This window comes from Sphaerodactylus townsendi, linkage group LG12 (genome assembly GCF_021028975.2).
Source record: "Sphaerodactylus townsendi isolate TG3544 linkage group LG12, MPM_Stown_v2.3, whole genome shotgun sequence".
Classification (NCBI taxonomy): domain Eukaryota; kingdom Metazoa; phylum Chordata; class Lepidosauria; order Squamata; family Sphaerodactylidae; genus Sphaerodactylus; species Sphaerodactylus townsendi.
The window spans coordinates 30,300,961-30,417,678 of NC_059436.1; the positions used below are offsets into that span (position 1 = coordinate 30,300,961).

Sequence of the window (116,718 nt, forward strand, 5' to 3'; positions counted from 1 at the left end):
CCATGTCTTGCCTGGCTGTCTTGCCCTCTTGTCTTTCTGTTTCTTACTTTCTTTCCTGTTCGTAGAATTGTTCCCTTGAAGTTCAGAAGCCATGGTGACCAAGTGATTAGAAGCTTCTCATTAAATACCAAACATGGGTAGCATTTAGACTTGTTCAAATAGTTTGTGTGTTGTAATTTTCAACAGCTGTTCCGAGTCTTGGCAAGCACAGAGCAGCAGGTGTAAAGCCGATTGTCTATTTATACCTTATCACTTCTCTATGCATTCCATAAAGTGTGTTATGTTTAAAGGCTTTGCCATAAACTCTACCAAATATTTCATGTGAATACAAGATCCTCACTCTGAGACATCATTGTCCTCATTCAAGGACGTTGGGCAGGGAGCACCACTAAACTGATCCAGCCATTTAATTTTTCTTCCTCAACATTTATAATTTGTAAAGAAATCACAATAAAAAGGATATACTTTTAAAACTGTTTCTGATTTTTGATGGGCCTCCATTATTTGCTCTACAGAGTCTTTTGCATAGAAGAAGACAGCAATGTCTCTACACAGTCTCCGTGATTTTTCAATATTGGAAGCCATCTCTTCATCTTCCATCATCATAAATTTGACCAAAGCCAAGAATCTTTTTGAGATTCTCTTGTGAAGGGTCTTGTTCTTCTGCTATTTTTCTTAGTCTTAGTGCTTTTTCTCTGATCTGATATTTCGGAGTATAGCTTGATCATGTGCTTTCAGTTCCATTTGAACTAACTAATAACTCTCTCTCTCACACACACACACACAAACACACACACAGTCTTTAACTTCTTCCTATGCCACTTTCAAATCTTACTCCAACTGAGCAATTTTTTTGAAATTATTTTTTATCTCTTTAAACTCCTTCAATAATTCAGTCATCATTGCTGGATTTTTTTTCACCACTATTTTTTATAGAGTCTATTTCTGACTGTTGACTTTGTATACTTGTAGCCATGGTTTTAACATTGTTTGATAACTCCAAAATCTCCAGGGACACCGATCCTTTTTATTGTCACAGCCATTGTCTTAAACAACGTCTTGAACAACCACTAGATATCACTGTGCAATAGGTACCCGCAGTAGACTACCACTGGAACCATTCTTGTAATCTTTGCCATTCTTTCCGGTTCAGTAAAATTTCCTTTCTTTATAGTGTTTTTTTTCTGGTCTTAATCTGGCATTCTGCCAGCTCCGAAGAACAATCGGCTCAGTCTTATTTTATAGCCACAAAGCAACTATTACTCTCAAATGCAGTCACTTCTGAGAATTTCCCTTAAAATGGTTTCATTTTTACTTTTGTAAACTTTACTGTACCTTTTAGAGCGATCTTCTGATTTTTGCTGGGCTCATCTGCAACAGGTTTGGGGCTTCTCTTATTGTCCTCTATTTTTGTCTTCATTTCTTCAATGAGAGGTTCCTGACTTGGATGTGGTCTTCTTTATGGAAGGTGAAGACTCCAGCAGGGAAACCATGCACCATGGACTGCAACTTCTCTACCCCAGAGAATCACTACAGTAAGCATTCCTGTCGTGATCCCAACCAATCAGGTTGTCTTAGGAGTCCATGTGGCTCTCCTCTTAATCTGGGGAGGCATGCAGCTCCCTTAGAACCACTGACTGGAGCTTCAGATCCCACAGCAAGTCTGAGAATGACTATCTTATGGCTAGACCAGAAGTCAGGATTGCACTGTTGATACACTGCCAAATGACACAGATTTGGGAATCTACAAAATTGTGTGAACCCACAGATGGGTTTCCCCATAAACTTCATCAGGACCCACACGCAGCTGAATTTAGACAAACCCCACACATGCCAGTATAGAATTAGAGCATCTCAGTAACCACCCTATTGTCTCTCAGTACTAGTTGTGGGATCAAGTTCTTCAGATAGCCAGTATCCAAAATCTGTAATACGATCCAACTCAATGAAAGCTAATCTGGGAATGAAAACCAATTTAAAACTACAAATATATTACTTGTTTTATAAATTCTTACAGGTAAGGAGCCAGGCTATATCACCTGCCCTTCAATTTAAATGGTTAAAAAAACTCATCACATTCTGCAATGTGAAAACCAATTCAAAGACTATTTGGCATGACAAGTCTTGACATTTCAGAAGAACTGAAAAATAGATGTACAAATATAAATACTTCCCCTTTAGAAGAGAAGCCTTTTCATTCCTTACAATGTCCTCTGGGAACTAAGAATTACCCTGGCCTGAAGAACTACAGCTGATGCCGTTCCCTTGCAGTTTCTCACTCGTAGCAATGAAGGGTTTTTTTAATTATTTGAAGAAACAGTGCAGTGATGCCTCCCAAGTTTGCAAACAGTATTTCTATTAAAAGTCAGTATTTACATGTTTTCATCTATTTTTCAGTTCTCTTTCATCCGTCTAATGTGTTACTGTCATTTCCAGCTAGCAGTGGCAATATAATGGCAAACAGACTTGACACTGACAGAAGCAGCACAGCAAACCATAGAAACCCCTGGGAGGCAAAGAAACAAAGGAAAAATGGGGGGGGGGGGAGAGAATCCCAGGAACCTGCAAACACTGACTCTAATCTTTCACTTTATCTCAAATATTTCTTCAGAACCATTTTTTCAGTATCCCAGAAAAATCCCCATAGATCTTTGGAGTTCCAAATATATCTGAAAAATACCAGGATTGTATTTTAGGGGTATATTTTTGGCTTGATTTCACCCAAATGCACATCTCTAGTCCTACATTTCTCTGATTGTTCTACTGTATATATACCTGTACTCTTTAGATACTGTATTGTCGGAGGCTTTCACGGCAGGAATCGATGGGGTGCTGTGTGGTTTCCGGGCTGTATGGCCGTGTTCTAGCAGCATTCTCTCCTGACGTTTCTCCTGCATCTGTGGCTGGCATCTTCAGAGGATCTGATACTGGTTATCTCTAGATACTGGTTCTCTAGTATCTCTAGATCAGTGAAGGCGAACCTTTGGCACTCCAGATGTTATGGACTACAATTCCCATCAGCCCCTGCCAGCATGGCCAATTGGCCATGCCTGTAGGGGACTGATGGAATGCAGTCCATAACTTATCTAGAGTAAAATTCCCTAAACTCTAGATACTGTTTAGAGGGGTGTAGAGGAGGAAGATGTCACAGGCTGGGGCTTTCTTCACTGCCCCTCTAGTTCGGGAGTTGCAGAGAGATGTGGGATCTAGTGTAACTGGAACTCCTCGCTCTTTTTGTATCAAAAGTAGTATGAGATTACATCACTGAATAATGATATCTTTGCTGTTCAGTAGTTGGAGGCAGAGCTGTTTGTATTCAGCAGATCTAAATGATTTGTTGGTTTTGCAGTGACCACTTTAGTTTCCTGTGGCAGCAGCTGCACTCTCTCACTGGTTTTCTAGCACAGCATCCCCTCCTAGCGAGTTGCACTGCAAATCCTGGTGCAAGTTCCTCTGAGCATGTTGAGATAAGGTCTATCTAGACATTACAAAGTCCTAATATTTATTGGAGGACAACAAGAGGACTTTGCATCATATAAGCAACAGGTGTTTTGATCCTCTCAATTGCACTCAAGCTCTTTCGCATTTGTGACCACAGCGTACAGGAAGACAGGGCTGTAGCCTCTTGCCTGCTGCTTTGGTGACCTGAAACCACCTCATGGAGCCCCAGATGGACCTTTCATAGGTTTTGCTCTTCCATATCCTAGCATCTCTCTTCCCTTTGTCCTAGAAGAAGCTGCTTCTCTTAGACATTACATCACTGAACAATGATGTCTCTGTTAGCAAGACTCAGACATTGGTCCTCTGATAAGTCACCTCCTTAGTGCATCAGGGACGTTGTGATTGGAATAATACACCAAAAATGGTGATTTGCAGACTTTATCCAGGAATTCTTTTTCCAGAATTCATATCCTGATTGCCAGAAGCCCTGGAATATGTGGCTATAGATGCTGATTGCTGGCTTTCTGGTTATTGTGGTTAAAAAGGGGAGGGGGGAGAGTGTGGTGGTGTCTTGGTGGTTGTTGGACTAAGAATCTTATACATGGAGATGTTGTTTGAGCTTTACTGTGCATGGCATGGTGCTTACCATGTATGGACAATGCAAAGGAACTATCAGTGTGAAGCATTTGTGTTCCCTGGTTGACTATAATCCCAGGCACACTTACATGAACAAGCCCCATTGCTTCCTCAGTGCTGCAGCAATATAAAAACAATATTTTCCTCCTTTTAGTTCTCTCCTCCTTTCCTGTTCTCCCCCATTTATTCCCAAGGCTTGGCGACAGAATATATCCAACTTGGCGACAGAATATACTTAATAGTAGTATAGTAACAAACCTTTATAAATATTATGAACAGAAAAGGGGTAAGTAACATTTCTTCATGATCTGACAGTATAGTGAAAGGATGTTCCCCACCACCCCACCCCCACCCCCCGCCACCATTTAATGGAACATTAATGTGTTTTCATGGTTATACATGTGGAACAGCAGTTAGATATCTCATCTGAGGCACTGAGTTGTTGTCATTATTATTGTGTGGGTGGAAAATCTCACAGCCCTTTGTAAAGGCTACTTCGATCTACAACAAATGACACAATATTTTAAATATCATTTAAAAGTAGATTTATAAAAAAATGTTATATCCAGTATTTCTCCCCATTAGGCGCCCAAAGCTGCATTGTTCTGACTTCCATTTTACCCTCACAACAACCCTATGAGGTAGGTCTGTCTGAGAGTGTGGCACCAAGCATCTTTCCATGGTGGACTGGGGACCTGAGTATTAGAGACATGTGACAGGTTGCTTAAAAGTTCCTTATTAAATGTTGTCTGTCATGAAGATAACCTGGCTCTGTGTGTTCTCGTTCCCTTCATTTTTTGACACTGCAACTTCTATAATCATTCTGGGGTTGGTGGCCAGTTTTCAAAGAAGTAGCATTTCTTTCTGTTGAGTCGTGCTTGCCATGAAGAGTGACTCTTAGCTTCTATTGCAAATAGCCTGGAGAGAGTGTTGTCTCAAGATTATCTGAACCAGGATATTTCTGAGCTTTTCAATTTTGTCCATGGAACGATTCTGCATTAAATCGGAACCTGGTGGCGGATTTAAGTCTCCTAGCTTTATCCTTTGATGAGTCATGTCTGCCATGAATGGGCAGATGGCTAGGCAGGCCAATTCTTTTACTACAGATTCATGATACTGCAAGTCACATGGTTTACATTGTCATGGTATTTGGTTTGGATCAGGGTCATATGGGGGGTGGCGACAGGAATCATTATCTGGGGGTCTACAGTGGCCTTTGGCAGTCATGGTGGTCTGTATCACATCCCCAACTGACCTCCTTCCCTTCTTCAAACTTTGCCCTCCCCAAATACCTCCCAGGAATTTCTCAAGCCAAAGATGGTAAGCCTAATGGGTAGGAATATGTTGAGAGTGGCTGAGAGGATTCCAGCTCTTCCTTCCTCATTATGTTGAAAGTCAAGATTCAAAGGTCGCCAGCTGAAGTTTAACCTTTAGTAACGGTTTGATCCGCAGGTAAGGCTTTTCTCAGCAGGGAAACAAACACGGCTTCTCACAGCTACAGTGCAAACTGGCAACCCAAGGCTTGGCGGCAGCTGTGCAAGGACTCCAGGTGACAAGCCCTCGAAGGGTTAACCTTATCTGTCGCGATTCCGCGGCTCCTGCCCCTTTAATTGCTTTCACTTTCGCCGGAGCGGAAGTTGGAAGAAAGAGCCCTGGCAAACCAAGGTAGCAAGTGCGGGCGACTCAATGCCCGGGAGCCTTGTCGCTGAGCCCCTCCGACTCCAGGCGGGCTGGAGCATCACCGACCACAGCGATGAGCAAAGAAGCGGAGTGGAAAGACTCCCTGCTCTACTACTACTGCATCAAATTTGCGCTCTCTGCGTATTCCACCCTCTTCTCGGTAGGTGACTCAGGCGCTTCCCCCCCACCCCCGATGCCGCCCCCCCCCCCAGGGCCCCCAGGAACCCACGGAAACGGCCCCCTCCTCCCTTTGTCCGCTTCCCAAAGAATCGCGTGATGATGGGGCTGTGTGCGTGCGGGTGAGCCAGCCAGGCAGAGCAAAGCGGGCTCTGCCTCCCGTGTACCCGCACAGAAAGATGATTGTTATTGTCTCCATTTTGGTCTCCGCAACTCTCTTCCCCCTGCTTTTTCCCCCTCCTGAGCCGAATGAAATGAGTCCTGGGCCCGGCCTCTTCAGCCTCTAATTTTTTAAAAAAACCTAAAACAGACGTTTGGTCATGTTTTGAACTGTGCAACCTTAACGCCGCCTCTGGTTTTCTATTGTCTCTGGCTTCTTCTGTTTGTGTTTTGCACAAGGCAGTGGCGTGCGCGTGCACACGCCCCCTTTTGTTCGGAAGGAGCATCCTTGTCGCAAGCGATGCTGAGGGGGACTGCTCGACCATCCCTCCCGTTCTTTTTTCTGGGAGGCTGGTCCTGATGTAGCAGAGGTGGACCTCCTCATACAAGGCAGTTGAGAAGCTAGGAAAGGGGCAGGGAAGTCTTCAGCATAAGGATGGATGGTCCATTGGGAGGCTGAGAACTGGGCTCTCCCCAAGCGGCCCCAAGGGCTCAACCTATGCCAGATTTCACCAGGGCTCAGTTTCTGGCATGGGTTGAAGCCTGCAATATAGAAAGTAGCTGTTTCTGAGATGGTGCATTGTGTGTTTTCTCATCCCTTTGGAATGGCACTGAGAGGTAGCAAGAAAGTGGATGAGCAGCTGCCTCCCCTCCTCCCCACAAGCATTAGTAGTTAGAAATTTCAGCTATTTCCACCGGTTTCTGTAGGCAACTGTACAGAGGTGGCCTTTATGACCTTCTCTCCATCATCTTCCATTTCCCACTTCAAGATAATTCTAGCTGAAACAGTTGATATTTCTGATAATTCCAAAGGGATGTGTTAGTCGGCTGAACCTGAGAGAAAATGATTTCCTCTTTGGGGCATCGGAAGACGTAAGCAGTGACTCACAAATGTGCGATCTGGAATAAACGTGACCTCTGTTTCATTCTGATGTTGGCGAAACGATAGCAAAGCACTCTAAACTCTCAGCTTTTATAAATATATATATTGTATTATTACTGCAATTGCATTAAGTGTCTAGGTGACTCCTTTCAGCAGTTTACTTTGTGTGCTTTGAGGCTTGCCCACCCAGCCCCTTGATGTGGAAGACTAATGGACAGCTCTACTTATCATCACAAAACAGTGCCACAGTGGGCCTATCTCAGCTAATGGCAGGGGAAGCTTTAGGTGTGTGTATGACCCCTTCTGTCCTATGTATTCTTGTTGGTTTGGGTAGCATTGTCTTGGAGTCAGCTGTACTAAAAAGCAGCAATGTGTCAGTTACATAAAAGAGGTGACAGAGGTGAGAGAGGCCTTATATTCAGGAAGTTGGATGGGGTGATATTATAGAGCCTGCAGCAGAGGAGGTTTCCTATTGCCTACCTCTTTGTCACAACCCTGGACTTCCTTGGTGGGCTTCCATTCACATATTAACCAGGGCTGGCCATGCTTACCTTCATGAGGAGATTGGGCTAGCTAGCCTGGCTTATCTAGGTCAGGGCATGCGTGAATTTACAGGATGTATAAAAGGGGTGACAATGGTAAGGGAGGCCTTATTTTCAGGAAGTTGAAGGAAGAGATGGGGTGATATTATACAGCCTGCAGCAGGAGAACAGGATGGATCACTAAATTTCTGTTGAGCAGTACAGGAAGTTTGGCTTTTGTACATTTTTTTTCATTAGGCCATCTTTCACTGTGTGGGTTCCCAGCACTGGCTGAGGCTGCTGTGGCTTGCCAATGGGTAGGCTGGCTGAGCTGATAGGTATTATCTTAGATGTGTTATTGATTACCTTGAGAATGATTGTCCCAGGCCACGTTAATATTCATGCTGACAAGTCATGGCATGTATGACAACCATGAGACTATCCCAAGTTGTAATAGGCCCGGTACATTATAGAGGGCATATGCTGAGCCACCTTCTTCTGTATGGGACAATTATCTGATGGTCTGTTAGGGATTCTGAAGATCTGGGTCTTGATCACAGTGTGATCAATGTCTGCTTGAAGACATAATTGAACTTTTTGCGTTCTCCTCACAGAGGTTGTGGACCTCATAGAGAAGTCTATCCTTGGAGATTGATACTTAAAGAATCTTTGCTTCCTGGATAATGTACAAGTGACTTAACCATTTAGGGATACACAGAATCCCCTGTTTTCAGGGCAAAATATAAAAGTGTCTTTTTCAGACTCTTCTAAGAATCATGGGGCCTACACCACAAACTTTCGGACTCTGGTTTATCAAGGCTTACCCCAACAAATTTCATTCTCCTGTTATCTTGTGTGCATACATACTCACATATCCACCCAGAGTCTTTGAGACTGGGCACACACAAAAATGTAAGTAAACACTTTACTTAAGTAGACAGTGGGCTTTGTGTTAGGGTTGGTGTGGCAGGTTATGGAATGCAAGTAATCTTTCCTTGATGGTTTCATTGTCAACTTGGCCTCTTTACTACTTGTTTGCACTGGTTGTGTGGCAGAGTAATGTAGCCACAAGTGGATTGCTCTTAATTATAGGAATTGTTTTACTGCTCAGTGAATCAAAGTTTGCTGAGAAAAGAGGTGTAGCTCACAGACTGGATATGTTTCCCAAAAAGGGTGTGGCAAAAATATAAACAGTGATAGTGTTTCTGAGCTGGGTGTGTGTTACCTTTTTATACTGGATTATGGAAACTTCTTTCATGCTTAATGGGCAACAGCTGGCCCTCCTTGGAGTCTCACCACTTCACCTTCCTCTTTGCTTCTTTGTGACAATGGTCAGCACTCTAATCCAGGTTGCCATTTTTTCTTATCCTGTGTATGCATGGATCAAACAGGTGCCTAATGCTGTGACTTGCATTGAAGGTATACCTCAAAGAAAGGAGGTATAATGTATTGTCGAAGACTTTCATGGCTGGAATCAACTGGTTGTGGTTTTCCAGGCTCTGAGGTAGTAGTTTTTACTCACCCAGATCTATGGTATCTTCAGAGGCATGTCACGGTACCAGCCATAGATACGAATGAAACGTTAGGAGCAAAAACTACCAGACCAAAGTCTCACAGCTTGGAAAACCCACAGCAGCCAAAACAAGCTAGTCTGGGGCATGCTGCTATCATGGGGATGGGGGAACCATTCAATCAAAGCCAATTCCTTGCCCTGAAGAGGCTTCCTAGTACTCTGCTAATGATTTGTTTCAATTTGACATCAGGGAATTGCTGACTTAGACTGTAAACATTTCTATCGATCTTTCTGATAATCAGTGCCATCAGCTTGCCTGTCAAAGGGTAGCCTCCATAAACTATAGGAGCTATATTTCCTGCAACAGCAGGGCACTCTTTAGAAGCACACTGTTCCATAGGGAAGGGGACGTGACTCAATGGCAGAGCATTATCCCTGGTTCAGTCCTCAGCATCTCCCCTTAAAAGGAACAGACAGGAGGTTGTGTGAAATACCTGTGCCAGAGAGCTTCTGCCAGTCACAGTAGACAATACTGAGCGCAGTAGATCAGTGTTAAAGCAGCCTGGTGTAATTAGTCACATAACAGCTTTAGATGGTCCACTGGACAAAAAGGCTTTATACTTCCTCAAAAGAAAACCAAAGTTCTTGAGTAAATGGCCACAAGTTTTTTGTCTTGATGCCTATGGTCATTCTGATCTTGCTTTTGGGCCTCATCAGTGATGTAGCTACAAGGGGGCAAGAAGTTGCATATTGCACTGGGTGTGTGCCTGGGAGGCAGAAAAATCGCCCTTGCCCTGTTCTGCCCACCTTTTTTCGATGTGCATATGTGTGGGGGATGGGGGTGGGGCAGGGGAGGTGCCTGTGCGCCATTTTGTCCCGGGTGCTGTTTTCTACCCCTGCATTCCTGGGGCTCATCCAACATTAGATTATGTTCCTTGAGGAATGTATTGCATGTAGGAAAAATTCTGTTCAGATCAGGTTTAATCTTGTTGAGCCTTTGGAGTAGAAGGTGATTCAAGTGGGCTACACAGATGATAAATGTGGCCATCTTCTTTCTGTGTGGTTGGCTACCCGGATTAGGATTTCTTTAGCAAGGTGGGGGATTGTAGCAAGATGGCTACCAGCTGCTTTAAGGTTTAAGCTGTGCTTTGGTTACTTTTCTTGCCTCAGGCACTTAAAACCTGGGAGTAGCCAGAGGGCAAGAGCCAAAGGGCAAGAGCCAAAATCCTTGGCTCATTGCTGGTGACCATGACAGACTGGTCTCAATAGATCTCAGGCAAAGCCTGGATATTTAGTGTATATCTTGTTTGGTTGATATTTGTGCTAACTGCTCTGAGTCCCATTGGTGAGAAAATGAGATAAGAAGTGTCCTCAATAAATAACTAGTTTGTATGGGTTGCTTTCATTTGGCACTATAATACTTATATGTTGCCAGACGGCACTACCGTAGTTGCCTCAATACTCGTTTTCATATACACAAAGATGGCAGGCAAATAGCAGTCTAGCAATACCTAGTGACAGAAACACTGCATTAACTGCCACAGGAGTAAGCACATCTTTTATTGCAGATTATTGAAGAACTAAATGGAATATAGTAAATGGAGGAAAACCTCAAGTGGACTTGATCATACAAACCACTAATGCTGCAGGTAGTTTCCTCAAGAGTTTTGTGTTGGGTGGTACAGCACTGCTTATTGGGTGCTGTTGCTTGTGGAGCATTTCTTGGGTGATCTTGGAGGTTTGCCAATTTCCCTAACGATGGTATGTCAAGTGTTCAGTTGATGAGTCCATAGAAAGGATCTATGGGGAAATACAGCAATGGTTTTGCTTTCCGTCATTTGGTTTGCATTGATTTGAAAAGTTAATAAAACAATTAACGTTCATTATTACCATAACTCAGCATGGCCAACCCCTCAGCTAGACTGAAAATATTGTGACGATTCATTTACGTAAACTAGATTAAGCAAATAGGATGAAATGACCAAAGCTTCTGCACAGCCAAAGGACACTGATAGTTGATCAGGTCTTTTGCTGCAAAGTAATACCTTTGATGTTTATGGTCGAAGGCAGGATTGAAGGGCCAGTTTCATAGATGTGTTCATTGCTTGATGTGAATGTGTGGTTGAGCCATCCCAGGTCAAGTCTCACACAAAAATGCACATCTGTCCAAATGTCTTGTCTCTCTAAAATGTCCTCTGACTTCCACTTGTCCTGTTAATCCTTTCTGACATAATATACATCTCAGTGTAAACTGGTTTTCATCAGTGAACTGCCTTTTTCTTCTGACTTCATTTGCTAGCTCCAAGGACCATATTGTCTGATGCGTGAAAAAAATAGTCTGGGAAGGAATGTCTGAGTTGAGTGTTTTGCACTCAAGGTGATCATAGTGAGTGCCATCATAAATTAGAAGGACCTGTTTAGCATTGCCAGCATCTTCCCCAAAGTGATAAATTCTGATTGTCAGAGTATCCACTACACAAATTTCACCATCATGAAACTTAGATAAAATAGAAACCTCAGTGACTTCTCCCCATGTAATATCTCTTCTAATTCAATCACAGTATTCTTGATTAGTTCTTTCCTAGTTTTTTCCTAGTATTTCCTCACAGTGGAATTTGGAATCACTTGCTATAAAATGGGCTATAAGATTTCTCACCTGTGGGGCACATGCTGAGTCATAAACACCACCTTCTACCACATAATATATGCTAGTGAAGAGGCATGAGTTATCTGCAGGTACAGCTCTCTGGGCAAGCACAGGATTAGAGTACCCCTTTTATAAAGATGGAATTAGCTTTTCCTGAACTTGCTTGCATCTGGGCCCCAACCCCCTTCAGCTATTAAGAATATCATGTTAAAACACATTATGCCGTTATCCATCACACGATTTACCCAAAAAAATCCTAAATCAAAGTGGAAGCCGGGCAAGGCCTGTTACTGTTAATGTTACCCCCCTCCCCCCCACACACACCACTAGCGGGTCCACCCCTTTGTTGGGGCAAGTGCCCCAAAGAGGCCCAATTTGCCAGAACAGCCCTGTGCTACTCCCAATGGCAGATTCTGCCCCTCCCCTTTGGATGGGGCTGTGAGTCATCATAACAGTGCTGATGCCAGTGGGCCATGGAGCCCTTCGCTGCAGGAGGTCACCCCTTCTGTTTGACTTGGCTTTGGATCCAAATAGCTCTGATAGATAAGAAATTCAACAGATCCAGCTATTGTCTCCTGCGAGAGACACCGAGGGGGAAAGTTCAGCTATTGAATTTCAGCCTGCTGTATTACTGTTAAACAGTAATACAATAAAAACAGTGGCACACTCTTTTTCGTCTCCTCTTCCGTGCTTGTTTATTATACACTTAAATGTTACTTTCTGCTTCTTGAGTGATTGTCACATTCATTTCGGTAGTCAGAGGGATTATAAAAGGTGGGTGGTTAACTTTGGGGAGGAGGTTGTCTGCTCTCACAATTTTTTTAAAAAAAGAATCCCTGTCCATCTTACCATCCCTCCTGGGCACTTAGGATTGTCTAACATTTTTGAGACAGCCCTGTTGTTGCAGGATTGAGATGATGACCTTCCAAACCTTCCGCAGAGATAGTTAACTGCATAGAAAATGGCCATATTGTAATTAGGGAAATTGCTATCTTGAGGCAGGCCTGCAGAAGTAGCCCATTTGGCTGTTAAAGCGGCTGTGTAGTCTGCTTGCAATGTATAAAAGAGATCTTCAGGGAGTTGCTGTGCAATTATGGAGGGTTTACTGACAATTTCTGCTATGCCTGGTGTTGAATAATGGGGTGTATATAAAAAGACCAATGTCTTCCAAATTGTATCTCTGACAGTTGAACGCTAATTGAATTCACATTGTGAAGTTCCACCAATGGGAATCTAAGGGAAGGGAAAAGTCGTACAGTTCCTAGCCTGAAAGTTGGTACGTAGTTAACAACTGTGGTCATTGGTTTCTACCTGGCTTAATTGTGTCTGCCAAAGTTGGCTGATCAAAAGAAATACAAACAATGGAGAGAATGCAGAAGTGTGTGTGTGTGTGTGTGTGTGTGTGTGGGAGGGGGGGTATTTTTATGGGTTGTGAAATTTTTGACATGGAAGAACATTTCCAGTGGAATCCTTGCAAGCAGTTAAAAATGTATGGTCCTCAGAACTCGGTGCCACATGATTTATTTCTGTGTGTAGATCACCTGTTAGCGTCCATTTTCACGAGGGAGAGAGGGGTTCAAGAACAACAAGAGTTTCAGAGTTGTTCTTATCCCAGTTGTGGTGTATCCTTCACTTCTTTGAGAAGAAGTGGTGGCTAGTTTTCCTCCTGGTTATAGTATCTCAAACCTGGATTATCAAGCAGCACAATTGGGTGATAAACCAGGTGGTATATCAGGAGGTGCAGTGTGGGAGAGGTACAGGGTGTCATTCATGAATTATTATATTTATTTTAAAAACTTTCTGAAAATAAACATTTTTTGGGGATATAAGTTCTTGCCTGCTTGTTGGGCATTCCTTTACAGGAGGCAATATTTAAAAATGTGGTTTTCCTTCTTTCAGGCCAGTCTGAAATGGTGTGGTCTATCCTACTACCTCTAGATCTCTTTCTGCCTTGGGTATAGTCAAGGCTGAATAACTGGACACAGAATGTGGCTAAATCAAGAATGACACTGTGAATGGCTCTTGTTTTGGAAGGCAGAGTAGATTATAGGACACCCTTCCCCTCAAATCAGTCTAATTGGTAGAACACGAGAAGCTTAATCTTCGAGTCATGAGTTCTTGTGGAGCAAGCTGAACAAGAAATGACTATAATAAAAGATGTCTGACGCAGTTCTTCTTTGGTCGAAATGAATCCCAGAGAGGGGGAGGAAAGAGATGGCCTTCAATAAGGCAGGGCCGGTGGCTGCTGTTCGTCTGACCTTTAAGTAATGGAATTAAATTGGTGTCTGTTGAGCAAAGAAGTTTTTCATGCTTTGCTGTCAATAATTGCTAGCTGCGATACTTTGCTGACTTGTCGGCCTTGGACTGAAGGTGGCAGATACTTTCTGTGTGTCTGAGAAATGTGCATCTTTATGAGCACTTCACAGAAGGGATCCTACTTCCTGGTGTCACTAGCTTAGCATAATTACATCATTGTCACTTCTGTATGTAGGGGTGCGTCAGCAGACCCAATAGAGCCTCAGAAAGTGCACAGGAATGCCTGCGCCATCTGTGCCCTCCTGGGCTCCCACGTCCGGACATCATGAGATCCCCCTGACTCACAGGTCACCAGATGCCTGAGTCATGGGTCACAAGACCCCCAGATGTGGAATTGACCCAGACAGAGACATTTCTTCCTGCACGTACACTGCCCCCGTAGGCCATGAATTGCGCAACTTTCTCCCGCTCTCCCGCCTTCCCCAAACCCTAATAAAAGGTTCCAGGGACCACGGTACGGCAGATTAGCCAGATCCACGGATCGCACTAGCCCGCCGCTGGCTTCTCTCCACTGGATGATATTGCTGCGTCTCGTCTCTTCATTGCGTCGCCGTACCGACTTCATCTGTACCCATGGTATCTGTGAAATTCTTCATGAGAATAAGTTTCCTCTTCATAGCCAAAAAGAAGGGGTCTGTTTCTCAACTCAGTTCAAGGGATGGAGTAGTTTTGGTTGTTTGACTGGGAAAGCTTTGAATGGCCAGTAGAGATGTTTACACTGTTCAACATCTCTCTCTCTCTCTCTCTCTCTCTCTCTCTCTCTCTCCCTCTCTCTCTCTCCTTCAATTAATGTATTAAAAAAGAGGTAACGTATATACTACAATCCCTAAAATAGGGGCTGTCATATTATATTTATCCTCATGGTTGTCCACACTTCGTTCCAGTGACTTCACCAATCATTAATTAATATAATCAAGGGAAAAATTGTCAGTTATTTACTAGCCTGTTACATGAATTAGAATATAACCTAAGTTGTCATTTTTAGATCAAGAACTGACAAATCTTCAAGTCAAAGGCATATTATTTCAAACAGTATTAAACCTAATTGCAAAAAGCTCTCAATAAAGTCCAGCTGTCTTCTTTCACCCTTAAGACTGAATTGTTCTGCAGGGAGAACAGTTCTCTCTCAAGAAATTTCAGCCTCAAATCTCCCTCCATTATACTGTCTTATAAGCTGTATCCTTCTTCTTCCCTCTCCCTCAATTTTTCTTGAATCAGAATACTTCAACCTAATATTGCTGGCAGAGCTCTCCAATTAAACCATGACCCATTCAGAAAGATGGAACAGTTTTCCAATCATACGGAACAGTTTTCCAATTTAGCGGTCAGATCATAATTACTTCTGGATGTGAGTAGAATCCTAGTGGTTACAGGTGCCTCCCTGCCTAGTTTCTACTGTGTGGACAGCACAGTGAAGGCTTTAGAAGTAACACAGCAGCTGTACCCATCTGGAGATACCAAAAAGGCTTTCAAGTCATACTGAAACTATTGCAAACATTCAGGAATGGGCAGAAACTGGGCTCTTCTTCTGGTGCTTTGCTGTCTCAGTGTTTTTAGGAGTCAGGAAGAGCTGGTGAAGCGTGAGCAGAGTGTTAACAGATATGTCTGTCTCGTTCTTATCGCCTTGGGCAGAAGGAAGGATTAGGACAGTAAGGGTTTTAGCAGTGACTTGGCACCAGCAGGTATGCATATGGCTGTAGTGCCATCCAACCAGAAGAGTTCCCACCAAACAGGATTGCCCCGACTGGCTTTCCTGTTGGCAGCTTTTCCATTTTCTGCAGTCGTTGCATTTTCTCACTGGCTTGGGAAAGCTTCCTGGTGCTGTATAAGCGCAGAACTTGTTTGCATAACTGTAATGACAACATGGCTTTAAATATTGTTTATTTAAAGGGTTGCCAGGTTCCTTCTGGCCACTGGTGGGGGGAGGTAGGGTAGGGTTGCCAGATGCAGGCTGGAACATTCCTGGAGACTTGAGGATGGAACCTGGGGAGTACAGGGACCTCAGGGGGTACAGTGCCATACAGTCTAACCTCCAAAGCATCCATGTCCTCCAGGGAAACTGATCTCTGTAAGCTGCAGATGAACTTTGGCTTGGGGGGTCCCCAGGTCTCACCTGAAAGCTGGCATATCCTGAGGACTGCACCAAAGCAGCTAGAACGAATGCAGAGACATTCAGGGAGTGTTTTGTTTGTTTTAAAATGTATACAACCTTAATTCAACAAGGAGCTGTCCTGTTATCTCAGAGTGATAATATGCTAGGTGGGCAGTAGATATGCCAGGTGGGCAGTAGAAAAACTTTTGATAGCCCACGATAAAACGTATGGCAGATGTGGGAGGATGCTGGCACAAAGACTGCAGGCACAAAGACTGCCCCATTGGGCAGGCAGTGCTAGCCAGCCCCCAGGTCTTGCAACTGACAGAAAGAAACACATTGCTCATACAAGATGTCAGGCAGAGCCCAAGAGAGACAATGAGTAAGAGATCCAGACTTCTCCTACCCCTTCCCTTTCCAGAGACTGTGGGGAACATTTGTTTAGTTTTTTATCTGATGTGCTTCATGGGTTGAAGGCTGAGAAGGCTTCTTCCTGTCTTTCACAGGCAAACACACACAGTAGTCCAGATCAGATGCAAGAGATCAGAATTGAAGGATCAGTTCTGTGCTGAAGAATAGTTGGTTTAGAAGGATCTGAAATCTCTCAGAGGTCTGTAGTGCAAAAACTATAAGTAGATATACTTCCCCTGCCCCCCACACAAATCCCTGCTCCCAGATACTGTGAGCCCCATGAGGAGGAGACAGAGGGCCCTTCCCCACTTACCCTAAGCCCCGCGCTACTCGAGGAGAGTAGCGCGGGGTCCCTCGGCGCTCCCCACTGAGAGGGGCGGCGACAGCGCAGCCGCCCCGACGCTGCTGCTGTCGAGCCTTCCTTAGCTGCTTGTGACATCCCTGGCTCTTTCAAAGGGCCTTTTGATAGACCTTGAGAGAGCTGGGTCGTGGAGCTCCGAGCGCCAAGGCCAGGGATGCTGCGCAAGGGCGGGACACCAAGTGGCAGCAGCCCTCGGGAAAAGGTAAGTGGGGAAGGGCCCAGAAACTTGGTCATCATAAGGAAAGTAGGGCTAGAGTGGTGTATTTTCAACAAGGCTGGTGAGTCCTGCCAGGAAATGAGACCCTGCAGGTCTAGTAACAAAGTAAGAGAAGCTTCTTATAATTAATTTGCTGGGGAATTAGCTTTGGGGCAAACATGCTCTACATCTTACTAGCCAACGCCTCTTTCTTTTTCTTGTGAAGTTCTTGATACCTCTTATTCTTTTATCTGCTTTATCTTTTGTGCTTTCTCCTCTCCACTCTACTAATTCTTCATCTCTTCTTGCTAACAACATGCTGGTGAACTTGTATGCTTAATGTGTATTTTCTTCCAGCCAAACTCCATTGCAGAGTCAGCTGAGCTTGGAGAAAAATTCTGAAAGTTAAGATTTGTCTCCACTTTCCTGTTTCCTCCCCACCACCTCTGCTCAAGGTTCCAGAGAAAATCTTCCTTGGATAGCAATTCAGTTTCCAAATTAGAATTTTTTTTCTTATAGAACAGGGATACCTTTAACTTATCTGCCTGAAATTGGAAAGGTAAAAAGTGCAGTCTTTCCAGTTCTAGGGGAAGTTACAACTAGATGTGGGATTTTCCTTTGTAATCTACAGGATATGACTATGATTACCTGATATAACTAGTTTGAATTCTGAAATTTAACAATCCAGTTCAGGTTCTTTAAATGGCACACAATCCCACTTAAAATCTTAGTTTTTCTCACTACCATACATTCTGCCCCCATTCTTTTCTTCAGTGACTCCTGAATGCCTCTCTTATCGTGTGCCAATTTTTGCTATACATCCATACCTTTTATTCAGATCATTTTCTCATGGGCCTGTCTTGCATGAATGTGTGTCACCTGATTTGACTAATGACTGACTGCTAAATTTATTTGAATGAATGCCACTGAAAAGCATCGTGTTTGAGGTGATAAGGCATTTTATCTGTGGTATGGAACTCACTCGATTTTGCATTTAGCAAGCAGTGAGCATTCAAATTTGCTGTTTGCCAATATTTTACTTTCCAGGTAAGTTCATCTCTTGTCAGCTGTTGTGCTCTGCTAGCCAAGCTCTTCCAAGCTGAAGTAAAACATGGTGGGCTATTTATTTATAGCCTGTCTTTCCCTCCCTATCCATCACAGGCTTACTGAATCTCTGCCCTCAATACTGCATGACTTCTTCATTCTACAGAACATTTCGGAAATGGGGGCTACTGTTTTGGCGGCCAATAACATTCAACTCCCTGAAGCAAAGGTCACCACCCCTGGATGGTGTCATCAAGATGCTTTCTTAAAGATACCCTAAATGTTTTGTGGCTTTACCTTGAAAAATGTGCACCCCACAGCCCTCCCCCCCCAAATTCCCCATTGACTACAATGGAGTTAAGGCACTTCACATAACAGAATCTGGGGAAATTTCTTTGGGTGGCTGTCAGGGGCACATTTTTAAATCTACTGGCACCAAAATTTTGGAGTCTCATCCAGAGACTGTTCTTATGATACCTCCCAAGTTTGGTGAAGGTTGGTTTAGGGGGGGTCAAGGTTATAGACCAAGGGTCCCCAAACTTTTTAAACAGGGGGCCAGTTCACTGTCCCTCAGACTGTTGGAGGACCGGACTAAAAAAAACTATGAACAAATTCCTATGCACAAATGATTGTAAAATGTTTGATTTCACCTTTCAGCCTTTCTGTCATGATCTATTTTTAGAACAGTGACCAAAGTATGTCAAGTACAGGGTAGGCTCCAAATATTGTTGGGGAGGCTGTGGAATACCTTCCCCTGTAAAAAAAAAAGCAGAACTTTCCCAATGAAACATTCCATCTGACCCAGGATCAGGTTGTGATTCACCAGCCTGGCTGATGCCAATGGGAGTGAGGCGGAACAGAAAGCCTGAGAGCAACACATGGAGTAGCCGAGAGGGAAGGGCGGAGCAGGCATTGCCACATGTAAGGTTTCCAACTCTGGGTCAGAAAATTCATGGAGATTTGAGGGTGCCATCACGTAACTGCAATCAACAGCCGTTGGGGCCGGTTCCTCCTCTCCCTCGAGCCCCCACTGCACATGAATGGAGCCATTGCCACCATGCCTGGCGGGCCGGATAAATGCCTTCAGGGGGCCACATTTGGCCCCCGGGCCGTAGTTTGGGGACCCCTGTTATAGACCCTCCAAGGGGTAGCCCCCATTTCTTGTTAGCTCCCATTGAAAACAATGTGGGCACCCACTTTGGGGGTCTATAACTTTGCCCTCCAAACCAAACTTTACCAAAGTTGGAGGGCATCATCAGAATAGTCCCCGATTCATACTCTGAAATTTTGCTGCTGCTAGCTTTAAAAATGAACCCCTGCAGGCCAAAATGCAAAAACACCAAAAATACCAACAAAAAGCCTGAATACGTTGCATTCAGATTCGTTCAGATTCGGGCAGGACATATTCGGCTGATTTTTGCCCGAATATGCCCAGATTCGGGCCAAATCTGGTATTTGTTGCACCTGAATCTCCAAGCCTAATTACAGCATCTCTGCTCAGGATGTCATTTCTTGGACCAGCAGCCGATTCAGGCAGTTTAAAACTGACTCTCCAGATAAAATGCTGGCCAGATTGCTGTGCTAGTGGCACAAAAAGTGGGCATTCCTTGAAACCTATCCCCGATGATATTTCTACAAGCATTAACAGTTGTTTGTCCAAAGTTATTGGTGTGTTTGTCTTTCTGCCCTCTTGATCTGGCAGAGAGCTAATCAGTAGACACCCTCCCTCTCACTTTTCCTCACAGTTCAGAGATGATGGATGTAAAGTGTGTGGGTTTTTGACAGCATAAGACACTTCAGAGCAAATTGCCGAATCCAATCCGATGTATGCAAGTGGGGAAGACCAATTGTCATCCATCAAATTAATTGCTATCAAGAACAGGGCAAGAGCAATTGGTATAAATATGGGAACTGGAGAAGGCTTCCCCAATGAAACTTTCTTTCCTTGAGAACAGCAAGGATAAAGCTACTCAAAGACTTAACATGCTACTATTTAGAGGCTAGGTTTGAGCCAGCGTGGTATAGTGGTTAAGAGCAGGTGCACTCTAATCTGGAGAACTGGGTTTGATTCCCCACTCTGCCACTTGAGCTGTGGAGGCTTATCTGGTGAACCAGATTAGCTTGTGCACTCCAACACCATGCCATCTGGGTGACCTTGGGCTAGTCACAGTTCTTCAGAGTTCTCTCAGTTCTACCCACATCACAGGTTGTTTGTTGTGGGTGGGGGTGGGAAAGGAGATGTAAGCCCCTTTGAGTCTCCTTACAGGAGAGAAAGGGGGGATATAAATCCAAACTCTTCTTCTCTTCTTCTAGGTTTGATTTCTACCAGTCTGTGTTTCAAGCTTGTCCTCTGAGACATAGAGCCTCCATGTACAGAAGCAGTTTGTCTTAAAATACAAGTACAGGAAGTGAGAAGGCTGTTGCCCTGATCCTGAGTCTACATTGGCCTCTGCCTATCTGCTGTAGGAGAAAAAAATGCTACACAAAATAGATCCCCAACAGAGCAATACCAGATTGCTTGGGTTAGGGTAAAGGGTGACAGAGATGGCTTGGGGGATTATGCAAATGCAAATATCTTCCTTCAAAATGAATTCCACTTCATTAACAGGGTGGGGAAAGTGGATTAAGCCAATTTTACCCATGCAAAACCAGCATCTCAAGTTTTAATAGGCATCTTGAAATATGTCATTCTGATGGGAAGAGTTTTTGTTTTTAAATGCTCTTTTATGGTAGGATGATGCCTGTAAATGACAGTTAGTCCCCAAAGGAATAATTTGAGGTGTATGATCTTAAAAGACTTGGGAAACAGTTACTCCTTACATATATAAAATGCATCTTCCTGTATGATTTTAGTAGCATATTTTAATGTAAATGAGGGGATTGTTTGAGAGCACCTTATACTGTAGGCCCTCAATGGCTCTCTCCCAGACAAGTCCAGGCAATGATGGCCATGCTTGTGCTGCCTAGAACCTTCTGAGAGCCTCCTCGAATTGCTCATACTCCAGCATCTTTCCAAACTCTTTTGGGTTTTACTAAAACTTTTTACTAAAACGTGGGTTTTGCTGTTAGACCTCCAGATTTTTCCAGCATTGCCTCATGCAACTCAAGCATGGGGAATGACTGGGAAGCAAGTGGGGATAGTTTTCAGGAGATAGTTTTCAGGAAAGCTATGAGCTTTGGTTGTTCTTTCACAGTGTGAGGGCTGTGCAGTAGAATGCAGTGGCGTAGCTTCCATGGGACTGGGTGGGGACAGCCACCCCGGGTGGATGCCGTTGGGGTCACATGGGGTGGAAAATCGCCCCCACACCTCTCCTCCTTCCCCTTCATTCCGCCCCACCAGGCCTGGCAGAGGCCACTGCAGGGTGCCCCTGCCCAGCTAAGGTAAGTGGGGCGCAGGCAAAAGGCAGCATGGGGGCGGGGCACAGGAGGTGGGGCAGGGGCCCATGGGGGGGGCAGAAAGCTCCATTTTCCCTGGGAGAATGCATAAAGCTGCTGTACTGTCAGGCATTTCAAGAGCATATACTCTGCTATTGAGCCATACCACCTCTGATAACTCTGTGTTACAGTCCCACCCTTGGGATTTGGTAACTGGGTGATAAAGCCTGCTACTGAACCCCCCATTCTCTCTTTTTAAAAAATTGCTTAATTCCTTATATCAGAGTAACTCCAGGCTGCACAGATCTCCAAGGTCTTTCTTTTCTCTCCAAGGCAACATCTATCCCAGTGGGGATCGCGACCCCTTTGGGGGTCGAACAACCCTTTCACAGGGATCGCCTAAGATCCTCTGCATCAGTGTTCTCCATCTGTAAAATGGATAAAAGTTAGGGTTGGGGGTCACCACAACATGAGGAACTGTATTAAAGGGTTGCGGCATTAGGAAGGTTGAGAACCACTGATCTTCTCTAGGAGGAAAACACACCTCAGTTTAAAGTTGCACTTCCTGGGTTTGCTGGCCCTTTGGGTTAGAAAATGCTGAAAGCCTGCAATACCTTACAACGTGCACCCTTCTCTGGCTAGAAATTTGCATAAGGAGTGGAAGTTGCTTTGATACCATAATCCAATAAAACTTGGATGTGTTCTTTGACCTTCTTTCAGTAAAAGCAATTCCTCTGGACTGGTCTTGGGAAGGATGTTCATCTTAGTATGGATGAAAGGGAGGCTGCTGTAAGCTGCTTCGGTCCCCACTGGCAGAAAAGCAGAGCACAAATGTCTAAATGGTAAAATTACAGTAGAATCTTTATTGGCACTTAGATTTGCTGCAAACTTGAATTGCCTCTTCCCCAGGTCCTATTTCCAGTTTCAATTAACTCTGAGAAAACCAGGCATCTTTTTTTTCTTTATTAAAACATGTTTCAGCAAAATATCCATCTTGCCTACATGTATAGCAAAATGTTTTCCCATTTCTCCTGTCTTAAAAAATGCAAACTAGGGGGGGGGGGGGCCTCTCCCAGACTCCTTTGGATCTCAGATGTTGTTTAGGTGACACAAAATGGTATCTGGAAGTTACTAAAAAGCCCATCTTGATTTGTAGTGGGGAAGGTTGCTCTATCAATCTCTGCACTTTTTGTCATAGCCCTTCCAAATTACAACTAAGATGCAAATATAATACAGTCCATTTCAAGATTAACTGCAGCCAGGAATTGCCTTCTTGAATCCCAGATCAGGACGTATTGTTGAAACAGTGAAGAATAGCTGCGCATTTCAATGAAAGGACAAAGATTGCCCAGCACGTAATATAAAGCAGCAAAATAAACATCCACTGGCAGAATAACACCTCTCCTCTTTGTCTACTTTCCTAGCATAAAAGCCTCTGAAAGGCCAGGTCGGTAACAGGAGACTTTCCACCAGCAACACTTGCTGTCCATCAGGTAGCAAAAGAAACCAGTCGTCCGCCAACAGAAGAAAAATAAATTAAAAACACACACATCTGATGTAACATTATTGCATCACTTCCAGGGGAAACCTGGAAGTGATGTCATTTCACACTAGGAATTGCTGATTTTACTGATGGTCCAGGAATTGCTGATTGTCTTTGGCAATTCCTATAGCAGCATGACATCATATCCTGCTGTCCCCAGAAGTGACATGACATCATTATGCCATGCCTATGCTCTCTCTCTCCCAGACTCCTACTTGTTGCTGTCTGGCAACTATTGGTGTCTGTGTGTGTGTGCAAGGACGGAGGATTGCTTTCTCCTCTTCCCATCCTGCTAATGTAACCCCCATGCCCAGAATGGGTTGACCCAGTAAGGGGTGGAGACTTGGAGCAGCAGAGAGGCTGAAAGAGCTCTTTTGCAGAAGAACAAGGCTACCGGACTCGGACCTTGATTTCTATAAGCCCTTAACACCTTGTTAAGGGTTTTCTTTTGTGGTTGTAATGGGTGAGAGTTCTCCTGGAGACCTTCATCATGTTGCAACCTGTTCATCAAGCCCTTGGAGTCTTCAGGAGCCAGCCAACTTGCAAAGAAGATTTGGACTTGGCAATATCAGTAGACTGTAAATAGAAGGACTTGAAATGCAACCTGAACAGGACCTTGAATTGTAACGTTAAATGTTGATAAGTGTTTTTTTTTTTTTTTAAAAATGTTAATTGTTGTTGCAACTCATTCCAGGTTCTGCCCCACAGAACCCACAGAAGGAGGTTACAAATGGCGCCCAACCAGCTGCAGTGATGGGGAGCTTGGAAGTGAGATTGCAAATATAAATTGCTTGCAATGGAAGTGTGCAGCAAGTTGGGGCTTTGATCCCCATACACAATTGTTTTGTTATGTGATGTAAGTTCCAGGAGAGATGTTGCTGTGTGTTAATTTGAAACCACTGTTTGGAAGTTGTGCATGAAGGAAGGATTCCAGTTGCAATCCCCCATCCCTTCTGGCAGAACTGCTTGGGCTTAATTGCAACAATTGTGCTGTAAAGACTTTTGCAAAACAGCCAGTGCAGCTAAGCTTAAGGGAAAGACTAATGTTCTGCATTCAGATGCACCAAATGTGATTCCTCAGAGTACAGGAATCTCTGGGGAAATCATTGTTTAATGATTTCAAAAGTTGCATTGCGAGGAATTACTGTCGGGACGACAGAATTTTAGTGTGGGGGAGAATGTAACCCCTCATGCCCAGAATGGAGTTGACCCAGTAAGGGGTGGAGACTTGGAGCAGCAGAGAGGCTGAAAGAGCTCCTTTTGCAGAAGAAACAAGGCTACCAGACTTCGGACTCCTTGATTTCTATAAGCCCTCTTTAACACCTTGTTAAGGGTTTTCTTTTGTGGTTGTAATGGGTGAGAGTTCTCCTGGAGACCTTCATCATGTTGCAACCTGTTCATCAAGCCCTTGGAGTCTTCAGGAGCCAGCCAACTTGCAAAGAAGATTTGGACTTGGCAATATCAGTAGACTGTAAATAGAAGGACTTGAAATGCAACCTGAACAGGACCTTGAATTGTAACGTTAAATGTTGATGTTTTAAAAGTGTTAATTGTTGTTGCAACTCATTCCAGGTTCTGCCCCACAGAACCCACAGAAGGAGGTTACACTAACCCTCTAGATTTGTAAGGTTTTTGATCTCTTAATGGATGAAAAGCGAAGCCAGTGAGTGGCTTATTGACAGTTGGGTAATCCTATCAATAGCTGGAGGTGGTGGAACACAGGGCCAATGCAGCACTGCCTGTTGCGTCCAAGACAGCTTTCTGGCAGTGTGGGGAGCAAGAAAAAGGTTCAGGACCACCACCACCCCACCACTGCTGGAAAGCCCCATAGGGCTTAAAGGACTTATGCCGCCAAAAGGGTGGCATAAGTCTGAGGGCCGGGGTGCAGCCCTCTTGACCCTAAAACCTGGAAGGGAGCCAACTAACCTTGGCTCCACCCCCAGGAACACCCTGGCTTAACCCCCCCCCCCCACACACACACACACTGGCATCCAACGGAGTTACCAGCATAGTCCTGCCGCAGTCCAAACTTCTGGGTTTTGCTGTATGGGGCTGAGGGATGGTTGACTGCCAGCACAACTGCCATCTTCGCTAGGATAAGTGCCCCAGGGAGGGCAAATGCACCAGCTTGATGGCTGCCAATTGTAACTTGTGGCTCTGAGTAAAAAGAATGGAATGAATAAAATGAGGGTTCAGAAATACCTGCTGCATTTAATAGAAGCTATAGCTAGAGTTGTCAGGCTCCTGCTTTGTGCTTGGAGTATTGGCAAAAGAAAGTTTTTAAAAGGACTGTCAGACTGATGGTGAGATATCAGTTCCAGGTTTCCACCAAAATTGGCAGTCAGTGCATGTCTATAGAGTTTCTGGCAATTCCAAGAGAGCTGTAGTATTATCCTGCAAAAACCCAGAAATGATGCCATGCCATGACCCATGGCTTTCTTCCTCCAAATCTCCCACTGGTTGCTAGGCACAGCTTGGCAACCTTAGGCCCATTCAAAAGAGTGCCAAACTATCTACCATCAAAGACCCTCCAGACAAAATACCTCTTGCTACAAATGGCATTCACCATTATATTGTTAAATAGTGAGAACAAGATGCAGCAGCATGAAGAGTAGAAAGCACGGAAGGAGGCAGCCGCATGAAATAATAACAACTTTGCAAACAACAGAAAGAGACTTTGACTAATAAGACAGAGAGGGCATGTCGGCTCCCGAACTAGTCCCCAGGCAATTACAGGAAACTTGTTCTGAATTGTTACTAGACCCGTCCATGCTGTGACAACCAGGGGTAGTTTGATTGAAATGTCTCTTAGCTTTAAAGAAACAAGTTACAGTTGAGGAAATGAAGATAAGAAAGAAGAAATATTATTTTCATTTTGGTGGAAGGAGGCCTGGAACTTGACGATGTTTTGAGTTATTAATTGGCTTGCCTTTGATAGGTTTGATTGTCAAGCTGCAGGTGTGGTTAGTGGAAAGTTTAAAAATTGTAGGGCTCAAGGTCCTTTGTATGTCAACCCCCAACAATAGCCTGACCCTGAGTGCTGCATTTTAGATGAGCTGAAGTTTCCAGATCATTTTTAAAGGCAGCCACTCATAATGTGCATTACAGTAATATAACTTGGGCATAATCGAAGCATGAATCGCCATGGCCAGATCACACTTTTGAGAAATGGCAAAAGCTGGCATATCAGCTCTAGCTCATAAAAGGCATTATGTGCCACAGAGGAGAGCCAGACCTCCCATTGTAGCCAATTGTTATCATTGGACTTAGCCAGCTATTGACCTTTCAGGCTTGCATTCTCTTTTTTTACTCTGTAGCCACTGTCAGCAGCATGGTTTTGTGGCCAATACCCTTTTATTTTCAATCCCTGTCTAGCTCTTTCAAGGGGTTCCCCCTCAGTTGCAGCATCTTTTCTGTCCACAACTGATCCTTTTCAGCTGTTTCCATTCCTCACCTTTTGTCCACTCCTTAGTGGTGTTCAGTCTCCTTGGCAACCACAACATTTCAGCAGTCTGCTTCTCTGGAATCATTCTGTTAAAAGTTCCGCAGTATGTTACTTTGCCTTTTAAGGGGAATGCACCATCTCCTTCCTGCTCAGTTAGTGCAGAAGTTTTGAAGTTTTGGAGGATGCTCCTTTATCTTTGGAGGATGCTGAAATGGTAAACTTTTCAAGTACATCTAGTTGAAAAGTGCCAGCGTGGTGAAGTGGTTAAGAACAGGTGCACTCTAATCTGGAGAACCGGGTTTGATTCCCGGCTCTGACACTAGAACTGTGGAGGTTTATCTGGTGAACCGGATTAGCTTGTGTACTCCAACACATGCCAGCTGGGTGACTTTGGGCTAGTCACAATTCTTCAAAGCTCTCTCAGCCCTACCCATTTCACAGAGGCCGTTTCCGCACGGCCCCCCAGGTGCCCCCACACCGGCAAGAATTCTGCCGCTGCGGGCGGAGGGCCGCTCGCGACAGCGAAAGCGTGCGGGTGGCTCTCAGGAGAGGTCACCGGGCGGACGACAGGCGGCTCCGTGATGGAGTCAGCTCTGCTCCTTTTCCTCTTTCCACTTCACCTTGTCCCCGTCATCGGCCTGCTGGCCCTCCGAACCCCGCCCACGCTGCCCTCCGACCTCCAGGGGTCAGAGGACAGCGAGGGAGGGGCTTCGGAGGCCAGCAGGCCGACGACGGGGACAAGGTGAGTGGGAAAGGGAAGGGAAACAGCGTGTTCCCGGCGGTGCTATTCGCACTGTGGGGCCCCTGTCTCCACAGCACCGCGCCGCCGGGAAGACGCTGTTCCCTCAAAAACAACCCTTTAAAGGGTTGTTTTTTAGGGCGGCCTGACGCCGCCCTGAGGGAGGGGAAGGGCAGCCAGGTTGGTGCTGCTTCGTTTCAGCAGCGCCGCCTGTGCGAACAGCGGCCTGGGGGCGGCGTTTTTACCGCCCTCAGGCTGCCGTTTTTGGCCCATGAGGAAACGGCCAGAGTGTTTGTTGTGGGTGGGTGGAGGAAGAGATTGTAAGCCCCTTTGAGTCTCCTGCAGGAGAGAAAGGGGGGTGTAAATCCAAGCCTCTTCCACTACTACTACTACCACTACTACTACTACTACTACTACTACTACTACTACTACTACTGAAGTGCTATATACTACCAAAGAGTTGGGTTTGGATTAGGCAGATGGGAGGATTTGGGAGTTTCCTATTGCAATAAGATTCTTTTTTTGAATCCAGAAAGGGATAGAAAGTTATTTTCACATAAACTTCAGGCTGCAAGGGGAGCAGCTGCATGAATACCAAAAAATTAATTAAAGTCATTCAACAGGCTTGCAGAAGGGGCTAAAATAAGGTTCTTTTATGCAAGCTGGGTGCATTTTTAGACAGAGGTGATTTGAGCATGGGAGGATAGAGCAGAGGTTCTTTTTTCTGAGTGGAATATGACAGGAACAGCTGTGCGATGCCATTCGAATTGAAGAAAATGGTTGACTTTAAAACTGTGGTGTCCTTTTGGCGATGAAAGTGGAAGCTTGAAATATCCAAAAGCAGCCAGGAGATGCTTGTCATAGCAAAAAAAAAAAAAAACCTGGGCCATCCTCCGCCTCGCTTTAGAGGGCGCAGTCAGGGACGTTGATATGCCAGGCATGAGGGTAGCAACAGTCGTCTTCCAATAACTAATTAACTCTCCTTTGTTCCTTCCAGTTTTAAAGTTTCACTTCATTAACCTTCTGTTTCATCCTTCTGGAAACCTTGTTTCTAACTTCGGTGGAACAATAAAAATCTGTGGTTTTTTCCCCCTTCATTTAGCTTTGTTGCTCCAATATGCCATGCAAATCAGGGAACGAAAGCTTGGACCCCGGGAAGAGTGTCTGATGTTGATCAAAGCATAAACTTGTCAGGGTTTATAAGCAACGACCCCCTCCCCCGCCACACATGGGCACACACCGCCTGTCTCTAGCATCTAATGTGAATGGGGCTTTCTGCTAAGCTCTGCAGTCTACTCAGCTTTTGTGGAAGAAAATCCTGGTGAATTCTGCCTTGACATGAAACACTCTCTACATTCCATCTAGGGTTGGGAAATTTCTGGGGATTTGTGGGTGCAGCTTGGGAAGAGTAGATTTTGAAGAGGGGAGGAACCTCAGCGTGGTATAATGCCATAGAGTCTATTCGCCAAGGTAGCTGTTTTCTCCTGGGAAATTGATTTCTGTAGCCTGGAGATCACCTGTGCTTCTGGAAGATCTTCCCATTTGGAGACTGGCAGTCCTACTTTCCTTCCCTATTGTCATGCTCAACGACACTCCAACAGTTGCACCTTGTCTGCCCCTTGTCTTTTAGCAAATTTCTTCTTTTATTTATTTTTTTACACAAAAGTGCAGGAATAGGTTTAGTTTTCAATTGTGTCTCCAACCCCATTGTTATTGCTATTTCTTGATATATGATTGAAGTCTCTGGATAATCAAGCTTGTGTTGTTAGTAGGGTTTCCAACTAGGCTTGGTAAATACCCTAAAAATTTGGTAAAATTTGGATTTATTCGGGCATAAAATTATCTGTATGCCCGAATAAGACAAATAACATATCCAGATATACCCAAATATTCGGGTATATCAAAAAAATTCAGTTCTGTTTGAATTGTTTTTGTATTTTTGGTGTTTTTTCATGTTGTGGCCTGAAGAGGGCACATTTTTAACTGTTCTGATGATGCCCCCCCCCCAAGTTTGGTGAAATTTGGTTCATGGGGGGGGGCAAAGTTATGGACCCCCAAAGTGGGTGCCCCATCCCCCATTGTTTCCAATGGGAGCTAACAGGAGATGGGGCTACCTTTTGAGGGTCCATAACTTCGGCCTCCCTGAACCAAACTTCACCAAACATGGGGGACATCATAAGGACAGTCTCCATATGAGGCACTGAAATTTTGGTGCCAGTAGATTTAAAAATGTGCCCCTCACAGTCACCCAAAGAAATTTCCCCAGATTATGTGCTCTGAAGTGCCTTGACTCCATTGTAGTCAATGGGGAATTTCTTGGGAGAGCGCTGTGGGATGCACATTTTCTTGATGACGCCATCAGGTTTGGTGACCTTTGCTTCAGGGTGTTCAATTTTATGGGCCCCCAAAACAGCAGGGCCCATCTCCCACTCCCCCTGAAGCAAAGTTCAGCAAACCTGGGTGGTGTCATCAAGAGAGTCTCCTGAAGATGCTTTGAAAGTTTTGTTCCTCTACCTTGAAAAATGTGCACCCACAGCCCCTCCCCCAGAAATACCCCATTGACTGCAATGGAGCCACTTCAGAGCCCAGAATCTCCCAGCTATCTTCAGCAAGTTCTATGGTGGGAAAAATTATTCATAGACTTCAATGGGGCTTGCTGTTATACCCAGCTGGCTCTGTGCTGGAGATTTGAGGGCAGCCTCTGGGGGGATTGTTCTGGGTAGGGGTGCCTAATTACAGCAGAGCTGCTGGTGTGAGTCTCTTGGAAGGAACCAGCCAACTTTGCTAAAGTTTGCTTGGGAGGGGCAAATGGGCATCAGGTGGGCATCAGGTTCACCTTCAACTGGGTGGGCATCAGGTTCACCTTCAACTGGGTGCCCACAACATTTGCCCCTTCCAAGCAAAGTTTAGCAAAGTTGGCTGGTTCCTTTCAGGAGACTCACACCAGCAGTCCTGCAGGAAATAAGTGCCCCTACCCAGATCAAGACCCCTACCCCTTATTTTTATTTTGTTAATATCAGAAATACACTGCTGTCTCTTGCTTTCAGATGCTAATAGCATAATATAACTACAGGTGTTGGATTATACAAGATATGGACCATTAGACACTATGTCAGAGCTTCATAAGCTAAGTTCTGCAGCAACCCTTATGCAAACTTACTGGGTATTACACCAATTGTCATCCTGATTTAAAAGGTGACACAATAGTATACGGACGGTTAAGTCCATAGACTTAATATGAACATGGTGAACACAAGAAAAAATGTAAATCTCGCAAAGACCAGGAAGCCAAGCTGGAATTAATTATCTGGTTAAAACGCAACGCGTGAACTTTATGTTTTTAACAGTTAAGCTTATCTTAACTTTTTTAAATTTTTCTTGGATTTTAGTTACTAATATTAATTTGTATTAAACTCTCTTTTTCTTCTTTCTCTTATTCCATCCTAATCTTCCCTATCTCTCTTCTTTATTTAGGCTTTTGCGAGATATTATGATTTTATGTAAATTCTGTCACTCTTATCCCTTTCTTCCCCCTTCCTTAACTTCCTTTTCCCAAACAACAGAGCCTTAAGACCTTGGACCAATATAGAAAATATTGGGTACATGGCATTCTATGTTGTTTGCTAGAAGTCTGTATAACACTCCTTTTAAATCTCCAATAAAAAAAACAAAAAAAAACCCATTTGCCCCTTCCCAGCAAAGTTTAGCAAAGTTGGCTGGTTCCTTTCAGGAGACTCATACCAGCAGTCCTGCAGGAAATAAGTGCCCCTACCCAGAGCAAGACCCCCACCACAGTGCTTGTGAGCAGATGTCCTGCCCCTGTAATAGAGACTTAATGGCCGATTATGGAGGAGGCCCCTCAGTGCACTGGCAACCGAACGCTGGCGTGGCAAACTTTTTGTACCGACCTACAAGGAAGTTGCCCTGGCCTAGTGATTTTGTTCTCAGCTTTCCCCGCGGAAAGCCAGAGCACATGGCGGGGCAAAGAGGAGGTAAGCTCCCCCATCCATTATCGGCCAATGTGTGAAAATTGGAAGCTGAAACTTTTCATGGCATTGGCAGTAAATAAATAAATAAATCTGTTAAGTAGCACCCTATTAAGCCTGTGTTAAAGGGATAGGCCACTGTTGGCAACTCTAGGTGTAAGTAAAGGCATAGGTTTGATACGACATTTTTTCCCAACTTAATATGAGGAATTTTCAGTCACCAGGATTTTTTCCTCCTAGGACTCCAGGGCTGTTCATCCTGCCCATATTCACCACGGAACAAACAATGCTCTCAGAAGCTATAAGCAGGAAATCTTGGCAGAGTGTGTGCATGCCTAGAGATAATCACCTCCACACACATCATATGCTCTTTAATGACCTCCTCCCCCTTCTCTATGTACGTTCTCAATTCCTTGTGGTTCAGTCAAAGTAAGAAGCAGGGGAAAGCTGGACATTTACCTTGCAGGGACATTTTCCAGTGGGTCACTGTCCTAGAGAGCCGCTGGTTGTCATTGGGAGGCAGAACCAAGCTAAAGCACCTCTGCCAGCACAGGCCCACTTGATAGACCCTTCAGTGACATCGTTGATCAGTGCCAGCCTGCTCCTTGCCTTCTTAATGTATTGGCACCAGTTTGTGGGAGTCAACTGAATGGTTCCTTACACAGGGTCTACTGAACTTGGCTTGCTCCAGGACCACTTCCCCTTCCCAGTCTGTCTTGATAAAAAGAGCAAGACCTGTGCATGTTTATGATATTTAAATATGTCAATGATGGGTTCATTTTTTTCATTTAAAAAACTAGCATCTAATAAATCCTTACTTTCTGTTCAGAAGAACCGTTTTGCAAAAGATGTTGACACCTCTCTCCCCCACCCCATTCCTTTGCAGATCATAGGCCTGGTGATCCTCTGTGTTGGCATTTATGCTGAGGTGGAAAGACAGAAGCATCGGACCTTGGAAGGCCTCTTCCTTGCTCCTGCTGTGATTCTTCTCCTGTTGGGCATAACTATGTTTGCAGTGTCCTTTATTGGAATGGTGGGATCTCTCCGAGACAACAGGACACTACTGAAAACTGTAAGACTGTTTATCTAATTCTCCCCTTTTTTTCAGCCCCTTTTCACTCTGTATGTGCTATGAGTTTATATTATTTTCCACCAGATTAACTATTCCCAAGAATCCTTGGGAGTTGTATTGTGAGATGCTGGGAAATTAAAAGCCTAGCCCCCTCTCCTTTTCTTCTGTAGTATGAAGGAGACAATGACTGTTTCAGCTGCTGAAGCCTGCAGTGTAGATGCAATTTAGAAACAAAGGCTGTATTCAGATGTCATGAACAAACCATAATTTGTTCACAGCATAACAGGTCTGAAATCATTGGGCTTGCACACTTCCTACTTAACACAATTATTAATACACTAGGGATGATCAGGCAGCAAATTGATTTTTTAAAGCCAGGGATGTATTTATGATTCAGCTCCATCTGAAATTCACAGGAAAAGGCAGCAAAGGGACTGGAGCACCTTCCCAATGTGGAAAGGCTTGGGGCTGTTTAGTTTAGAGAAAATACATGACAGAAAGGGGACATGACAATTTAGTAAATAATAACTTAGAGAACCATGCATGATCTGGAAAAAGAGAGAGAACATTTCCCTTTCCCCAAATAATAGAATTCTGATGGACAATAGATTCAGGACAGACAAAAGAAAGGATTCATGCACTGCACAATTAACTTTCCTGCTATCCCCGCCCCGCCATCCCCAGCTTTATGCCATCTGACCATCATGTGGTGATCCTTGACTGCTTATTCAGCTGTCTTCAACCTGGGCCAGAACTTTCTCCGTGGCGGCCCAGGCTTGGTGGAATTCTCTGTCCAAAGAGACCAGAGCCCTGAAAACTTTTGCTCAGTGTAGAAGGGCTTGCAAGACGGAGGGCACTTTCGCACATGCAGAATAATGCAATTTCAATTCACGTTCAATGCACTTTTACAATTTATTGTCGAAGGCTTTTACAATTGTTTTACACTTTTACAATTGTTTGCAAGTGGATTTTGCTGTTTCGCACAGTAAAATCCAGCTGCAAAGTGAATTGAAAGTGGATTGAAAGTGGATTATTATGCATGTGCAAAAGTGTCCAGAGATGTTTCACCAGGCTTATGACTGAGAACAGCAATGGTTACAATGAAGTGCTGATCAAATATGACACACACACCCTCATCCCTCTTCTGCTGGTCTCTTCACCAAATTCATCACTCTGTTGCCACTCAGATTTTTCAAATGATCAGTTGTTGATTTTTCAGCTATAATAAGCTTCTTTTTTAAAAAAAACTGTTTTCAAATACAATCTAAACTTTAATTTCTTAAAATTGAACTTGTGGATGACTAATGAAAAGCTGCTTATCTTTGTAAAGGAAAAAAAACACTGAGAAACGATTTGGTTAGTCATCATATAGTGCAATATTATTTATGACTTGATGTGGAAGGTGAGGAAGCAGGAAGGTACCCCAGGTGTTCTCCACTGGTCCATCTGGATGACCTTTACTTCTGTTTTATGCTCAGGAATGACCCAAATGGTTCAATAGTCTACTGAATTATAAATGTGTATTACTCTGCCTACTAATAAAGAACACAAACATGTACCTCTGTTTCATGGGAAGCAGAGTTCTGCCCAGTAACTGTTACTAGTAGTGGCGTCTGACCGAGTTCTTTGTAGCAAGTGGGGGAATGTCTCCAAGGGACAGAATAAAATTAAAAAAACAATATTTGTGTGGGGCACAGGAAGAAGCACTGGGATAGGATCCAGACCAGCATTTCAACATGTGCTGAATGGAATTTTCCTGTCTACCTTCTCCAGCACCTGTCCAAAATACCCTCCAAAATTCTAATAAAGAGAAAAGAGAAAAAAGTCACACAAAATGAAAACAAAGACAGTTGTGGCCTATAGAATGTAACAGTTCTGCACTGGCATAAGTTATCTAAAGGCAAAAGTGTAGCCTTCAAAGAAAACATAGAGGCACAGGCCACACTCACATTTTCCTCAGATGTTCTGAAGTCTGAAGGTCCCTTATAATTGTGAGAGAAGTCTAGATTCCACCAGGAGATTAGCAGCTTTACTAGGAATCTCAAACCCACCCCCATCCCCATCCCCATCCCCATCCTTGGTGGAAGATTCTCTACAAATAGCATTGCCAGCTCTAGGTTGGGAAATACCTGAAGATTTTGGGGGTGCAGCCTGGGAAGAATTAGGTTTGGAGCTGTGGAGGCTTATCTGGGGAATTCAGATTAGCCTGTACACTCCCACACATGCCAGCTGGCTGACCTTGGGCTAGTCACAGCTTCTCGGAGCTCTCTCAGCCCCACCCACCTCACAGGGTGTTTGTTGTGAGTGGGGAAGGGCAAGGAGATTGTAAGCCCCTTTGAGTCTCCTGCAGGAGAGAAAAGGGGGGATATAAATCCAACCTCCTCCTCCTCCTCCTCTTCTTCCTCTTCTTCTTCCTCTTCCTCTTCCTCTTCCTCTTCCTCTTCCTCTTCCTCTTCTTCTTCCTCTTCTTCTTCCTCTTCTTCCTCTTCTTCTTCCTCTTCTTCTTCTTCTTCTTCTTCTTCTTTAGAGTCCACCCTCCAAAGCAGCCATTTTCTCCAAGGGGACTGGTCTTGGTCCCCTGGAGATCAGCTACAATAGCAGAAGATCTTCAGGTGCCACCTGGAGGTTGGCAACCCTATCTCCCACTGGGCAGGGAATAGTTTCTCATCTAGCAAATTAATTCAGGAACTGCTGTTAAATAAACATAACTCCCCGGGATGAGGGGGGGAACTCATTTGATACGCAGTTCTTTGCTGGCCCTTCAGGAATGCTGATGCACTGTTTTCACAGTCCCTACAGAAGTCCGAATGCACATTTGGAAGGTCACTCAGGTTCCATGGTTCCTGGGCACCAAAGTTGGAGGATCATAAAACATTACTAGTACTGACAGACAAGGAATTTCAGACCATTCAGCTACAGTTGATGTTTGCACAGACAAAACTTCCTGTGTCATGCTGGGCTGGGGATGACAGCTTCATGACAGCTTGGTTTACACAGTGACAGTTGCTCAGTGATGTTCCATTCTCTTTCAGTAAGTGTTGCAGCTGTCTGATGCGTGAACTGCCACACTTCACAGAGAGGCCTTCTCCTTCAGTATGTGTGGTACATAGATGGCATAATATAGCCAAGTTACTATTTTTATTCTTGATCTTGATGTCTGGTGTCTCTATTCTAGGGGGTTCCTACTGAAAGTTGTCAAAAATGTTACCTTAATGATGATTTCCCCTTCGCTGCTTTCAAAGACCTGCTAGTTCTTTCTGTTTTGCTAGGGATGAGATATGGATTCCTAATCTGCATCCTACATCTGAGGTGCACAGTTGCCATTCCACCTGATCAAGGCTGAAAGGAAGGAGTTGTGGACCCACTGATAGCTTCCAGTTGCTGCCATTTTTTCATGCTGCCTCCCAGACAGAACTTTGGCTCCTTCTTCCCTTAGAAACTGGGGAGGGTGGGGTTCATGGATGGACCTCGGTGGGAGTTAATTCCACAGAGGCCTCCCACCAAAGGAACCATTTTCTCCTGGGGAATTGGCCTCTCTCTGGATATCACTTGTAATTCCAGGCTCCACCAGGAGGTTGATGAGTCCCAGGGGGAGGAGCTAAGCTCTGCCTTCAGAATGGCTCCACTTCCTCCTGCCTTCCCCCCGAGCAGACATAACTCCTTTTAGGCTTGAATCAGCAACCTGAGCTCAACTGGAAGGGGCAGGACAGTCAGATCGGGGTGAAGCTTGAGGCGGTTGACACTTCTGGTGGGGGTGGGGTGGGGGTGGCTAACTGGTTTGCTGCTGGAAAAACCTGTAGAAGAATTAGCTGTAGGTGTTTGGAGCTGGAAAAGACTCAATGTGGGTGTCAAGATAACATTCAGAAATGAGTTTGTGTTCAAAACAATGCCTCTGCCTACATGCATGTCTGTGCGTGAGAGAGAAAATATGCTTATCTTTCAGGCTTTGTTGATTCCCATCTGTACACATACTATCTTGCTGCTCAGTTTCTTGACAATACAGTGCATATCTAGTGCATGTATTTTGAGACGCTTGTCAGGCACATGAATCTGACGGTGGCCTTGGCCCCAGGAAAACTTCTGCCACAAGAAGTTTGTTTTACCACAAGACTTTTTTTTCATTTTCTCAAGAATAGCATTTGGTTCCCCCCCCCCCCCCCCCCCAGTCACATCCAATTTATGGGTCCACCTGGTGGGGTTTTCAAGGTAAGATATGTTCAGAGGTGATTTGCTTTTGCCAGTCTTCATCACAATCCTAGTATTTCTGGAGGTCTCCCATCCAAATATTTGTCAGATTCAACCCTACTTAGCTTCTGAGATCTGACAAAATCCGGCTAACCTGGACTATCCAGATCAGAGCGTTATCATCTATAAAATGGGACAAATGTGTGCTACTGTTTCTTCCTTTAATCTTAAACCGTAACCAAGGGAGGAGAATTGTGAAGAATATATTCCCCATGAATGGGTAAAACTGCCTTAAATTCCTACTGGCAGCAGCTCTTCAGAATCTACGTCATTTATACCCCACCTTTCTCTCCTGTAAGAACTAAAGATGGCTTACAAACTCTTTTCCCTTCCCAGCTGGAATGTAGGAGTGGGGGATAAGAATCCACTGCTCGTGTGGAGGAGCGGGAAATCAAACACAGCTCTCCAGATTAGAGTCCTACTCTTACTCAACCACTACGCCACACTGGCTCCATTGGGATTGAACCTGGGCTCATCTACATCCAAAGCAGATGCTCTTCTATTGAGCCACTGATCCTCCCCAGCTGCCAAACATCTGAGCTATCTTTTTGTTTTCTGCTTGTCTGCAGATACAGGGCTGGGCATGGCCAGAGATGTAAACCAAAGTAATGTAGGCCTTGGGTTGATAACCTCCAAGTAGAGCATAGAGCTTTTTTTGGAATTACAAGTGATCTCCAGGCCACAGAGATCACTTCCTCTGGAGGAAATGGGAAGGTGGACTCTGTTGCTTCACATTGGAGCTCTATGGCATTGAGGGTTGCGAGTTAGCCATTTGGTGTGCCTTCCTGTGTTCTGCTTGCAACAGTTTTGCTGTCAGACTTATGTAGGTCCTGCCTTTGGCTCTCCCTCCCTGTTCGTAAGAGTCTCTCTCTTTCAGTTGGTGCAGCTTTTCAGAGTATGACGCAGGTTTTTTGTCTAGTAATAGCTCTCCAGCTTCATTGGAACTGTTCACCTTTCCCATAATACCCAGCTAGCTAAAATTTTGGAATTTTGTCCAGAAATGTTGAGGGTTGACCCAATGATGTTTATATGTTCAATCTTTTCTCATTTTCCAACAATCCCTGACCTCTAAACATGCTTCATAGGTGAATTGCCCCAGCCAAGACCTTCAAGTGACTAACAGTGCAGTCCTAAGCAGTAGTATCCTTATAGTCAATGGGTTAGAATGATATGATGCTTAAGGGTTACTTTGAAAGTGTTCACCGTTAAATCTGTATTGAGCAAACGGTAACATTTGAAACCTGATGGAGCCCTAAGTAGGAAAATCAGCTAGTTTAGGGCTGTCATCATGTTCTGTTTGCTTCTAAGAAAAGTCGTATATTGTTGATTTGAGCTGATTATTCAAGACCTGCTCAATTGCCTTGCAAAAGAGGCATCTCTCCTGCTTCAGTGCATGCACAAACATCACTTGATGGGAATTTTAATATGTTTCCAGTGTTCTAACTGCTTTTTTCCCCACAGTATTTGGTTTTTGATGAACTTCCATGCAGTTTATTTCTAACTCCAGAAGTAGGGTTGTACCTTGAGCTCTGTTCTTTTTTTTTTTTTTTTGCTAAACCGTTTTCTGGCTTAGCAAATCAGGAACAGTGCAGACAGAAAGGTAGTCTGGTTATGGCAGTGGTGGCGAACCTATGGCACAGGTGCCAGAGGTGGCACCCAGAGCCCTCTCTGTGGGCATGTGCAAACAGAGTGCCCCCCCCCCCACATCTAGGCTGGCCTGGGCCGCTGGGCTTGATTATTAGCATTAAACCTAAGACCTAGTTTTGGGAAAGCAGTGTAGGTAACCCTGTTAAGCACTGTTAAACCCCACTGATTTTCATTCAAAGAACTAAAGTGGGATCCTTTACCTGGGAGTAAGCTCAGTTACTGGCAATGGGACTTGCTTCTGAGTAAACCCTCCTAGGGTCATGATTCACCCTTTGGAAGAGTTGCACGGTTGCTTCAAAGCAAAGCCACCGACTACCACCAAGCTTACTCCTGAGTAACGCAGGCCTCGGAGCCAACTGTTTTTTCCTAAACTAAAACCTCAGTATTCAGGTTAAGTTGCTGTGTTGGCACTTTGCAATAAATAAGTGGGTTTTGGGTTGCAGTTTGGGCACTCGGTCTCGAAAAGGTTCGCCATCACTGGGTTATGGCATTCCCTCTGTTGACTCTCTTCTTCTAGTTCCTTGGGGCAGATTCAAGAGCCTAAGAGGGAAGAGGAGAAGTTTGGCAGCTCAGTGTATGTGTAGTGTATGTGGTGTGTATGCGGAAGCAGATGGCAACCCCAGAGCAGACTGGGTTTTGCCTGGAAGGTGCCTCTTTCTCTGCCTGTTTATGAAGCCACTGGCTTTAAGCCTGCTAATGTTGGACTCAAGCTAATTCATGCCGTAGTGTCCTTATTACTATGTGTGGGTGTGAGAGTTGGACAAAGAAGAAAGCGAACAAGAATAAAGCAGATTCCTTTGAAATGTGGTGTTACGAGACAGTGTTGCTGATACTATAGACCGCAAAAACACACACACCCAAAACTCTGGGTTCTAAATAAAAACAAGTCTGAACTATCCCTAGAAGTTAACATGGCTAAATTGAGGCTGTCATACTTTGATCACATATTGAGAAGATGTGAGTCACTGAGAAATAATGCTTGACAAGAGGAAGAGGCATGAAATGAGGAAGACAACATGAGATTGATTGACTCTAAGAAGGAAACCACAGCCCTCAGTTTGCAAGACCTGAGCAAGGCTCTTAACAATAGAATGTTTTGGAAGACATTCCAAGAATTCATAGGGTTGCCATGATTTGGAAGTGACTTGACAACACTTAGCACACACAATGTTGGACTCTGTCAGCATTTGTTTCTCACATGGCGGCCTCTTTCTATATACATTTGTGGGTTCCATGTAGAGTGAAACAAGATGTTCAGAAAACACAAATGCAGGAGCTGAGGTAAACACAGATCAAGAAGCAAAAATAGTCCTAGAGTAGCCCAAGTTGAGTGGTTGTTGTGGTGCTACAAACCAGCACTTCAGGGGCTGCTGAGTTCTGCAGCACAAATGTTGGGTATTAGCTTACCCATTGTTTCCACCTGCAAACTGGCAGCAGTGTGAGTGGTGGCAATTGCTGAGCTGATATTAAGTGGCCCCTGGGGCTCTGGCAGAGTTGCTGGGGCTTGGCTGTGTGTTCTCTAGGCCACCAGCAGTCCTTCGGAGCAGCCATGCACCGGGAAATTTCCCTTTAAGTTAAATGGCCAGCCCACATCCTCAGCTCACGCCATAACTTCAGTCATGGGACGGAATGTGGGCTATGGGTTGTAAAGGAGATAGTGGGATGGGTACATTTAACCCATTGACCAACACCAGGCATTTATCACCCAGTCTAGATTCCCAGACATACTTCAATTGTCAAATGAGGGAAAGTATCGGGACTGGAGGGGATGCATAAGAAAACTGGTAGACAAGGAACTGACTGAGCCCTCTGCCCTCCATTTCTCTCTTCTAAATCACCCCACCTGCCATTTGTAAGTAACAAAGCAGTAGTCAGACTGTCTAGCCCATCACTTGCTGTCCAAAGTTGTATTTTTGTATGTGCGAAAATAGTCTGATTAGCACGTTTTCAGTAGCCAAAATTGCTTCTTGCATTTGCTTCCTTCTCTTGCATTCCTGATCCTGAATTGAAGTGGACCTGCAATTTGTGCAGAGCTAACTCCAAAGCAGAACGAGAAGAAACTTCTCAAAGAAAACCGGCTTTATTGTTAGAGCATGAAGCCAAGCTGCCTTTTGAGGATCCTGCTGAGAAAAACAAGGATGCACATTAAGATGAATATGTTGTACACGCTACACAATTCGTATGAGTTATTTTCAGAATAATTCTCTGCTGAATGAAGGTGTTCAAGATTTAAAGAAGAAGAACAGCATATAGCCCCCTTCTTTTTCTTTAAATCTTGCACACCTTCATTCGGCAGAGAATTATTCTGAAAATAACTCATACGAATTGTATGGTGTGTACAACATATTGAGTGTATTGTATAAAGGGAGAATAGGAGTCACTAATTCATCTTAATGTTTGTTTTGTACACTTGGGAAAGAGATATCTGCTCGCGCCAAGCTATTTTATGAGCCAGTCTTTTGTAGTCCAATTTGGATATACATAATTTTTACTGTACATTGGTGCAACTCTTTTCTTTTCCTGCAGAGCTGCTTTGTGCCAAATTGGGCAGTTCTTCAAAAGTATAGATTTTTCCTGGTAACAGCTGGAATTGCCTAAGGAGTATCCGGTTAGTTGTTTTAGAACTAGACAGCCGTGCATATCTGGCTGTATTGTGCAATAGGTAACACCATACTGGAATATGGTTATTGGTTTTTAAAAACATTTAAGCTCCACGCTCAGCCAAAACTGGTTCCTGAGGTGACTAGCGACATCATTTAAAAACAAATGAAATTGCAATACAGGAGAAACCATTTTTCTTAAATACTGAACATCTGAGTAATAAAGTATAAGTTAGGCTGTGTTGCTTGAATTCTGGACTATAGGTGACTTGGATGGGATTGGTAAAGTGCTTTGCAGAACTGTGATTGGCTGCTGAGTTAGTTGGCATACAGCTTCAGCACCATGTTGGAGGATAGGAAATGAAACTGTGTACTTTCAAAGTTTTTATGGTGGTTCTAGATTCACTAGGTTTGCTGCCATAAGGTTTTGTCCATGCTGCGAGCTCAGAGTGGCTGTGAAGTCCTGTTCTACTGATATGCCCTGGGCTCACTTCGCTTCAACACTGCCTTTGTGTTTACACTGGAGTGGTGCCACTTTAGCTAGGCAACAGCATATTACCTCCCTATGCCACCACCAAAGGGCCCAATCATAGACCTAAGCCATCCAGGGGTTTAGCTGGGGCTGCAAATCCAGTTGTGTGTATGGTTTCATAGGGCTGCAGAAACAGCTGGTTTTAAGTAAGAGGTCATATACAGTGCTGAGCAAGAAGGCCTTGAAAGATCTGTGGTTCGAGGCATATTTATCCAGACACTTGGTGGATTCAATTGGTCTTAATTCTGAATGGGCAGCCATAGGATCAGTCTGTCATTTACTTCTTTGTGTCAGTATGATTCAAATCAGGAGGTAAATCAAATCTATTCCAGGATGTAGGTGGATCTAAAGGGCTGTAGAATTCCACCAAGCAAGAAAAACTTTCCCTGAACATGGGCCTGAACTACCAAATCCTTTCCCCAAATTTGCTAATTTTTTAAAAATAGGGAAACGTTTCAGGTTACCAGCTGCCAGGTGGGGAATAGAGATTTCCTGGACTGAAAACTGATCTGTAGACTACAGTTCCCCTGGAGAAAATAGCTGCTCTGGAGTTGGCAATCCTAGGAATATTTGAAGTGCCCTTTTGTGTAGCTGTGTAAGAACTAGTTTGTTACTAACCTGGCTTCCTTTGGGCTAGATCAGGGGTCTGCAACCTGCGGTTCTCCACATGTTCATGGACTACAATTCCCATCAGCCCCTTGCCAATTGTTCATGCTGGCAGGGGCTGATGGGAATTGTAGTCCATGAACATCTGGAGAGCCGCAGGTTGCAGACCCCTGGGCTAGATCAAAGGAAAGGGGCAGAACCATGTGTTATGCTGGCAGGTGCAGGGTCCCAAACTTGGCTTACCAAGGTGAGGGGGAGGGTAGCTCACTGGAGGCCCTTTCTCCTTCTCCCTGGGTTTAGGTTAAGGTTGGAACACTCTTTGGGAAGTGTTGGGAAGACAAACAGCTACAAAGTGTTGGGAAGACAAACAGCTACAAAGATTGGCTACCAATCTTGATCCTTTTTGATCTGAGATTGCAAATGCCTTAACAGACCAGGTGATCGGGAGCAACAGCCACAGAAGGCCATTGCGTTCACATCCTACATGTGAGCTCCCAAAGGCACCTGGTGGGCCACTGCGAGTAGCAGAGAGCTGGACTAGATGGACTTTGGTCTGATCCAGCTGGCTTGTTCTTATGTTCTTAAAGGCTGAGGAAGGTAATACTTGAGCCTTTACCTTTACCTTATGAAGGTTTCTTCAAGTGTTTTCATACTGGGGTTGCCAGCTCCCAGTGGGAGAATACCTGGAGTTTTGGGGGTTGGAGCCGGAGGCTGGATTTGGGAAAAGGAAGGACTTCAGTTGGGTATAATGCCATAGAGTCCACCTTCCAAAGTAGCCATTTTCTTTAGGTTAACTGATCTTTGTTCCTGGGGATCAGTTGTAATCTGAGGAGATCTCCAGGTATGTCCTGGAGGTTGAGAACCCTACTTCATACATTAGCTTCTCCTAGAGTCTCATGCAGAAACGAGCATGGTCCTCTCCTCCAAGCCATGTAAATGGTTGCATTCCCTACTGTGAGACTAGGAAGGCACAGGTGGTGTCCCCTGGATATTTACCGGGTCATTAAACTCAGGAATTTTGGAACAACTTCAACATGCTCATAATTTGTTTGATTTTTAGCTTGAAGCTCTGGCTTGCTTCCTGCTTTGTCTGTTAATATGCTTTGCAGGTGACAAAGAGTCTGGCCTCAAAAACAGGGCCTCTTTGCTCCCATTGCATTTTATGCTGGCAGTTCCAGGCTTGCGGCATCTGATGTCAGCAGATGGAAAACTGCATCCATTTCATGTCAGGGATGTGATGAATGTGCAGTCAAATCATTAAGCCTGGGAATAAAAGACATGGGGCTTAAAATGACTCTTCCTCATTGTTGTAATGTGTAAGTGCAATGGTATGTTGAGAACTCTGGGGGAAAATTGTACTGTAATTATAGGTGTGATTCTGCTTATGACTTCAGTGGGGCATGCTTACCTTCTCGAATAGCTGCATTGCCGAGGGTTGGTTGATTCCCTGGTTTGTGGGATATGAGATTAAAAATGAAATGCCAATTTGCAGTTCAGTTTCCAGGTTTATTTGGGGCAAGTTTGCAAGAAAGCAAATTCTGTTGACGAGGGAGCTCTGGGAAGTTCTTACCATATTGGGTCCAGTGTGCTGTTAGCGACGGGTTCTAATCAGTTAACGGGACAATTGCCATAACTGGAAAACAGCTGCCTATATGGTGTTCTGGAGAACACCAGAAATGTACAAAGAGTTTGTGGACGAGAGGATTAGAAATGTCAGGCCCAATCAGATTGCAGATTGCAGATTGCAGGCCCAGGGGCAAGGAAGGGAGCTGGGTGAGGGAGGGAGGACACCAACACAACATATTGGGGGAAAATAGGCACCTGCTCCCAGCCCTGTGCATTGGCACAGCATGGGGATAGATCCCACATTGGGCAACCTTCCTGCACCCATTATAACCAAATCCCCCCAGCCCATCTGCTGGTGGAGAAACTGCGGAAGGACGAGTCCCAGAATCCCACGTGGGCAAATGCTGCTGCATGGTTCCCTTGCTACCCGGGCATGCTGCTGAGTGGCTCCATCCCCAAGTCCCCATAATGGAATCCCCAAACTAGAGGGGGAAAGCAGGCTCATAGGCGATCCTCCCTCCACAAACAGATCCTTCCCAGTGCCCAAACCACCATCTGAGCCACAGGTGTCAAACTTGCAGCCGTCCAGATGTTATGGGCTACAGTTCTCATCTCATGATGGGAACTGTAGTCCATAACATCTGGAGGGTCGCAAGTTTGACACTAGCTGTGACTGAAAGCAAAACTTAACAAGTTAACTGAAAAATCCTACCTATAACAAGCAAGGACAAAAGGGGTGGGTGAGAGGAGGTCAGTGGCAAAGGACCTATCCCAGGACCTATCCCAGTATCCCATTCTATCCCAGAATGTTTGGCTTCAAGAGTTGTAAAGTCTCCTGAAGCTTAAGGAGGCAGGGTAAAGCTTTTTAAAAGAAACCCTACATTTTTTTAAATGTTGTTCCATGATGAAAGAAATATAATACAGAGAGACTGACATCTTGTGATTCTGCCTTTCGAAGGGGCATACCCACCAGTCATACAAATGGCCGTATTTACATAATTCGTTCTTCCATTTCAAGTTTAACAACCAGGAAAAAAAGCAGAGAAAGAGCTTAAAAGTTACCGAAATGTCTTTTCTCCAGACTTGGCACATGTCCTAGCATTTATAAAAACTGGAATAGTGCTTTGGGCAGTCAGGCATCAGGCGGGGTGTCCCCTGGAAGGAGAAGAATGCAGCATTTCCCATATTTTAATAGTTGACTCTTTACACTTGAGAAGATTTGCATTTATTCAAAGTGTGACTAGGTTGACTTTCTCATTGCAGGAGGAGGGCTCTCCAATGATGTCATGATGTTGCTAGCATGTCATGACCCAGAATTGATGCCTCCAATTATGGGCAATGTTTTAGCACTGGCTGGGAAAGAAAGGTGGCCAGGACTCATGCACTCTGATATAGCTGAGAACAAGGACGAAAGCCAGGCAGTGGTGGGAAGGGACATGGTCCATATTCAAAACCAAGCTAAGGGGCAGCCTTGAGCAGCCAGGCAAATGAGCAGGTTGGGGAAAAGATGGCAGAGGCGAGAGGCAGGGAAAGATTCCCTTTCCTTTTATAGCGTTCCACATGAAAAGGCATTGGATACAGACCGGGTGGGAGTGGGCCCAGGGAACCCATAAAAGGGAAGGTATCTCACCAGATGAGAGACAAAAGAAGAAGGCCAGAGTGAGGCAGGAAAGGAAAAGAACCAGGAAGAGGCCTTCTCCTCATTCTCCATTCACCTGGGGGAAAAACAGGGCAGGGAGCCTATCCTGGAGACAAGAGGGTCTCACAATCACTTTGCAGAGCAAGACAATGGCAAACCACTTCTGTTAGTCTCTTGCCTTGAAAGCTCTAGCGGGTCTCCATAGGTCAGCTTCAATTTGATTGCTTTAGGTACCCACACAAAAGGAATCTCAGATCCTTCAAAGATGGTATCAAACTTCTCAATTAATTCTAACTTTCGCTGGAGCATCCCCTTGAAGTACTTGAGAATGGTGAAACTTATATCTTCAACAGAATGTCCCAGGAATTGTTCCTTCAGAACTTTGCTTTATAGTGTTAATGATCCAGGCACGACTAGTGAAGAGACAGGACAGAATGACCTACTGCTGAAAGCCGAGATCAGTGACTCATGCAGAGAAACAGCAGGGGACTTGTGCTGTTTCTTCAATGCTGTTTTGGAATGTTTGGTGTTCAAAGGGGGGTGGGGGTGATCCCCATCCAGAAGCTGCAACCCACGTTCTATGTGAACTCAGCCATTTGCAGTGACTCTTCTGCCTCTCCCCTCCTTGCACCTTCCTGTAGAGCAGGGGTAGGGAACCTGCGGCTCTCCAGATGTTCAGGAACTACAATTCCCATCAGCCTCTGTCAGCATGGCCAATTGGCCATGCTGACAGAGGCTGATGGGAATTGTAGTTCCTGAACATCTGGAGAGCCGCAGGTTCCCTACCCCTGCTGTAGAGGAAGCACAGTGAAGCTTCATTCCCTCTTCCAGCTGTGTTTTTACTCTGCCTACTCTGATCTCTAGGTCTCTCACTGCCTTCTTTGCTCTTCTCCACCCTGCTTCATCTCTGAGGGAAAGCCACCTGTGACATGCAAATACCAGTAAAAGGATAGGGTTGGGGTTTCTTTTGAGCCATGGGAGGCTGCAGTTTTGAGCAGAGAAGTAGCAAGGGAAAGGGCTGATCAACCATCTCTCAGCTGGCTGCTTTTCCGCTTCTCCCCAGCCACATGTTCACAGGGATTTTGAATGCAAAATCAATTGTCGAGGAAAAGACTGAACACGCTCACAAACGTAAATGCGTCCACCCATTTTCATGTTAAAAAGCTGAACTTTCAGAAAATGTGTGCAGTTTATCCCTGAAAATTGCTTTCAAACTGGTAGAAAGTGAGCCCATTCTGAGCAAGACTGCTGCATCATAGCAACAATTTCTAAGGCTTGTGAAGCTCCCCTTGCCTTTGTGGAACATATGAACGTTATTCTGTTTTATATTGAATCAGACCCTCGTTTCCTCAAGGTCAATATGACTTCCTTCAAGGGCCCTCAACCTTGCTGAGGCCAGTGTGCATCACCAAAATGGCTGCCATGGAATCACAAAATGGCAGCTATGGGGGCTGCCATTGAAAATATTGGGAAGTTCCAAGCCAAGCATCTTCCTTCGATATACACAGCTGCTTCTGAATAGGTACTGTCTGCAGATTCAAAGGTGATGTCTACCAGGGTCTTCTGAAGCACCCCCTGCTCTAGCGAGGTGGAGGAATAACAGGATTGACCCTGCTTGGGGAAGAAGCATGTGGACATCAGGAAACCATATCTATGGGCACTATGGTACCTATGCGTGGTAAGTTGGGGATGTCTGTTCTACTGTGACTGGCAGCTGCTCTCCAGAGTCTCAGGAAGAGGTCTTTCATGTCAACTACTATCTGGTCTTTTTACCTAGAGGTTCTGGGAATGGAACCTAGGATCTTCTGAATGCCAAGCTCTTCCACTGTCCCATTCTTTACCTAGACTGGTCTGGGTTGAATCTACCTGATGTGGTTGCCCTCACCAAAACAGAAGCACAAAGAAGATTCCAGCCATAACTGTGTTTGGAGGGGAGGCTTAGTCAGAAAGGGGTGAACAACTGGAACATCTATGATAGAGTAGTGGGTGATTTCCCACCAAGTCTTCCACTTAGCCAAAGTATAAGCTTCTGCAAAACTGTGCTGGTAGAATAAATAGTTTCTAATGAGCAATACATCACATCCATCCTTTGAGGGATGTAAAAGCACAAACAGCATCCCTGGTTGCCAGTTCAAACCAGCTGCCCCTTCCAACTTTTGGGAGTACACTTGTTCCCCTTGCAGAACTGGATCTGAACACTATTGATTTGGCACGGATGCTAATTGGGTATCCAGAAAAGTGTGATCCTGCTTGTTAACTCCATAGTTGTTCTCAGTCCTTTTTAAGTGGGAGTCCTGTGATGCTGCCTTTTGTACAGAGGGTTGACTTTGACGGCCTTTTGTTCTTTTCCACACACATCTTTTTCTTGAAAACTTGTTCAGTGACCGCTTTATTTTGTTGAACAATAAAATAAGGATTTTTTTTCCTCTGTGCCAAATGACTTTTAAAAAGTTTTGTGATGTGGAGAGGTAGCAAATGAAGTTGCCTGTTTGATTGCAGTTGTCTTGTTTAGACGAAAGCCCCTTTCAGGGCGCATGGGGAGAGGACAAGATCGTTCCTGACTTCCATGGGCTGATCAGAAGATCTCAAAGCCTGTGTGAGTACCAGTGTGCACAGATGGTCAGAAACTCTTCATGTTGCATCTGATGCTCCTTATACTGTGGTGGGGAGTAGGGTTGCCAACTCCACCTTTCTCAGTTCCTGAAGATTTGAGATGGTGCCTGGAGGAGGTGAAGTTTGGAAGGGGTCAGAACTCATGACGGATGTGATGCCATAGAGCCCACCCTTTTCTCCAGCGTAACTTCTCAGTAGTCAAGTGATCAGTTATAATTCCAGAGAACTTAGGCCCCATTTGAAGGTTGCTAACCCTAAAAGGGAGGGACCATGACTCAGAGGTAGAACCGAGGCATTGCATACACAAAGCCCTGGCATCTCGACTTCAAGGGTTTTACATACCAGGAATTGGGCAAGTCCCTTCTGTTCCTGGAGAGCCACTGTCGATCAACAGAGGAAATGCTTATCTAGATGGGTCAAATGTCTGACTTGGCATAAGGCATCTTCCTGTGTTTGAATAAGATCATTGGTCTATCAAGCCCAGGACTAGTGATGCTACAGAAGTTTGAATGTCATAAACTAGAGGACACTTACTGGTATTTTTTGCAAGCCAATCTTTCTTCACCGTGAAATGGTTACATGATGTTCTTAAAGTTATTTATATATTGACTTTAGTGTTTTATAAAATGTTCATAGCCACCCCAAGTCTGCAAGGGGAAAGGCAGCATATAAAATTAATGGAAAAAAATAAAGATGTATTTTGAGTCCGTGTGCCGTTGGCTGAGAGGTTACCATTAGTCACGCTTGGTGTGAGACTGGCCATTGCTCTGGAGCATATGTAAAAGTTTGCTGATTTAACCTCTTAGCCTTTACAGATTGCTCCTAGTTGCTGAAATTGACTTGAGCTCTTTGTAAACAGAAATGTAATTTTACAGAGCAGAGTAATGCCCTTAAGTCCTACAATCAAATACTCATCAAGGCCAAGTAAGTAAGACCCATGTATCATAATAATGTGAGCTGTGCAAAAGAAACTGCACAAGAGTGTGTAGAGGAAGGGTAGAATGCCATTTATTCCAGTTTGGAAACCACAACAATAATCCTTCCTGATTAATGGATCAATCAATCAATTGAAAATGTGGCAAATAATCCAATTGAGGTACAAATCTGGCAAGCAGTCAGAGACCTGGCTGGTAAATGGAATTTTTAAGTGCTTTTGTAATCTTAAAAACCCCAACCTTTGGGGGAGGGGCGGTATATAAATTTAATTATAAATAAAAATAAAAAACAAAAAAACTTGCAATGGCCCGCCTTCAGAAGGAAGGAAGGAAGAAGAAGAGTTGGATTTATATCCCCCCTTTCTCTCCTGTAGGAGACTCAAAGGGGCTTACAAACTCCTTTCCCTTCCCTCCTCACAACAAACAGCCTGGGAGGGAGGGAGGAAAATGTAAAACTGATTTTTCCCTTATATTTTTGGAGATGCAACATGTGATTGGTGGCGAAATTATGACTTGAGCCACAGGGAGTTTCCTGGTCAAGTCCCAGAATGGTCTCTTCCAACCACCACCAGCACTTTAAGGCCACCTGAGGCATTAAGCACAGGACTTTTTGCATGCAGGGTCCATGTTCTAGTGTTGAACAATGAGATCCCGGTATGATATACACTCAGAGCTGCTGACAGAATCGATAGCCCAAAGGGCAAGTATGATTCATCTTGCTGCTCTTCCTCATACATGTACTCCATCCACATTTGACACTGGTTATCAATAGCATGGCCACACAAGAAGAGGTGAATTATCTGCTAGAAGGGAATGATGTTACAGCTGATGGACTCCTAATATAATATGCTTGGCTAATGTGAAATGTACTGTCTTTTGGCAAAACCTCATAAATGAGTTTATTATAGTTCTGTTCCCCCTTTTGTCGTCATTATGGGTTACCAGGAAGGGAAATCTTGTGAGTGACACAACGAACTTTATCATGACCTGTATAATAATGTATTCTGTGGCTAACCAGCGAAGCTCTTAAGATTGCTACACTGAGCATTTCAATTTTCGAATGCCATGCATCTGATTTACTTAAACCAATATTATACAAGCATATGCATGAGATGAACAATGGCATGCCAATTTTTGAATGAATCCTACTGAAATATTAATGCTGATTCATTACAAGAACCCAGAGAACTGAACAGCAAAGCCAGAAATGCTTGTTTAAGCACATTGTTATTGTCTATTCTTTTGTCCCGATGCCAAACAGATCTGAAATGAAAAAGCTCACTTTGGCAGACTGTAGCTCAGTGAAAATCATCTTGCCTCAAAGCATGAAAAGCACGTGGTTCCTATGAAAGGGTTGTTTTACAACTGAAAGGCTACATCTTCCCCAAACATGAATCTTCCCATGTCTCTCCACTTTTCTGTCTGTCAACAAAGCAGATCAAGAGGAAAATGTGGACAGATGAACAAACCGGACAGACTCATGGAAGTGTGGGACTCACAAAAGATGACCCCATTTGCTTCTGACTTTTTGGATGGGCTATATTCCTGTTTTGAAACGGAACTATTTGTCTTCCTTGTGTTCCTAGGACATTTCCACACAAAAGTTGTGCCCCCGCCCCCCATTTCGGCATCCAAACTGGCAATGTTGAATCACTGCAGTTCAATAACATTATAACCATCTACTGCCATGATCTGCTAGCTCCCAGTCTTTAGGTCTTTTCATTGCTGAAATATAAGCGAGTGTGCATTTCCCCTTATCAATATGTCTTTGGCAGTGTATTGTCATCATTTTATTGAGCTACACCAGGGGTCTGCAACCTGCAGCTCTCCAGATGTTCATGGACTACAATTCCCATCAGCCCCTGCCAACATAGCCAATTGGCCATGCTGGCAGGGGCTGATGTGATTTGTAGTCCATGAACATCTGGAGAGCCGCAGGTTGTAGACCCCTGAGCTGTACTTATTTAGCCATTGCCATTTTTTTAAGTTCTCTGATAGGGCAGGGATGGTGGTGGCAATTGGAGAGAGCAGAAACATGCGAGGCACAGGGGCAATTGCTTTGTTGCCACTGGAAATGTCTCCATCGCCAATCCAGGTATCTCTGAATTCAGAGCAGCAATGAAAACTTTGTGGAGAATCATTGCCATATGGAAGCAGCTCTGTTCTTCACGCAGGGATGCTTATACACAAGAAGAGAATCTCTCTGATCATTCAGCAAAACCATTGTCTGAGGCTGCAAATGTCAAGCTGCAGCAAAGAGAAAATAATTTGTAGTGCAAGCAAATGGCAGAGTTTGAGCTCTCCTAATGTTAGGTGAGGCTGAGCTGATCCAAACAATATGGCAATTTCTCCAGTCTCCTTTTCTGGACTGGGATGGGGGCAAGATTTGCTGCCTCATAAATGAATCATAATGCTTTATCTAAATAAAATATTGTGCTTGGATAGAGCACCAGGCAGACAAGCCAATTAGCAGGTGGATGATAAAACAGGAAGTGCTCTGCAGAGACACCAAAGACCGCTCATCTGCTCAGTGCTCTCGCTTTATCTGTGCATTGGAGATATTGCTGTCAGATTATTTGTTCAAAGGATATTTGAAGGCCCTTTGCTGGGGGAGAATAAATAGCATTTCAAAGAAGGAGCTTGGTGAAATCATCTTTCAAAAATGGAACTTCTATATATAAGTGGTTCCCTGAGACAGAAAAAAGCCTCTGTGATCATTTGCGTGAAAATAATTTCCTGATTGGTTTGTCGCTGTTTTGGCAAAAGTTTTACGTTTAAAAAGTCACAATTGCTGTCAAGATTCTCCCTCCTCTTCAGTTTCTTCCTTGCCAGTCACAAGTTCTCCATCATACAATGAAAAAACACCTGAGCCGTTTAGAATAGGGTTGAAAACCTCCCCACTATTACAACTTATTTCCAGGTGACACAGATGGGTTCAGCTGAAGAAAATGGCTGCTTTGGAAGGTGGACATTGTGGCATCTCCTGGGATCAACTGCAGAGGTGTATGGCCTATAGGGACATGGGGTCACCCATGTCCCCAACTGCATGCCTTTTGGTCACATGGGGAGGGGGGCGCTGGGCCACAGCTGCATGCCACCGAGCCCTGCCCCCCCCCCTGACCTCCATGCAGGCTGGCTTTTGAGCAAAAGCACGGGGGGTGGGGGGTGGGGGGGCGGCCAGAGAAGAAATTGTCTCTGGGTTCTATCCCCCCCCCATACACCTCTGATCAACAGTCCCTCTAACCATTCTCCCCCAGCAAAGGGCCTTCACCTCTGCATGGAAGTGAGCTGCCTGTGGGAGCTCCCCCTGTTGGCAGCTGCCCAAGCTGCATGGCATCAATATGGATTACAACTGATCTTCTGGTAACAAATTAATCGACTGTGTGGATTCAACCAGAGATGACCTGGAGAAAATGGCTGCTCTGGAAGGTGGAATTTATGGCATTATATAACACTGAAACCCCTCCCTCTTCACGTTCTGCCCCCAAAATCTCCAAGTATTTCTTAATCTGGAACTAGTGGTTATCCTATTCTGGACCCTTGTGGGTACCTACAATTTTTTGTCTGCTTTCTCCCTTGTTTTGTTTATTTAATTTCTGTTTATTCGTCAGACTGGTGGATCTCTTCAAAGGGAGAAGAGTTCAAGTTGCTATTTAGCCTGTGGGCTCTGAGAAAGGGGGCATCCATTGTGTGTTGTATCCCCTTCCTCTCAAGCCGTGAAAAGATGGACCTTTAAGGACTCAGTCCCCAAAAGTGGCGTAGTTGCTGCTTGCCTGAGGTGCAGAATTGCATGTTCATGGAGGACTACCCTCTCATTCTTGCTCACCTGGGATATTACAGTGGAGCCTGAAGGGAAAGTTATGTTTATGTGAGGGGAGGTATGGCAGTAGATATGAACTGTTTTTGACTGGAACAGTATTTTGTGTGGAGAAATTTCTATTATACATGCTGGCAAACTAAATAAAAGCCATTTTGTTAGAGTGATCTCTCTTGCCCCATGGCCTTTTACATTTCTCCTTGGGAGAAGGTAAATCTGCACAGTCCTGCTTGACGTGTCATCTCGAATTGGCAGCATGGAGGAAGAGAAGGAGAGTCCTTAGAAAGCCCTAGCCATAGCTGGGGAGAACATGGAGCAACCAGATTTTTCTGCTGCTCTATGCTTCTTCTGTAGGACTGCAGGGATACTGCTTCTGAATAAACTGGGTTTTTTTCATTGACATCACAACAAAGTACAGTTAGTAACACAGTTAATGGGCCAGGTATAAATAGTAGTTTAGCATCCCAGTTTGTACCCAGCAAGTTTATTGGGTAGGCTACATTTAGATGTCATACAAGGTAGAGTTTAATCAACCAGTTGTTTATGGGCTGTGTGTCATCATGACATCTGCATGTAGCCACGTTTTCCCATCTGCCTTTAACCTGAGCTGAGGAAGGTCTGGGCTGAGGAAGGTCTCTTGGGTGGGGAATACAATCATTTGGTTACATCTAAAAAATGTGTTCCCCACTGAAATCGATGGGAACGATTAGCAAATTAATTGGCGCAGAAGCTTTTGTTTGGTCTGCAACATACCAACACAGCAATTTGCCACTATCATACTGATCTGCTTTTCTTTCAATATTCAACTAAAATATTTAAAGTAGTGTATGACTCACTAATGTTTACTGATTACTTGAAAAGAAACCGAACCTCAATTTGTAAGTACTGAATTACTGTTAAAATGTAGTCTTAGATATTTGTTTGCCATATTTTAATAAAATTAATTGGAACTAGTTTGAAGTCGTCAAGCAACAGCAGCTGACTTTTTGTAATTGCTTCCTCCTCTCTCCTCCAGGAAGAGAATTATTTACTAACAGTTCATGCTTCAGATGAAATGGGTTTTTAGTCCACAAAACCTTCTGCCATTATGTTTAGAGTGGGCACAGGACATTTCAATGCCTTAATGTAATAGGCATGCATGCCAATTATCCCTTTGGAATTAGTGAATTATGGATTGTTACCTGGGACTCCCTTTGACCAAGTTTTCCTTTAACAATGATCCCTTCCACACATGCAGAATAATGTAATTCCAAACCACTTTCATAATTATTTGCAAGAGGATTTTGCTATTCCACACAGTAAAATCCAGCTGCAAAGTGCATTGAAAGTGGATTGAAAGTGCATTATTCTCCATGTGCGGAAGGGGACAATGAAAGACTTTTCTTCATCAGAGGAAGACGTTTTCTATCAGAAAAAAGTCATTTTTCGTTGGAGGAATGCTTTCTCTATTGAAGGAAGTTTAACAGCAGAGAATCATAGGATCCAATTTAGTGCAAGGAAGTCACAGGATCAAACTTCCCATGTTTTTTTTTATCTGTCCTTAATCTACTGCTGATTGGTTTCACTGGGTGTCCCCCTGGTTACAAGAATAGAGTTTTCTCTCTTTGTCTGCATCTCATCACCATGTATAATTTTATCAACCTCTAGCATACTCCCTCCCATACTTCATTTTCTCCTTGATCATTCTGATTATTCTTTTATTGGCAACTCACACAATAATCTTTCTAATATCTTTGGAGCATTTATTTATGCAGATGTTTCTAACAACCAAAATACAAGGGATAAATGGCAAAGAGAGATCTGCTGACATATTTTTTCAACTTTGATATAGACCCTGAGATCTTTGTGAAACAACTGGATTTATCTTCCCATGCTGTTTTCTACTGTTAAAATGGCATTTAGTTGTGTGTGTGTTTGTGTGTATGTATAAACACACAGACATATAAATTTAAGTTGTTTCCATTGTTGCTTTTCTTCTGGTGGCAGGGGGACGGGAACTCAAATAGCAAATGTATACAAAGAAAAAAGTGTCCTCCAGTTAGCACTTCCTGTTCTGCCTAGATCTTTCTTAAAACTGAAATTGACAAGCATTCTGCCCACCAGCTGTTTTCAAACGTTGCTTCCATGAAAGCACTTTTAAGGTGGTCCTCCTAAGTCAACCTCTGAATACACCTCAATATTTTTTATTTAGACACCATTCAGTGCCAACCCAGCTTTCCACCCTCATTGTATCGTTTCTGCTAAACTTTAATGAGATAATGAAACCAAGCACAAGCTGTTAAACATTCCCCTTGGGTCATTTGAAAGGCAGGATTAATATTAGATCTGGAATGAAGTGTAATTTATTGTTGGTGTGGGCTGAGGAAGTTCTTAAGGTTGGCCGATGGGTGGGTGTTTAATTGAATAAGAAATAAGGGATTTATTCCCACTGTGAGTTTAAGTGGTAGTTTAATTAACTCTCGTGTCCGTTTTGAACTTTAGCAAAATGTCTTCTCTTTCCTTATAAAATGTGATGAAATTGTCAGACATTTGTGGCTACATTTATCCACTGAAAAGCTCCACTAAATGTGGCCTTTTGGATCAAAAGAAGATATTATCTAACAATCTTGTTAGAAGTGGCTGTGATGATGTTCTGTGACTCTAGCTGGGACAAACAGTGTGCAGGTGCTTTGCCTACCATGCTTTGCAAATTGCAAGGCAGCCTGAGGAATAAAAAGAAGTCTTGTGGTGTCTGAAAGGAGATTTACTGTGTCAGAGGCATTTGTAGGCTAGTTCCTAGTTCATCAGACCTCAGTTGGAATCTCTGTCTCTCTGTCTCTGTCTCTCTCTGTCTCTCTCTCTGTGTGTGTGTGTGTGTAATTGTATCCAGTAGTGGAGGGCTATCTCTAGTCACCGCCAGCCCTAACAGTAATATAAGGTTCAACAAACCCAGTGGAATCCCAACAAGTATCCCCTGGAAACTAGTGAGGGTGGGATGGAACTTACCCATGGCAACCAGAGGCCTAGCCCTCACATTGTCAGCAACACTTCAACATCACTTCCAGCATTCACCAGAAGTGATGTCATCATATCATTGCTGACATGGGGACATTCTGGTATTTGGGCAAAAACTCTTTGGTAGAAGCTCTTTTTACCATAGATTTTTTGCCCAAATCCCAGAGCATCCCCCATCAACAATGATGTGATGACATCATTTCCGGTGAGTGCTAGAAGTGGCATTAATGCACCACTAATGACATGGAGGCTAGGCCTCAGTTTACTGTTGGTAAAATCTCTGCCAGACAACTGAACAGCCCTTAGGGAGGGGGCCCAAGTGGGAGATTCCCCAGCCCCAACCTTGGTCCCCAGATTTGCAGAAAAATCTGACTTTTTTCAGGGGAGGAGACTAAATGGGGAGTGAAAAGTCTTACTTGTAATATCTGTTCAAGCAATAGACATTTGTGATGGTGAAACTGGTGCAGAGAATACCCCAAGCCAGTTCACAAATTCTTTAATTCCTGGACAAACCCAGGGTGAGTAAGCAAGCAAAGTTGTATAAGCCTGAAGGGTTAAAGAAGATTTAAATAAAGACTATATGGAGACTATGGCTAGTAACAATGAAGAACTAGTAGGATTAAGAGACACAGGGTCAGAAATTACTTGAAAAACCCCATCTAGTGTAGAAGGGTCAATATTCGACAGTCAGACTCAGTAGAATAAAATGCACCAGTTAGCCAGACTGCTGAAGAGTATCACTGTATTTCCACACTCTATTCCTTGTCAAAAGTGATTTGGCACCAGAGGCAGTTTTAAAAAGGAACTGGAAAAAATTATTAAAACTAAGTTATTTGATGTTATCACAAAGAGAAAACAGGTAAGTTTCAAAATCAGGCTGTTATTTACAGAGTGATGCTGCTGTTTCAGTTTGGACACTGTTATTGAATACTTTAAGCTCAATTGATTAGAATACCCTATACATTGCTGTTGCTATATTATATCTCAAATGGATGGGACCCAAAGAGCTGTGAAGCTAGTTTTATGAAGTATCCCAATGCAGTATGCAAGATTCCATGGGGGAATGGGGAAATCTGTTAATCAAAGAGAAAAAAAAGTCCAAATTCTCAACTGTACATACATAAAGGCTTTGTCTATTGGTGATGTACCCCAACTCAAGCATTTGTTAATATCCTTCTTTTTTTTGCTGCTGTTTCTGCTATTTACCTTATAGTGAGAGAGCAAAGAGATCAGGCTTTATCTGTATATCTGTGTGTAGCTAGTTTGCATTTTAGAGAGAACTTGGGTATGAGCAAAGCTAGAGAATGCATAATTAACTGCAGACTTATTTATTCATGATTTATCCGTCCATGTGATGAAACACAATCCCAATTTCTCCTTTCCCTCCCCTCCCCCTTTTCTGCATAGTTCTTTTGGGTCCTCTTGGCAATCTTCATCACAGAATTGCTGCTGCTGCTTGTTGAAGTTATCTTTGAGAAACAGGTAAGTCATCCTTTGCTTCTTGAGAGCAATTTCTATGTGTATTTTAGCCCATTTCCAAGAGACTAGAAACCAGCCAGGTTGAGGGCTGTGGATCTAGAAGACTGGTTGGGCAGACAATTACCCAAGGAATATTGAGTGTCATGCTGGCTTAAGAGCTGGGCCAGAATAATCAGCCCATTGATTGAATACTGAAATCGCTTCTCACCACCTCTTCTGTCTTTCAGTCTGAAATCTTTCTCTGTCCCATGAAATTTATGGAACTCAGAGGAATCATTAATAAATGCCTTAGAGTCTCATATTGACATCTGCATAGTAACGCAGAACTATTGTTGTATGGTCAGAAATGCATACAGATTCGCAGTGCATACAGTATGAATTACAACACTGCTGGAGAATTCTACCTTTAATCTGAAAGAGAAAAGTGTAAGCTTCCATCTCTTTTGGCCGCAGAGATGCATTTCAGAACACATCAATTTTTTTGCATACAGAATTTCTTGGCTGTTTATCTTGGGAGCTTACATTACGGCTCCCCACCGGTTTTCTTGGTGCAAAGGTGAATAGCAGTTGCTCCTGGTAGGCAGTATTGAACTCTCTTTTACAGAAATCCCTTTTTCCTGAACAGGAAAAAGCCAAAATAATGTCACTAGTCAATAGTCTTTGCACCTTTGAGGAAGATTAGGGTTGCAGGTCAGCAGAGGCATATCTAGGATAGGCACGAGGGGGCAGTAGCCACAGGTGCCACATCAGTGGGTCATGTGGGGACACATTTTGCTGCCTGTCTCCCTCCCCCCCCCCCTTGACTGCCAGTTTGGGGTGTACCCCTTGGTGTGTCCTGACCCTAATCCTTCTTCCCCAGCTGCAGTGTTCCCTACCTTTTCCCCAGCCTCCTCCCTTACTCCATTTCTGCCGGCATTGTGAAGTACACAGATTACTTAGTGCTAAATTAAGAATGTTGACTAATCAACCCTTGTACAAAGTAAATATTATTTTAAAAGACACGCAGTAGCTAAAATTTGTTTTTAAAATGCCACTCCCCTCCCCTCGAAAATTAAAACAGATTTCCAAAGTTAAATTGGGAGCAGCTCCCACAGCGGGGCCAGGGAAGCCTCCAGTCCCCAAGGGGAAATTTGTCCTCAGCCTCCAGTGGGTTTCAGTGCTTGCCCCAGGTGCCATTTTCTCTAGATACACTCCTGCAGGTCAGCCTCTGTCCCTTCTAGCCATCTAAAACCAGGAGTGGCAACTAGGAGAGTGCCGTGGTGCTCTTTCCAGCAATGGAGAAGAACAAGGCACAATAATTGCCGCTGTGCTGACTACATCTCTTTAAGGTCCCCAAAAGGTAGCCCAGGGGAATATTGAATATTGTTGAATAAATGTGTGTCTGTATGAAAATCTAATGCTGGAGGAAGTGACCAAGAAATCAGATTAGCAACATAAATGTGGGTGGGATAGCTGGGTTAATTTATTTGATTGTTAGGAAGGAGATTTATCTTCTATGACCCTCCTAAGGCATCAATGTTCCCTAGGGAAGTGTCCAAGAAATCCAAAGAATAGTCCATAGTAACCATTATTTCAGCCTTATCACCAGCTATTGCCTTAACATCTCTCCATCACTCCTGGAGGGTTGGGCATTATAGTTTCAGACAATGACAGTGCATTCATCTTAGGGAATTTCAATACTTCTTCTGTTGCAATCTCATTCAGACAGTCAGCATTATATTTTGCAGAGGGGAGACAACTGCTTATTCCAGCTGATGTTCCAGAAAGTGATTTTGCCACTGATTCAGTGGGCTTATTTCATCAACCACTTCAGGACCATCAAGGAAATGGGTTTCTTTTAATTGTGTAGCTGGTTTCAACATTGTGAGTCAATGGAGTCAAACTGTTTTCAGTGTCAGTCAGTTTGGTGGAGTTATCTGCTGCATTTAGGCATGTCCCTGGCTCCCCAGTCAGTATGCACCTGAGTAAGTTAAGTGCTTATTTTTCTTTACACCTTCCTGGATTTTTTAAAGTATTTTAGACTGATCACAGAAGGGTCTACAGCTGGACTGTTCTCACAGCATAGCAATACTGTTGCTCTCTCTAGGCATGCTGTCAGGAGTTTCTCCTCAAAAATGAGTAATAATATAAAGTGGAAGTGGACATGACATTTAAAATGGAACTCTTTTTAATTCTCTCAGTGAATTGAAATCTTATAACAATAGAAATGTCAGTTTTTCCCTTTTAATTTGGGGGATTTGGCATTTTAATCTCAGGTAATTTAACCAGGTGCCAGCTCTGTAATAGAATTAAATAATGCCAAACAAACCAACAATTTTGTTTAAATAATTGCATCCTTAACTGAAAATGCCAGGCCAATTCTGATTAAATATGGATACCTTTTGTCCTGATGGCTAACAGTAGTTCTGGAGAAGGAATAAGGGTGCGTGAACCAGTAGGAGCCCATAAAATACTTAGACAATGGAAAGACACAGGGCTGCCAAGTCTGGGTTGGAAAATTCCTGGCCATTTGGGGATGGAGTTTGAGAAGAGAAGGTATCATCACATCAGGATATAATTCCATAGAGTCCGCCCTACAGAATGGCCATTTTTTCAAGAGGAATTGATCTTTGCAGATGAGTTATAGTTCTATAAGACCTCCAGGCCTCACCTGAAGGTTGGCAACTCTGGGGCATGTGAGACGCCATTTTTGCACATATTGGTGAAATAGATCCCTTGCTGTCACATCCCTCTTCTGTGAGTCAAGGCAAAAAACTTCTTGAGGCCAAGTGGTCGCAAAAGCTGAAAAATGAAACTGGATTCACTTTCTTGTTTGAACTTCCCAATACAGTCAGCGGACAACTCAGGGCTATGAACTTTAATTTAGAAAAACTGGATCCATTTTGCAGGAGGATTCCTTTTTTTAGTGTACCCCCATTTTTTCAAAGTTAATTTTGTGCTTTTTTTAAAAAAAAAACCCTTTTTTGGATTTTTTTTCTTTGAAATGAGTGAAAGGCTTTTGAACATGAAAATCTGAGAAGCTTTTTTCAATGGAAATTTTTTGGATCAGTAAAAAAACCTCCAATGGAATACTTTGCTCACTCAAACTAAATAATATGAATATCTGGGGCTTTTTTCAGGGGGGGGGGGTTATTGCTAAAAATGGGAAAATTTTGAGGAAGCACTGAAAAATACTCTTAGCATATGGTCTACCAGTTTGTAATTATCTTGTGGTGGTATCAGATACATTTGCTCCCAGAGGCCTTTGCCCACCAGCACTCCAGTAATCAATCTTCGATACCTTAGATGCAGCCACATTTCATGGACTAAAATTTTTTTTCTCTCTTTCTCACAATACTAGAACCAGGGGGCATTAATTGAAAATGCTGGGGGGAAGAATTAGGACTAATAAAAGGAAACACTTCTTCACAGGAGGTGGTGATGGCCACTAACCTGGATAGCTTTAAAAGGGGATTGGACAGATTTATGGAGGAGAAGTCGATTTATGGCTACCAATCTTGATCCTCTTTGATCTGAGATTGCAAATGCCTTAACAGACCAGGTGATCGGGAGCAACAGCCGCAGAAGGCCATTGCTTTCACATCCTGCATGTGAGCTCCCAAAGGCACCTGGTGGGCTACTGCGAGTAGCAGAGAGCTGGACTAGATGGACTCTGGTCTGATCCAGCTGGCTTGTTCTTATGTTCTTATGTTCTTAAGACAAAATTACAGCAGGGAAATGCACGAAATAGAAAGGAAGATGTAATTACTTTATGCAAATAATGAAAATTTTTGTTAAATCAAAAAAAAATTCTCTAGCAATCTGTTCCTGTATGTGCTATAGATGGATGTTTTAACGGACTTCAGCATCAGAAGTTTCTCAAGGAAGTTACTGATCCCCTCCCCCCATTTCTTCTACTTTGTTCTTAACATGTCTTCACTTTCTGTGTCTTCTCTGTTTTTCAAGAATTCCTCTGCTTTTATTCATTGTTAATTCTTTGAATTCGGCCTCTATAATTTTCATGTCAGAATTAATTAGGCAAAAGAAATGTGTGAGAAAAAGGTAAGGAAAAAAGAGAATCAAACCTAACCGGTTACCTTCATTAATATTTCTCAACATTAGTGCCTGGTGGGCTTCATCAGGAGACAAGCCACAGATGTCTTGAGGGGGAGGGCCTCCATCCAGCAGAAGTTCTGCTTTGAGGGGAGTAGAAACCTACTGAAGCATCTGCTCAACCCATTTTATATTCAATTACAACTTAATCTGAAGCATCCAACGTGTCAAAGTAACCCTGAGGATATATGCTCTAGGAACTGTAGAGGGGGTTGATTGCAGCCATCTTTCCTCCCCTCGCCCTCTTTTTTGTCAACGGAAGACACAGGCATAATTAAATGATCAAAAGCACCTGCTTAAAAATTGAAAAGCAGTACAAAGCGGCCTTTTCCCCTTGCAATTTTGCATCTCTATTTGCATATCTGTTTTTTTAATGGGGGGGGGATATATCAAATTATTCCATTGCTTCCACACTTTAAAAGATGCCGTTATCACCAAACAAGGTAGAGAAGAGACATAGCTCATTGCCTGAGCACCAGCTTTGGATGGTCTCAGATTCCATCTATGCAGGGACAGTCTTGCCAATGGGGCATCTTGGGCAATTGCTATGGGCCACTTGAGGGTCCCCAGTGACCAGTTGGGATGATTGACAATGCTGGTGGAATATAGAGTAAAGTCAAAATGCAAACTGCAGTACATTGTTGAAAGGACATGCATTGTGAAAACTGGATGCTTTTTTGTTCTTCAGAGTGGGTGGAATGAGAGTAAAGGACTTTTGCCCAGGGACCCAGAATCCTTAAGACTGCATCCATAATACCTCCATTCAAAGGGCCTTGTCCAGCAGCAGGGCTGGGAAGGAGACCCCTGTCTGAGAAGTTGAAGGAGAGCCAGTACCAGTTAAGAGTAGACAAATGTGAGCTAGGAAGCCCAAATTCTGACTTGGTGCATGGCTGTCCGCCAGCCTGGAGAACCCACAACAACCAGTTGAATCCGGTCGTGAAAGCCTTCAACAATACAGTTCAGAGAGTGTCTGCCTCTGAAGAAAGCATATTAGGAAGCAGAGTCTTCGAATCCCACAACTATGTTTCTGTATTTGTGTAAACATTATCTCCCAATATCTCTTTTTAAAGATCCAGAGAAGCAAAGCTCTAAATGGAATTGTCTGTCGTTGTTTCAAACTGTAACCTTTTGAAAGGCACTATTAAGTGGGAGTTTTTAGCATCTGATTCCTGACAGCACAAAATTTGGGATTGTTATGAAGACAAAGGTGTTGTTGACCTGGTGTCTGTAATGGAAGAGTGATTTGTACATGTGAAATTCCGTTCCTTTCCAGATGAATGCAGTCTTCCATGCCAGCGTTCAGGACGGAATAAGGCACTATTATGATGACCTGGACTTCAAAAATATTTTGGACTTTGTGCAGCAGAAGGTGCGTTGTTGCTTTCTAAATGGCACCTGGGAGAGGTGGAGCTCCTGAATGTTGTGGCTGACTCCAGAACAGCTGCATTCTAATTGTCCCATCTCGTTCTGTAATCCATTTCAGCCCACGAAGTAGCTTCTGTGCATCAGCATGATTTAAACGTCTTAAATAGATTCAAGGGTTTTGAGAGAATCACAAAATCCTTCCCAGTGTTTTGCTCCTTCTCTTTTTTGAAATAAAGAGTTCAAGTGCTTTTTTGGAAAGCCTCCAGATCCCCCCCCCCCACCCATGCTTTTTGCAGCTGAAAATTACTACTGTGTTCAAAACTTGCCTCTGAGGCTAAGTATTGTGTTTAGCTGTGTTTGTGTGTATATTATTAAGTACCACTTGAGCAGATTATAATGTTTGATTTTTCTGATAATTTGAAACCTTTTGGGAAGCTGTGGCATCTTAGATGTGGACTTCTTTTGCGGGGGGGCGGGGGCGAGATCAGGTCATATTAATATAAATAGGATAATATGGCTGAATGCCAAAGAGGACAGCCTTCTGTATCTTTAATAGTGATATTGGTGGTGGCACAGTTGGATAATTTTAGACTCTGGACTCAATAGCATTATTCCCCCGCCCCCTGCCAGATGCTAATTGTTGTAACTTCACTTCAAATTTAAATTGCAGAATGAACATTCAGCAATAATTTCTATCACATACAGGAACGGTGAAGATCTGAATTGGTTCTTGGGCTCATGCAGGGAGACACTCTACTTCAACTGTGTTAGTCCCAGGTTCTTAACAGGTGGTGGTCATTGGGAATATTTCCAGCCAATTCTTTTCAACGATTGGTGGCCATTTTTGTGTCCAAATGCAATTCAAAATTCTGGTCTTCACCTTTAAACCTTTGGGGCTTGGGGCCAGCTTACCTGAAGGGCTCTTTCATTCCTTATGAGCCCCATACCAACTAAAGTCAAGCCAACAAGCTCTGTTGGTGGTAATTCCCATATCCTACACAGACACATACACATAAATACAATAGGTTCTGAAAACAAATCTCAGAGTGATGTAGCAGTCACCTTTAAATTCAAGAGTATGTTAGAAATTTAAGGTTTTTAAACACAGTTCTGGATGTGGTAAGAAACTTTTCAGATTAACCTTTGGCTCATAGTTCTTAAGATGTTCGTGCTCTGATAGTTTTTGATTGCATTGTAAACCTTCTTGAGTGTCAGAAAGGTAGTCTTGGCATTTGGGGAAAAAAACAAAATAAAAACCAAGTGATGTTGAAGCAGAACCTTTAGCCTGATCCAGCTAGGGTCTTCTCAGGTCCTGCAATTCTCTGCCTAATTGGTGATCTGAAAAGTTATCGAGACATTTGCTTTTCTTTCTGATACTGTGAGATGAACTCTCCCAATGGCGGGTGCTTATATGGATGTGTGAGTTACTCAGGGCTAGAAAATAGCATGTTAGGCATTGGGTTTTGATAAGCTTTTAAAATGAATGCCTCCTGTGGGTGAATAACCTTCCTCCAGCTGAATGAAATAGAATAATTGAGAGGCAGGAAGCCTTGTGGATTAATTACAAAGCACCAGGCCGGTCTTGCTACTGGACGGGAGGGCGTAAAAAGAGCTCTGATGAAACTGGTGAGTGGGGGTATTTTCTAATTCAATCCGAAAGGAGAAACAATTGGGAGAATTAGAGAGGCATTAGAAACTTTTAATTGATCTTCAGAAACGGCACCAGCTTGTGTTTAGTAGATATGGAACACCCTAGCTCCTTGGTGAGCTTAATGCTAAAACCTTTACAATCCACATTCAGATCACCATAATCTACTTGAATAGAACCTTTCATCTGTGGTGCTTGTCATCACTGTACAAAGAAACCATATTTTTCACCCCACCCCCACCGTGTAAGGCAACTCAAGGTCATTCTTCTATTATCAGTGAGGAAACATCTAGCTGGATCCTGGTAACCTTCAGTGCTGAGAAACTGATTTCTTTTACAGGGCTGTATAAAAAAAGATATGAAAAGATAACATTTCACTGGGATTCTTCACTGGGTATTCATTTTAACCCATTTGACATGGTAAAAAGAATGCCAGATTGTACAAGCACACAAATTATTTCTGTATTATATGACTTCAACCTGAGTTGGGTCACCTATTGAATGCTTTCTTCAAGGACAAAGCTTCCCGTCAAATTGCGTGGTCAAACTGACTGCTTTCCCATGGCATTACTGATTCTTTAGCATAGCTGACACCAAGGTAGGCCAGTATCCTTTTTTTAAAATTCTTGAATCGTTCCAGCTTTTATAGGCAGCCCTACATCAGAGTCTGTAAGAGATGCTGCTCTTGTTATGGCCCCAAGGGCCATTTTACTCATTACAGAATGTTTGTGTTTTTTTGCATGACACCACAAGGACTTTGAGTTGGATGTTCAGTGGGATTTTTGAGTCTCCCACACTCATCTGAGCCCCTTTATCTTCATAGCCGGGTGGCACCAATGCAAATGGTCTTTCTTACCTTCTGTATTGTTTTCTCTTCCTTAAAGCATCCACTGCAAAATTTACGTGCAGTCTTATAAGTAATATATTTCTCAAAAAGGGGAAAATGTCATGTGTGAATCTGGAAGATGCCGAAGTCCAATGGACTGTCACCCGCTCCTGTGCATCCATTGGCTGGGGATTCAATGTCGCACATTTCATCTCATAGGCAATTATGTATAAGAATTATACAATTTGGGCCTTACTTCAGTCATTCCAACTACCATCTTACAATACAACTGGTTCTTCTTCTGGATTTCACCAGGAGACAAATGGCTTCTCCTCCAAATATTAACCCTTCCATAACAGTATCATCTTTTGTAACTCTTCACCATGCTTCATACACTGGTGGGGACAAAGTGGCAACCTGGTAGATTACAACAAGTAGGGTTCCCAAGACTACTTTGGCAAATGATGGGTGATTTGGGGGATGGTGCCTGGAAAGAGTGAAGTTTGGGAGGATGTGACGTCACTTTTGGGTGACACATCTAGTTTCTATGGTCTTTATCTACAAAGACTCAGGGAAATTCCTAGTGCATTTGTAGGGGGCATTTTTTCTCTTACTTTTTAATTCCTCAAGGGTGAGAAATCAGGCCTGGTGGTAGGTACATGGAAGACCCACCACAAGACAGTATTTGCTGTCCCCTGTGAGCTGTTGATCTTTTTGAAGTGAGCACCTTCCTGGACACATGTAGCATAGGAGAGTTGTCCTAGGGAAAGCAATATTAGATCATATGTTCTGTGTTCATTTTTTGTTACAATTGGGGCTGATTTCCTTTGTGTTCTCTCATGTCCAAGTTAGCTGTAATTTCCATTAAATGTTGCAAGAGTAACAGAAGCTCTGCAAGACACTTACGCATCTGCATTCTGGACAGGAGGACAAGCCTCTGTAATTGGCACTGCAATCTTTTGATTGCCTGAAGAAATGATGGATTCTTCAAGCAGATTGAATTACACCCCTGAAAAATTGCAGAATTGGAGTAGCATGAACAATTTTGCATGTTATTAGCCTGCGCAGATTCACCCCTGCCCTGATACAGGAATGGAGACGGCTTGTTCTGAATTTTACATTCCTTGAGAAATATTTCCTTTCTGCCTCCTGGAAAGGATCTACTAATGAGACTCAAGGGTGTAAATTCTTATATATTACAAAGTTCTTGAAAACGGCACCAGGTGAATGGTGTTACAAGGATGTCAAATGAAGAGCAGTGCTGTTCTTAATTATGCAACTGGACTAAAACTGAAAGGACATTCAATTGTTGACATGAATAGATGCAAAGGGAAAGTCCAAAACTGTTTGACGTATGAATTAGGAACACAGAATGTGAAAAGTATGAGATCAAGGTATGCTCAAAACATTGAAATTGTGGGAATCAGTGAACTAGAGTGGATTGGAGCATTTTTTAAATCAGAAAATTACAAGATGTTTCTCTCAAGGTTTGACAAACACAGAAGAAACAGAGTTGCTCTAATAGTATGACAAAATGCAGTATAAGCAGTCATTGACCATAATGCAACATCTGACTGGATAATATTAATTAGACTTCATGGTAGTCAATATAACCATGGTTCAAATTTATGCCCGAACTACAGATGCTGATGAGGGAGACATTGAAAGCTTTTATGCAAGTGTCCAGGAAAAAAAATGATTGCACACCTAAACACAATGTTCTGATAATCATAGGTGACCAGAACGCAAAAGTGGAAAACAAAGAAGAATAAAATATTGTTGGAAGATTTGAGCTAGGACACAAAAATAGTTCATATATCTCCATCACTGCAGGGTCCCAAAATCAAGGTGATTAAAATAACCAAGAAAAGACTGATTTAAATAAAGCTTTCCATTTTACAATTCATGCAATTCCTGTATATTAATGGGATGTTATAGCAACTAAAACATATCTGCTTGCCACTAAATAAAGCCTTCATAACTAGAAGTGCAGTGTAAAAGGATGCATGAGGTTTTAGATGAATTAGACCTGCTTAGAGAGAAAAGGAAGCAACAGGGGAAACAAGGAAGCAACTGGCTTTCTGTGCACCTGCAAAATTTACTTACTTGAAGACAAGGACGGCAAGCTGTTGTAGTGTATGGTTGCAGAAATGTCAACCACTTTCCAGAAGCAAAGCTGATTTATTTACTAAACTATTTGCATCCCGAACAATGAAGGTGCTTTATACTGATGCAGGGCATTGATCTGTCAAGGTCAGTATTGTCTATTCTGATTGGCAGTAGCTCTGCAGGGTCCTCCACATCACCTGTACTAGGGTTATGAACCTCCAAGTTGGAGCTGGATAGGGTTGTCAACTCAGGCTTGGGAAATTCCTAGAGATTTAGGGGTGGAGCCAGAGGAGGGACTTCCATTTCTCATAACCTCTGATATAACATTGAGTCTGGCATTTTCTCCAGGTAACTGATCTCTGTCATTTGGAGATCAGTTGTGATTCTGGGATAATTCCAGCCCCCACCTAGAGGATGGAATTCCTAGTCCTACAGTTCTCCCAGAATTACAACTGATATCCAGAAGGATCAGTTCCCCTGGAAGAAATGCCAGCTTTGGAGAGCAGGCTGCAGAGGCGTAGCTAGGGAAAAGGGAGTCCGGTGCAAAATCTGAGTTTTGCTGCCCACTCCCATGTCTGTTTGTGTTTTTTTTAGTTTTAGGCCTGCAGGGGGCACAGTCTTTAGGCTAACAGCATCAACATTTCAGGGTATCTTTAGGAGACTATCCTGATGATAGCAGCCAGGTTTGGTGAAGTTTGGTTCTGGGGGTCCAAAGTTATGGACTCTCAAATGTGTAGCCCCCATCTCCTATTAGCTTCCATTGGAAACAGTGGGGGATGGGGGCACCTCCTTTGGGAGTCCATAACTTTGGATCCCCTAAACCAAACTTGGGTGGTATCATCCAAAGAGTCTCCCAAAAACTGAAATTTTGGTGCTGCTAGCCTAAAAACTGCACCCCCTGCAGGCCACAAACTGAAAAACACTACAAAAATACAAAAACAAACCTGAAATTTTTGCTGCCCCCGAGGCATGCACCCAGTGCAACGCGCATCCCCTGACCCCCATGTAGCTATGCCCCTGAGACTCTGTGACATCACATTGCTACTGAGCTTCCTTCCAATGTCAGTCCTTCCCAGTCATTTCCCCCACCGGATCTCCAAGAATTTCCCAAACCATATTTGGCAATCTTGTTCCCTGACCCTTTTAACTGGAGATGCCAGAACTGAACCTGGAATCTATTGCATGCAGAGTTCTACCACTGAATCATAGCCCTTGGTTTTTTTCCTAGCATGAAATGGCTAAGAACATTAAAACTTATACATTTGTTACAATCATAAAATCATAGCTTATCAGCAAAAAAAGGCATAAACTGTATTATACTTACAAATCTGCAAGAACAAATTACTAAATTTGCCCAATTTAGCTTACGCAGTATCTGCCATTAATCTTAAAGCTCTGGAGGACATTACTTTCTTATTTCAGGGAATTTCAAAGGCAGAACAGGCCACCAGCCAGTTAAGTTCAATCAGTTGTTCCTTAGAAAAGCCTATTGGAACAGAGTCAGCTTTGCACAACTTTCTAAATATCTACACTTTTTCTCTGGCAGACCATTCCATAACATGGGAGTGCTGTCAGAGGAGGCAGTACGAATAAAACTGCACTGACCTAAGCTGAAATGTAGGCTGCTTTTGAGACAGATGGTCCTTCAAATATGCAAGTCTCAAGTAGAGTTGCCAACTCTGGGTTAAGAAATTTGTGGAAATTTAGGTGTGGAGCTTGGGGAAGGTGAAGTTTGTGGCAAAAAAACCCCCTCCTTAGGGTATAATGTCATAAAGTCCATCACCCCAAAGCAGTCATTCTCTCCAAGAGAGAACTGATTCTCCAAGTTCTTGCTAGGACTTCCTGATTTTGTGACCCAAATGACTCTCCTCTCTTGTTTCAGTTTTCCTGCTGTGGAGGTGATGAATTCACAGATTGGGATGTTAATCCATATCATGCATGCAACAGCAGCGGCCCTCTGGCTTGCGGGGTGCCCTACACTTGCTGCAGGAAGGTAAGATGAAAGGACTGTGCATAATTGCTGCTAAAAGGAAGAGATGGTTGCTCTTATGACCCATGGCCTCGCTGATGCTGGGATTCGGGGTACAGGCTTGCAATGGTTGACCTTGTTTCTCCAGGACCAGGGACAGCAGGTGACACTTGGAGAGGGGACATCTTGGCAGCATGTGCCACAGGGGACCATCCTCTCTCCAATGTTGTTTAGCCTCTACATGCTGCTTCTGGCTCAGCTTCTCTGGAGCTTTGGGCTGGGTTGTCAACAATATGCTGATGACACGCAGCTTCTTCTGATGATGGAGGGCCGGCCACCACCACTCCAGATACATTGGCGTAGTGTCTGGGGGGCATATCTGGATGGTTGAATAAATAATCTGCAGTAGTGTAGAAAAACTCTGTTTATGACCTAAATTCACTCCTGATGGAAGTCAGTTTCAGGTAGCCGGCTCAAACTTGACTCAGCTGTTCATCCTTCCGAGGTCAGTAAAATGAGTACACAGATTGCTAGGGGCAAAGTCTAGATGATTGGGGAAGGCGATGGCAAACCACCTCATAAACAAAGTCTGCCTACTAAACTTCATGGTCTGACATTACCCCATGGGTCAGTAATGACCAGGTACTTGCACAAAGGAGTATTTTTATGTTTATCTAGAACAGGGGTAGGGAACCTGCAGCTCTCCAGATGTTCAGGAACTACAATTCCCATCAGCCCCTTTCAGCATGGCCAATTGGCCATGCTGAAAGGGGCTGATGGGAATTGTAGTTCCTGAACATCTGGAGAGCCGCAGGTTCCCTACCCCTGATCTAGAAAGTAGATCCTTGGGATTTCACAGAAGTACAGCATCTTGCAAAGTACAAACAACGAAAGGCAGAAGATGTATGAGTGCTCTTTAGTCAATTCATTAGCAGATCCATATTCTTACCCATGATTGCACCCTCGTCTAGCAAGGTTCATCTGGCTCTTTCTTTTCACCCAGACATTTAACTTTAACAGAAGCAGTGTATGGGGCTCTGTTGTGGTGGTTGTTGAAAATGTTATTTTAGCCTTTTTCATTTGTTTCTTTCTTTTTGTATTACTGTAAGCATTCTCAGAAGCTTGGAAAGGTTGAGAGTGTGGGTATAAATCACACAGAGAAGAGAAACTGCACATTTTCTCTGAACATTCATATATGATCCCGTCAAGGTGTAAAACACAACAAACCACAGAGGGTGCTGCCTTGAAGTGCCAGACTAGCAGAAAACAATTTCCCAAATGTCAAGAAAGTTCTCCAACTCTATGTAGTGTGACTAACTTGAAAGGAGCCCTTGGGAGAACCTGCATTTTAGTTTTCAAATTCTGATTTCACCTGGAGGCGCACAGAAAAATGCTCTAGCACTTTAATGAAGGCTTTTGCTTCTTGATGACTCATGAAGACTTGAAATGTTTCCTCTTTATTTTGATGTCTCTCCTGACTGCAAGTTCTGATGTTTGTATTGGGCGTTCACAACATATTTTCTCTGTTCTCATGAACAGTCGAGATGGGCAGACTGTGTAGACTGTGCTGGTAGCTTGATGTTGGCAGAACAAGGATAAAAGGGAGCATCTTTGTCCTGAAGAATTGTATTATTTTGCAGGTACTGTCCAATGCAATTTAGAATGTAGAGTGTAAGGTGGTACCATTGAGTGTAAGGTGGTACCAATAATTTCCATATTATTCAGAGAAAATCAGAAAAGTATACTTCAGCAGTGGCGTAGTGGTTAACAGCAGGTGTACTCTAATCTGAAGGAACCGGGTTTGATTTCCCACTCTGCCACTTGAGCTGTGGAGGCTTAACTGGGGAATTCAAATTAGCCTGTGCACTCCAACACATGCCAGCTGGGTGATCTTGGGCTAGTCACAGTTCTTCGGAGCTCTCTCAACCCCACCGACCTCACAGGGTGTTTGTTGTTGTGGGGGGGGAAGGGGAGGACGGAAAGGAGATTGTCAGCCCCTTTGTCAACCCCACTGACCTCACAGGGTGTTTGTTGTTGTGGGGGGGGGGGACGGAAAGGAGATTGTCAGCCCCTTACAGGAGAGAAAGGTGGGATATCAATGCAACTCTTCTTCTTCTTCTTCTTCTTCTTCTTTGGGGCATGGATGTCCAACAACAGGTGATTATTGTGAAGAATAGCATTTCTAATTAGTTTTGGGATCATTTTGCAATCCCTTCCTTGGATGTTTATACTCAGGATGTAGACTACTTTCCAGAGTTAAAGGGAATCGCTCCCTATGGCATCAAGTGGCCAATACCGTACTCAATCTACTAGTCTCTTGTTTTTACTTCAGAGAAAATACAAATCTCATATAAACCCCCAGTACATAAGCCATCACTAGGCATGTTTTATCAGGGCAAGATAAAAGGGGTGATGTATGCCAAAGTCTCAATGAAACCCAACTGAAGCAATCCAGAAATGGCTGCGTCTTGAAGAGCTGCTGCTGTGGTGTTTTCAGGGCTGACTAAAACTCCACAGGTTTGTTCTAAAAATGAAGTCCCAAGGTGGGGATTAGCAGAACTTTTCAAAAAGGTACAGTTGTCACCTCCCGGTAGGGGCCAGCCAAATTGTGCCATTGCTTTTGAAGTGTCGTGGTTCTTATCCTCAAAGGCTCCAACTGCTGTGGGGTGCCAAGCTGCCGCTTGAAAGGCACGCAGCAGGAGACTTTTACAAACCCAATGCTCAATATTCTCTCTAAGCTGCTCAGCAAATACATATGATCAATATCACACAATAGTTGTGTGCAGCTCAATCTGACCTCTGCAGCCAGGGAGCAAAATGCTTTGTAAAACCCTCTTACCCTATTATTATGTGTGTGTGTGTGGGGATTCTCCTCCCAAGCAGACCACTGCTGGTCATTGCTGTTGTCCCTGAATTGCAACCGCCTATGAATCTGCTCATTTTTCAGTTAGGTTCTTCTTTTGATCCCATTTCCATTTTTGGTGAAACAGTTCGTGGTCCATAGAGATGGCACAAAAATATGCAGATCTTCCCAGGTGTTGTGGGCTGGTGAGCTCAGCAAGCTCCAAGAAGTCAGTGTGCTGAGCCTTGGATCTACTGAGTAGACGGGCTCACAAGCTTGGGATTTCCCTCTTTTTAAAAAAAAGTAAGAAAAGTAAATAGAAACTGCTTAAAATAAGTTAAAGCCTCTCACCATTTCCCCTTTCTTCCCGCCCTTACCTTGCCTAATTTGCAGCAAAATTAATTTATTAGCGACTGGAAATATTTCCCGCACCTCAAGCCCCTCATTTCTTTGGGACCAGCAGCCAAAACAGCTGTTCTGTCCAAATGCAGCAAGCAGTATTCTTCTGGTCCATACCACTGCCCCTGTGCCCTTTCCTTCTATGGAGAATGCTGCCTTCTCTTTCTTCATTCTATCACACCTGAGCTTTGCCTGACCTTTTTATAGATGCAGAAGATGTTGGGCTTCCCAGCACTTCTCTCCCAGGTTGCCCACCGCCCATCCCTTTAGTTCTAGGGATCTGAACTAAACACTGTGATGTTTACGAAAGAAATGGAATAATCAAAATATAAATAACATATTCTGGCAGTTTCATGAACTAGACCAGGAGTGGGAGCAGGGCTTTGCCCATCTCCTGGATAGCTTTAAAAAGGGCTTGGACAGATTTATGGAGGAGAAGTCAATCTATGGCTACCAATCTTGATCCTCCTTGATCTCAGATTGCTAATGCCTTAGCAGACCAGGTGCTCAGGAGCAGCAGCAGCAGCAGAAGGCCATTGCTTTCACATCCTGCATGTGAGCTCCCAAAGGCACCTGGTGGGCCACTGCGAGTAGCAGAATGCTGGACTAGATGGACTCTGGTCTGATCCAGCAGGCTAGTTCTTATGTTCTTATGTTCTTATGTTCTTATCTCAATGGAGCGCGCTAGAAACAGTCGCAATAAGTTTACAGCTGAGATGCTAATTTGTACAGACATTCTCCAAACATGACTGGCTGTTGTCACTGGCGATTCTTCTCAGCCAGCCAGTTTGTCAGAGTAGGAGATAGTTTTGGCTTTTAGAGTGGATTTCACAGTTTGCATTGCTATTGCTGCAAAGTTGGAGAATTTTGGAAGAAACATCCGCCACATATTTCAGTTTGGAGGGATAAGGAATTAAAGAAGCTTCAGCTTAGGAAGGAGTACATACTTGGGTGAGGCATGGTCCGGGAGCCCTGGAAGGAAGCGACTAGATTGCTGTGATATGTTTCCCATAGGGCGTCCCTTGAAGATGACCTGAAAACTGCAGCTGGTCCAGAATTCAGCAGGGCATCTCTTAGTTCAGTGAGGAGAGGGTATTTTATGCACATGCACAATTTTTAAAAGAGTTGCCCCAGCTTCCTGGATTTTTTTATAGGAACAATTAAGACTATATTGTTATTTCTTTCTCAGATGTGTGCTGTAGGTTTTGTTGTCTTAGGATGGTAATGATATATGATATGTATTTCTGCTTTTAGCAGTCACCTTTGAAGTGGGTTTTAAATAAATACATAAATTTGTAATCCACAGCTGGAATATAGCTGCTGCTTTTTTCATCTTTTTTTTGCACAGAGGAGCAAGAAAAACAGAGTACCAATTCCTGGCCTTCCTCCAAATCAGCATTAAGACAAAATGCATGCTTCTTGCAGTCTGAATGGGGCGTCCTGCTGATCTCTCTTGAAGACCTCATTCATTGCTTACTCAGAGGAGGCTGTGTTGAGTCTATCTGAGACTTGAAAGAAACCACATCTGAAAGGCAATGTGCCACTTAGCAGTTTGTGCTCAATTGTGTAGACTAATGTTAGTGAAATTTTTAAAATTATAGTGTGGAAATACTTGGTTGGTATTACGTTATGTATTAATTAAGCTTTTTCCTTGCTTTTGATTAATATCACACAAAGAAGAGACATAATGATATAGGAATCCCAGCACAATACTAATTTCTGTTAATTTACTTCTATGTAACTATTTCAAAGCTAGCAAGTGAAGGTGGGCAGTGAAGTGAAACTGGTCCTGGAACAAACCAAGCTGATTGGCCCTGGCAGCACCAACAATATTATGTGCAGAGTATAGAGATCTACACACGAAACCCCAGCATATCACTACCGGCTGGAAAGGATCCTAGGAAACGAGCCTGAGAGAGACCATTCTTGTGCCTAAGATTCTGGTGAGTCACTGCCAGGCTGGAATCAAAAGTACAGAGCTAGGTGGTCACTTCACAGGGTTGCCTGTGCAGCTGCACAATACGTGAGCATGCTCTTTCACGAGTTTGTGACACTCTCCCACACATGTTTACATCTACAAGCACAAGTATGAACACACTATTTTTCTCTGCTTCTGCCTCAGTTTGCCTCTAGGAAACGTGGTAGGAAAGAAAGGAAGGTGATCTATTTGAAACCTTGGAAAAATATCACACAAATCATTCTTTTGTGTTCCATATTATGGATGAAATATTGGCAACAGTGGCCCATTACCCATGGAACACTTACCTCGGGGCTGTTCTCTGACCACAGGGCTTGCAGAGGGCTCTTCTCTGCACAAAACAGACCTTACATTTCGACACACTTGTTAATTTGTTTGGCATTGGAAGACTTTCGCAACTTCTTTTTATACATATCCCTGTTGGACCAAAATGTGACACACTCTCTCAGCTTATATCTGAAAGATTTTGCAAATAAGACAGATGATTTAGTAAAACACTTCTTTTGTCAACTGAGTGTGTCTTTTGAATAATAGAATCATAGAGTTGGAAATGTCCATACAGGCCATCTAAGAAGGTTTAACATGTCTTTCAGCCACAGTGCATCTTGAACTGTAGGTGATGTGTTTTTTTAGGTGGCTTCTGATTCAGAGATCTCAAGTTGTGTTTGGAAGAGAGCAGAACATCAAGAGCAGAACATCAAGAAAGCTACCAACTAAGATAGTGTTATGGTTTGTGTTCAACAATTATTTGGGAAATTCAGGTTCAAATCCCCATTCATCATGGAGATACTGAGGCACTGGCAGCCCAATCCCTGGGGGGGGATCCCCCTCTGGAGCTGGCAGACCCCTGTGTTGTCAGAAATACCCTTTCTGCCAGCGGAAAGGAGAAATGTGCTGGTAGAGGAGCAAGTTACCCAGGATGCCAGGTGCCGCATGGCTCCACAGTGCCTGACCCAGAAGCTGGCCATGGGAAAGCCCTCTGGAGGCGGTGGGGCGGTGCTGTCCCCAGCTGCCAATTAGATTTGGCTGTTACCCTCTCCCAGCCTAACCTACCTCACAGATTTCTGGGGGTGGGGGGGGGTGGGATAAAATTGAGGTGGAGTAAATGATGCTGTGAGCTACTTTGGTCTCCATTGGGAAAAAAACAGGGTAGAAATGAATACACTATAAAAATCCTGGGAGAGTTTCCTGGGTGGGTGAATTCAGGAATATTTTTGTATATGAAAGAGCACATTGTCTTGACTAGTTTGGTGCTTTGGGTGCAATTTGCTTGAAGTTAATCCATGAATCCTTTGGATCAATGCCTCTTCAGTTCCCCAAATCTTTCTATACTTGTTGATTCTTCTAGTGGCAATTTCCAGTGTTAACAGTGATAGGGCACTGATAGGGAATAATTTCTCCCTTTCCCTTAATTGTTCATAATTTTATAAATTTCCTAGTATGTTGCTATCTCTGCTCCCTATGGCACCCAGTCACCACCTTTGGTGTTATTCTTAGGCTGCTAGTATGTCATTGATAGCAGTCACCAAGAAGCAGTGTGTGTGGCTTGACCCACCGTAAAATATAGCATTTAATTTAGGTCTCGCAGTCTGCACTTCCCTCCAGGCTACCTGAATTGGCAGGCTCCTGCCTAAAATGTAATCTGCACAAGAGTTTGCGATTGCTTCACATGGGTATTCATTACACCCAAGAGCATTTCAATCTGTTTTTTACAGTGGCCAGGAATAAAAGAGAGACTTTTCTTCAAAATGCCTCACCATCAGGAAAGCTGACATTTTGTTCCATCCGACTCTGCTATATGAGAATTAAAGATGTTTCAGTTGAAAGACATTCATCTACCTAATTTTTTTTGGGGGGGGGGCAGGGGTAGGAGGTTAACTCCCTGTCAGTAAATTGGGGGGAGGGGGAGGGGTTGTTGGCCTGTGTTCTATAAGTACAGCTCAAGAATCAAATAAAATGCAGCATTGTAGAAAGGGGCCCCAAGATGAGAAGCAGATTTGCCTCAAGGAAGAGGAAAGAAAACTCGAAGAGTAGTAGTAGTAGTAGTAGTAGTTTGGATTTATATCCCCCCTTTCTCTCTTGTCAGGAGACTCAAAGGGGCTAACAATCTCCTCCCTCCCCCCGCCCCCAACAACAAATACCCTGTGAGGTAGGTGGGGATGAGAGAGCTCCGAAGAACTGTGAATAACCCAAGGTCACCCAGCTGGCATGTGTTGGAGTGCACAAGCTAATCTGACAGGAGGAATCAAACCCGGTTTCTCCAGATTAGAGTACACTCTTTAGTTTGGAGAGGAGACGGCTGAGGGGGGATATGATTGAAGTCTACAAAATTATGCATGGAGTAGAAAATGTTGACAGAGAGAAATTTTTCTCTCTTTCTCACAATACTAGAACCAGGGGGCATACATTGAAAATGCTGGGGGGAAGAATTAGAACTAATAAAAGGAAACACTTCTTCACGCAACGTGTGATTGGTGTTTGGAATATGCTGCCACAGGAGGTGGTGATGGCCACTAACCTGGATAGCTTTAAAAGGGGCTTGGACAGATTTATGGAGGAGAAGTCGATTTATGGCTACCAATCTTGATCCTCCTTGATCTGAGATTGCAAATGCCTTAACAGACCAGGTGATCGGGAGCAACAGCCGCAGAAGGCCATTGCGTTCACATCCTACATGTGAGCTCCCAAAGGCACCTGGTGGGCCACTGCGAGTAGCAGAGAGCTGGACTAGATGGACTTTGGTCTGATCCAGCTGGCTTGTTCTTATGTTCTTATGTTCTTATCTGCTCTTATGGTTTGAAGATTAGAGTACACCACGCTGGCTCTCTTATGAATTTTCTTTGTAAAAATACCACTCTTCAGCATTTAGAATCAGCTATCTCAATGTTATTATTTTTGTCTTTAGTTGTCAAAGACAGATAAGTACAGGCCCAGGTATTTGAACAACCTATCTATATGGTCACTAGCTATCTAGGATCAATCCATCAGGGACGATTAGCCTCTGTATTTAATGGGAGAGAACCTTTTTCCAGTTTATTCTGGAAACCATTCCTGAAAACAATGGGATTGACTTCAGTTACACATGACAGCTGGTCTCGAGAGAAAAGAGACCATTTCCCATGGAGAAAATGGCTGTTCTTGACTCGGTGACATTATACCTTGCTGAGGTTCCTTCCCTGCCCAAATTCCGCCTTTCATGGGCTTCATCCCAAATCTCGAGGGATTTCCCAATCCAGAGCTGGTCACCCTGTCTCTATTTCTGCATCCAAGCCTTGCCCTGAACTTCTGAATCCTTCTTCATTCAGCTCCAGGGAGAAAGGCAGACTATAAATGGCGGCAATGAACACTGGTGATAGCCAAGTCAATAGGCGTGGACATGGGATCCGCCTTGCAAAGTCCCACGTCCTTGTTTGTGAGCCACAATGCACCCGTAAGCTGTTGGTTGCCTGGCTGGGTAATGATTAGGTGAGGCTCCTGCAACATCTCTACTGGATCTGGATAGGTCAGTAACTACTGCAGTTGCCAGCTTCCAGGTGGGGCCTGAAAATATACTGGAATTACAAGTGATTACCAAATTACAGAATTAGTTCCCCTTGAGAAAATGGCTGCTTCTGGGTGGTAGACTCTGTGGCATTATACCCTTTGAGGCCCCTCCACTCCTCAAAGCTTGTCCTCCGCCCCCAAATCTCCAGTAATTTCACAACCTGGAGATGGCAACCCTACTACAACTTGTGCAGAATTTGGCAGCCAACTAGTTAACTGGGATTTGGCGTGGCCAGTTGTTTGCCTTCCTGGTCCATTGCCGGATGAGGCCAGAGGAGAGAGAAAGAGAGATGGTAAAGATCCCTAGGCTTGACGCCCATATGGATGGCTTTCTGGAGGCCAGTAAAAACAGTTCTTTTCCAGAAGGCCTTTAAAGAGATCTAATTGCCTCCTCACTCTCCAAACAGGCTGTTTATATACCAGGTTTTAAATTCTGATGCATTCTGCTTTGGTTTGAATGCAGCTTGGTTCTGTAATCTTGGTTGCTAGGGGGTTGTGATTGTTTCCTGATGGTTGTGATTGTTTCCTGATGGTTGATTTAATTTTGTACTGTTAACTTTATTGTTTAAAATAAGTTGACTGTGGTAAGAGACCTTGAATGCTGTAAAACAGAAAGGAATAAATATATAATAATATATAAATAAATGGAAGTGGCTGTGTTCTCTAGTCTGCAGCTTGGGAGCAAGAATTGTATTTTTTTTTAAGCTTTACAACTGGATTGCCTCACAAGTGATTGAATTCCATAATAAAGTTGGAGTCTTCTCGCAGTAAAAACTTCAGAGAAATGCAGCACATGCTTTCCCAGTGCAAGAGTATATGTAAAGTGTCATTATTTTTCGTTCTTCAAACCACAAACATCTGAATCCTGAAGAGAAGGGACAGTGCACGGTGTGTTACTTGCAGAAATCAAGTCTGGTCCACAAAGGGTCTAAAAAGGCCTTTGCATGGATGGAAGCCTCTGCATGGGTGGTTCCTTCCAGTACTCTGAGAGCTCTGGTCCAGTTCTTTTGCCACATGCAGTCTGTAGCCTAGCTTCAGTGGCTCAGTTCTGTTTCACCCTTCATTAGATTTCTGGAATGCCATGGTCTTTCCACAGGTTCTCTTCTTTTGCAACTGAACATTCCAAATTCTGTTAATTTCTACATATGTATTCCTGACTGTCCTTCCTTGAATCTCTAGATTGTGTTCAGATTTCTAGAACACTGGCAACACTAGAACTGGACAGAAATTTATCAGCCAAAAGAGAGAGGTTGATCGAAAAACAGATTGGAGGCTGGGTAGTGTAGTGGTTAGAGTAAGGTGACCAGATGGTCACCTGTGTGAACCAGGATGGCCAGCCGCACGCACGCAGCCGCAGGAGCGCCCCAGAACGCCATGCACGGGAGGCTGCCGCACTGCCTTGCACCCCAGAAGGCAGTGCGGCAGCCTTAAAAAAACCAGGGACACTTGAAAAAACCTGCGTGACACGGGACAAATTGTTTGAAGGCGGGACTGTCCCGCCAAAAGCGGGACATCTGGTCAGCCTAGGTTAGAGTGTCAGACTAGCCTGCTTGCAACCAGTGGGAAGCTTAGTGGGGTTATAGAGGGGTCCTAGGGGAACAGAGGAGAAGAATGGTATCATGCAACTCTATAGTGTCATTATTGGCCGAAAACCGGAAGTGATGTTACCATTATGTGCTTATGGCACTTCCAGTGTTTGGTCAGAAATGACATTGCAGTGTAGCATAGTGTCTTCCCTCCCCTGTTTAATCCCATTGCTGAATTTACTGACAGCAAGCAGTGGGTCATGGCTGGAGTTAGTTGGGCAGTCCTAGTCTGATTAGGTTCTGGGACAGCCAGGTTTGAATCCTCTCTCTCTCCCTTCACTCCAATGCACATAGCACTAGAGCACCAATTGCAAACTTTCAAAATATCTGCAACTTATGTAGGCCTCCTTCTGTCCAGTACAATATAAATGGCATAGTGAGAATCAGGCAGATTCTGGAAGAGCTACAAAGGGACAGTAGAACTTCAGCTCACCTTCAAGAGACTTTAGGTCTCTGGTGGCTTCAACATTCTCCTGCAGCAAAGGCCTCGGTTGGTGGCTGTGTCAGTGTAAACGGTGCACTTAGTTCTTATTCAATCTCAACTCACAAGTGAGAAAGCCGACAATGGTTCAATGGGTGTGCTTTATTAAATTCTTTTATTACTGTTTTGCCAGCTGTTTGTTTTTTGCAGCGTAGTGAAAAGTCTACAGAACAAGCTGAAGAGTCGTATCTGCTTTCATATTTCTTGTAGCTTTTTTGCAGGGTTTTAAATCACATCTATTCATGTGTCGTTATTAAGTTTGGAACATTTTTTCTTCTCTCATCAGGTCCCAGGAGAGGTCATTAATACCCTGTGTGGATACAGGGCTCTAAATAAAGAGGTAAGAAACTTGTTACATACGGTGTATCAGTGGCTGAACTAAATGCCAGGGAGGAAGAAAACTGGGATTCCCATTTGCCACCAAACATGTGCAGACATCCTAGACATCAATTTTTTTTTAACAGAAATTCCAGTTAATAAGGGTTTTTTTCCTTCCTAATCGATAGTTTCAAGTGGAGCTCCTTGATTGGTGTGCTCTGGATTCTTGTGGTACTGAAAGCCACCAATTGCAAATTAAACCCTTGATCACCCTGGCTAACTGAATTGTGTAGGAATAAATTAGCTGTTCTGCTCATTAGAATTATATATTCTTCTGTAAGGCCCCTTCCACACAGCACAGGTAGAGCAGGTTGCAGTTGAGATAAAGTAACTTGCTCTTCTGTTTTCGCATTTGCATGCCTTCATGCAGGCAGTGACTGGAGCCCGTGGAAACAATGGTCTTAAAATCCATTATTGAAAGACACAGCTACGAGAAAGAAAGATCCTGCCAAGTACAGGCTGTCTCAGATCCAAGTGATTGAGTGGGTGACAGAAGAGCAGTACCAGGGATTCCTGGCTGGTTCTTCTGCCCTTGAGCCGTCTCATTAAGGCTTGAGGCCTTATTTTCCAACTGAGATAGTTTTGGCTTTGCGGATGGTCCACCTACAAATGCTTCTCTTTTGATGTTACTGAACTTGTCACTGGCATCTGATAACTTGATGCCATGACATATTGGTGGAGCATTTGGAAAATGGAGTGGGGGAATATTGGGGTTAATTTCTAAGGGTGTCAGTGTTAGATATATGCAAAAACTTCCCAATTTAGAGACTGAATCATCAGTACAGATGTTGAAATATGTCAGGCCTCTGCCCTCTCACCAAGCCCCCAAATGAGATCATTTGTCGTTCTGGAGTTGGGTGTCATTAACATGCTGATGACACCCCATTATACCTATCATTCAAAGTCTCTGGAAGCATTTCTTTGAATCAGAACTTCGATGCTGTGACCAAGAGGATGCAAATACACAAGCTGAATCTAAATCCAGATAAAATGGAGGTGATTCTGCTTAGGAAAGCTGGTGTTTTGGATGGGATTGTCTTCCCAGTGTCAGGCACTGAGATACATAACCACAGGTTCTGGGCTGAAGTCCCCATAGCATCTGACAGACAGATTATGACTAAACTTGAGCAATACCAAACAAATTCTGGAAAATTTGGATTCGGCTTGATTTGACTGTAAAATTATCAATAGAGCCAAATCAGCCGAATCCCTGATTTGGTATACCTGAATAAAATTCAGTTTACATTTTTTGGTAATTTTTAGTGTTTTTTCGATTTTTGGCCTGTAGGTGGCAAATTTTGTAGGCTAGCAGCACCAACATATCCGGGTATCTTCAGGAAGCTCTCCTGATGATAGCACCCAGGTTTGGTGAAATTTGGTTCAGGGACAGTTTGTTAGAACAGTTACAGAAAAAAAAAGTTAGATTAATTGCTTTTTTAATAAAGGTCAAGAGTTGAGAGAGGCATTTTACTATATCAGACATATTCAAATACTGATTGTGACTTGTTTGCACTTATGTTGCTTATCTCATATTTAGTTATAAACAGATGTTATTGTAATAGATTTAGAAAAATATTTTTCTACAAATATGCATTGTGATAAGCAAATCAGATTTCTCTGGTTGGAAGTCTCAGGAGAAGAATACATGAGATCTCTAGGTGATATTTTTGGGTAACTTGAGCTTTTTTTATAATCCCTAAAAGCAGTGTCACAGAAGGCTAAAATCTAATTTGTTTTGTAAAACTGTTACTTGTTGTATAGTACAATTAAACAATGCTAAGAACTTTGATAATTCTTGTAGTAATTGTAGGATTAACATTTTCATGCCCATATTATTTCTGTCTTGCTCAATAAAAATAATATTTTATTTTTCAATAAATGATAAAAGTTTATACAGTCTGATTTGCTGGTTAATAATTCAGAGAACCAAGCCCTATCCGCTACATTTTTGTATTATCAGAGTTAAAGATTGTCTATCTCCTTTAATCAGATAAATCCTGGATAACTCTGCTGCTAATCAGTTTTGAACAGGCTAAGCCTTGAACATTGTTAAGTGCAGATCCTCTAATAGGATGTGGGAGGAAATCTCATGTTATTTCTTGAATGGGCCCTGCTAAGGAGACTGTGTGGATGAGAAAGTTGAGAGATATTAATGCTATGTTTGCATTTGCAGAGTGCTTCTTTCCCATTATTATTTATTTTTCTATTTATTGATGGGGGGATCAGATTGTTTGCTGTGCAAACTTGATTTCAGCATTGTTGTAAGCTGCTCTGAGCTCTTGGAAATACACGGCAGAATTTAAAACAAAGGAATAAATATAAACACTGTGCTGCCCTGGGGCCCAGGCCTCCAGACTTTCCTGACCACCCCAACAGTCCCACCCCAAGCCACTTACCTGCAGGACTTGGCAAGCTGCAGCAGCCCAAGATGGTGGGAGAGCCTGGCAGCAGCTGCACCCTTTTCAACAAAAAGAATTAAGTAGAATTGTAATTTCATCCGCCATTGTCCGGGTGTGGGGGTGACCTCCCCCCCAACTCCACCCCCTCCCCGGACTCGCGCCCCGACCCGCGGCCTGCGGGCAGGGCCCCGGCAGCGCGAAGCGCCGGAGAGAAGGCTGGGTGGGCGGGCGGCGACGGGCTCGGCCGGCGCTCCGCTTGTTCCCCAGGGGCCGCGCTGGGCGGCGGATCTGGCGGCGGCGGGCGGCGCCCTGTTCCCGTGGCGGGGGGACAAGACCCCGGGAAGCCCCGTTGCCGCGCCAGCTGGCAGAGCAGCAAATCAGGGGAGGCTGGACAGCTGAGCCCTGTTGGGCTGAAGACGGGAGCCGGAAGTGGGCGCGGAGGAACAGGGGCGGGGTTTTCAACCCCTCGGCTGACCCAGGAGGGGATAAAAGGGGAGAGGCTCGGAGAAGAAAGGGGGAAGAACAAGGAGGAGGGAGAGCGTGTAGGAGAGCAGGGGAGTAAAGCCAAAGAGGGAGAAAGACCGAGAGAGAGAGGGAAGAGACCAATGGAGGGAGTGTTTGAGGCGAGGGGAAAGGAGGACAAAAGAGGAGACGACCCTGCTGGGGGAGTGGAGCGGGACTGAGACAGAGGGGACACGTGTTGGGAGGAAGAGCGAAACTACTAGCCCGGGGGCTGAGAGGGAGGCTTCCCTACTCTCCCTTCCCAACGTGTTGTGGGCGCTAGGGCGGTGGTGGGCAGCCGGGCCAACCTGTGGCTAAAGCGGCTGACCCACTTAGTCCACTCCCCAGAGAACGGGAGTGAGGCCGGTAGTACCAGCAGCCGGGTAGGGGAAGGCGGGTTGGCAACCGGGGTCCCGGCGGGGACCCCGCCCCAGGCGCACGACAGCCATGCATTGGACCATCTTTGTTTCAGGATGCTCTGCTTGGGTCCTTCTGCTAGGCAAGCACTAGGACTCAAGTGGAGCATTCTAAAACAAAGACAGTCTACCATGTGGTGGATGAAGTTACAATTCCACTGAGTTCTATTTGTTGAAAAGGGTATAAACCAGACCAGGGCCAGCAAAGGCAGGGCTTGTTTTAAAGCTGGCCCAGCAGCAGAAACATCCCATTCCTCCCAGGAGTCAAAGGGCAAAGCAAGGGACAGCAGAACTTTAAAAGTGGAGGTTTAGGAAAGGCCCAGCCAAAGGGGTGGGCTCTGGGGTGGGGCTGTAGGGGAGAAGGATACTATAAAAACCTCAGGGAGCCAGAGGGTCAGGAAGTAGACTAGTTGGTGGCTTTCTAGAGTGCCACCAGGTTGAGAATATCGGAGACCTGAGGAAGATCTAAGATATCCTGAGGTGACAATAGCACTGGGGCTGAAGTGACAGGGAGCCCAAGTCATGACATGTAGCACATTTGGTCCCACAATACCTCAAATCTTTGTGGCTTTCAGAAGTCCACTGAGACCTCTAGTGGAGTCTGTAGGAAGAATCTGCGAAGTGTGAAATACGATCACTATTATTTATTCTGTTTGCAGAGGCTGGAACTGGTAGACAATATCTATGTGCGCGGCTGCATCCATGCGGTGGGCTTGTGGCTGAAAGACAATTTCGAGGCTACTTTTGGAATGGTTTGTTCTTTGCTGCTTCCTCAGGTATGTGGATCCTTTTGCTGTCTAGGGGCTCTTCATCATTGTCAGTCTTATTTCCTCCATTGCTTGATGGGTTCTTGTTAGGATTTTACAAGTGCCTGCATCATTCAGTCAAGCAAGAGTTAACTGCTGAAGTCGCATGTCTAGAATCACATGAGCTTCTGGAAGGAGCTCTCCTTTCTTCTTCCAGCAAAAGTGGAGAGACAGATACATGGGCACAGATAGTCTGCACAGACATCCAGACTGAACATTTGCATAGATAGAGGTTGCTATTCCTCTATTTAGTGTCAATTCATTTGTTATCCAGTAGAATTCTACAAAACAACTAACTTGCATCTGTGCCCTATTGTTTGCTGTGCTAATTCACTGCAATATAACACTTCAGCTAATCCAATCATACACCAGAGTTACCTGTGGGGCCTGGTTGCTTTCAGTCCCTCCTGGAACATCAGGTTTCCTGGCCAGCATCACCTCTGTCTCATCTGGATTCAATTGCTACTTCTCCCCTTGACTACCACATCTAAGCACAGCTGCTTCTGGAGGCTTAGTTAATGAAATATATAGCTAAGTCATCAACACAGTGATGGTACCCAGCTCCAAAGCTCTGCATTATTTCATGTAATGATTTGCAATAGATTTCAAAGAGTGTTTGATTCAAGCAAGCCCCGGTGCCTTGTCTAATTTTGCCCTCTACATCCAAGTATCTGTAGTGCAACACATTGTCATTATTATGGTTGATGATGACCCAAGAGACATTCAGCACCAGGTGTGTAAATTTAGTTTATTAACCATACCATTCTATTTTTTGTGTCACAAGGATTGTGACAGAAAGTTGTATAAGCTTCCAGCTTTGCAGTTATCTCCCAAATAAGGTGGGGGGAAAGATCTGGAATAAATAAACGGGGTCAGTTAAGAAAGGGCCAGTAGCTTGCAAGCATTTGCAGGCTGGCTTCCAGAGGAACTTGCTCATTCTTTCCAATACACTATAAAATTCAGCCCCCAAAAAGATCACTTCTGTCCAGCGACAAGAGCTTTAGCTTTTTAATCAGTTTCTCATATTCTAATTGGATATCTCCTTTGCTTCCAATAGAGTTCTCGGTGAAATTAAATTACCACTGGCTATTGGAGCTGCTAAGGTCTATCAGTCCAATTTTTTTCTTATTTCACAGTTGCAATTCACAGCTCTTATCAACTGCAACCTGGTGGTTTGTCAAAAACGCATGACGATGCATTCATCATCACAGAAGTGCCAAGAAATAGTTATTGTGGAGCAAGTAGGGTCAGTACAAACAGAGGATGCGCTTGCTTACCTCTAAGTAGTGATCCCCCGCCCCAAAATGAAAAAAGCCAGGTTGTTACATTTGTAACACAACAAATTCCCTCCAATACTGCCTTCTGACCTGACTTTGTTTTTAAGATATTTTTGAGTTTACATTGCTAAGCAACACTCAAAATGACTTCCAATTTAAAAGGGTAAAATGTATCAAACAGTCAAATTAAACCATCACAGTCAAAACCATGTAACCATGCAATAGTTACAGTTAAAACACATAAATAGTCACTAATGGCAACCTGAATACACCTCCTCGCAGCTCCCTTCATATAGTTGCATCTGTGAGGAACAACCATACTTTCACTTGTCTGAGGAAAATGATCCAAGCACAGGCCAAGTGAGCCTCAGTTGGACCTTCATTCCCTAAGCACCTGTGTCAAAGGATATGACATGAAACAGAGACTTCTTTGTGTATCTCAAGAAAAGAGAAGGGTGGAGGTTCTTTCTCAAGTATTCTAAGTGTTGAGTGTTACAGTGTGTAACAGACTTCTTTCTGTGATATACCTCTGTATCAGCCACAGATGCAGGCGAAACATTAGAAACAAGATCTACCTGGCCACGGCCACACAGCCTGGAAAACCCACAACAACCAAAGTACAAACAATCCTGTACAGGAAACTGAAGGTACAACCCCACCCCCTTCACCATTGCACATTGAGGTTGTTTTGTGTAGCTTCCCTTTAGCAGATGAGCCAATGTGCAAAGGATTCTCTGAAGGTTGAAAGTTGAAACACCCCTGGGCCAGAGCAGTCCATTAAGGAATGATTGGAGACAGTTAGGATTTGAAAGGAATACCCTGCAACAAAGAACATTTTTGCTGCAGCAGAGGTTGAAAGGCCCGTGTGATTAAGCAGTAGGCTTTTTACCTTGTCATTGCCGACTAAAGATTTTTCCATCTCAGAGCCCTTAACTGCTGCTAATGAAGGAAGACATGACAAGCCAGTCTCTGAAGTTCTGCATTGCAATATAGGATTCATTGGGTCTCACACCATTGCTAATGAGGCACAATTTAATGAGAACACCTCCTGCCTGCTCAGGTTGAAAGTCATACATCACACAGTCCACCACAAAAGAGGTACAGAGTACACATAACCCCTCTTATCTACAGCATCATGACTGAACCGTGGTAGTGGGTCAGTACTATTCTGCCTAACCAGCCGCAGTCTCAAGAGATTATTAATATTTAGATAAACATTTGAAGGTGATATTCATTTTTTAAGTACTTGAAATTAGTCTTTTGCTCTTAGTAACATTATTAAAGCACACAGATCAGGGGTTGAATCCAGTTAAGATAAGTTTAAGCCCTGTGTAGACAACAATTCTAGGGACAATCAGTGAATGCAAAGGGGAGCTGGGTTATAACCCAGCATGATTGTATCCATACCACAGGGTCCCACTCATAACATGCACACATTGATTTGTACCTCTGCTGGGGAGGAGGCCAGTGGTAGATCTTCTGCCCAGCATGCAGAATGTCGCAAGTTTGGTCCCTGCTATCACCAGTTAAAAGCATCAAGTAGCAGGTGAAATGCAAGACCTCTGCTTGAGACTATGGAAAACCACTGCTAGTCAGAGCGGACAGCCTTAACCGTGATGAACCAGTGGTATGATTCTGTACAAGGCAGCTTCATATATACATGTGGCCTTACATGTTTCTGTGCACATAAGTGTTGTACACTTGTTCTGAACTCTGCAAAAACAGGATGCATCCATACATACAATTTTGATGCATGTAGATCCTCAACAACCCAACAAGCAAATATTTGCACACCATGTGACTCACAGTCTTAGACTGTACAATTTGTAAGCTGATAAAATCTACAATATATACCTTTGAGGGGCTGGGTCTCAGTAATGCCCCAGTGCATCTTCAAGTAAGTCTCATATACAGATAAGGATGCATTCATAAGAAATAATCAGCACTTTTACAATTGCATTCCCTAATCTTTACAATATTGACTAAATATTGACTACTGGAAACCCAACGTGAGCGACCAGCTTCCAGATATATTCTGGCTTTGAAAATCTTCAAAGGCTCACGAGTGCATGGCATCTACAATTTAAATAAATATATTATTGTTCACTCCCATGTTACAATGCCAAATTGAAAAGGCAAAGCTTCCATTTGACTTACTTTCCATGCAGGTCGCTGACAGTGAGTCATATATATACATATACGTGTATATATACGTATATATATATTCTATTCTAGTACGACTAAACAACCGCCCAGAGCCCCTAGGGGATTGCGCGGTATAAAAGTCTAAACAATAAATAAATAAAATAAAACAAAGACATCATTAGACATAAGAATTACCATGTCGTCCTTCTTTTGGCTCTGCAAAGCTTTCTCTTGCTGCAAGAATGTCCTTGAAACGAAAGAACTCTGGCAATCATTTAAAGGTCAGTGCACCACCTCACAGGTGTTAGTAATTAAACTGGTACAGTTCATTAAAAAAAGCAGAAAAGTTCAGGTTGGAATTGAGTCCCAAAGGATACGTAGTCCTCAGTCTGTGGACGTAGAATGTTTCGATCCTATGCAGCTCTGGTTGCGTCGATTTGTGTGTCCCTTTCTTCCACGGTAGACAATACAAAGGAGCGAAGGGATTCAGGCTTATGTCGTATTTGTATAAAATGTTCCACAAAGGGTGCCTCCATGACTTTATTTCGAATCCGAATTTATACCCCTTAATTTTTATCTTCCTGCTTCTCGGATCGATGTAATTTAACCCACAATCACAATAAATCAGGCACACAGCATTTTTAGTATTTCAACTGGTAAATTGCTTTGTAGAACCCCATTGCAAATTGTCCCAGCTGATCCTGCCCTGGACATCTCTGAAGTTGGGAAAGGCGAATGACTCTCCTAATGCTTTTGAACAACTCCTATCCATGACTTCAGGGAGCCATCTGTGTGAAGAGTGCTCTCCTGGAAAGCAGGCTTTTCTCTCGCTCTCAACTTCAAGCGTGAGATTGCAGGCAGCTGGTCGAGAGGAGAATCGCAGCTGTCGCTTGGGGGCAAGTCCATACACCTCGAAGCTAATGAACAAAGACCTGAAGTTGTTTGCTTTCCCTGGTCTTTTGAAGAGGTAACTGCAAACTATCTTTAAGTCAGATTCACAGCTTACTGTCTTGGAAAATCTCCCATTTTTGAAATAATTAGGACCAGCACCTGCTGGAATTTGTCTCCCAGTCCCTCCCAGGGGGACTTCTGTCACAAGTGTGAGTTACTGTGTGGTTAGGAAAGTGGGGCTGGGCAGTGTGGCTTTGGCAGGAATGCTCTTAGCAGAGTTACCCTCTTTCCTCCCAGCAAGAATACACATCACACCTGCTGGCTGTTCTCCTGAGCCTGAGAAAAATGGAATGTTTTTTTCTTCTCAGATCATGAACCCTCATTTTTTTCCAAAGTGCAAACATCAAAAAAAAATTTTACTCTCCTCCCACCTGTGAGTGGCAGAAGCTTATCTGGTGAAGCCAGATGCGGGCCTTTCCCAGCACTCCTACATTCCTGCTGGGTGACCTTGGGCTAGTCACCCAGTTCAGCTTCATAGAACTCTCTCAGCCCCACCTGGCACCTCACAAGGTGTGCCTGTTGTGGGGAGAGGAAGGGAAAGCAGCTTGTAAGCCACCTTGAGTCTCCTTACAGGAGAGAAAGGTAGGGTATAAATCCAAACTCTTCTTCTTAATTAAGGTCCCACTGTTATCTCTTGCCTGTATGGCTAGGTTGCAGCTTTTGATACTATTTTTCTTTAAAATGGTGAGTGCTGGGGACATCAATGTCTCTAGCTTTCTACACACCACCCTCCCCCAATTTAAAAGTATGGAAGTAACAGAGGGGCACAAGTGTGTTTGTTTCCCTTCCTGCACAAATAGGTGCCGTGCTATTGAGCCAGCAGTTGCATGGAGCCAGAAATTACCCGTGCACTCATGGCCACTCCCTTTCTGCACATGTTCAATCAAAGTGCATAAAAGTCAGGTCTAGGGAATGGTTCATGGCTTCATAGCTATTTGTGACACAGTTAGGATTCTTCTGGGCAACCAGATGATTTTGACTCATGAGGAGACTCAAGGTGTTGGTTCTGACCTTTAAGGCCCTTCGCGGCCTGGGGCCCTCCCTCACTTACCCTCTGGGGACCGTCTTCACCCCATATATGTCCGAGGTGCGTACCACTTGCCTCCGGCTCATTGCTGAGGCAAACTTCTGCCTGGTGGTCCCCTGCCCCTCTATGATGCGGCTGGCCTCCCACACGGGCCACAGGGTTGTTCTACTGCCCTGGCCCTGCCTGAAATGGAACAGCTTCTTCCTCCAGCAGTTAGGGCCCTGTGGGACCTTGGGGAGTTCCGCAGGGCCTGTAAAACTGAGCTGTTTCCACGGGCGGGCTTTTGGGGGGGGACCACAGCCGCTGATTCCGCCTCCCCTTCTTATTGCCCTGTTTACTGGCTGTGCACCTGACCATCTGACCATCTGCCAGCCCCTCCCAGAATTCTGTCCACTCCCAGGTCTTGATACGCCGGGGTGTGATGCCAGAAGCATATTATTATTAATGTGGTATTAACTATTTATTGTGGCGGATTGCTTAACACTGCTACTTAGTTTTAAGATTTGTATTTTAACTGGGGTTATTCGATTTGTTTTATTATGGTTGTTCTCGTTTTGTTGTACACCGCCCTGAGCCCTTCAGGGGTAGGGCGGTTTATCAAATAAATAAATTATTAATAATAATAATAATAATAATAATAATAATAATGTGGACACCCAACAATGTTTTTTATTGAGAACATTTATATGCCACCTTTTCACAGATCTACTCAAGGTGGCTCACTACATTAAAAAAAGATAAAAATGCAAAATCTTTAAAAGCTAACATAAAACACAAAGCAAAAAGCATTTAGCAGTCTAAGTAATCCTCATAATAGCCCTCAAGTTAAAAGCAGATCATAAAAACAAAAATATCAAAACCTTTGTTTGTGCAAGGAATCACTGCCCTGTCCTTCCCCACAAACACACTGTGGCATGCTGGTTGCTGAAGGAGGCTTTATATCAGGGGTCTTCAAACTTTGGCCCTCCAGATGTTCATGGACTACAATTCCCATCAGCCTCTGTCAGCATGGCCAGGTGGCAGGGCTGATGGGAATTGTAGTTCATGAACATCTGGGGGGCCATAGTTTGAAGACCCCTGCTTTATATACTCAACCTGTTTTTGCTGTATTGATTCATTCTCCAGTTGACTGTCCTCTACTAATCGAAAATCCAGGGGAAGTGATTCTTTTGTACTAAAGCTATATGTGAGCAACGTAACTGGCCAGTAGTCTATTATCGACAGTTCCAAATACACCTAAGCAACTGCAGGGTGTGAAATGGCAGCTGTGCCTTAAGTATTCAAGCTCATGCCTTGGCTCTAAAGTCATCCATCCTCCACTCAGAGAAGGATCCAAACGCTGAAGAATGACAGTGCCAGGAACCCACACTGACAAGATGTTAACAAACCATCCCCCAAAGGAAGAAAAGGCATAAATAAGGGACAGGTTCAGGAAACAGGGACAGTCCTTCGTAACCAGAGACAATTGGCACCCTCTGATATGCCATTCTGAGCCTTAGTGACAGAGCGGTCCATTAATATCACTGTCCCTCTCCAAATTCTGTGGAAAGAGAGCTGGGACTACAGATGTTGCCCAGCAGCTTGTGTTTCATCTGTTTGGAAACGGTGCCTCCGAGCCTTCTCAAGCCCTGGCAACCCCTCACATTTCCAATCGGTTAAGATCCATTTCTAATCCTGAAAGAAAACTTTTTTGGAAACCAGTGACGGTTGCTAAGTGACAGTGAAGCGCTTCGTAGCCATATCTTTTATAAGGACAAAGTGTTTTAAAAGAAGGAAATGAATGGTTTCAGGACCTCATAAATCTTAAAACTGCCCACCGAGTAAACATAAACACATTATTCACACTAAATTAAAAAAGAACAAAGAGTCAGATATTGATGTCTTGTCAGAATATGCCAACCTGAACCTCCTCAGAATGTTAATGTAGTCATGTAAATTACATGACTCAAAGACAGAGCTAATAATTTACACTGCATTAGTCAGAATCTCGTCAGCTTTCAAACAACAGCATTCTAGGTGCTTTGTAAATACTGGGTTTAAAAAAAATTCTAGCCTTTAATTTTTATGCATCACTTATTTAGTTACAAGGTTCTGTTTACTTTGATGGTACAGATGTTAAGAAAACAGAAAATCAATGTTTTAAAAGAAAGCTTTTTTCTTTGTTTTGTAAATAACCCCTCTCCCCCACAAGTTGGGCAAGATCATGGGAGAAATGGCAGCAAAGAAAAGGCTGAGTGTGGGCTAATCTGAGAATCCATTTTAGGTGATTCTCTTCCCTTCCCCAATCTGCCTGCCTTCTTCATTGCATTCCCCCCCCCCCTTATTTTTTGTTATGTTGTTATTCAGCAAGATCACAGGAGAAGCAGCAGTAAAGAAAAGGCCAAAACCCACAGCACCACCATTTTCCAATGCTAGAAAGTTTTGGGAGATTTCACTGGTAGTCAATTCATTTTTAATTTTAACGGCAAAAGTCTATTGATGGAACAGTGAACCAGAATGAATTGGCAATGCTGATCTCACAGATTTGTCCACATTTAGCCTTTTCTGTGCTGCCAGTTCTCCTGTGATCTTGACAAAACCAGGGAGGGAAGAGAATATTTGCAAGCGAGCATCACAGAGAGAAAGTTAGAATCTGATGCTGCTAAACACCACTGAACCCCCGGGGGCTTACTACTGAGTAAACACATTTAGGGTTGGGCCCCATTCTTTCCCTCCAAGGAAGGCTCCCTCCACACTTTTCAGCAGAAGCACTGGAGAAGCGGCTTCACAGAAAAGGCTAAATTAAGAATCCATCCTTGTCAATTTCACTCCAGTTTGCCATTTCTTTGATAGGCGTTTGCTGCTCAATTTTTTTTTAAAAAAAAGACTACCTTCCAGCATTGGAAAATAGAGGTGGCATGGGAATGAAATTGGGGAGGGAGGTGGGTGATGGAGTGGGAGAAACAAGAATGTTGTGGGTGGGGGGAAGTGGGGACGATGGGCACAAGAAACCTGAGGCGAATGTTTACATATTGGAATTGCTTTTGCTTTCCCTGTGAAGGGGGAAAAAACCTTGGATTTTGAGAGCATTCATGAAATGCAGGGAATCACAGAAGCGAAAGCACAGTGAGTTTTGAAGAGGGGAAAACGTGTAAGTTCAAATGAAAAAGCCCGACAGAAATGTACACTGACATCAAAGAGAACACACATGCATAAATGGCCCAAAAGACATCCCATTCAAGGAGGTAACACTTACCCACATTTAGAGAGGTGGTAGCAACCCACCCCATTCCCACAATGTTCAGGCAGGCTGAGCTGCTCACTCCAACATTCTTTCCACACCACCACCATTTGCTTCCACTGACTTCAATCATATTGTTTGAAACTTCCTTCCCTCCATGTTATGTATTAAATCCCAGTAAATCAGGTTTCTGTGGTTAGCAGAGAAAAGGAAGAGACTGAATACAGATAATCAAGAACCCGTAAATCTCATCAGAAGCGTCTGTCTTATGCCATGGTCTGTGCCAATAGCTGGGTCAGCAGGTGTCTGTTTCCTGCCTTAGCCTTTCAATTTGACCCTGACACCTTTCCTCTTCTTAGACTGTCTCCAGTTTCACAAACTACTCCATTCTGGACACACACACCTCCTGTCTGCTTTCTGGTTCCTAAGTTGCCCTATTTTCTTTTAGTTGAAGACAGAATACTTCCCCCAAAACCACTTTTGCCTGCTGAAAGGCTGTAATTTTTAAACTGCACACCTCCCATCAAGCACACAATATGTAGTCCTGCTGCTGTTTATTAAAAGTGTTAGTTGCCTGGACCTCTAATTCAGTGCTTAACTCCCCACTGGGTCCCAGAATTGGTAGCTATAGATCTTTCTCGTTCCCTCAAAGCTAGTTTCTTCTCCTGACATATCTCCACCCCCGTTCCTTCCGTCTGCATGGATAAACATGCTCCTTGCTCCTTGAACTTGCTATCTCAGCTAGGTTGCTAATCCCCCTGCTTCAGTGTGGCATATGATTTCTCTGTAATAATCTTTTTTTCTTCTCCAGTTTTTTAGTTTTGCCTTGATTTTCAGCATTTCTTCCAGCTTTGTAGCAGCAGTTCATTTCCTAGCTGCCGATCCTGATTGCTGATGTGTGGGCTATTCTCTTCTCAGCCCCACCTACCTCACAGGGTGTTTGTTGTGAGGGGTGAAGGGCAAGGAGATTGTAAGCCCCTTTGAGTCTCCTGCAGGAGAGAAAGGGGGGATATAAATCCAAACTCCTCCTCCTCCTCCTCCTCCTCCTCCTCCTCCTCCTCCTCCTCCTCCTCCTCTTCTTCTTCTTCTTCCTCTTCCTCTTCCTCTTCTATTGCTCTGGCTTACAGTTGGTGTTACCTGCTAAGTCAGCAAGGGGCTACAAGGGGCTACAAAGATAAAAGTTACTTGGGCTGTTTTAGTCTAGCTGTGAGTTTCAGTTAGAAAGGGAGCCATGTTCACACAGACATGTGTCCAGGGTAAATATGTCCCTTCCCTCATGAAGTGTCACATCCCTACTGCGAGAGTAATTCAACTGCCTACAATTCCTCCTCCACAGCATGTCTCTCATTTTGGACACCCGTGTAGATATTGATACCTAGCAGCGGGCACCACAACCTCTGCCTGTTAAGGCTGCTTTCTGTGGCTCAAATGATTCAGTCACTCTGCCAGGCAGGGATTTGTTGTACCTTGGGAACCTGATGGGCAATAGCGCCCAGACATACATACCTCTGTGGGTGGGTGTGCAGGCACGTATAAATAATATCCATGAAAAATTTCTAATAATACCAGTATTATTTCAATAAACATCTAAAAGCACTTTTCCCCACATTTGCTACTGGTTTAATACATTTATGTCCCACACATCTCAATTTTAAAAAATCCCAGGATGTTTTGTAGCAATAAAAAAGGCATAAAATATACAATAAAAACAAATCCATAAAATGTAATAACAGTGAGAGATAAAAACAAATGTATGAGACTGAAGAGCAATAAGCAACTGATCACAGCCATCAACTGAAGCCCCAAAAGACTTCATGAATGTGAGCAGGTGATCCTTTAGATACCTTCATCCCATACGATTTACAGCTTTAAAGGAAAGATGCAGGACTTTGGATTGAACCTGAGAATGGTCTGCAAATCTGCAGATTTCTTTGTACTACCACTTTTTAGTTAGTACCTGCAAAAATCTCTTCCCAGTCCATTTTAGACTAGTTCCAACCATCTTCAGACAGGACATATTGAAGTGCTCCAACCAGCAAGCATATGGATAAATGTGGTCAAGTCCTTTTTGTTAAAGCTGATTAAAGTCACTAAATTGGTTGTTGTGGGTTTTCTGGGCTGTGTGGTAGCAAGGCACCCGGCTGCTCCAGGGCTCTGAAAACCACTTTTAATAACTTTGAAAATCTTAAATCAGATAGGAAGAGATGGTGCTTCAGATACATTTTTCCCAGACCGTTTTGGGTCTTATGGGTTTCAGTGGGTTTCAATAAAACACCTTGGAGTACACCTTGAAACATAATCGTAGTTATCAAAAACATGGTAATCATAATTCAGTTAATTTGCTCTACCTCGATTGCACAGAGATAGGATGGAAAAATCTAATAGAACACATCACTAGATGTTTAAGAATGGCTTGTGTCCTTTAATGAACTCTCATACTAAAGTTTATTGAGAAATCTCTGCTTGAAATTAAAGGGGAAGCCCTCTGGAGCTCCTAGGCCTATACAAATTGCTTGGATCAAAGTAATAGTGTCACTTTATTTTTCTGTGTCACTTTAGTAGTCATTCTACTATAGACTGAATTTTATGTCATTCGAGGGTGTATTTTTCTTCAACTCAATCAGCTGTCAGTGTTTTCCACTCAAGCCCTGCAATTTCCCTGGAGAACAGAAGGGTTTCTGCAGGAAAAAACAAATTCAGCTGACCATCTGCAAAGTCCTCCAGGGATTAGAGAAAATGTGATGAATAACAAACTGCTCTCTCTTGTCAAAGCTAGAAGTTTATAGTAGACATAAAACACATGAACTTGTCAAGGCAGAGAACGCTGAAAGGTTGGGTGGTGTGTGAAAAGCCTTGCTACCAGAAAGACCTGCCTTAACAGTAGGGTTGGCAGTTCCAGGATGGAAATATCTGGAGATCTTGTGGGTGGAACCTGAGGATGGAGGAGAGGTACTTAAAATGATACCCCACTATTTTTATATCCCACTTTTCTCTATCTTTAACAAGTCTCAAAGTGGTGTACAGTCCCCCTTCCCCTCCCCACAGCAGACATCTTGTGAGGTAGGTAGGGCTGAGACAGTTCAAATAGAACTGTGACTAGCCCAAGATCCCCCAGCAGGCTCCATGTGTAGGAGTAGGGAAACAAACCTGGATCACCAGGTTAGAATCTGCCACTCATGTGGTTGAGTGGGAAGTCGAACCCAGTTCTCGAGATTAAAGTCCACTCACATGGAGGGCGTGTGTGAAGCCCTCACTCCACTCACATGGGGGGGTGGGATGCACTGCGGTTGTGATCAGAATACAACCCCTGTCTGCCTGGGAGACACAGAACTCCCAGCTTACGTGTGGTACAAAGTCCTCATGACAACCACAAGGATTTTGTATTGTGTAAATCAGGCCATCTCGAGGAGGCCCACGCTGTCTGGGAGAGTGCAACCTGGACACAGTGAAGTTGGAGCAAATCACAAAGGGACAATCATCACCTCATCCTCTGGTCTAGTTCTAACCTGAGGAAGAGGCAGGCCACTCAGCCTCTTCCTCTTCTTTTTAATTTTTGTTATTTGTAAGGAACGCTCCTTTTGTGCAAGAGTAAATGTTCCCTTGGTTTGAGAAGCAATAAAAATGGAATTCACATTAGGAGTCTTTTGCTCCTGGAAATGTGATATCCTTGGTGACTGGCTTATTGAATCCATCTATATCTCTGACAGCTTGTTATGGTTTTCTTAAGTAAAGTGTAGGTGGGTTGCAGAGTGGAGAAAAGGATGGCTGAATGTTGCATTCAAAACAGTTGTACTGAGAATCCCACTGACTGTTAACACACTACGTTGTGTGTCAGACTGCAGATTTGTAGAGTCACCCGAATGGAACCAACAGTTTCTACGGCTTACGTTTGAATGATGTCATTCGGGAACAAGACCTAGGATTTTCAGTTGAGCTCCTACTAATATTTGAAAGCCAGCATGATAATTGTAAATCTGAAATGGCTTGAGATGACTGGTTGTTTTAGAATGCATATACTTAGTTGCTTTAAGTCCAGACAAGAGTGATTTATATTTGCACATGATAGGCACTGATACCCCTGCCCCTACTTCATGTCACTTTTACCTCTCTGCAAATGTTAGTTTTGCCTCTGGCAAGGTCCTGGCAGACATCTCAATTCAACGTACCAATTTATTTATTTGCTTTATTGTACCTTGTTTTTCTGCCAGGGGAGTGGGGGAAGCAGCTTACAATGACCCTCTTCACATAGATACTTTAAAATGTTTTGAGTCAGGAAATAAAATATTTCCTCAGTGGACTTTCCCATTGGTTTTACCTTTTTTATTTTATTTTATTTACAGCCTCAAAACAATTTTATTTACAGCCTCAAAACATTTTGAATGAATGCCCTTTTAAAACAATTCTTTAATTGAAACGTTTTCAAAATGGCTTTATTTGCCGGTCCCTTTAAGATGTTCCCCAAGTCTCTCTGCCTTCCTTTCATTTCCTCACAGGCACCATTTCGTGAGCTCACTCCTCCTTGCTTTTTTTTTTGGGGGGGGGGGAGCATTTTGAAGCATTTGAGCAGAGTTTGTTCAGTTTGGGGAGGCTAATTTTCAAAGGAGGGGGTGTAGAAGGCGAAAAGTATTGCTGCCCCCTGCTGTGAAGCACTGAAGCAGCAATTCCATGATTAGCTCAAAATAAAAGGCACAAATCACAAAATGGTGACCAGGAATTGTTTGGAGTGGTTGAGTGCAGACATAATTGCTATAAAAGGGGTGTGGGTCAAATACGTTTCAGAAACGTTTCGGGGGGGGGGGGATGTTGTGTGGAAAGGCCCAATGTTCTCCTTGGGTTCATTTTATCCTTGCAGTAACTAATGAGGTAGGTCAGCTTGCGAGTAAGTGATTGGCCCAAGGTCACCCAACAAGCTTCCATGGCAGAATGGGGATTTGAATCTGGATCTCCCAGATCGCAGTCCATCTCCCTAACCACTAAGCGCACTGGGTCTTGCGTAGCTGAAACAGCACCTGCTGGTAACACTGTTTGCATTTTGATTTGTGTAATGGGCCTGCAAGACTGGACATCATCCTGATAACCCTTATTGACGCTTATTTATTTTTCAGGGGGCATCTGTGAAGATAATTTTATATCAGTTGCTTCTCCATTTTGCTGTTCAGGAACTGCCCACAGAGAACTTGATTAATATTTTTTCATCATGTGTATGAATATTACATTAACGAAAATGTAAACTGATGGAGCATTAATGCTCTTCCCTTAGTTAGCAGTTGACTGGATGTCTAATTTCTGGTTGCTTATTTCCCAAAGTGTGCCTATTGCCAAGCTTATTATCTGCTAATTGTACAGCCCATTGCCTGATTGGTACTTTCCCCCTTCCGGTTAATAGAAGAATTGTTGCCTAATTGACAGGATGTTAAAAATGTTCATATAAACCCACATCTGCCTGTTCACATTTGCCATTTGTAAGGCTCTTTAGTAGACTGATAAGTACCAAAAAAAAAGTCATTAGCATCATTTATCCACAATTCAGCCTTACAGAAATTGTCTAATCTTGACTTTAATTAATATTGGGCAAACCACATAGTTATTTCCACATTTATGCTTATAATCATCTGAGTTAATCTAATTGGGAAGTGTCTGCTCAGGTGGGCTCACACAGCAGCCCTTTGCTTGTTAAGAAAATGTTTACGCTGCCTCTTCAGAGACCGGCTTCATGAAACTCACTGAATAAAAATGATAGAAACGTGTCGAGTCAACAATATTAGAATTATTAATGTTAAAACAAGCCGTAAAAATAAATCAGGGGCATAATAAAATAACATTTGACACTCATTAGAAACATGATTTACCTAAATTACACCAAAGTATTCCACAACATTAGTTCATCAGCAAGAGCCAACGTAGTGTAGTGGTTAAGGTGTCGGACTAAGATCTAGGAAACTCAGGTTCAAATCCCCATTCGGGCCATGGAAGCTTGGTAGATGACCTTGGGCCAGTCACACACTCTCACCCCTGACCCTGGCTAGTGTTTGGATGGGAGACTTCCAAGGAATTCACATGATGCAGAGGCAGGCCATGACAAACTACCCCTAAATGTCTGCCTTGAAAACCTCATGGGGTTGTCATGAATCAGTCGTGACTTGAGGGCAAAAAAAAATATGTCAGCAGCTTTGTGAGGCCATGGACCTAATGCCTTGGAGATGATACACAACTGAGCTATCTGCTCTGATCCTAAGACTCACTGCACCAGGATGGACTCTTAAACACACATGCCAAAAGTGATGCTAAGATGATGTCACATTCTAGAAATCACGGTATTTTCATGAAGATAGTTATATGCAAATGCTGAGGGGCAGAAGTTGTAGACAACCACTCAGCAGATCAGTACCTGCCAGGGACGCTTGTCTTAGACCTGACATTGAAGCCCCACAGTTCTTTTATTCTCGGACCGCTTTCATTGGTGCAGCATTAGGACTTCATGGCCTCCCTCAGCAAGCATTTGGACATCTGATGATCATGGATCTTCAGCATCCAGTCTAGTTGTGCTGTAAGGGAATAGTTCTGTGACACAGGGAATCTCCACATCCTTCCCCCAAGTCACAAACATATATGCACTCAAGGTTGCCAAATGGACTGGAGAAGAGCTAGATTCAAGTCCAGTGGCATCACAGACCAACAAGATTTTCAGGGTATAAGCTTTTGAGAGTCAACGCTCTCTTTGCCAGATACTCTGGCTCTTGAAAGCTCATACTGAAAATTTTGTTAGTTGGTGCTACTGGACTTGAATCTAGCTCTTCTACTGCAGACCAGCTTGGCTACCCTTTGAAACTATCATCATGGATGGCCTGGAGGAAAATGTCCTTTCTCTTTAGCAAAGACTTGGTGCATGGAAATGGCCAGGTTGGAGATTTTCATGGCATTGAAGAGAAAAACATTACCCTTTAAATAATATCCCATTGCACCATTTTATTAGTTAGGCCTGCTGGCAAACCCCAGTATACACCAACATAAAGCAAAGAAGTTGGTTTACATATATGGGTAAACTTTCTGAAGGCGAATAGTGAAGGCATCATTCTATGTACTGGACAATCTTGTTGCCAGCCTCCCACCCGCACCCCAGTGTTGTCTGGGGATAGCCAATGGCTTTAAGAAACTGCAAGGTGGTATGATAGAATCAAGGAGCAATCTTGATCTTTCTCATATTGATCGTTCAGGCTTTGCAGGTTTTTGAAGCAGCATAAAAGCCTGCACATCCTGTTTGACCACAGTGGATAGCAGGGTAAAAAAAAAAAAAGCTGGTGCACAAATCAAAATCAACACAAATAACATATGCAATAAAATCCTCAACCATTGTTTTCAACCTATTATTGAACTTGATCCAAATAGCTTCTGAGCAAGGGAACTGTAATGTGAGTGCTCAAGGAGTTAATGCAAAAGAAAACATTTCCTTGATTTCACCAAAATGCTTGCAATTCCCCAAGAGTCCCAGTGGTGTTGATTAGTACCTTTAACATTGCAATTTATCATCAGCATCTGCTCTAACAGCTTGTATCGGATTATTTTTGAGAATGGAGTGCATTGTCTGTTACAATATCTTGCTCACAATTGCTGCATTGGGAGTATTAATGAGGAAACCGGCTAGTGAAATCAAAAGCTATAAATAAGTGTGCTTCCCAAATGAAGTAGTGCTTAGGGGTGGGGTGTTTGTAATATTTGTGTGTGTAACATTCTGTGAGTAAAATGTCCATCTTCCTCTTGATCCAGGATGAGGTTGGTCCAATTTTCACACTATGCTGGCATTGTAGCTTTCTCTGGGATCCCAAACCATATCTGTTGCTTCCCCAGTGGTTTATCTCTTGACTCACTAGCTGGCCACAGTGTTTGGAATGATTATAACAACGTTTCGAAAACAAAGGTTGCTAACAGCATTGTTTTTATTATATATTTTTCAGCCAGATTTGCATTTTTGCAGTGCAATCCTAAATAACTCAGATGCAAATAGAAATCCCAACAAGATCTATTGGAGGTTTCTCCCTAGGAAATGGCCCTGACCTGTATTACCCAGGCCAGCCTGAGCTTATCAGATCTCAGAAGCTAAGCAGGGTCAACTGTATGCTCTGTACTGGTTATGGGGGCATAAGATCTTTTGACTGCTTTGTTTGGTTCTTGATTGCCATCTGATAGTTGATTTTAGGCTTTGATGCTGTATTTTAACTTTTGTGCTTCTGATGTATTTTATCTGATGTTTTAGATTGTGCACCGCCCAGAGCCCTTCGGGGTGGGCGGTTGTAATAAATTTAACCAATAAATAAATAAACAAACCCTGGTTAGTATTTGGATGGGAGACCACCAAGCAATAACGAGGTCTCTGTGCCAAGGAAGGCAAATCCTGTGCAGAGAAATGGCAAACCACTCATATTAATCTCTTGTCTTGAAAAATCCTACTGGGTAGCCACAAGTCAGCTACAGCTGGACAACACTTCACACACACACACACACACACACACACACACACACACACACACACACACACACACACACACACACACACACACACACACACACACACACACACACACACACACACACACCCCTGTAACAAATGTGCTTACTATGGCTCTACACGTGCCTTTTTAAGGGTTCTAGTGGCTTCTAATAGCTGTGCTGAAACAAACATGGCAAAGACAATATTTATCTCCTGCGTTCTCTCCCATCCAGAGGAAACAAAACCCTTAAGCACTTGCTGCCACTAAAACTTCTCACCACTTCAGGAAGTGGGAAATGCACAACATTAAAGACTGAGTCATAAAACGAACTATAATTGGAATTGCTTCTCTGGTTTGATATTATAAATGGAGCTTCATAATTCATTCTCCCTAGGAAATGGCCCTGACCTGTATTACCCAGGCCAGCCTGAGCTTATCAGATCTCAGAAGCTAAGCAAATGAACAAAATGAGCAAATGCTTCTCCTACAAGAAGAATTCTTAGACAGTGCAGAGGCCTGACCTGAAGGAAATAAATATTGGATCTTGTAGAAAGCTCATCTCTAGGAAATGAGAACTGGAAGTGCACATTCGTTCCAGAAGGGTCATTTTCTCTCGGCATAACCTACCTCACCAGGTTGTTGGGATAAAGTGACAAACCATGTCTGCCATCCTGAGATTTTTTTTTTTGGAGGAAGGATAGCATAGAGATGTAATAAATAAATAAACATGCCTGTGTCTCATTTTATCTGCTTCTCGTCCTACTCTCCCTCTCTGCCGCATACATCTCCTGGTCTCTTTTTCTGCTGTTCTCTTTCCTTTGTCACCAGGTTTATTAATGCAACTGCATGGATCTATGTATACCAAGGCTCACTATGGCTGCTACACCTGCCAGCATTGTGTTAAAAATCTGTTGCCAGGGATCTGTGCTGGCCATGTGCACAGATGCAAGTCAGGAGAGAACTTGTCAGACCAGGTGGCTGGAGCTGGATAACCTTCCCCCGCCCCGCCCTGGGTTTCTGATGTCACAGTAGTCATTCCAATTTCCTTGATGCAGTTATTTGGAGGGCCAATCTGAAGAGCAATTTCTCCAACAGAAACCAGTAGAACTTTATGGAGGAGGATCCTCTAATAGCCAATCGTGCTAAGAATGTCCTTTTCCAAGGGTATTCAAAATGCATGTTTGCTGTCTGCTTCTGGATCATTGGGGGGCAAACCCAGAACTGAAAAAGGAATTCTCAATGGCCATTAACTTTCCCTGCAGATCCTTCTGCCATTCTGATCAGATTCAAAGTTGCTGCACTTGGGACCGGGCAGTTACACCATCAGTCCTGCTAACAGGGAACCCTTGGCAGGTCCTTAGAACATACTGCCATTGTTAAATGTTGCACTCTCCCTTTTAACATGGAGAGGGACCATGGCTCAATGGTGGGGCATCAGCTTGGCATGAAGAAGGTCCAGCTTTCAATGTCTGGCATCTCCAAATAAAAGGATCAGGTAGCAGGTGAAGTGAAAGACTCCACCTGAGATAGTGAAGAACCACTGCCCATCTGAGTAGACAATACTGGACCGATGGTCTGATTCAGTATAAGGAAGATGCATGTGTTCCTTTAGACTTGCATATCTCCATCTTTTCTTTCAGGCCATTGGCTTGGTGATGGCTTGGCTCTACTGGCAGAAGCTCAATGAGATTCATTCACGATTGGACACAGTCGATTTCAAGCAACTGGACATGAGAGACTTCAACTTTGCCGCTGTGGACCTGACCGGTGCTGGCTGGTGCTGGTGTCTGCCCCGGGAAGGTGGCTACATCCCAGTCCAAAACAAAGATGAGGATGCAGCCGATGAGGTCGTCTGACAAAGCAAAGTGTGACATTTTTGGGCTCTCTGAATAAATGGCTCCCATAAGACAGGTTGGAGCCTGGAGCATTCAAAGATGAAACCATGTGAAGGACAAGACACAAGGGACATAAGTTAATGACATGTAGCATGAATAACACATAGCTGTGTGGTTTGTATCACAAAAGGTGCTTGTGATCATACACAACTTTCAAGTGTGTACCTCTGTGTGTGAATGTTACTAATAGGTCCAATTAAGGGTCCTGAGAGAGCTGTTCCCTGATTTAGGGGGCCCCAATTTTTTGTATATCTTCTTTCTAAAGAATAAATTTGAATTTTGTGAAAGAAAAATACTGTTTTGTATGCCATTGTCTGGTAATATGATCTGGTCTGTTACATGGAAGAGACTTTAGGACGAGGAAAGGGAAGGATAGCTTTTGATGGCCCACATGAAGTGTTAAAATGCCTCTTCTCTCATTGCTCTGTGTATCTTTTTTTAAAAAAAATCTCACCATTCCTCTTAGGAGCTCAGGGCAATGTTCATGGCCCTCATCTACTGCACATTTCCCACAACAATTCTGGATAGGCAAAGAGAGTGTGAGTGGGTCAAGATCAATCAATCACGCTCAGCCAGTAAGTTCTGTGGTGGAGGCAGTGCTTGCATCTGGGCCTTCCAGATTGTAATCCATCACTCTTGCTTGTGGCAGTGGTATGCCAGACTGGCTCATCCAAATACAATTGAGGCAAAAACAGGCTTTGCACAGGTAGAAGAGGATGATGATTTTGGATTTATATCCCACCTTTCCTGTAAGGAGACTCAAGGTGGCATACAAGCTCCTTTCCCCTCCTCTCCCCACAACAGACACCTTGTGAGGTAGATGGGGCTGAGAGAGCTCCGAAGAGCTGTGACTTGCCCAGGGTCACCCTGCAGGAATGTAGGAGTGCAGAAACACATCTGGTTCACCAGATAAGCCTCTGCCACTCAGGTGGAGGAATGGGGAATCAAACCCTGTTCTCCAGATTAGAATCCACCTTCTCTTAACGACTACACCACGGCTGGTGCAAAAACTTTCTCCCAAAACCTTCTGTAGGTTTGGACAGGAGGTCGACCTATTTTGTTTGGCTTGGGTATTTTTGGAGTGCCTCTGTGCAGCTTTATCTTGCTGCTGTTTTAGTGCCATTGTTAAGGCTTTGTTCTTTGCAGTATGTTGCTGGGACATTCATGGGGAGGCCAGAAAAGGTGGGGAGAAACTCTCTTTTACCTATGAGGGCAATAAAACATTAGCGATTCTTGTTGATCTAATGCCTCTTCACAAACCCTGTTCTCTGTGCCCCAGCCTTCAGAAGTAAGGTGGATGGCAACCAGAGACTGGACTTTATCAGAGGTGACGTCTTCTCTGTGGAATGCCCTGTGGAATGCTCCTTGAAGCTCACCTGGCACCTAACGTACCCTCTTTTCAGCCCAAATGTTTCACTTTACCCCAGGTTTTAATTTAGGGGTTGATCTTCTACAATTATTTTTACAGTCTGCTTCTAGCCTAGGTGGTTTATTGATAATCCTTTTAGGCTGCTCAGTGTTTTGTGTGGTTTTTATGCCATGGTTGCATTTTTGTTAATTTTTAAAGTGTTTTTCGATGACATTATGATTTATTCTTGTTTTACTTTGTAAGCCAACTTAAACAGTCTCTGTAGAGGCAGCATGTAAGCGTTCTCAGTAAATAAATAGATAAATATTACTTTGTAGCCTTTGGAGGATTGTATAAGCTAGTAGCAACACTTCTGAAGACTCATTTCCAGAAATGCTTAGCTATCTTTATTTCTACTGACTTTGGGAAGGGCTGTTACATGAACCTCTGCCAACAAATCAAGCCCTTTGGAGATGCTCTGGATGCTGGTCTAATGGCCAAATAGTGGTTTGAAGTGATCTGCGTTCCTCCCATTTGTACTTTTCTTGGACCAAGGTATGATCCATCAGCCTCTGTCCCCCTCACCTGGCCATAAAAATTCCCATCATTCCAGGGGTGGCCAACCTATGGTGCTCCAGATGTTCATGGACTACAATTCCCATCAGCCCCTGCCAGCATGGCCAATTGGTCATGCTGGCAGGGGGTTGATGGTAATTGTAGTCCATGAACATCTGGAGCACCATAGGTAGGTCACCCTTGCTTGAATAGCCTATCTCAAAGGATTGTTATGCAGGCAATCTTCACTTTTACAGTGAAGACTGTAAAATACAGAGCATATTTAAAGGCTGCATCCATTATATACAATGTCCAGCATACCAGGGGTTTTTAAAAAGGGGGTTGACACACATTCTTCCCCTGACTTTAAAAAGCTGATTCCTCTCCTTCTCCCCCTTTTAACAAAAAAAGGACCTTTTAAGATACTCTCATTTTTATTTATGATTCTCCAACTGATATTTCCAGAGGCCTTTTTTCCTTGGAAGTTTCCACTTTGTTTAGTTTGATGGTTGCTCTGCTGGTGTGGAGTCTTGACAGGCTGAAACAGCCGCATTCACAGAGCTTTGATGCAGTTTATTTCCATCCTGTTCCCTTGATGTATAATGCATGTTGCAAAGCAGCATAAATCATTCAGTGATTATTTCATACCTTATCAGATGATACATCTATCTGGATACGATCTCAAGACGAGGAGCTTAAGGTTAGGCTCTTCAGAGAACACAGAGACTATAGTCCAAGAGTTAAGTTGTTGAGCGGAGTGCTGGTCTTTGACAGCATCCAGATCTTAGCCCTGGTGTGGATTCAGCAGGTGTGGATTCACCTCGACAATTAAATATCTTGCCTCTGTTCTCATGTGTGAAATGGTAACTAATGGTAACTGCGGCAAATCCCTATAAAATAATTATGAAGTCCATATATTCACATTGGTATTAGTTTTACTGCATTTGAGTGTCCATGGAATTCCTCTCTTCCAGAATTCAGCCCTTGGGGAATTGTATAATATGATGTGTGTAACAAGTCTTGAATGCCTCCAGCCTGCATAATTACTTCACTGCCCTGAGGTCTATTTGTCCATTAGGTATTATGCACCTTTCCACCACTAAGGACTCAAAACAATTCGCATCAGGGGTCTTCAAACTTTCTGAGCTTGTGGGCACCTTTGCAGTTCTGATACAGGGTGATGAATGTGAGCACAAAATGGCTGCCACCGGACTTCTGATGGAACAGTGGTGGCATCTGCACACTTCCCGTAAGATGCGGGGAGTCTTTTGCCTCCTGGAGTTTTATCTCCGTCCGAGACCACCCCTGGAACAACTAGGGTGAGCCTGAAATGTCCAGGGAGATTGTGGAGGCTTTGGAGCTAGCCCTTGGTTCTCGGGAACATGAGCCGATGTTGCGTTCTGAAGCTTATTCCCCCCACCCCCCCATGCTCACGCACCTGAGAGGACAAAAGAGGAGGACACCGACCTGTTCTACTGTTGCCAGAGAAGTAAGGATTGTATTTTTAAAAGTCAACTTACCACTTACCTGTGAACCTTGTTGTGTGTAAGAAAATTGAAAGCAGTATGTTTGGAGGCATGACACAGAGTAAGTTGAGCTATGACCAGGTTTTTAAGCCAAGAGTGGAGAAAGCAGCCGCCATTGTTAGTGGCTCATTCTCTTCCCCTACTGCTGGTACGTGAGAGCTGGATGAGCAATGTTGCGGAAAAGAGAAGGTGATGTTAAGTAAAGAGACGGGAAAAGACTGTGGAAATTAAAAAGGCCTGTCTTGCATGACTTGGAATGCGGTATGCGTCCAAAATCCTTCTTTACTTTGACTGATATTTTTTAACTGAAATATCTACGGCATTCTAAAGAAGGCAACGCTGAGGAGTTCACCTTTTTTTCACCTGGGCACCACTCCCATTCATGTATCGATATGATGTGGGCCAGTGATGACTTGATTGTTCAGACTAAAAGAGTATGCATTAAACTCAGAATGATTTCGAACCACAATCCAATTGTGTGGGAATTGAAAAAGAAATGTAGAAATAAACACATGGATTCTTAAAGATTGGTTACTTACTTAAAAGAAGCTTTAAAAGATTTTTGGGAACTGAACCAAGATTCAATACCCCCAAAAAGAAATTATTTTGGATACAATGAAGGCTATATTGAGAGGGGATATGATAAAACACAAAATTAGACAGAACAAACAAAAGAAAGAACATTAATTAAAATTAGAAAGAGTGCTTAAACAGTTAGAAACAGATATTACGAAGAATGTATTAAGTAAAAAATGAAACAAAAATATTAATCAAAATAAATCAACTGGATCTTTATACTAGTTTAAAAGATCCAGTTGATTTATTTTGATTAATAACTATAGTAGTTAAGGAGGGGAAAATTATTTTAGAAAGGGAAAAGATCCAGGACTGCTTTGTGAATTTCTTTGAGACAATATATGCGGAAAACAAATCTCAAATCAAGATATAAGAAGATATTTAGAAAATAAAAAATTATCAAAAAATAAATCAGGAAGCTAATGAGGACCTACATAGAACAATAGAGGATAAGGAAATATTAGAGGCAGTTGCCCAATTAAAAATAAATAAAGCCATCAGGCCGAGTTGGCTTTGGTGCCAGCTTCTATAAAACATTCCAATTTATCCTGATGCCACATTTGAAATCCTTATTCAACAGAATGATGGAAGGAGTGAAGATCCCAGAAACATGGAAAGATGCCACAATCTCCTTGATTCGAAAAAACCAAAAAGAGCATCCCGAAGTGAGTGATTTTAGGCCAATATCACTTCTGAACAAGGATTATAAACTGCATCCTCTGATTCAGTTTCCCCACCTTTTTCTTGTTCCTCTGGGCAGCAAAGGGAGAGAGAGATTCAGCAGATACGTGCCTGATAGATGCATCACTCAGCTGGAACACTTGGACTGCACAGCATCAAACCTGACTGGCTTTCCTGTATACAGCATTTCTCCCACTCATATTAAATGGGTTGGGAAATTCTAATTGAATGGTGCTGCATGCTGGAGAGATTCCACCAACCGAGCATTAGCCTGACAGCAGGGAGAAGCAAACTATTTGCTTGTAGCTGACAGAAGGGAGTGGAGAATACAGGTAGAAGTTTTGACTTTATTTTTTAATAGAAAAGGGAGCGTGTTAGTGGAACAGGATGAAGCCTGCACTCTTCTGACCACATCTTACTTGTGTGAAGCCCTATATTGTCTCCAAACAAACCTACCACCTTCCTTGACAGAAATGGGAAGTCAGTAGTTAGGCCAGACTGGGAGATACATGTTAAAATACATGGTGCTTGCACATTGCGTATGTGTGTAATGTTTAGTTCCTTTCACAATTTCTGCTCAAAAGCAGGTTCCCCAGCTGTGATCGATTTCATCCCTCTTGGGCCCCTTCCGCACACACAAAATAATGTGTTTTCAAACCACTTTCACAACTGTTTGCAAGTGGATTTTGCTATTCCGCACAGCTTCAAAGAGCACTGAAAGCAGTTTGAAAGTGCATTATTCTGCATGTGCGGAATGAGCCTTGGAGGCAGGGATAGAGATGTTGTTGTATCTTCACTACCTTCTGAACTGGGATGTTTTCTCCTATCTTTCTACCTGAAATCTGAGAAGCAGGAATCCTAGGGTGATTCCCCCCACCCCTGAATTTCACTCATATTAGGTAAGAGACCAAAAAGAAATTACAGGTGGGAAAGTGTTTCACATTGAAACCAGTGTAAATATCACCTGAATGCAATAACCTCAAATATGTGACATAACAATATTGAACAATCAGAACAAATTTTTTAATAAAAGGAATGAGCTGAACCTGAACCTACATAAAATGTCTGTCTTTCTCCTGAGAGGAAAACCCAGTTCACCACAAAGCCACGGAAACATAAAAAGAGCCTTTTGTAAATATACGGATGTAATGTGAAAGGACTTTTGGAATCTTGCCAGTTCAGTTCCCATTTGGAAGGTGGATGATGCTGTTAACGCTTTTGTTTCACCAGTCAGTCAGGGGAAATGGTTTCTTTTGCCAGTCTGTATTATCAGCTAGATAATGATAGTGGGTTTGATCCAGCCAGCTTCTGTGCTGGTGAACAAAGGAGGAGGGTCAGGCTGCCCCACCAGAAAGGCTATGCTGTGGGCCATCCAATCCGCGTAAAAAAACCCCATGTGGGACAGGGACTGTAAAAAGAAGGAAACTGGGCAAGGTGGAGTGAAAAAGCTGGCAAGATCCAGCCCCATAGCCTCATGCATTATTCATATATAGATTAACACTCTCACTTGAATGGTAGGCTTTTAATGTAACAATTGTAACTGTAAAAAAAATTAATATAGTAGAGAATTGTTGGCTTTTACTTTATGTATGTTGTATACATGTTTTTACACCTGTTTACCCTTCTATGTTAAGTCAGGAAGCAGTTTAAGACTTTGATAAATAAATAATCGATTGTTGTGTTTATTTCAGTCTTGTTGGCCTTGCTGAAAAATGTTCTCATAGTGAAGGTTTTTAAATATTTCAGAATTCTCCTAAAACTGAATGCATCGTCTCTCCCACGATTAGTGCACTTCTAGGAAAGATAGCAAGAAAGTTTTATACATGCTCACATTTGGTTTCTTAATTGTTGGATGGCCCTGCAAGAGGAAAGAATCACAAAATTTCCCGTAAGCCTTCCTGTAGTTTACATTTCAGCTGTGAATGGAGGATTCCATTTTATGAACACTTGTGATTCTTCTATAGAGTAGCTCAAGCAAAAAAGGGTATCTTTCCAACAAACTAATCTCTCTTCCCTGTGCCAAAGGGAGTTTCTTTATTTCTTCTCAGTTTCTTTTTTTAAAAAAAAAAATATTTTTCAATGTATATTAAACAGATCGGGGGGAAAAAGAGTACTAGAAAATAATTAAGATTATAAGATAAAAGATATCTACCCATCAAGATAAAAGATATCTACCCACCTAACCTGGATATTGTTAAAAAGGGCTTGGACAGATTTATGGAGAAGTCAATGTATGGCTACCAATCTTGATCCTCCTTGATCTGAGATTGCAAATGCCTTAGCTCAGGAGTAGCAGCAGCAGCAGAAGGCCATTGGTTTCACATCCTGCCTGTGAGCTCCCAAAGGCATCTGGTGGGCCACTGCGAGTAGCAGAGTGCTGGACTTGAAGATGGACTCTGGTCTGATCCAGCAGGCTCTTTCTTTTCTTTTTTTAAAATATGTTTATTAGCAGGCTCTTTCTTATGTTCGTTATTCTAAGTACGTATTACATAATGGATCCCAAAATAACATTTTTGATTACTAGAGAGACCTGATAAAGTCTTAAAAATCTTTATTGTTTGTCAACTCCAAAGCATTTTACTGCTCCAGTTATTATATCATCTTGTCAGTTTCAACACCCTGCCTATCATGTCCTTCTCATAGTTTTTAAAATAATTTATACTCCAGCCTACACCCTCGCTAAGGAAGCAGCATGAATGAGCATGGAGAAGGAGGTAAGTGGGTATTCAGCATGGAGGGAGCAAGGATGAAACAAAGCAGATCATCTCAACCCTGCCATCCTGCTCAAATGGAGCATCTGGCCTTTGCAGCATCAGTTTTTCTTCATTCAGCCCATCTACCTGTCAGCCTACCCACTCATCTACCCACTCAATACCACTCCTTTCTCACCCAGTGGCAAAACTCTGCAGGCTTTCTGGCCTCAATTGTTTGCTCTTTGTACCTTCCTCCTGTCTGCTTTGCAGTGAGACTTAAATACAGTCAGCGAAGGTGCAGAAGTCCAAAAACAAAAATCTGCACCAATGAAAACAATCCAAACTGTATGATCAGGTAAGTGCCAGTTAATTTCATATCAAAAATCACGACCTGATGGGAATGGCAGGACTGCAAGGTCCCTTAAAGAAAAAATGCGTAAATGATGGCTCAATTGCCAAGTGGAAATGGGATCAGGAAATAATGTCCTGTATTTAATGATCAATTACAGAGTTGATTAAACAACAGTTCAGGGAGAGGCAAACAGGAGGTTGGCCACTCACCACTTCGTCTGCAGAATGGAAGGCACTGCAGAAAGCTTCTGCAAATATTTTAAACTCATAGGAAGCAGCATGGGCCAGAATATCTTATAAATGACTGCGGAGTATACTGAGTGAGAAGTGATATTTAAAACAGGAGAAGTTTCTCTTGTGAATTACAGTTATGTACATTCTTTATAGTAAAAGAGAAATCATGGGGCAGAATTCAGTCCGAAAGCTTTTCTCTGAATCCACAGCTGCTTGGTAGGGAGGGGACTGTACTTACTTCCATCTTTTATTTCTTATATTTTGTGGTTAAGCATTGGCATTGAAAGCTGATATCAAAGCTGAGCCCAGATGCAAATTGCTGAGTCTAGATTCTTTAAGACTTTATATCTGGCATCTTGTATGGGGCATTCAGTGCAACGGAACAAGAGGTGGAGCTTATTTAGACGCTACGGCCTGCTAGTCAGAGGCCCTTATGGTGGCAAAAACGCCGTCCCCAGGAAGCCATTCGCACAGGGGGCACAGCTGCTGCGCAGCCACGCCGCCCTCACACCACCCAACCGGCGCGAAGCCGGCATTTCCCAACCTCGCTCGGGGAGTGAGGTTGTTGGGAAACGCCGGCTTGGAGCCGCTGGCTCCAAGGCACCCTCCCCACTTTTCACTTTACTGACTGGTTTCAGCCTTCGGCGCTGGCCGCCGGTGCCTGGGGACATGCCCCCCTGCCCTGCGACGCTGAAGCAGGTGCGTAGGGGCGGGGGGCGTGTCTCCAGGCCTCGGCGACGTGCCGGAGGGCCAGGGACAAGACGGGTCGGCCGGGCGACAGCGCTCTGCGGCTGTTTCTGGGACCGTTCATGCAAACGGTCCCAGGGGGGTTGGGTCAGCACGGAATACACCAACCCAACCCCCATCGACTCCATGCAGAAACGGCCAGAGTGTCAGACTAAGATTTGGGAGAAGTTGTTTCAAATCCTGATTCTAACCAATGGTTGCCCCATGACATTTGCTAGGTGACTTTGGCCCCTTCTGCACACGCAAAATAATGCATTTTCAAACCACTTTCACAACTGTTTGCAAGTGGATTTTACTATTCCGCACAGCTTTAAAGAGCACTGAAAGCAGTTTGAAAGTGCATTATTCTGCATGTGCGGATTGAGCCTTTGAGCCATTCAACATCTCTCAGTCTAACATCTCTCAGTCAATTGGCCATGCTGGTAGGGGCTGATGGGAATTGTAGTTCCTGAACATCTGGAGAGCCGCAGGTTCCCTACCCCTGGTCTAACCTATCTCAAGAGAGTTTTTTCATGTTGCTTTTCCACTCACATTGTCTGTGGAAAGAGCTGCCAAGTCACTTCCAACGTAGGGCCATCCAGTAGAGTTTCAAGGCAAGAGACTAACAGAGGTGATGAGTCATTGCCTCCCTCTGCATAATGGCCGTGGTATTCCTTGGTAGTCTCCCATCCAAGTGCTAGCTAAGACCAATCCTGTTCAGCTTCTGAGATCTGACAAGGTCAAGCTAGCCTAGGCCATCTAGGTCAGTGCTTCCGCTTACATTAAGGTTGACAAAAATGCAGAAAGGACAACTAGTAGGCTGCCCTGAGTTCTTTACAGGAAGGGCAAGACAAAAATATACAAGATAGATAGGAATCTATTCCATGTGGTGTATATGCATGCCTGTAGACATGCATTGAACTATAACTTCTGAACTACCCACATAAAGAGCATTACAGCAATCCAGCCTCTGGATAACCCATAGATGTATAACAATGGTCAAGTTACTGAAAGATTGCAACTAGTAGGTCAGATGCAATTGACACCAACCATAGGGGATCACCTATAGACCTGATTTGCCAGGAAGTATGCAAATCCAGTCTAGATAAGAAAAACTACTTCCTCCACCACACCAGAACTACCAATCTTATCCCGCATCCCTGTCTAGTCTCCGCTTCTTTTTAAAAATGTATTTAATAAAACACAGGCATGAAACTAATACAAACAAAATTCGAAGATACAAACTACAGAACTATCATAAAACATCGAGTGCATTAGCTCAAAATTAATTTCTCATTCTCAACAGAAAAGCATTCCATTTTCTGAATTTATCAGGCATTTGGCCATGTAGTAAACAAGTTAATTTGCACAGATGAATATATTCTGTTGATTTCTTTTCACCAATCCTCCTTCTTCAGGGTTATGTTCTTCTTCTTCCAATTCTGAACAAAAATTAGCCTTGCAGATGTTATGGCATTAAGCACAAATTCACAAACATCTTTACAAGGGAGATCTACATAATTTAACACCAAAAAAACCCCTCAGGGGATACTTGTAACTCTATCTCTTTATTACTTTAGAAATAACTGTAGCAATCATATTCCAAAACTCTTTAGCTCTCTTACTTTTCCACCAAGCATGTATACAATTGGCACTGGTAGCTTTGCTGATTTATAGGGTGATGATAGGTGCTACTGATATAGTATTTTTGTTACGAACACCTAAGATGGCAAGTAACAACAGCACCATATCTGTTTTTCCTTGAAAACAGCAACACAAGAAGAGCTTTCTCATTGGCCAGATGTAATTCTCTTCCCTCCTCGCTGTTAGAGGGGAAATACAAGAAAATCCCTTACGAAAAGAGGCTCTGCCCCTGCCCTCTAGGCGAAATAGATACATTAGAACACATGTTATTTAGATGTCCCACTTTTGAAAAGTCTCGAAAGGAAATCCTCAGCCCAGCCATGACAGGTCTAATAGGCCTAAACTACAAAGATGTACTGGCCTTACTATATTGATGGTAGGGACCATGAAAATTACACCGGGCAACAGCCCATTTTTTTGTTCTTTAATCTTACAAACACAATGGAGACATCTGTCGGGCTGAATAAGCTTTCATGGAAGGGGAAAGACTGAATAAATTGCGATCCTTAGAAGATATGGTCGGAGGCTGGAGTTCTCTAGTAATGTCACTATAGGTTTTAGCAAGACTGCACAGGCACTTTACAAGTGTAGTTATATTAACTTTTTAATCTTTTGACATAATCAAATGTATTTTATCTACTACTTGATGATGATAGCCTTTATTGGCATTCCAAAATACAATAAATACAATAAAACAATAAATACAATAAAACAATAAAACCATAAAACAATTGTCCATGAAAGACAGATAGTTACAGCAGCCATTCAGAGTCTCATCAAAAGTTTAGTCCAAATGGACTTATCTACTACTTGCTTTTTCCAAAGCTGAAGTTGGATTCCTTTTCAGTAAAACAGCTCACTCGGACTGTGTATAAGTGCTCTTCTCAGTTTATATTATTATGTGCTGGTCTCTGACTGCAGTAAAGAATTTGATTTGATTTGTATTTTTGTTACATTTTCTTTGATGGAGAGGTTTACTGAGAAGTTCAGATTGCTTCTCAACCCTGATTCCCAGACCTCTATGTTTGTTGAGGCTTCCACTTCTGTCTGGTTGCCCAGTCTAGCTACTCACTCTGGGAGGGGGGAGGGAGACTTGATTCAGAAGGCATAAGTCCTAACAGATTTTCCATTCCGCATGGGCTCTGAAGTGGCTGATTTAAAAAAAAATCATCCATGAAAGTAACAGTCAAGCGTGGCTGATGCCAAAATCTCTTGCTTTCTGTGTGCAATGTTGCCCAGAGAAGACTGTGTGGTTGTAGCACCATCTTGTGGCCCAAAAGCAGGCATGATAATGGGCTGGAGAGAGATTGTTGTTTAAAATAAGCATGTAAAATTGTTGTTTAAAATAAGCATGTAAAATTGCAGAGGCTCCTGGTGCATTGTTTCCTGTGAGATTATTTCTTTGTTTCATGTCAAACTAACGGGCAGGGCTGCAGAGACTTCTTTGGCAACCTCTGGCATTGAAGAGTCATTGTAGTAGCAGCAGAACAGAGACAATCAGTTCTACACAGGATCATAAGATGGATCCGAATAGTCATTCCACCAGCACCTAGTAAGGACAAATTTATTGGATGACTTTCTTCTAGGTAAACTGGAACTTGATTGGGCCATTACCCTGATAGGAACTGCTGTATCATGGGAAGAATGTTGGATAGATAGGCTGATATTATCTGCATGAATATTCACCACAAAGAATCGTGTTGCACCAACCGCTATTTATAGCATACCATGTAAAACAAACAACCGTGATATAATAAATTGCAATTGTGTCATAGTCATATTACTATAAGAGTTCAAAGGAATAATGATACAAGTCCTTATCCAAGTACAGTATCAGTATCAGTCTTTTTTAAAGAAACAATGTCTTAGAAGCCTTATATTCCAGTCTTATAGATGTCTTGAGAGTTATGAAGGTCGGTCTTTGAACGGAATTCGCGTTAATCTGCCATTTTCTATATTGATCTTCTTCAGATATGATTCTCTCACTTGTTAATCAGACATCCCAGACAGAGACGTAGGTATAGATTTTTTTATTGGGGGGGAGGGTTCGGGGGCGAGGCCAGTAGCTAATGAGACTATCCTAAGCAGGACATAACTCTTCTTCACGTAGCCCATGTGGAACAGGTAAGGCAATTAGGCCCACTCATATGTAAATTTGCATAGGATTGCATTTTTATGAAGAAAGTTCCATCAAATTGTAGCTTCATAAAGTGCCTTCTGTGTACAGGGCCAGCTGGATCTAAATACTTAAAGAGCAATTGCTATGTGGAATACTCAAAAGTGTAAATAGATCCTATGGAACATATGGAAGCTCCATCCCCTGAGTCAATCCATTGGTTCTTCTAACTTAGAGTAGTTTCCTCAGACTAGCAACAGAAGTCCAGGGTCTCAAGAAAGAATGATTTCTCAATCCCGCAACAATCTCTGCTGCGTATCAAGACTCGCAAATTACCTGTTGGAGATGTCCATGTCCATTGGGATCCCTCTCAGATCTCCATAAGCACAGAGGGAGGTTTCAAGCAAACACAGGCATGCAGATTTCTCGTTGCAATGCAGATCATGAGCAAAGTTGGGAAGAAAAGGAGAAGCAAGTCCTGGGGAACAAGCGTTTGTCCACCTAGAACTTCCGTACCTCTCAAGAGTGCACAGTTGGAACCATGGAACAAGTGCAGCCGTACCCAGCATGGAAATGCAGAGAAGAGTTGCACCTGTTGCTCCCACGTTGGTCAGGTGGCTGCTGTTGTCCCACGTGATCCTGCTTGAACAGAATGGCTTGATGGCTTGACTCCTTCTTAAAGTTGCCCAAACTCTTTCTCCCACCACTGGGACAGCCGAGAAAGATTCTTCCAAGCACTCCAATTTTATCTTCAAGGCTAGACTCAGTGGTGGGATTCAGCCGGTTGGCACCACTTTGGCAGAACCGGGTGTTAAAATGGTACTTGTAAACAACCAGTTGTTAAATTATTTGAATCCCACCACTGGAACTGGTTGTTAAACTATTTGAATCCCACCACTGGCTAGACTTGAAGAGCATGACTGCAGTTCCACTACACCAACTTTTGGTTAAGCTAGGGCTGCCAATTTTTCAACTGAGCATCTCAACATGGTGTGCAGGGATAACAGGTTGTTCGAATC

General features: G+C 43.4%; 1 protein-coding gene and 1 pseudogene across 1 annotated transcript; one reads left to right on the plus strand and one right to left on the minus strand.

Annotated features, from left to right (window-relative positions):
• Nucleotides 1–5,679: 5,679 nt before the first annotated feature.
• LOC125442276 (tetraspanin-15-like) lies at nt 5,680–103,544 on the plus strand. Its single transcript, XM_048513545.1, has 8 exons — nt 5,680–5,917; nt 32,052–32,237; nt 56,839–56,913; nt 62,276–62,371; nt 68,833–68,943; nt 80,035–80,088; nt 84,102–84,218; nt 102,995–103,544. Exons 1-8 carry the CDS (start codon nt 5,831–5,833, stop codon nt 103,208–103,210), a joined length of 942 nt encoding a protein of 313 aa, XP_048369502.1. The 5' UTR covers nt 5,680–5,830; the 3' UTR covers nt 103,211–103,544.
• Nucleotides 11,148–25,081, minus strand: LOC125441982 (annotated as a pseudogene).
• Nucleotides 103,545–116,718: the final 13,174 nt, after the last annotated feature.

Excerpts from the sequence above, each read along its gene's own strand:
- LOC125442276 (XM_048513545.1), top strand. The coding sequence starts at position 5,831 with ATGAGCAAAGAAGCGGAGTGGAAAGACTCCCTGCTCTACTACTACTGC. Across the intron at positions 62,372-68,832 it reads TGGACTTTGTGCAGCAGAAG|TTTTCCTGCTGTGGAGGTGA; the intron begins GTGCGTTGTTGC and ends CTCTTGTTTCAG. Across the intron at positions 68,944-80,034 it reads CCTACACTTGCTGCAGGAAG|GTCCCAGGAGAGGTCATTAA; the intron begins GTAAGATGAAAG and ends TTCTCTCATCAG.